Source organism: Quercus robur, chromosome 7, assembly GCF_932294415.1.
Source record: "Quercus robur chromosome 7, dhQueRobu3.1, whole genome shotgun sequence".
Classification (NCBI taxonomy): Eukaryota; Viridiplantae; Streptophyta; class Magnoliopsida; order Fagales; family Fagaceae; genus Quercus; species Quercus robur.
Window position 1 is genome coordinate 38,026,388 of NC_065540.1, and position 137,465 is coordinate 38,163,852.

Below are 137,465 nucleotides of genomic sequence, written 5' to 3' on the forward strand. Positions count from 1 at the left end.
CTGAGTTACAGGAGCTATTCGCAATCCTAGCTTGGTCTTTATGGTTTTGCCAAAACAAAACAAGAGTGCATGAGCTTGATAAAGTCCCTTATGATGTGGTTTCCTAGGCCAACAACTTCAGACTTGAATTTCAATCCACAAAGGAAGGAATGAAAGCTGCTAGACCAAAGGAAAAGTTGAAATGGGTACCACCCCCTCAAGGCTGGTTGAAAGCTAATGTTGATGGAGCTATCTTCAAAGAGACTAATAAAGCAGGTATAGGTGTGGTGGTGTGTGACAGTCAAGGATGGGTGCTGGTTGCTTTGACAGAGAAAGTGGAAGGTGTGCAAGATGCAGAGGTCATTGAGGCATTGGCTATCCAACGGGCTATCAGGTTTGCAATTGAAACTAGCTTTAATTGTGTTATAATTGAGAGTGACTCACTCTCGGTGGTTAAAGCTATCCAATATACTGCCGAATCTACTTGTCATATTGGAAACATCATAGATGACGTGAAGCATTTGTCAAAGGCCATGAAAAGCTGTGAATTCCATCACACAAAGAGGGAGGCAAACCAAGTTGCTCACACCCTGGCTCGCAATGCTATTCATGTTGACACAGAGTTGGCCTGGCTTGAAGAGATTCCTCCTTGTATGGCTGATGTAATCAGAATGGATGCTGTGTAATTGCTGTTTTTTCTTGCTTCTTTCCTCTTGCTTGTAGTTCCTCATGTTGTTCGGTTTTGGAGGGGAGAGCAATATAAAAATTTTATTTTTTCAAAAAAAAAAAAAAACCAATGGACTTTGTGCCGCAAGCAATGATATGCATTTTTTTAAAACATCAAAGTAATTATTTCACTTTAAGTAAAGGTTGTTCGTTGATTTGATGTTATGTGCCTTTCACCCAAAGCAATATTTTGTAAGTTTGAGATTGAGAATCATAATCTTCAAAAAAAAAAAAAAAAGGATGGAGTAAGGGGTTAAGGCTACCTACCAATCACCTTACCCCAAATATGGCAAAAATGGAAGTTTTGACCAATTTTCATATATATAATTATTTTAATGTATTTAAAATTTAGCCTACAAAAATAAGAGTTAGCCCCTCGAAATATTAGAATTAGTTTAATGATGCTCTTAAAAAAAAAAATTTTGGTCTAATAGTTATAAAGACATAACTTTATTTTTCACAATTCTATTTTTATTATAAAATGTGCTCTTATATCTATTAAATATTTGATAAAATTTAGCACCAAACATGTTTGAATATATCTTTTTCAACCCGTTACGTGGTGATTAACAAGTCATTGACTAATTAAAAAAAATCTTGTCACTAAAACTACACATGAAATGTCTTTTTAGTTGCCGCATAATGGGTCAGAGCAAGATACCTTATTCAGGTATATGCTAGGTAATTACTTCATATCCTTTACCACATTTTGAATAGACAGAAAAGGATCCTGCTTAGTAGTTATAATTTTAGTTGATTTTGATGTAATTTGACAGTGGAGATCAAGATGCAAAAGTCCCATTTACCGATTACCGGGTCTCGGACACTGGTAAATGGATTAGCAAAGGAATTGGGTCTGAAAACAACAGTGCCATACAGAGCACGGTTTGAGGGAAAATAGGTCGATATGCTCTGCTCATATAAGTTTTGTGATGAATTGTTAATGCCAAATGATATTCTTTTTCTTGATTTATTTTTCACTGCAGGCACTGGCGGAGCCAGCATGGGGCGAGGGGGGGGGGGGGGCAATTGCCCCCCCTGACTTTGTAAAAAAATTCCCCAAACTACTAGTTTTGTAGGAGGGGGGGGGGGGGGGGGGGGGGCATTACATTGCTTATTTAAGGTGCTTGACACTTTGACCCACCCTTTTGACATGAAAAAGAGAAAAAGCTGGTCCACTCCACCCTTAAAGAAGCAAACTGGAAAGTAAGGAAAAAAGTTTCCCCCGAAAAGCTAAAGTAAAAAAAAAAAAAAATGATAAAAATATAAATAAGTTCTATATTTAAAATATTTTTATAACACATTATATATGTAAGATGTAATTGGTTTTAATTTGAACTTACTACTAAAATTAGCTTTTTTTTTTTTTTTTTTTTTGAGAAACCATTAAAAAAATGTTGTATACATAACATATCCCTTATTTTTTACATATTACATTATTTATGGCATTTGTCTTTCTTGTTCATATCTCATAAATGACTTGTCCCATAAATAAACAGTGAAATGCCATTATATATATATATATATATATATATTAACAATATGCAACATTTACTTTTTATTAAATTTGTTTACAATTGTTTATTTATTTTGTTACTATAATCGATTAATGTATTTTTTTTTAATACTATCTTTTAATCTTGCCCCCCCTAAACTAAAATTCTGGCTCCGCCACTGACTGCAGGTTGGTCGATGGACACAAGTATATGGTGACAATCAGCTATCTTTTTGCCAGCATAAGAGGAGCTTCACACACAGCTCCGGCAACGCAACCAGCAAGATCATTTTCACTGTTTAAGGCATTTTCTCACAGGAAAGCCACTGCCAAACGCATGAACATATCAAAATCATGAATAAAATAAGAATTTGCTATTATTATTGATCTGCACAAAGTTGTATTTGACCAGAAAATATATGTCTTCATGCAATTGCATTAAACAAGAATGCACGCACTTGTATTATAAATCTTACATAAAGTATTTCCAGAACTGTGCCGTTTGCATTTATGTCGTGTACTTCTTGCTTGGATTGAATTTCACATAGCATACATTGTGGCAGGCCAGCCCTTCCCCTAGGCCAATTAGGCAATTGCCCACAAGTGGAAGGGCCCCCAAATAAAAAAAATAAAAAACCGGGTTTAAGATGAATTAAAAAGATTTAGCACATCCTTTTAACCAATAAACAAAATTTTTGGTAGATCCGGTCAAACAGTGGTTCTAAACAGAATTATCGTCCAAAAATAGCATTATTGTCATCTAGACAAACCAAAAATAAACAAGATAAACTACAAATCCGGTCTAAGAGATTAACCACACAACAATCACAAATAAAAACAAATAAAACAACTCAAATCCCTAAAATTTTTAGTTTCACCATTCCTCTGCTCTCCGCCTCGCTCATTCCTTCTTTGATTCTCTGCTCTCCGCCTCTCTCAACTGCTCTGCTCAGTGCTTTGCCACCTTTGCGCCTCTGCTCTAGGTTTTGAGACTGAGTTTTCTACTTTAAGGTATAATTTATTTCATTGATTGGGCGCTTGGCTTTCAGCCTTTCTATTCATTGTATTTGTTAAGATAAAAAGATTGGACCTATCTCCTGCTTGTAACTTGTTTCACGTTTGTTTGGGCCTTCAACTTCAAGTGTTCTTTCTTTTTTTCATTTTCTTTTTTTTTTCTTTTTTTTTTTGTGGGTTATAGATATTAGATACGATTTGTTTTGTGTTTTTTTGAGGGTGGATCTTATTAATAAGCCTTGTGTTATGGCTGTGCTTAAATTTTTGTTATGCTTGTGCTTAAATTTTTGTTTTTTGTTTTTTTTTTTTAATTTTAATCTTGTGTTTTATATATATTTTTTAGTTAGTGGTAATATATTGAATAAGTCTTTATTTATGCAGGTTGAGATTGCTAAAAACTTGTTATTGTTCGGTGAAACTACAACAATACTTTTTATATAAATCAGGTTCTATTTGTCATTTGCTCTAAACTTGAAAGTTATTTTTTATTTTAGTCTTTATGAATATATTGTTTGATTAGAAATGTCTACTAGAAAATATATACCTGGATATGAAAAACTTAAAAAAAAGAAATTAATTAAGTCTCAAAAATGATCTCATGGATAAATTTGTTATTAGTAATAAACAAAATATAACACAAAATTTAGATGAAAATATAAAAAATGAGCAAGAAATTCACCAAAAAGAGTTAGAATATAATGAAATGATACAATTGCAAGATAACAATGACGTTCAATTTTGCAAAACAACAAATCTTGATAATGAACTTCAAAATAATTTAGAAGAAAATGAAAATAATGATGAAAATGTTACAAATGAACAAGTTCACCATTAAAATTAATAAAATCATATCTAAGATCGACAATGTCTCAAAAAAGATTAAGTGGATTAGCTATATTATCGATTGAAAAAGAGATGTTAGAAGAACTTGAAGACAAAAATTTAATTAGTCAATTTGCATCTCAAAAGGAAAGAAAAATAAATTTTAAATGAAATATATTATAATATAAAAATATTAAATAAAAATTAATTTAATTAATATATAAGTATAAAAAAGGTCCCATTTTTAATTCTCGCCTAAGGCTCTAAAATGTCTAGGGCTGGTCCTGCATTGAAGGACAGAAGCCATATATTCAGAAGAAAAATATTTATTCTTCAATTTAATCTTCAAAACACTTGCTTTCTGGGAAATCACAAAGAAAGAGAGAGAAAAAAAAAATGTCATTAAAATTTAAAGTTTGCAAAGTGGCAAAGAGCAAAGCTAATGGAACAAGAAAGTTTGACTTCATTCAAATATCTGAACTATCCCTACCAAGGCTAGCCCAATACAATTTGAGGCCTTAATATTTAAGAGTAAGACTTAAGTACAGTACTTAGGTGTTATTCCTTAGAATGGAAGTGTATTTTTTAGTTAAGTAGTCACATGGCTGAATATTAAAAGGAGAACTTAAGGAACAGCATCTAAGGTACTATACCTAAGTTTTGTTCATATTTAAATATCATTTAAGTATTAACCATTAATTTAGTTAATGTTTTATATTAATTTTTTAGATTCAGATCCTCTAAATTTCCTAAGGTACTCTACCAAATAGTTTTCCTTAAATTCTAATCATTCTTTAATGACTTAATGCTATAGATTTTGCTATGTTAGTATTCTACTAATAATATTCTTAATTGTTTTATTTGCAACATTATTTTATTATTTTAAGAATATTGTTAGTGGAATGTTGACATGACAAAATCTAGACCATTAAATCATTAAAGAGTGGTTAGGATTTAAGGAAATCTATTGGTAGAGTATCCTAGGAAATTTAGAGGATCTGAATCCTAATATTTTATATTTAAAATCCATTACTTTCAGGGTTTAATATGACTAATTCACTTGAGCAATGTTAGAAATATTACAAATTTTAGATGTCCATTTATTGGAGGTGAAACAATGAGGATAGAAAATAAGAGAGAGAAAAGTTATTTTATAGATGTATTGTTGGAGAGAAAGAAATGATGGAAAATTAGTAGAGCCCAGATTTTTTCCCTCTTGGCCCAATAAAATTCTATCTCCCCAATTTGGGGAAAAAATAGATGGAAGAGAAATAGTTGCCTCAATGACTGCACTAGCTCCTCATTTCCATTTTTTTTTTCTTTCTTGGGCATGGAACTGCTTGTTCCTTTTCTTTTTCTTTTTTTGATTTAACCATACACGATTTTTTTTAATTACTTTTTTTGGATTTTTTTTTGGTTGTTTGCCATTTTTTTTTTTGGTTTTAATTGGGTATATTTTTTCAACATGACATATGAGTAAATTTATATAAACTTATTTTTTCTATCCAACTTTCTATCCCTAACTAGACACAAATAAGGAAAACTAAAATCTCTTCTATCCCTACACTTTTCTACCTCTTCTAATTAAACATACCCTGACCATATTAATGATGTTAGAAATGGGTTCAAGTTTCGCTTGGTATAACTATAAGTGATGTTATGTCATTTAATAATTTTTTATTGAATTAATATAATCCTACATTTGAATTTTATATTTTTTGTATTACTAACACACATGTCAAATTTCACACCAATCATATGTTGTTTATTATCTAATCAATAGATCCATCTTTTATGCATAGTAGTAAAAATATAAAGAATATATAATTTAATATTTTCATAATATTAATCCAATAAATGATTATTAAGTGATGTAATATTTTTTTTATATATAGATAATAGTAGTGTAATATTAGTTATATTTAAATCTTGTACACCTAATCAAATGTAACTTTGTAGGTTTCTCAAAAAATAAAATAAAATAGAATAAAATGTAACTTTGCAAATGTTTAAAAACATATCATCCACTTTCCAACCATAAAATTTTCAAAATATTCTTTTAATACAAAATATTTTCTTTTTTTTTAAGACGTGTAAATAGTAATTATTAGGTCCAATAACTCGCAAAATGTTATAAGGGATTTCCTACTTTATCTATCATACCAACTTTATTTACAATATACTCTCCATTCCATTTTTTATTTTTACATACAAACGAATAAAATAATATTAAATAAAAAATATGTTTCTCCCTTGTCTCTTTCCTCTGCCACCGGTCTAAACCACCCACAAACCACCGCTATTCACCAAGTAAACCACCACAAAAAACCATATTCAACTAGCAAATTCAAAAACAACCACCACAGAGTAAACTTTCTTACACCAGACCCACCAAACCACCGCCATAGCACCACCAGAAGACCCACCACCAAACACACACACAAAAACCATTTACCCACCCATCACCACCAAACACATTTTGAAGCCACCCAAAGCCGCCACCCATCTAAAGCCACCAAAGCAGTCACCCACGTTTACAACCAGCCACCTAAGGCTGATCCAAACAACCGATTTACAGCCACCCACCCACCCACCCAAGGCCGATCCAAACAGCCACCCACAACTCAAAATCCAACAACCCAAGCAGCCACCCACAACCCGAAATCCAACCACCCAAACCCACCAAACAACAATCACAACTATGTATTTCTATTACAATGAGCAAACTATTATTCACAAGGGAGACGAGCTGAGAGAGGAGATAGATGCGGAGAGTGAAAGGGGCTGAGGGAGGAGAGAAGGGAGAAGGGAGAGAGAACGCAGTAGCTCCTAGTGTTTTTTTTTTTTTTTTTTTGGAGAAACTTTAAAAAAGTTTAGTGAATACTGATAGTCTTGCTTTACCTTTACCCTGTCAAAAGACTCAAAACGTCATAATGTCACATATGATACAACCTCCCATCAACAAACAAAAAAAGAAGTGTCGCACGACATGATGAATGTGACACAAGTAAAAACTACTTTTAGACAATCAAAGCTTAGCCACAAAAAAAAAAAAAAAAAAAAAAAAAAAAAAAAAAAAAAAACTTTACTAAATCGAATTCAAACAAACGTGAACGTCGGTCAGACCGACTCATACCGCACGTTCACAACGGAGATATAGATCGACGCCGCGACAACTATGGCTCACCACTCAAACTCCTCTGCTCAGGTCTTCGACGGCGTCGAAGGGATCACTGATCGGAGTTCCACTTGCACGGCTGCAACGGCGGCGTAAGCCCAACTTTTTCCTGATTTAGAATTTAAACGATAATTTTACTTATTTTTTTATGATATTGCAAATTTTTTAAAAATTATTTTATTGTGTATTACTATTTGGATTTTGGAGTGGTTATGAGCAAAATAATTAGGCTAATCTTTTTTTTTTAACTAACTTTAATCTAGCCTCGCTCTCAACATCATAACTCTTTGTCTTATTTAATATTTGGATAAAGCTTAGGTTAAGTGACCAGTTGCATAAGACAAATCTGGGTCCAACGTTCTGTTGTAATGAACTCATTGCGATGGTGACACTTTTAACCCCGTATGGGTGATGCACTGGACTCAAAGCCAAGTTTTATTCAAATTTCGGCGCCGTTGAGCAAGTGGTTCTTAATTTTTCAGATTATTTTTGAAAAGCCAAGGGACAACCCTGGCCAGTGGCCACCTAGCTTGGTCTGTAATTGAGAGTTAAGATAAGTATATAGCGACACTACCCACTTGATTCAGACACTTAAACCTATATATAGGTTTGGTCCAATTTTGTTATATAAACAAAGCACTTTTGTCATTATTACACGATATATATGGGGACTTCATGACTACTGAACTAGTCATGCTTGAATTGTCCAACAGGAGAGCAAAAATCTTCTATCTGAAACTGAGGAGCAAGAACTCTTGTTTTCACTGTCTTCATCTCGCTTAATCATGCACTACTCTCAGCAATGGATTGTCATGGGCATAATAATATGTGCATCTTTTGTACACACCTTTGTGCCTGTGGAACCTCATCCCATAGCTGATAAAATCACAAGTCTGCCAGGGCAACCTCAAGTCAGTTTCCAACAATTTTCTGGATACATCACCATAGATGAAAAGCAACAGAGAGCTCTTTTCTACTACTTTGTTGAAGCTGAAGTGCAGCCAGCTTCAAAGCCACTTGTTCTCTGGCTAAATGGGGGTAAAATTACATTATTTTTCAATTTGTCACCTAGCTCACAGAATGAACTCTTTAACTCTAATTTGTTTTCCATTTCCTGAATGTAAAATTTCCCGAGTTTGATATACAAAACTATGTGAACATGTGCTTCTTCTCTTTCTGTAGGGCCCGGTTGTTCATCTTTTGGAGCAGGAGCTTTCCTTGAGCATGGCCCCTTTATAGTGAAGGGAGACAATCTGGTCAGGAATGAGTACAGCTGGAATAAAGGTATTCTAATTTTTTCTAAGTCCGTGAGTACTCTTGTTTATCTTGTATCGTTTCCTTTTTAACTGGCTATGATTAATGATTTACTTTGTTTGTTGGTGCGTTTGACTATTTCTAGACCAAATCTGATTATTTATTTTTATTTATCCGGGATTAATGAAAAATCAGATTTAAGTGAATGTATAGCTGTTATTTACTTCTTAAGTTAATCTTTGTTACAGAAGCAAATATGTTGTACCTGGAATCACCGGCAGGAGTTGGTTTCTCTTACTCTGCTAATAAATCATTCTACACCTATGTGAACGATGAGATAACAGGTTTATATTCTTTGGCCATATTTCTTATCCTCAAAGGCATGTAACAATCAAATTTTTTCCTACTGCATTCATTTGAAATTACTTTTGTTGAGTTTTATGCAAATAGATTGTGCAGATATCTTTTTGCCAATGATTTTAAAGATAAAATACAGATGTGACAACCGTGATTTCGGAACAAAGATAAACAAAAGAAATTGACATAAATCACAACTTACATTCAAATATCAGTGCCTTTTATATGTGTAATTTTTTCCAAGCAAATTACTATAAGGATGTTTAAATAACCAATCATTTTACATATGGACATTTTGAAACTGATGACATGTCTGCTTTTGTTAAGCACGAGACAATCTTATATTTCTGCAACGCTGGTTTGCCAAATATCCAGAATACCGAGACAAAGATTTTTTTATCGCAGGAGAGAGCTATGCAGGTAAATTTTCCTTTTTAAATGAAGACCATCAGTTCTGGTGCAAACAGTTGTAAGATTTTGTGTTGATGCCCATGTACACGTTGCTTAGAGAAAGTCTAATAGAGAGCATGGACTAGAATACAACATTATGGTCTGCATTACATAGATAAGGTATTAAAAATATAAATATGCAAGATTAATTCAGTATGAGGAGTAGGAATTCTTATAGTAGTCTAGTTTTCAAAAATGAAAAAAGAAAAAAAGAATCATCCTCCTACAAATCCAGGTGTATTATAATTGTTCATTTTATTGATACAACACACACACACACACACTAAGAAAGAATTCTTATAAATTAAAGCCGTGTACCTGTTTCCGTAATAGGTCACTACGTGCCCCAACTTGCCCAGCTCATTATTCAGTCCAATGTGAAGATCAATTTGAAGGGAATAGCTGTGAGTAGAACATGAAATTTTTACTTTTGGAAAAACATATAAGGAAAAAAAAATTGTCATGTCAAATAATCTTGACTAAGCAGAATTTTATTAATTTGTACTATTGCAGGTAGGGAATGCTCTTCTTGATTATTACAGTTTTATCACCTCACCTGGCGAGTACTATTGGTCTCATGGCTTGATATCTGATGCTGATTATCAACTTTTCACTGAAGTATGCAACGGTTCTGAGATCATGAGCGGCAGTATAAACAGAGAAGTCAGTACTGCTTGTTATAATGCATCTGAAGAACTCTACGCACAACTTGCCCGTACAACCGGGATTGATCTATATGGTGTCATTAGTGATGTGTGTCTATCACCTGTTAAGTCACAAATTGACAAGCTACATGAACCCCTCTTGTCCAGAATTCAAAATTTGTCATCTCTCCATTCAAAACAAGAGGCTCTTAGTCAACAGGTGAAGTTTACACACCATTGTGAACACTCATATTGTGATATGTCTTTATCATTTTTTTGTAGTTAAAACTCAGCTTTTTCTTCCTGTAGATTTCAATTGATTATTACCTTTTCTTCCTTATGCTTACAGCAACTTAAAACAAAGGAACTGATCTGTGGAGAAGGTATCACACACAACTATTTTAACAGGAAAGATGTGCAGAAGGCTCTCCATGCCCAGCTCCTCGGAGTCCAGCAATGGACTTTATGCAGCGAGTAATGATATGCACTGATAATCATAGTAATTATTTCACTTTAGTCCAAGTAGAGGTTGGGCCTTAATGCGTTGATAAGTGTCTTCCTTCCAAAGCCACATGTAGCGATGTTGAGTATGAGAATCAACCTCTCCAAAAATAAAAATAAGACTAAGACTACTTACCAATCTCCTAGTCCAAATCCAGCAAAACTCTAAGTTTTGACAACTGGGTATGACCAATGTAAGCATCTCAAAGATAATGAAATGAAAATAATCACAACTTCATGGTTCTTTTCAAAACTAGTCCTGATAGTGGTACAAAGAAATGGAGTATACATTTTGTTTCTATAAATAAGTAATTCCTTCCTCTTGTTGACATTGGAATTGTTTGGGTTCCTTATTTTACTTTTTCAATTTCAGAGTTCTACAGTATGATTTTGCAAACCGAGAGATACTAACAATTCGTGTTGTGGGCTCACTTGTCAAGATTGGCATCCGAGCCTTGGTTTACAGGTATGGTAGTAAACTCTTTACAAAGCTCCTTACCTTTTTACTTCCTATCCTTTTATCACATTTGTAGAAGAAAGAAAGGGTCTTGCTTACAATTTAGTTTATTTTGATGTAATACGACAGTGGAGATCAAGATGCAACAATCCCATTTACAGGGTCTCGGACACTGGCAAATGAATTAGCAAAGGAGTTGGGTCTGAAAACAACTGAGCCATACAGACCATGGTTTGAGGGAGAACAGGTCAATATGCTCATATGGTTGTGTTGAATGGTTGGTGCCAAATGGTATTGTCTTTTCTGATTTATTTTTCACTGCAGGTAGGTGGATGGACACAAGTTTATGGTAACAATCAGCTATCTTTTGCCAGCATAAGAGGAGCTTCACACACAGCTCCATCGACGCAACCAGCGAGATCATTTTCACTGTTTAAGGCATTTCTCTCAGGAAAGCCACTGCCAAACGCATGAACTTATCAAGATCATGAATAAAATAAGAATGTGCTAGCATTATTAATCTGCGCGTCATTTATTTGAATAGCAAAGGCATGTATTCATGAAATTGCATTAAATAAATATGTATGCACTTGTATTATTTATCTGAAAACATTCTCTCAACTGTGCCATTTGTATTTATGTCTGGTGGACTTTGCTTGGATTGCATTTCATATAGCATACATTGAAGGACCAAAGCCATATCTTCAGAACAACAAATATTTTAATCTTCAAAACAGATGCTTTCCGAAAAATCTGAGAGCACCAAGCAAGAAGGAAAAAAATGTCATTAAAATTTAAAATTCATAAATTGCAAAGCTAATGAAACAAACAAGGCTAACTTCAGTCAATTACTAATTTAGCCTTCGAACTATTACAAAAAAAATAGCGTGAATTCGGAATTTCATAATACTTTGACATCTTAGGTGGAGTATAAAATAATACTTTCATAATACTTTAACATCTTAGGTGGAATCCAATTAAGACCTTACTATAAAATAATGGGAAAACATTTAATCTAAAAATTTAAACTTATGAGTGTGAGCTTAAGAATATTACGGGTGCATTGTTTGGGGGACAAATATAGATATAATCTTAGTTTCTTTTATCCCAGAGATTATCACATATTTCACCTCGACATTGTGATAAACTTATGCCTCTTTATTGAAAATGATGTGATTCTTTCTTCTTTTTTTTTTTTTTTTTTTCTTTGTTGATGCATGTAATGTGGCTAGAATGATCCCCCTAACCTCAACAAGTGATCTTCAGAAGTAGCCTAAAAGGTATCTTCAGAGGGCTGGCCTAACATATTTTAATGTTAGAAGGGTTCGAAATGTGAAAGTCCACTTTAGGTTGGACAATTCAAAGTAGAGGTAATATCATTGTGCCTTACAAAGGAGGGCTTGGTGAATGCATTTTTCCTGGTAGAAGTTTTCGAAGTGGAATTTTTTTTTTTTTATTATTATTATTATTATTATTATTTTTTTATATAGAAGAACTGAAGTCCACTTAAGTTCAGGCAATTCAAAGTTACACATGTAATAAGTTTAGGTAATGTTATACTACCAAAACATTATTCATTAGATTAATATTTTAAAATTTTCACCATTAAATTACATGTTCTTTATGTTCTTAATATATGTTGAGGGTCATTTGTGAGAATCTAGGTAGAAAGAAGAAAAGCCCAATAACAAGGGCAGTAAAGAATTGGCAAGCAGATAGCAAAATCATTAGGTCCAAATGGTAGGAATAATGGATCACAGGCTCATGAAATAAACAAATGGACCTCGAAGAAGCAAGTCGGCTTAAAGAAGCCCGGAAAGAGAGAAATAACATACTCATGGACAGTATATGATGTAGAAAAATAAGAAAGGGCCGTCGCAAGCCCAAAGTAATGCAAACTAAGAAAGTAAGGGGTTCATATGGCAAGCCCACGAATCTCAAGGATGAGAATAAGGTAATTGGGCCAAGGAAGCCCAATTAAGTTAGTAAAAACCCAAGGAAATGCAGAGTTAATAAAAAGGCCAAGGAAACCCAAAGAAAGCAAGTGGGCCAAGGATGCCCAAGAGAAAGACAAAAGGAACATAGGAGCCCATAAGTAAGAAAAACCAGTGGTCATACCAAGCCACTGGGGGAAAGAGTAAACGGCTGGTCTAAAGAGGCCCAGTAGAATTGAGTAATTACAGTAGGAATAACAGAACAATATTGCAGGAAATGAGAGAAATCAAGAAGTGGGCCAAAGAAATATAAGGTCCATCATCAAATAAGGCCCAGCTCCTAAGAGGAGCGGGAAATCAAAAAGCAGCTCACATAAAAGGTCAAAGAAAACGAACGGCAAGCTATGCAGGCAAGCCTCCAGACCACGGCAGACGAATGAGCAGCAGGCAAATTTTGGACACATATGGAAGGAAGGCACGCGCAAGGCCTAGGCACCACCAGCCTGTACCCAGCCAGTATAGAGCATTTTGAGGTCGGGGGTCAGAGATTCAAAAGGCATGGTTTGGTGGTGGGGAGAGGGGAAAAAATCTATTCTTGAGGTTCCGGCTCAGGCTCTTTCGAGGAGGTGTCCTGCTGGGATGACTTACTATCCAAAAGAAGTAAGCTAAGTTGGAACCACTAAGTGCATGCCATAATGGATAGGAAGAGAGAAATAACCCAGACCGTAACAGGAAAGAGTGCCACAGCAGGCAAGCAAACAAAATATCCTTCTTTGTCTGGTGATTGGGGGGTGGCACACAGACAGAACAGTGATGGTTGACCAGTACACCCAAATCAGACAAAGGAGGTTAAAGGCTAACACAGTAAAATCCAGTCACAGAAGGCACTATAAAAGGAGGAGTTTGCCATGAACAGAAAAATAGAGCAACAACGGAAACCTTAACTAAGAAATAGGAATTTGAAGAGAAAAACCAAGAAATAGAAAAAGAAACGAGTGGGAAGCAAAGAAAGAAAACAACCAAAAAGAAAATAAAGTGAAAATTAGAACGGCAAGCATGCACCGGTAGGTTGATTCCCTTTCTCCTTCAAGAAGTCCTACTCTCTGTGAAAATCACAAGGAGCCTCTGTGCATAAACCATTCAGGTCCGTTTCTTTCAGGGTAGTTAATCTCCACGGCAAGACTTTTTTCTAAGAGATTAATTGCGTTGAAAATGAACATTCTTTCCTCTCTAGCTTTGCTCCTACAGACCAAATTTTAGTTGATTTCCTAACATTTTGATTAACCCATATATATTCATACTTGTTCATTTTCGTTATGTTCTTTTCCTTCTGTAAAAGTGATTATTATTGTTGTAGTTGTGTTTGAGGGTTTTTTTATCATTTCCCACTGAGTGGCTAGATATTTTATTTATTTTACTATTATTATGTCTGTTTGTCACAACTTGTCTAAAACAGCTCTGTCTGCTGCAAGCACGTTCCTAGCAAACTTGACCTAGTTTGCGCACAAGCCGGACCAACTTGAGTTGCAGCTGGACTGATCCCAACTCCCTTATCTAGAAAACTTGGGCCTAGTGCCGCAGGAAGTAGCCCAACACCGCTAGCATAGTCCACCACTTTACAACATACATGCCAAATTTTGTACCAATCAAATGTCAATCGTGTCATCTATCAAATATTTAAATTTTAAGTTTTATATATTAAAACTACGTATAAAAGATGAGTCATGGATCAATTAGTAAATAACATCTATTTAATGTGAAATTTGGCATGTGCGTTAAAAAGATAGAGAATATAAAATCCAACAGTGAATTTTTCAAAATATTAATCCAATAAAATTTTATTAAATTGTGTGACATTGCTTATACTCTCTCTCTCTCTCTCTCTCTCTCTCTCTCTCTCTCTCTCTCTCTCTCACTCACATATATATATATATAATTTTTCCACATATCTGGTCCTACCTATATACATTGCTACGACGAAGTTCTTTCTAACCAAATCATTTGGGCTTCATTTCTTAAAGAAAAATATAAATAATAATTAAGGCTTCATTTGATTAGGGATTGAAAAGTAGGCAATAGAAAATGGTTTGATTAGGGGCCATGTCTTACAAAAATTTTTTTTTTTTTTTTTTTTTTAAATTGGGGACCCATTTCATTGCGACCCATTTCATTGCGACCCATTTCATTGCGACCAATCCATTGCAACCCAACACCATGACACAATTAATTTACCGAGTCCCAATGCCATGACCATGCCACCGTAGATTTGAGAGAGACAAAGAGAGAGAGGGGGGATAAATGTGCTATAGTGCATGTTGTATATTTAGATCTTACTCTAGTAAGTTTGTAAAAATTTTTACACTTTGGCTCTTCAAGTATGGGGATTTTTTTTTGGTTCCAAGAATGCTCTAACTTATGTGTTGGTACTTTTAGGGGATGGATAAACGTTATATATACATATATATAATCCAATCAAATTGTGAGGGACACACAAACAAATCCCAAGTAGGGGCTCAATTTACTGATCGGGGGACATATATCTTACAAAAGAAAGTTTTATTATTTAGAGTAAATTATAAAGTACACTCCTAAAGTTTAGAATTGTTTGGATTTTACACCCCAACATTTCAGAAATTTGATTTTACTCCCTAAAGCTTTTTTTCTTTAACAATTCCCACCCCTGGTTAATTTTTGTAATTGTTAAGTGGTGCATAGAATTGCTGATGTGTGTGTGCTTTTTTTTTTTTCTTCTTTTTTAGCCAAATCAGCCCTTAAACCACTTCTAAAAAATTCAAGAGCTGGCTTCTCCAAACGACCTCGTTTCACCCAAAATAAAAACACAAAACCCACATCAAAAGTCAAAACCCCCCCATGAACCTGGATCCCTATAACATGTACAAATCAATCATGAACCCAAACCAGCTCCACCATCGACGGCTTCAAATCAAGTCCAAGGCAACAACCCCGCCAACAGTGAGCTGCTATTCCAGCTCAGTTTTTCTCCCTTTTTGGAATTGGTTTACTTGAACCTTTATTATAGTTTTTGTCATTGAAAAAATTTGGATTTTGGGGGGTTTTTGTTGCTGGATGAATGGAATGATTGGGTTTTTGTTGTGTATTATAGGGCTACGATGACATCCCAAAGGAAATTCCTGATACTGATGCCAAGAAGATAGTCATGAATTTCCAGTTATTTAAATATTGATGATGAAATAGTTACTGATTACATTTTACTTACTAACAAGGTGGTTTGTTTCAGCCTCAAGACTGGGATGATAATGTAATATCAATAATTTTAAGTTTTATGATGTGTCGTGACACCCCATTAGTTTGTTGCTGTTAATGGTATTCTGTAATACTTAGTTTTTTGTGTTTTTTTGATGAAATACTTAGTAGTTTTGTTATTAAGCAGATTTCAAGGATGATCCAGACCTATACCTCTTCCCCAAATTGAAGTAGTTTGGTTGAAGAATGGTGTCCTTTGAAGAAGCTAGCTCTTGGATTTTTTGAAAGTGGTTTAAGTGCTGATTTGGCCAAAATAGAAGAAGAAGAAGAAGAAGAAGAAGAAGAAGAAGACAAGTCAACAATTCTATGTGTCACTTAACAGCAAAAACTAACTAGGGGTGGAAATTGCTAACGGAACCAAATTTGAAGGTATAAAATCAAATTTCTGAAACGTTAAGGTGTAAAATCCAAACAACCCCAAACTTTAGGGGTGTATTTTGCAGTTTACCCTATTATTTATTATGATAAATTGTAAATTACACCTATAAAGTTTGGGGATGCTTAAACTTTACACCCCAAATTGAAAATTACAACCTAAAGTTTGGGGTTGCTTAGATTTTACATCCCAAATTACAAATTACATCCTAAAGTTTGGATCCATTAGCAATTCACCCCATGGTTAGTTTCTGTTGTTAAGTGACACATGCGCATACTAACGTGTTTTATTTTTATCAAATCAGTCCCAAAACTACGTTATTTCAATGAAAAATAAATGCTAACCTGGCACTATCCAAATGGTACTGTTTTGCCTAAAGAGAAACTTAAAAAAATAATAATAATAATAATAAAAAATTTAGTCAAATTGTGAGGTACACACAAACGAATCACAAGTGGGGGGCTCAATTCACTAATTGGGGGCCATATGTCTTACAAAAGAAAGTTTTATTATTTATTAGGATGAATTACAAATTACACCTCTAAATTTGGGATTGTTTAGATTTTACACTCCAAATTGTAAATTACACCCTGAAGTTTGGTTCCTTTAGCAATTTACTCTCCACAGTTAGTTTCTGCTATTAAGTGACATGTGTGCATACTGATGTGTTTTATTTTTGCCAAATCAGTCCCAAAACTACGTTATTTCAATGAAAAATAAATGCTTACTCGGCACTATCCAAACAGTACCGCCTTGCCTAAAGAAATATCGACATGAATTTTCTTTTTGTGTTTTAGCTTTGGGCAAAATGGTACCATTTGGATAATGCCAAGTAAGCTTTTATTTTTCATTGCAATGACGTAGTTTTGGGGTTGATTTGGCAAAAATAAAACACGTCAAAATGCACGTGTCACTTAATAGCAGAAACTAACCATGGGGGATAAATTGCTAACGAAACCAAATTACAGGTTGTAAAATCAAAGTTCTGAAACTTTATAGTGTAAAATCCAAATAACTCCAAACTTCAGGGATGTATTTTTGTAATTTACCCTATTTATTATTATTTAGTCTTTCAAAACAAAGTTGGTGTCTCACTTTTACCAATTAAAAATATGATTTTTTTTTTTTTGGGGGGGGGGGGGGGGGGGAGGTTGGGGATCATGGCCCTCCTTGTGTTGTACTTATTTCTACCCCTAAATATATGATAACACTACTTAATCCGAAAACTTAAACTTATAGGTTTGGTCCAATTCTATGTTATATAAACTAATCACTCTTATAATTATTACACAATGTGGGTACTCTACTTTTTTTTCCCCCTTTTTTGGATAATAAGAAATCTTTGTTGATCTCAAGAAAACTAAGAAGTGGCTTCAATTGAAGCAGAACTATGTCCTACCATAATGCATTAACAAAAAAGGAACAAAAACATCACATGTTACATTGCCATAAAAAAAATAAAAAATAAAAAATAAAATAATTCGTATGTTACATAATGACACTGCATCACTACCACGCGAATAGTTCAAAAATAGCAACACCTCCAACTCTAGATCTATTTGAGAATAAGCACCTTCAAGGTCTTCTATCTGAAACTAAAGAGCTCTTATTCTCACTGTCTTCATCTCGCTCAATCATGCAGTCCCAGAGATGGATTGTCATGGGCATAATATGTGCCACTTTCATTCACTTTCTTATGCCAGTGGAACCTTTTCCCATAGCTGATAAAATCACGAGTCTGCCAGGGCAACCACAAGTCAGTTTCCAACAATTTGCAGGATACATCACAGTTGATGAAAAGCAAAACAGAGCACTTTTTTATTACTTTGTTGAAGCTGAATCACAGCCAGCTTCAAAGCCTCTTGTTCTCTGGCTAGATGGAGGTAAAATTACAGTATCAACTTGAATTATATCACCATGCCTCTTGTTTTCCTGAATTTTCTATTTCTGAGTTTGATATACAAAAACAAAACTGTGTTTGACATTTTACTTCGTTTCGATGTGTGTACGTGTGCTTCTTCCCTTTTGGTAGGGCCTGGTTGTTCATCTGTTGGAGCAGGAGCTTTGCTTGAGCATGGCCCCTTTAAAGTGAGGGGAGACAATCTGGTCAGGAATGAGTACAACTGGAATAAAGGTTTTCCAATTGAGGCTAAGTCCATGACTAGTACTCTTGTTTATCTTGTATCATTTCCTTTTTAACTGGCAATGATTAATGTTTTACTTTGTTTATAGGTGCGTTTGGCTATTTACATGCAGACCAAATATGCTTATTTATTTTTACTTATCTGGGATAAATGACAAACCAGATTTAAGTGAATATATAGCCATTGTTTACCTCTTAAGTTAACCTTTGTTACAGAAGCAAATATGTTGTATTTGGAGTCACCGGCAGGAGTTGGTTTCTCTTACTCGGCTAATAAAGCATTCTACACCTATGTGAACGATGAAATAACAGGTATATGTTGTTTGGCCTTATTTCCTATTATTCAAAAACACACCAATCAGTCAAACTTTTTCATATTGAATTGATTTTAAGTACTTTTGTTGTAATATTCATAGTGAATACCATGCTATATGTTAATAGTTTTTTCACATACTTTCTCTTTGCTAATGGTTTTTGTTAGATTATTTAGACCCATATACACTCATATTCGTTTTAACCTAATCAATTAACCAAGTAGTTACTTAGGTTGATTTTTCAAATCTAGGTTAAACTCAAGCAATCATATTACTTAGTGCAGAAAAGTAAAGAAAGTAATATGATGGCCCAGGAAAACCAATGAAACCATCCAATTTCAAGATAAAAAACTTGAGAAGGATTTAACCTAAACTATCCTCAAGGCAACAAATTCACTATGATAAAATGAAAGTTTTACAATAGATTTTTCTCCCTAAAATCTAAAATTACCTCTTGTAGTACTTACTCACACGACTACTTTCTGCTCTAAATCCACAGACTCTTCTATATGACTTTGCTGAACACAAAATACCCACGTTTGTGACTCTGAGATCTCACTCAAAATTTTAAATCATCAGCTATGTATGATATTGTTGCAGCAACTTCAAATCTACTGGTTCTAATAATATGTAGATGGAATTCCGATAGTGAATTTGAAAGGAGAAGACACAATATCTTTTAGATCTCAAAAGACCACTTCCAAAGTCTTTTCAAAACGTGCCTTAGGGTTTCCTTTAAATGCTAGGAAAATTAGATTTGAAACCCTAATAACCTAATAAGCTATTGGGCTTTAATTAAAATTCTACAAATCCATGTCTCGATCAGTCAAGCCTATTCTTTCGATCAGTTGAACTTGGCATGTTTCGAATTTCCGAACCTGTAGCTTCATATTTCTTATATTCTGACTTGCAACACCTTAAACATTATTTAATAAAGCTATAGACTTAGGAATCTATATCTAAACAAGTTTGTGCTCACGGTTTGTTAATTGTTCTAAACCTTTAGAACTTAACAGTTTTAAAGATAAAATAAAATACAAATCTGACAATCGTGATTTGAGAACAAAGAAAACAAAACGTAATTTACATAAATTACAACTTAGATTCAAAAATCAATATCCTTTATATATGGAATTTTTTTTTTTTTTTCACAGGCAAATTATTATAAGGATGTTTATATAACCAATCATTTTATATATGGAGATTTTGAAATTGATGCCGTGTCTACTTTTGTTAAGCACGAGACAATCTTATATTTCTGCAACACTGGTTTGCCAAATATCCAGAATACCGAGCAAAAGATTTTTTTATCGCAGGAGAGAGCTATGCAGGTAATTTCTCCATTTTAGATGAAGACCATTGTTTTTAGTGCAAACAACTTGCAGCAGTGGAGCTAAAAAGCTATAATGCTATTTTAGCTTCACCAATATACTAAAAAAGGCTTGTAGCAGTGGAGGCAAACCTATAAATTTTAGTTTATTTGCTACAGTGCACATCTATCTATATATGTGCACTGTAGCACACATCTAAAAAAAAAAATTAATTTTTTATTCCAACTCCGATTAAAATAATATAATTCACTTTATTTTTTTTTTTCATTCTTTTATTCTATCTCACCGACTCTCAGTTCTCTCATGCTCTCATCTCTCAAGCTCTCATCTCTCTCATCTCCCAGCCCACTCCATGTCGTCGCCGTCTCAGCCCAGCCCATCCCATTGCCGTCCTAACCCAGCCCACGCCGTCGTCATCCCAGCTGTCCCAACCCACACTGTCGTTGTCCCACGCCATCCCAGCCCAACCCACGCCGTCGCCGTCCCACTCTACTCTCTCACCGTCACTTTCCGATGTAGCGTAATCGGAAACCAAAGCGTTGGCAAGGATGTTGATAGTGTGGGCAGCATCGACGTGTGGGTTTGTCTCCGATTTGTGCTGGGTTTGTCTCTGATTGGTGATTTTGTTTAGTCTGGATTGAGGATTTTGGTTTTTTTTTTTCTCTGCTGTGAACTGGTGGTGGTGGTGGTGGTGGAGAATGTTTGTGTTGTGTGGTGGTGGTGGAGGATGTTTGTGCTGTGTGGTGGTGGTGGTGGATATATTATTTTATTGTAGTAAAAATATTATTATTTTATTGTAGTAGAAATATTATTTTATTGTGATGAATATATTATTTTATTGTGTTGAAAGCTAAAATAAATCTACTGCTGCAGCATGTGTGTAGGTAAAATAGATAAAGTAACTTTTGGTACTTTTGGTGGAGCTAAATTGCTAAAAATTTAGCTCCACTGCTGTGGATGCTCTAAGGTTTTGTGTTCATGCACATACAAGTACAACCGTAACTGGGAGGTTTGATAGAGAGCATGGACTAGAATACAATATTATGGTCTACATTATATACACACACACACACATATATATATATATGGAAGATTCAAGGCAATATGATGAATATAAATTTTTATAATATAATAGTCTACAAATTTATGTAGTAATATAGTTGTGTTCATTTAATTAATAAATCACACGCACACACAGATTTCTTATAAAACTCATGATCCTGTTTTTATAATAGGTCACTATGTGCCCCAACTTGCCCAGCTAATTATTCAGTCCAATTTGAAGATCAATTTGAAGGGGATAGCTGTGAGTAAAATATGGAATATTATTTCTGAAATAAATTTAAGAAAAAAAAAATTCCCATGTCAAATAATATTGATTAATCAAAATTTTATTAATTTGTACCATTTGGCAGGTAGGGAATGCTCTTCTGGATTTCACCATTGATTTCAACTCGGCAGACGAGTTTTACTGGTCTCATGGATTGATATCAGATTACGTTTATCAACTTCTCACTAAATCTTGTAATGGTTCAGCCGAAATAATTAGAAAAAGCTTTAACCAAATATTTGATGTTTGTGTTCATCTATTTAACGGAGTCCAACAATTTATTAGCACCATCGACCCATACGATGTCAGCGGTGACGTTTGTCTATCAACTGTTAAGTCACAAATGGATATGCTATATGAGCCCCTCTTATCTAAATCTCAAACTTTGTTACCTCTCCATTCAAAACCAAATGCTTTCAACCAGCAGGCAAATGCTCCATTCAAAACTATATTTCCAACACTCCATTCAAAACCAAATGCTCTCAACTAGCAGGTAAACTTTTTGCGCACCCGTCAAAACTCTTATGTATTGTGACTTGTTTTTATCACATTTTTATATTTAAAAATGGGTCAAACTCAGATTCCATTCCTTAAGTGCTATACAGTAGATAATTATCCTTAGAAAGGATAATTCGATCAATGTGTTTTATTGGTCAATGTAACTGTACATCTCTATTTAATTGGACAATGTACAGCATTTAAGGAATTGCACTTAAATTTTTCCCTTTAAAACTTCACATTTTCTTCTTGTAGATTTCAGTTGATCATTGTTTTATTCATCTTCCCTCTAATTGCAGGAAGCTGATAAGATGGAACTTATCTGTGGAGAAGGTATCACAGAAAAGTATTTAAACAGGAAAGACGTGCAGAAGGCTCTCCATGCCCAACAAGTTGGAATCAAGGAATGGGGTCTCTGCCGAAGGTAATGATATTCACTGTTTTTTTTTTTTTTTAGTAATTATTTGCATCTTTAATCACAATGCCATGGGGCTTTCCAAACAAAAGTCCCGGTAGTGGTGCAAAGAAATAGAGAATTTGTTTTGTTTTAATACATTATAATCCTTCCTCTTGCTAACATTGGAATTGTTGGGGTTCTTTGTTTTACTATTTTAGCTCCGATGTTCTAAAATATGAGGTGAAAAATAGAGAGATATCTATAATTGGTGTCATAGGCTCACTTGTGAAGTCTGGCATCCGAGTCCTCATTTACAGGTATAGTAATAATGTAATATAAACTCTTTAAGCTCTTATGCTATTTAATTACTTCGTATGTATCACAATTTCGAATAAGACAGAAAAGGGGTCCTGCTTATAGTTTAGTTGATTTTGATGTAATTTGACAGTGGAGATCAAGATACAAGAGTCCCATTTTTCGGGTCTCGGACACTAGTAGATCAATTAGCAACGGAGTTGCGTCTGAAAACAACTGTGCCATACGGAGCATGGTTCGAGGGAAAACAGCAGATATGCGCTCATATGGCTTTCTGTTGAATGGTTGGTGCTAAATGGTATTCATTTTCCCTTATTTATTTTTCACTGCAGGTTGGTGGATGGACACAAGTATATGTTAAAACCCAGCTATCTTTTGCCAGCATAAGAGGAGCTTCACACATAGCTCCGTCAACGAAACCAGCAAGATCATTTTCACTGTTTAAGGCATTTCTCGCTGGGAAACCACTACCAAATGCTTGACTTATCAAAATCATGAATAAAATAAGAATGTTCTAATATTATTGATCTGCACCAGGTTGTAATTGACTAGCAAGGCATGTCTTTGTGCAATTGCTTTAAATAAGAATTTACTAGTATTATTAATCTGAAAATATTCTCAGAACTGTGCCGTTTGCATTTAAGATTTTAAGTCATGTGGACTTTGTTAGGTTCTAAGGAATTAGGAACTAATATATTAGAACTTCATTTTATAATATTGGCAAATCATGATCAAAACATTTTAGTCTCGTTTATAATTGCTCAAAGTATATGTTTTTATGTAAAGTTGAAATCGAGTTGCTGCAAGATTTACTGTGTAAATCTGCTTGGCTCAATCGATCAAGAATTAGACTCGATCGATCGAAAGTCGTGCAAATTGTTTTTCTGCAGAATTTTCAATTCAGTCCAAGCCCGTTTGATGTGTAGGGTTTTATGTTTTGTCTCAAGTATAAAAGAGAAAACTCTAGCCACATTTTGGTTGCTCTTTATGCTATGTGTGTGAATCTTCTGTGAGATCTAGAGGTGGTTGCCTTTACATACACTTAGAGTTTCCAAGATTCAAGATTATGTCAAGAACTTGGTGATTAATTCAGTTGCAGATTCAAGATCTTAAAGATATACAAGCGGGAGTGCTTGTACTTGCTGGGGATCCGAGAAAAAAGTAATCCGTGGACTCGAAGCTGTCACGTGGTCGTGGTAATAAGTTTCCTACTCGAGGTAGCAATAGGATGTTAGTAGTCTAAGTCACTATTGTATAAATTTCAATTCTTTCATAGTGGATTCAATTTTACCTTGAGGATAACTAGGTTAAATCCTCTCAGGTTTTTTACCAATTTGGTTTTCTTGGATTATCCTATTGTTGTGTTTATTATTTTCCGCACTTGTCAATGATATGATTTATATGTGTTAACCTAGATCTACATAATTTACCTAAATTTATCACTTGGCTAAATAACTAGGTTAATTTGGTTATGTTTAAGGGGTCTAAAAACGTACAAATGGTATCAGAGTAGGTTGCTCTCTTGTTGTAGATCTTTTAATCTAAGAGCTGATCCTTGACCCCTGTTGTCATGGAACACAGACACTCCCTTGTTATTCCACCTCACTTTGATGGGAATAACTATGCTTATTGGAAAGTAAGGATGGAAGCATTCCTGAAATATATTGATGAGAGAGTTTGGAACTCCATTGAATACGGATAAGAGAAGCCTACTACTCCTGTGAGTGGCAAACTTCTCAGAAAGAAGCAGCCGCTTTTAATAGCAAAACTATGAATGCTATTTTTAATGTTGTTTCTATAGAGGAATTTAAGAGAATCTATAATGTTGAGATTGCTCATACTGCTTGGAATATCCTCCAGACTGTGTATGAAGGCACAAAGGCAATTAAAATCAATAAGTTGCAGCAATTAACTATTAGATTTGAAAGCATTAGGATGTCTGGTAATGAATCTTTTGATGAATTCTATGCTAAGTTTAATGATATTGTTAATTTTACTTATAATTTGGGTGAAATCTATGATCAACCTAAAATTGTTAGGAAGATTCTTAGATCTTTGACTGAGGATTTAGACCCAAAGTGATTGCCATCACTAAAAGTAAGGATGTGTACTCCATCCTTATTGATGAACTTGTTAGATCTCTTCAATCCTATGAGTTGGACCTACCTAAAACAAATAAATCCAAATCAATGGCTCTTAAGTCTATTGATGATGTTAATGTAAGTGGATTTGATGATGAGCTCTCTGCTATAGAGATTGCTTATCTTGCCAAGAACTTTAGAAACTATCTTAGGAGCAATAACAGAAGGGCAAGAGGTAAAAACAATGTTGAACCTAGAAACTTTAGGAGGAATAATTCCATTAAGGTTAATAACACTGAAAAACCTAAAGAGAAAGTAGGTCAACCTTCTAATAATTCTATAGGTCAACAATGTTTTGGATGTCAAAGGTATGGTAATGTGAAATCTGAATGTCCAACATTCTTGAGGTCTAAGGGTAGGGCTATGGCTATAACCCTTAGTGATGATGAAGTTTCTGATAATGAATCTGGCAGTGATGAGTATGGAAACTTCATTGCTTTCACTGCTACTGTTGTAGTTGATGAAAGTGTTGCTGTTGAAGAGAACCATTCTGATGGGGAACTCTCTAAGGATGCAGATTTACAAGAAGCCTATAATAAACTTTGCAAAGTTGCTGCAAAGGATGCTATGAGTGTTAATTTAGGCTTAAAGAAAATTACATCTCTTGAACTTGAAAAGAAAAATTTGCTTGTGAAACTGTTTGATGCTAATGAATTGTTGAATTATGTGAAGACTAAGAACATGCTTTTGCTTGATAAAGTTAAGAATTTGGAACTTGAATTATCTGTTGCTAGAGAACAAACTAATAGGTCTACAAGCTCCAAACTTAATCACATGCTGAGTGTTCAAAAGTTTCCCTCTTACAAAACTGGTTTAGGTTTTGTAGAAAGCATCTCTGTGCCTGAACCCCATTCCACAAACTTTGTTCCTTCTTCTAAACCCCTTGTAAGGGAGGTTGTCAAACCCTCTGTGAGTGAGGCTGCTAAATCTGTAGAAGTTATAATCATCATTATCATTATCAACAACATTTTGATGGGGCTTTTTTTCAAGATGAAGGTACTGCTGGTATTGGAGTTATTATTTGAGATGAAAAGGGTTTGGTAATTGCTTCCATGTCTAAGAATTTTTCTCTTCCCCATTCTATTATGAATCTTGAAGCAGTTGCTGCTAGTAGAGCTTAGCTTTCTCTCTTGAGAGTGGTATGTTTTCAGCTATTCTTGAAGGAGATTTTTTCAGCTAGTGATTAATGCACTAAAGGATACCTCTCCCCTGGTAGCTTCTTTTGGTCTTTTGATTCAGGATTTTCACCTCTTTGCAGAGCATTTTCATTGTATTAGTTTTTCTCATATTTGTAGAAATGGAAATTCTATAGCTCATAACCTTACTAGGCATGCACGTCATGTCACAAGTTCTCTTGTGTGGATAGAAGATGTACCTCCACAAGTTTAATCCTTTTATCTTGCCGATTTGGCTTTTGTTTCTTAATAATATTTCAGTTTTTCATTCTTAAAAAAAATAATAAAAAAAAAAGGAAAGAAGCTACCGAATTATTATGATTATTATTGTTGTTGTTGTTGTTATTATATAGAACTCCAAAATATATGTAACTGTAACCTCAACACCGTGTACAAACAAATAACAAATTCCTCAACTTGATTTAAAATTTAACGCCTTACTTTGTGTATCACATAATGATTTGGTAGCTTATTTACTAAATATGAGATAAAAATATATAATTTAAGTTTATTTCAAACACTAAATATTAGTACAAAATCAAAGAATCCTCTAAAAGTCTTCTTCTTCTTCTTCTTCTTTTTTCAATCCAGCTTTGACAATATTCATGACCAAAAATACTTAATTATTTCATAATTGTAATAAAAATTGAAAAAGTAAATAGAAGTACCATTAATCTGTAAAGGAAATAGTGTTAACCATGTAAGTTGAAAATTATATTCATTATCATTATACAATTAATATTCTTCTTGGTAAAAAATCCAATTATATTTTTGTTATAAAATTAAGACATACAAACACATGTCTTGGTGCAGTGGGGCTTTGATTGGTATCAGAATTGGAAAATCTCATTTAAAAGCAAACTTTATTAAAATGGAAAGAAAAGGAAACAAGTTGAAATTGTAGTGCGAACTCGTAGCTGGTTGGCTAAAAATCTGTCTCATCCCACGTTTTTTGTCTTTCTATTTTGTTTAAATATTTTTTGGTTTCTTTAATTGGTTTTATTTTTTCTTTACGGTTTGATTGGATTTGGTTTTTGCAGTGTATAATCGGTAGCCAAGAAGCTGAAATAAAAATTTAACAAAAAATTTATCACGTGAATTAGTCATACTAGCTTTTAACCCGTGCAAATGCACGGGATTTTTATTTAAATATTTTTTTAAAAATTTTTTGTTCTATTTTTATAGCATCTCAAAAGTATTTTTCTTTCTTATTTAACATCATCAAAAGTAAATCAAATCATACTTCATCATAGTAACATATAATAACACACTTTAAATAAGGGGAAAAAATTAAACTTACAGTAGTGGAAAAACAAATACCTTTGAGCATCATACAAATTTAGATTCATAGCTCAAAATAACATTTATAATCCTAAAATAAACCAATATTCAAATAGTTTAACCCCTTGTTTATGGACTTCATGCTTTGTCTCTTAAAAGTCTTATGGGTCTAGTGTTGTGAGCATCCAAGCCATTGATGATCTTTTTGCATACCTGGACATATTAGAAGTTTCAAAAAAAAAAAAAATGTTAAATTGATTCCAAACGAATAACACATACAAATGCGAAATTAGTTCTGCCATGCATGGGTATAACTACTGGGTGCATCAATACCTCAGGTGGTCACATAGGAGTTAAAAGCAATGGTATTTTCTTTTGGAATTGGAAATCTGGCAAACAGGAGACCTATCAAGCAGATTCATTCTAATTTCTACCCCATAACAACTACATAGTAATGTCCCTATGACATGAAAGAGACATTATAATGAGAAGTTCAAACAGATATACCTAAAATATATGCAAAATTAAGAAAAATATATGAAGTATGTATAATTTAAATGAAATAAATAAAAGTATAAAGATAGCTTTAAATGAAAAACAAACTATGGGAAACTAACAAAAAAAACTTGAGTTGTTGTTTCGAATTGTTTTGGCATTGCTAAAGGCCTTAAGAATTGGGTTTGGACTATGATATTAAAGGTCAAGGTGGACATAAACCTTGATTTTAACATAATTCTTCCGATAATATGTCAAGCATATGCTTATACAGGGAAATTTGAAATCCAATTGTGCGTCCTTCTACTCCAAATTGCCCACCAAAGTGTGCAAGATATCTCATGAGCATCTTTGTTTTCCTATTTACTAGCATCACTATCTCCACTAACCAAAAGACAATTGTCATTTCCTTCATTAATCATTGCCCTATTTTCTTAAACAACACGTCAAATAAGAAACTAACCCATAAGTAAACAAAAAAGCAGTCACATCCAGGAAGTGGTTTGAATTGCATAAATTTGAAATGTCATTAACTTGGCTTAGATATTTAGGAAAGTTAAGTGCCTTTAGTAGGAGTATGAGGTCTAAGAGTGGCTACACGTAATTAGATGTATTTTTTTTATTCACTTTACTGCAATTAAATTATAAAGCATGCCTATCTAGATGATCTCAATCAAATTTAAAGCTGTAGTTGTTTAGTTATATACATATGTTAATATAGAAGATGTAGTTTAGAATACATTCCAATTTAAGAAGACTACTAAATTTTCTAATGTTGCAACTTGGGTTTTGATGATGGAATATTCAAGTGGACAATGTACTAAATTTTTACTTATGGTGATGACATAGTATGCCTAAATGCACATTAAAAAAAAATGCAATGACCAATGGCAACTAAAATCAAAAGGCACAAACCATGTAGTGGACATAAACTAATGCAAGAGTAAGCAAAACATTTTGTCAAACACATGGTGTGCACAAAATTTCAGCATTAGAATGTACCATAAAGCCAATAATGAACAATCCAAAGTGTGGGATAAGCACATTAGATGGTCCATACAAAGTGTGGGAATGCAAGAACATTTTACATACTAGAAGACAATAACTTAACATAATAATATAATAAATAAAATATATTAAGACAATAACTTAACATAACAATACAATAAATAAAATACATTAATTTGTTCTGTTCAAGTTGTATAGCTACTCATTTGTCCTTGTCCTGTTTGTAGGTATGCTATCTATAAAATAGGTTTGTGCTATCTCTATTTTTCAAGGAGTTGTCGTTCTTTAGTTCTCATACAAAATCATATTTTGTGCCCTGCAATGATTGACACTTTAATTAAATGGTGCCTCAAGAAATGGTTAACATTAAATCAAGTTCAAATTTAGATTGCATTCTTTGTACTATATATTGACTTTGAAGCTATTAGAAAAATTATTAAAATATTTTCCTTATTCTAATGACAACTTATTATATATAAATCGGACATACATAATCAAAAATCTTATTCATGAATAATAAAAAGTAATATGCAGAATCAAGCAATTAGTAAGGACTTAAACAAATATCAAAAAGGGCTCAAAAATGGTAAAGGACCAAAAGTAATGTTAACGTTTGTTTTTTGAATCAGAGAGTACTTATTTGTAAATCTCCTTATACTGTTTTTGTGCTAATTTTTTTTAAACATCAACAAATAAGATAATTTTATATTTAAATAAAAGTAACAAAGGGAAAATTAGGCTATCTTGACCTTTCAATTTAACTCAATAGCTCTAATCAAGTATAATTATCTAAAATCTATAAAATATAGCAGGTTTAAATAAATGAACCATAAAAAATAAAAACATTTAAGGTTGAGTAACACAAAAATCAAGATGTCACCTATAATTTCAAGAATTAAGATACATACTTCAACATTATCTACTATCAATTATTACACCAAAACCCACAAACATCCGTAGGAAAAATGATGGAGATTATAAACCATATATAAAAATTCAGTTTGAAATTGTAATGAAAATTTTCAGAATCATCATAATTTGAAATTCAAATCCCTCAAACTCACAACAATGTAATCTTTGAGGTAGTCTGAATTAAAAACCACAAAAATACAAATTAGGCAAACTGATTAGAAAGGATAGCCAAAAAAAAAAAAAAAAAGGCAAAAGAGAATCCTAACATCATATTTTCTACTGGAAAATGATGGGAAAAAACTAATGGAATCATAACAGTTTCCTTAAACTCACAACAATGTAATCTTTGAGGTAGACTGAATTAAAAACCACAAAAATACAAATTAGGCAAACTAATTAGAAAGCATAGCCAACAACAACCAAAAAAAAAAAAAAAGGCAAAAGAGAATCCTAACATCATATTTGCTATTGGAAAATGATGGGAAAAACCTAATGGAATCATAACAGTTTTACACTTCAGTTTAGTTCAGTCCAAAACAGAAAATAATTGAATCCAAATACTTTTAAAATGATGACAAAAATATGCAGAACAAAACCAATACAAACCCAAATACAGCAATCAACAAAATTTAATCTAAAATATGAGATAAATACAGGGAAAGTCAAGCCACTCTAACCTGTAAGTTTGATCTAGCAACTCTTCTTACATAACACCCAAGTGTCTTATATGGCAAAGAACGTTGTAAAGTTGTAACTAAAAATTATTGAATCAACTTAAAATAAAATAGCTAACTAAAATTTGCAAAGCAAAACCAAGTCAAACCCAAATATATTAATGGACAAAATCTAATCCAACATATGAAATAAACATAGGGGAAATCAGGGCATCCTAACCAGTCAGTTCAATCAATCAACTCTTCTTGCAGAATAACCAAGTGTCATATTTGACAGAAAACGCTGTAAATCTGTGTTTTAGCAAAATGATGGAGTAATAAGAATTTTTAATTTACAGGGAAAAGGATGAAAGAGAGACTACAGAAGAAGCTGAAGCAAACGTAGTAATCGTTTCCCATATTACATTTTTTTTAAAACAAAGATAATTTTCAAGTTCTACATAATAATCTAAAAATTAATGTGTAAACAATACAACCATTTTTAGTAAACAAAGATAACACAATTTTAACATTCAGTTAGCTACTTTTTTTTTTTAATCATAAATCAAAACCAAACATTTTAATTTATTTTTAAAAACCATAACTTAGATAAAATCATAACACTCTAAAATTCAAATAAAAAACCTTCCATAGTGAAATTGACTATTAAACACAAAATTTCAAGGGCAAAACCCACTAATGATACCAAAACAAAAGCCATAAATGATAAATTGAAAAAAAAAAAAAGAATCCAAAGAAATAGAATAAAGTCACCAATTAACAAAACAATCAAAGAAGAACCCTAGCCTATTAAGTAAGGAAAAAGGCAGATGCTAATTCGAATAGGAAAAACTTTCGTTTACAAAATTACAAAATATAGATATTGAAAAATTCAGATGCTAAGGAAAAGCAATTGTGGAATATTACAGACAAAAAAACTTTAAAAAAAAAAAAAAAAAAAAAAAAAAAAAAAAAAAAAGCTATGCTGAGGAAAGTTTTTAAAAAATTGAAGAAAAAGCAGACTAAAATATTCAAAATAGAGCCAATTCAAACCCAAATACATCAATGGACAAAATTTAATACAAAGTAGGAGATAAACAGAATGAAAATCAGGCCATCCCAAACTGTCAGTTTGATCCAGTAAATCTTATTGCAAAATACCCAAGTGTCATACTTGACATAGAACTTAGTAAATCTGTATTTCAATAAAATGATAGGGTAAGAAAGTTTTTTAAATTACAGCAAAGAAAGATGAAAGAGAGACTACCCAAGAAGTTAAATTGAACATTATAATATGATTTGAATTGTAAAAATGTGAAAGATTGTTCCCATATCAAAGATTCAAAGGTAATTCAACAGTCCCACAAAAATAATGTAAGCATTAATATACCCCTGTCTTGCCCTCCAAATTTTTGTGAATTTTAAACTTGAGCGGAGTGGTACAGGGATACATTAAGGAATTTATGAGGATGTGCATATGTTTAGATAAGTTTGAAGACACAATTAAAAGAAATAATAGAAGTCCTATAAACAAATAGAAAGAAGTACAAAGTGTATCATATAAGAAAGGTGAAGAAAAATTAAAAGTTTAAAACTTGTGTTAGTGACAAATTGTTGAAGACAGTAAATAGTATCCTACAAAGAATGTTAGCCAAGAGCATCGGGTCTACCAATCATGTTGAAATTGCATCCTTTGTTGGTAACGCTTTGGATTTTCTCATGTCTCATCACCTCTCTACTCTTTGCTCTCTGTGTAGAATGAAATATTAATAAGACAAACAGAAAGTTTGTTGTCTAATAACACATAAACAGTAGATACCATAGGTTGAAATTCAATCATAACTCTAAAACAAAGAAAGAACTGATGAGGTATCAAAAAAAAAAAACTTTAAAGGAACATTAATAGGTTTATGTCCACACCCTTATAATTCCACAAAGTCCGAAGGCTCCAACAAAAGGCAAACACAAATAGAGAAACCAAGATTTCGAATTAGGATATAACAAAAAACCAAAGACACAAATTTAAAAATGCTCATTACCGCCCAAAAAAAAATCAATAAAAGAAATCACAAATTAGAATTCATATTTCCAAAAGGCAAGAATTCAAAAATACTCCCTGTGAAAAATTACCAAAATCAATCTAAAAAAATTACATTAAGTAGAAAACAATTCTAACCCAATTACCGTAGCCAAATCCAAATCTAACTCAAATACATAAATCCAAACCTATCCAACCAAACGACTAAACATAAAAATCAAGTTATGGTGTAATATAAAAATGAATAAAAAAACCTTTACCTGTAGTAGTTAAACAGTGGAGGGAGGCCATTTTTTTGGTGTATGGAGAGCAACGGTAGTGCCTACCCGCAAATTGCTCTCTCTCTCTCTCTCTCTCCATTGATCTCTGTTTTTCTCAATGAATCCTTTTTTGTTTAGTTAAATAGTGTCTAACATAATACAATACAATGAAATAAACTCTCTCTGTTAAAATACAAACATGTACAGTGTCTACCATAAAATGGTATATCATTATAACCTGCAAGATCATGCTCCTTATTTTCTTTCCACCTCCATGTATTAAGAATTCTAGAATAAACAAAAAATCAGTAATTTTATCAAACAAATTGTATATGAAAAATTAAGTTGTTCTATTAGCAGAATTAGAAAAAAGATGTTAGAAATGAAAGATAAAGTATCATCAAGGATAACAGTAAAAGATGTTGGCAAAGGATTTGGTTTTCGTAGACCAAGGATATCCCAAATACATCCAAAAAGCAAGATTAACAACAATAAAACAATATGCCCAAATTTAATCATAATACCACATTTCAAATAAGATTGAAAAGGGAAAATAAATTTTAGAAATGGAAATAACCAATGATTTCAATCTTACACTTAATTTAATCTCAATGAAGTTATTTCAGTAATCTTTAAACAAAGAACAAAACAAAAGCAAATATCTAAAATTGAGGAAACAAACATTTGGATAGAAAACCCAAAAACCCAAAAGAAAAATGAATCAAATCTAAACCCATTAAACCAAAAATAAAAAAAATAATAAAAAACTCAATTAAAGTAACATTTTCATACCCAAATCTAAAAAATGAAAAGAAAAATACCGGAGCCCGTTTCGACGATCTGGGTGGCGGATGTATGGCCTAACGGTTTTTTTCTGTATGCTTGCAGTTCCGTCGTTTAAAGTCTGGCGAGCGACCCAAATTGCAGTAAACATGAAATCATAGTTATCACAAGATTTAGGTTTTTACTTATAAAAATTTATAAAAAATTAAAAAACAAAGAAAGCCAAAAAAAAGAAAACTCATTCTGTAACAGTACATCGCCGGTTGAAGGAAGCAAGGATTTTGGTGGTCAGAGTCCGACGGTGGTACTGACCTGAGATGTCTCTAACTCTGCCTCTATCTCTATTTCTTTCTCCAAATCTCATCGCCTCTCTATTTCTATCTCTGTATCTATCGCCTCGCTTTCTCCTTTCTCCTGTAGCAATTTTTTTTTTTTTTTTAAGTGGTTAGTTTCCTTTTATACCAAGGGGCTCTCAAACTGTGTTTTTACGTAGCGAAACATTATAATTTATAGCTTTTAAATAGTGTTGTAAGAGCATCCACAGCAGTGGAGCTAAATTTTTAGCAATTTAGCTCCACTAAAAGTTACTTTATCTATTTTACCTATACACATGCTGCAGCAGTGGATCTATTTTAGCTTTCAACATAATAAAATAATATAAACATCACAATAAAATATTATATCTACTACAATAAAATAATATATTCCACTACCAAAAAAATATTACACCACCAACCTCAATCACCTCTATCGTCAACCACAGGCACAACCACCACCACCACCACCACCACCACCACCATCACCACCGGCGGCAGTCCACAGCAAAAAAAAAAAAAAAAAAAAAAAAAAAGAAAGAAACCCACAACGAGCACAAGCCCACTGCCACAAACACAAATACAAGTCCACTTGCCCACAACAGATCGGAAAACACCACCACCACCACCACCACTACCGGCAGTCCACAGCAAAAAAAAAAAAAAAAAAAAAACCCACAACGAGTACAAAAAAACAAAACCCACATCAGAGCTAGCAGTCCCGGTCCATAGTACCGACTCCAACGGTCATGATCCAGGGTGCCACGTTGGCCAATGAGGCTCTGGTAGGCCCACTGTTTCCGGCAGAGCAAGAGACGAAAATGCCCTTCTCAACCGCCGTGGAAGCTCCGATTGCGATGGTGTCTCTGTAATACGGAGCTTACCCACCGCCGAGAGAGAGCGAAAGCACGTCCACGCCGTCGCTTATGGCTTGATCCATACCCGCAAGAATATCGGATCCGAAGCACGTCCACGTCCACGCCGGCGAGTTGAGGGATGAGAGAGGCCGGCGAGCTGAGGGATGAGAGAGGCCGTCCACGCCGTCATTATCGAGCTGAGGGATGAGGGAGGCCGGCGAGCTGAGGGATGAGAGAGGCCGGCGAGCTAGAGATGGGTGAGGGAGATGAGTGTTTGTTTGATGATTGAGGGAGATGAGAGTGCACGGTGAAGGAATGAAATAAAGGGATGAAAAAAAAAAGATTAGTTTGATTATTTTATTCGGTAGTGGGAGTAAAAAATTATTTTTTTTGTTTAGATGAGTGCTACAGTGCACATCTATAGATAGATGTGCACTGTAGCAAATAAGCTAAATTTTTTACCTTTGGCTCCACTGCTGCAGGTCCTTTTTGCTATATTGGTGGAGCTAAAATAGCATTATAGCTTTTTAGCTCCACTGCTGCAAATGCTCACGTTACCAAACATTGCAATGTATCCCTTTTTAAAGTTATACCTGTCTAGGCCTTTTTTTCTAACGTGGCAACAGCTCCTTAAAGGCTTCTGCTATTATATATAGTATTAGATTTTTTTTTTTTGAAAATTATATATAGTATTAGATTAGATTAGATTAGATATGTACCAATTGTGCAGTATGTAGCAATGGCGGCTCCACTTGTATGTGAGGGTGTTCACCACCCTCACTTGCCATTTTTTTTTTTTTATATATTTAGCAAAATATATATATATATATATATATAATTAGTTTAAATTAATTTATTCAATGACCACCCTAACTTGAAAAAAATGTATATAAATGTGTGTGTATATATATATATATATACAAAAAAATTATATACTATATTAATTTATTTTAACCACCCTAATAAAAATGTTAAACAACATGACCTGAGAATCACAAGAATTTAAATTCAACAAAAATAATAGTAATGTTACATCTACAGTATTTTCACAATAAATTTTGTGTGGTAAGCTGTTACTAATTATAATTTGGGCCCAATATTAACAAGTTTTACCCACTAATAACAGTTTGTTGCATAAGATTTATTATGAAATTGTTGTAGTCACTTTATTATTCTCATATCAGTATTTTCAATTTCCACTTTATCTCTTATTAGTCTTTTTTTTTTCTTTGCTGGTACAAAAAATTGTAATATTTCATATATTTGTGTGTGTGTGTGTGTGTGTGTGTGTTTTTTTTTTTGCTGACGTTGATATATTCAAGTTGTCTCTTTATCCACCGATCTGTGTGTGTGTGTGTGTGTGTGTGTGTATGAGAGAGAGAGAGAGAAAGAGAGAGCTAAAGTACAAAAACAAAAATGAAAAGAAAGATAGAGTGAAGAGTAAGTATATGTGTGTGGAGGAGAGTGAAGAGAAAGTATACGTATGTGGAGGAGAAAAAAAGAAAAGAAAGAAACGTGTATGGATGAAAACAAATAAAGAGATAAAGGGAAAAATAAAATAAAGAATAATATATAAGAAATTAAAATTAAGAAATGCTACTACAATATTTTCACAATAAATATTGTGGTGGTTGCAGTGGCGGTGGCAGTGGTGGTGGTGGCGATTGCAATGGCGATGGTTGTGATTGTTATTTATTGTAGTGAATATATTATTTTATTGCAGTGGATATATTATTTATTGTATTATTTATATTATTTTATTGTATTGAAAGCCAAAATAAAATCACTAATGTTATGTGTTTTGTAAAGTGAAAAAATAAAATAGATAAAGTAGCTTTTTATGATACCAAATTGCTAAATATATGACTCCACCAATATGGATGCTCTAAGATATAGGTTCAAAATTTCAAGGACTAAATTGAAAGTGTAAAAAACATGAGAACTAAAATGAAAACGGCCCCAAAATATATATAGGGACCAAAAAGATGTTTTTGCTCCCATTATATTAAGCATATGCTATTTTTGGCAAAGAGCTCTAAACACAAAAGGCACACATAGAGATTACTTAGTTGGTTCTGATACCATTAGTAATGATTTAAGGAAATACGTTAACCAATAACTACATTTACGCTATACCCCAAAATGACTAATCTAATCACATTTGAAGCTCTTTGTAGTTGTTTATGTACTCAATTCTTTCACTCAGTTTTTATCAAAATTCTTAGTTGAATTGAGTTGTAATTCTTTTTTATATTTGAGTAAAAAGCCAAGAAGATTTGAGTTGAGTTGAGTTCAAACGCGCTTTTTTTTTTTTGTGAAGCACCATTAAACCTGTCTTATCATTTTCAGAGTCAAGTCTTTTTTTTAATCATTTTCAAACGGCCTCTTTTTGCTCACGGGACTGTTCCAACTCTATAAGAAGCACCAATCAAGCAAGCCTTCTATCACAAACCAAAGAGCGCTTGTTCTCAATCTCTTCTTCTCAGTCAATCATGCAGTCTCATCAGGAATGGATGGTCATAGGCATAATATGTGCATCTTTGGTGCAGATTTTTATGACTGTGGAGTCTTTTCCCATAGATGATAAAATCACAAGTCTGCCAGGGCAACCACAAGTCAGCTTCCAACAATTTTCCGGCTACATCACCGTTGATGAAAAACAAAACAGAGCTCTTTTTTACTACTTTGTTGAAGCTGAATCACAGCCAGCTTCAAAGCCTCTTGTTCTCTGGCTAAATGGAGGTAAAATTTCAGTATCAGCTTTAATTATATCACCTAGATCACCAGGGACGGACCTACAGTAGTGCAGGGGGGGGGCCATTCCCCCCCCCCCCAAAAAAAAAAAGCTAATATACTAAATTTTCGTCCTAATACCCCCCCCCCCCCAAATTAAAAAAAAAAAAAAAAAAAAAAAAAAAAAAAAAACTGGCATGAATAAATCTGAAAAAATCACTGACAAATTCTCATAAAAATAAAAAATAAATAACCGACAAAATAAAAAATAAATATGGAATGAAATCTGAAAACCTAAATTACAATTCTCAAATTTTTACCCTAACCTCACTCTTCCTCCACTCAACCTCATCAAGTATCAACGCCTCCTCCAGGCTCCATCATTGTTGCTAAGTGTTGCTGCTGTTCTTTTCCTCAGATCAGATCCGAACTGTTGGTCTATTGCTGCTGCTGCTCCTCATCAGATGCTTGATCACAATCACACACGGTAAATCTAAGAAATTTCTCTCCTCTCTCAAGTTTAGATTTTTGTTTTTTTGTCTTGCTGGGTTAGCCCTCTGCCCTCTGCATTTTTTGATGAACTGTGTTGACTGTATTTCAGTATTTGTGAATTGTGGTTTACTGGCTTTTGTTGGACTAGTGTGTTTACTGTGTTGTGTCTTGTCATCATGTCTGTGTGGACCGTAGACTTAGTTGGTGACTTGGTGTTTGTGGCTTTGGATTGAGACTTGAGTATTGACCAATGTGTAAAGTGTAATTGTTTATTTGTTTGTTGCTTTTTGCTTTTTGGATTGTGTGGACGTAGGACCAATTTCAAATTTTGTTTGTAACTTTTTTTTTTTTTTGGTTTTTACTATAAAGAAATAAAGTGGGACCAAGATACAGTGGAATGTGAGTATGTGATAGTGAATATCTTATTTGTGAGAGTGGTATTTGGTAGTATTTTTTTTGTCACTTGTGGGTCTGTGAAGATTAGTCTTTGGTAAGTCATAAGTGACTTTTTTATGAGACCATCACCAATTGACCAAGTCTTTGGTTAATTGTTTTGGTTTTATCAAAAATTGTCTTTGTCACTTTGTGTGATGTGGCTAATATAGTAATATTATATGTATATATACGATAATATGAACTTTGTATGTTATACTTTGTCGACATTTTTATAATATCAAATGTTTAAGAAACAATTATTTTATATGTAGTATTTTGTTGAATATGAAATAGGTGTTTTTTTTTTATTTTCATAAAAAAAAAAAAAAAAAAAAAAAAAAAAAAAAAAGTTGTTTTAAGCTTTGGCCCCCCCAGGTTTAAATCCTGGGTCCGTCCCTGTAGATCACTGAATGAACTCTTAACTCTATTTTTTTCCATTTATGGTATACATTTTACTTTTTTTTTGGTGTGTGACCATGTGCTTCTTCTCTTTTCGTAGGGCCTGGTTGTTCATCTGTTGCAGGGGCTTTCCTTGAGCATGGCCCTTCAAAGTGAGAGGAGACAATCTGGTCAGGAATGAGTACAACTGGAATAAGGGTATTCCAATTTTCTCCAAGTCCATGAGAACTCTTGTTTATCTTGTTTCATTTCCTTTTTAACTGGCTATGATTAATGTTTTACTTTGTTTATTGATGTGTCTGACTATTCCCGAACTAAATGTCTAAATCTACTTATTTATTTATTTATCAAGGATTAATAAAAAACTAGATTTAAGTGAATTTATAAAAATTATTTAAACCTCAAGAGGTTGGTCTGGTAGTTCCTAAGATCTCATGATTTTCATGAAATTTTGAATTTGAAACCTCTTGCTCCATCTTGGGTCACCCCTAAAAGATTCCTCTTTATAATAACTTGGAACTTGGATGGGGAACTGCACACCTTTGAAAATATAGTCAAATACTTGAATAGGTCAAAATACTCTTGTTTGTCAAAAAAATTTACTTCATTTAATCTTTGTTTCAGAAGCAAATATGTTGTACCTCGAGTCACCGGCAGGAGTTGGTTTCTCTTACTCGGCTAATAAATCATTTTACACCCATGTGAACGATGAGATTACAGGTATATGTTATTTGGCCTTGTTTCCTATTATTCAAAAACATACCAATCAGTCAAACTTTTTCCTAATTAATTGATTTTAAGTACTTTTGTTGTATTATTCACAGTGAATACTATATGCTATAGTTTGTGCACTTGCCTTCTCCTTGCCAATGATTTTAAAGACAAAATACAGATGTGACAACCGCGATTCAAGAACAAAGATAAACAAAACGCAATTTACATAAATTACAACTTACATTCAAAAATCAATATCCGTTATATGTGGAATTTTTTTTCCACGTGTTAGAATGCAAGCTCTCATACAATCTTTATCAATGGAGGAAAGCAATCAAACCATGAGAGAGATGAAGAGAATTGTATATGCTTGTATATATAAATATCTGATGCTCTGCCCTTTATATAGTAGGATCAGAGGCAGGAAAACAAACTGCTCTAACTAACTTCTAATCTAGCCAATACAGATGTGACAAGTGTCAAAACAGAAAATTAACCAAATATTATATACAAACTACATGTAGCTTAAGCATTTCTAATATAAACTATCTTGTAAACTACTTGTAGCTTAGGCAGTCATGTACACAATTTAACACTCCCCTTCAAGATGAACTGTATATATTTATCAGGTTCATCTTGCAAAGAAGATGAAAGAACTGCCTTTGTCCGAGAGCTTTAGTAAAGAAATCTGCTATCTAGTGCTTTGTTGGAATGTGGAAAGTCTTGATAACACCAGCTTGAATCTTCTCTCTAATAAAATGACAATCTACTTCCACATGCTTTGTTCTTTCATGATACACCGGATTGGCAACAATATACAGAGCAGCTTTGCTATCATAATACAGGTAAGCAACTTGTGTATGATGCACCCCAAAGGTTTTAAACAAGGCAATTAACCACACAATTTCACTAGTTACTGTGGCCATAGCTCTGTACTCAGACTCAGCTGAGGATCTTGAGACAACTCGTTGTTTCTTGCATTTCCCGAAAATTAGAGAATCCCTTAGAAAGACACAAAAACCTGAAACAGATCTTCTTGTACCAATGCAAGCTATCCAGTTAGCATCACAGTAAGCATTCAGTTGTAGGCTTGAATCTACAAAAAGAAACAAACCCTGCCCTAGTATTTTCTTCAAGTATTTAATGATTCTATAGGCTGCTTGTAAATGAGGAACTTTAGGAGAACTAAGGAATTGGCTCAATTTATGCACTGAATAGCATATTGATCCTAGTCAAGGTTAAGTAAAGAAGATTCCCAATTAGTCTTCTATACTGTGACACATCTGAAACTGGTTCACCAATAGAGTTGCTGAATTTTGCAGATGGCTCCATAGGTGTGCTTGCAGGTTTACTAGCCAACAAACCTGTATCAGCAAGAAGATCCAAGGTATATTTTCTCTAACATAAAGAGATACCTTTTGTAGTTCTAGCCACCTCAAGTCCAAGTAAATACTTCGATGTACCAAGATCCTTAAGCTTGAACTTACTATCCAAAAACTGTTTGAAAGAATTCACTGCATCTACATCATTGCTTGCAATTAAGATGTAATCAACATATACCAAAATGATAATGATAGAGCATCCTTAACTCTAGTGAAGACTGAATAGTCAAATTTGGATTGTACAAACCCATGATCAACAATTGTGGGAGACAATTTAGCAAACCATTGTTTGCTAGCTTGTTTAAGTCCATACAATGACTTGAGCAATCTACAAACCTCCCCCTTGTTGCCAAACCTAGGTGGTGGATGCATGTAGACCTCCTCATGAAGATCACCATGGAGAAATTATTGACATCAAGCTGTGTCAAATGCCATCCAGAAATTGCAGCAAGGGCAAGCAAGGTCTTGACAATGATAAACTTAACCACAAGAGAAAAGGTCTCAAAAAATTCAATTCCCCCAGTTTGTGTAAACTCCTTAGCCACCAAATGAGCCTTATACCTCTCCACAGAGCCATCAGCCTTCAATTTCACTTTGTAAACCCATTTACATCCTACAGGAACCTTGCTAGGAGGAAGTGGACACATAACCCAAGTGTTGTTAGCCTTCAGGGCATCAATCTCCACTTGCATTGCTTCTTGCATCTAGGATCCAAGATGGCTTTAGCATAAGAATCAAGCTCCTTAGAAATAGAAAGAGAAATGGCAAAAGCCCTATGACAAGTAGAAAGTCTACCATAAGACAAAGTAGAGGAAATGGGGTAGAGAATTCCTAAAGGAGTAGAAGCACTGGAATCATGAGACTGAGTAATAGAAGCTGAAGCCAACACATGTGCAGAAGCAAGGTTACAATGATAATCAAGAAGATAAGAAGGTGCTTTGTGAGGTCTAGAAGATTTTCTTTGAGGCTAAGGTGACTGTGGAGAAACAGAATTGGGACTCACAGTTAAATTAGGAGCAGAATGGGACTGCTCTAAGGCAGAAGGAAGAGGCATAAGGTCTGGTACTTCATCAAGAGGAGTTGCAATATCTGTGGTAAAGGCAGGAGTGAATTCTACAGAAACAGGAAGAGCAAAAAGGTTTGCAGAAACAGGTGAGAAATTGGATTCAAGCAGAACAAGTTGAGGTGGAAACACTGAATCAGATGATGAGAAAGAAGGAATAGGAGTGGATTTAGTAGTCCAATGTTTAAAGGGAAAACAAGACTTTTTAAAGACAACATCCTTGGAGATAAAACATGTCCTAGAAGCCAAATCATAAAGCTTGTAACCTTTGGTACCAAAGGGATAACCAAGGAAAATACAAGCCTTGGCCCTGGGATCAAATTTGGACCTGTCTCTAGCCAAGGTAGAAGCATAACAAAGGTAGGCAAAAGACCTAAGATGAACATAGGAAGGAGGCTTACCTAGTAACATTTGGAAAGGAGTGAGATCATGCAAAAGAGGACTAGGAATTCTATTAATCAAGTAAGTTATAGTGAGAACACAATCACCCCAAAAACTTCAAAGGAAGATTAGCTTGAAATCTCAAAACCCTAGCAACAGCAAGGAGATGCTGATGCTTCCTTTCAACTACTAAGTTTTGTTGTGGTGTTTCCACACAACTAAGCTGATGTATAATTCCTTTGGAAGCATAAAAGGAGTTTAAAACAAATTCAGGTCTATTATCAGATCTAAGGATTTTCATGGGAACCTAAAATTGTGTAAAAATCATATTATAAAAGGATTAAATTAAGCATGAAGTCTCAGACTTGTGTTTCATCAAGTAGACCCAAGTACATCTATTGTGATCATCCACTAAAGTTAGGAAATACTTAGATCCATTTAATGAAGGAGTAAAATAAGGCCCCCCAAATGTCAGCATGAATGAGATCAAAACAAGAAGAAGAAGAAAAAATAGATGTAGGAAAAGGCAGCCTCTTCTGCTTGGCTAGAGGACAAATAGAACAATCAAATGTTTTATTAATATTGCAAGTAATGACATTTGGTACAGGGATTGCAACAAGACTAATATTTGTGGGGAAGGGTGACCTAACCTACAATGCCATAGGCTAGTCTTGCCAACATCAGATGTACAAGAATTGAAGCAGAAAGAAGAAAACCTAGACAGTTTTTCAAGTACATCAGAAATAAATGCAGGTAGTGAAGCAGCAGATTGTCTCTGCAATGTGTAGAGTCCACCTTTCTTCTTACCCAACCCAATCATCTTCCAAAGTTGTAAGTCTTGAATGAGACAAAATTGTGAAAGGAAGATGCAACAAGAAGAAGATGATTGAGTCAGTTTACTAATGGAGATTAAATTGAAAGAGAAGCTAGGAATGCAAAGCACATTTTCTAATAACAAAGTAGAGAAACTTGGACAATCCCAAAATGTGAAACCTTAGCCATGTGCAACCTAACAGAGATTTGAACAATGGATGTTATAGAAGTAAAAAAAATGTATGGAATGAATCATATGATCTATAGCACCACTATCCAAAATCCAATCACTAGAACTAATTTGAGTTGTGACTGCACTAGAAGGAAAAACAAAATAGTCTAAGGAAGGAGTTGACTAAATAACTGAAACCTCATGGTCCTGAAGAGCAATGGTAGGCTGAGTGATGATATTGGCAACTTGGTTTGTGTTAGAACCTCCTGCTTGTGGTGCTTGTGTACCAAAGTGACTGTGGGAATTCAACAAGCTAAGCAATTGTTGATACTCTGAATGGGTCAAGTTGACACTTTCATCAAGAGAAGCATCACTTGCTACAACATTGTTAGCAAAAGAAGTAGCTTGTGAACCCTTGTTCTTGAACTTACCTGTGAAGTTTGTAACACTTATCAGCAACATGACCTAAAACACCACAATGAGTGCATTGTGGTCTGCCAAACTTAGCTTTGTTGAATGACTTACTAGAACCATTAGCCTTGACTGCTAGAGCAAAAGACTCAATGGTATTCTTCTTTCCAACCTTTCTTTGCTTCTCATCTTGAAGCAAGAGAGAGAATACCTTGCCCAAAGAAGGAATGAGATCCATTAGTAGAATCTGCCCCCTAACTGTGGTATAAGTTTCATTGAGGCCCATCAAAAAAGACATAACACAATCTTCTGCCTGATGACCACAAGAACAAGTTCTATAATCTGAAAGTTCTTGCCACAGTGACTTAAACTTGGTGCAATAGTTACTAATGCTCAAATCCTCTTGTGCTAAAGAGCAAATTTCTTGTCTTAACTCAAAAATGAGTTGTCCATTGCCTTGAGAGAATTTGTGTTGTAAGTCCAATCAAACCTCCCTAGCTGTCTTGAAATAAACCACACTCGGTTGTAGATCCTTTGAGACAGAATTGAACAACCAGGCTAGAACAGTGTTGTTGCATTTGCACCAAGTAGAGTGGAGAGGATGATCCACATATTGAGGCTTCAACAAAGACCCATCAATGAAGCCTATTTTAGATTTAGCATCCAAAGCTATGATAACAGCCCTACTCCAGGTGCTGTAGTTCTCTTCAGTGAGATGTTGTACAACTAATGACACACCTGGATTGTCACTGTTAGATAAGAAATATGGGCTAGAAGAATTCTCCCATGGCTGAATGGTTGTAACAGAGGTACTTGAAGTGCTATCACTCATTTCTTCAAATCAGAGATTAGGAACTGATGAACTACAAACAAGATCAAGAACTGATACTCCACAGCCAATAATGATGAGCTCTAAACCAGAATTCAACAAGAACAACAATGAAAGCTTCAAGATTCTCAGAACGAGAATTGAACCAGAATCCAAGAATTATATCTAAATCTCTGAAGAATTGAAGATTTAGATGATGAATTCAATCACAGAAACCCTAAGGTTCTATTACAAGAATTGAGAATTGAATTTTCAATGATCAAATGAAGATCCAAGTGAAATTCAATTACTGAAACCCTAAGTTCTGAATTTCATTTGCTAAGAATTGCAAAGAAAATCAAAGCAGAGGAGAAAGAAAATTGTGCGTGAATCAAGAGAAAATGCAAAGAAATTTCTACTTGATCTGAAACAATGCACAAAGAAGACAAAGAATTGAACTAGCAATTAGAATGTGTACCAAGAACGAAGACTCTAAACTAGCTCAGCTTTTATACCATGTTAGAATGCAAGCTCTCATACAATCTTCATCAATAGAGGAAAGCAATCAAACCATGAGAGAGATGAAGAGAATTGTATATGCTTTCATATATAAATATTTGATGCTTTGCCCTTTATATAGTAGGATCAGAGGCGGGAAAACAAACTGCTCTAACTAACTTCTAGCCAATACAAATGTGACTAGTGTCAAAACAGAAAATTAACCAAATATTATATACAAACTACATGTAGCTTAAGCATTTCTAATCTAAACTATCTTGTAAACTACTTGTAGCTTAGGCAGTCATGTACACAGTTTAACACCATGCAAATTACTATAAGGATGTTTATATAACCAATCATTTTATATATGGAGATTTTGAAACGGATAAAGTTTAGCTACAAAACTGGTTGTAGCACCTTATTCAATAAAATAAATATTACTACATATTTTGAAAATCTAACGGTTGAATTGAATGTTCTTTAGGCTCTTAATACACATGTCAAATTTTATTTACTATATAATCTATAAGTTTGTATTTTATGCATAATTTTAAACTACAAAAACTTGCAATTTAAACAATTTATTGATGAGATAGCTATTGATTTTTAATTTTCTTGAAATTTTGCAAGTATGGAAGATATAAGAATAAGATATAATCCAATGGTGGATTTGTTAAAATTCATCTCAAATAAAAAGATATTGAATAAGGTTGTAGTCTAAGGCTACAACTAATTTTGTAGCTAAACTTTATCCTTTTGAAACTGACGTGTCTACTTTTGCTAAGCACGAGACAATCTTATACTTTTGCAACGCTGGTTTGCCAAATATCCAAAATACCGAGATAGAGATTTTTTTATCGCAGGAGAGAGCTATGCAGGTAATTTTTCCATTTTAAACGAAGGCCATCAGTTTTGGTTCAAATTAACAACAGTAAGGTTTTGTGTTCATGCCCCCATACACATTGCTGAGAGGTTTGATAGAGAGCATGGACTAGAATCCGATATTATGGTGTATATTGAATAAATAAGATTCATTTCAGCATGATGAAAAGAAATTCTTATATTGTTAATTAGTCTAGTATTCAAAAATAAAATAAAAATAGATTCATCCTTCTACAAATTCGAGAGAGATTTCTTATAAAAATCATGGTCTTTTTTTCTTTTTTTTCTGTAATAGGTCACTATGTGCCTCAACTTGCCCAGCTCATTATTCAGTCTAATTTGAAGATCAATTTGAAGGGGATAGTTGTGAGTAGAACAAAGAAATATAACTTCTGAAATAGCTCGAAAAAAATTCCGTGTCAGATAATATTGATCAATCAATTTTTTTTTTTTTTTTAAATTTGTACTATTTTGCAGGTAGGGAATCCTCTTCTGGATTTTACCATTGATTTAAACTGGCCATACGAGTATTACTGCGCAGGGACGGAATGCAGGATTTTAAGCCGGGGGGGGGGGGGCGGAGATAAGCAAAAAAAAAAATTTCAAATACGCATCCATATAGTATTAATAAACTATCAACCAAGACAATACCCAAAAATCATTGTTTCTTAATATATTAAGATACAATCTACTAACAAAAACAAAAGATATGAAACACTATTGTTTCTTTATACAATCATCTATGAAAAGGGAACTCGACGCTCTTTCAAATCTTCAAAATCATCTACTATTAAATCCAAACTAAATGTCGAAGCTATATCCTTTTCAATGTATAACATCAAAGAGTCATTCAAAAAGTCATCTTCCATTTTGTTTCGAAGTTCAGTTTTGACAAGTTTCATAGGTGAAAATGCTCGCTCTATAGTAGCAATAGAAACTGGAAGAGTAAGCACAAGTCTCACCATTCTATAAACAAGTTTGTAGTGTTCTGAATATCCAGTTCTCACTAACCATTGAGACAACTCAGATAAACTTCTCAATTTTTTGAACTCTAGATTTTGGATTACATTATGCTCAAAATGATAAAGCTCCTTCTCCAACACTTGTTTGTCATAATCTGTGAAATCTTGTGGATATAAATTCTTTACCAACAAACAAAGATCACTAATTCGGAAAGATTTTAATGTCTTTCAAGGTTCTAAAGCTGAGCTAAGCCTAAGTAACTCCATTGCATCTTCATTAAACCGATAATTTAGTTCCTATAGTTGAGAATCTATTATAGCATAAAAAATATTTACTCGATAATGATGCTCATTTGTAACGTTATCTTGTTGATTACGAGCTCGACCTCGCCTCGCAACATAACGAGCATTCATATCCAGGACATCAATGTGATGCTTCTCACAAAATGATATCACAGTGGTGAGTAAGCCATCCCATCCATCATCTCTAAATTTTTGGATAAGTGCTTTAGTAGATGAAACTAAATGCATGACATTTAAAATGTCTTGAGATTGGCTTTGCAAAGCTTGACAAAGTTTATCAGTGATCACCATAGTTTCCTTCTTAAGATGCAAGATGAAAACAAATTCAAATGAAGTTAAACCTTCATAAGCTGACTCTCCTTCTACCCGATTTTCTCCATCAATTGCACCATCAATTATATTTTGTAAAACTTCAACAGTTGAACTAAACATCCTTAATAAGTTAGAAACGGATCTAAAATGTGAACTCCAACGTGTTTCTCCAAGTCGTTGTAAAGTGCTAATTTGATTAAGTCCACTTCCAGTCTCAAGCTCTTCAAGATCAATCAAACGTGCTATTTTATTAGCATTGGCAACTTTCAATTGCTCATTGCGCTTGCATGAAGCATTAACAATTTTGATCAGAAAGAGCTATGTAAGAAAAAAATGACTAATGGGAACAACTTGTTTTGATACTTTTACTAATGCCAATTGTAAGCGATGTGCAAAACAATGGATATAGTAAGCATATGGGCAATCATTCAAAATCAAAGCTTGTAATCCATTCCACATACCTCGCATGTTGCTTGCTCCATCATATCCTTACCCTCGAATATTTTGTATATCTAAGCAATATTGAGATAACAAAGAATATATCCCCTTCTTTAGAGTCAAAGCTGCAGTGTCAACAACATGAATAAGCCCAAAAAAGCGTTCTTTCACAAAGCCTTCTGCATCAACATATCTAAACACCACAGCCATTTGCTCTTTCATGGACTCATCACGAGCTTCATCAACCATTATGCAAAACTTTGCATCACCAATTTCTTCCCGAATGGCCTTCTTCACTTTGGCTGAGAAAACATGTAGAATTTCCTTTTGAATCCTAGGTGATGTGTAGGTTGCATTTTTTGGAGCTTTTTCTATTATTTTAGCAACCTTCTCATTCCAAAAAGTCACAATACCCAATGATTCATGAAAGTTCCCACGATTTAATGAACTAAAACTTTCATCTCGACCTCTAAAAGCTATAGCTTGAAAGGCAAGATATCGGACAATAAAAATTGTGGCCTTCAGTTGCAACCGATTATTTGCAATTTGTTCAGTAGTGAAATGATCAACTACCCAATTTGCAAATGCTGCGATTGGTTCATCAAATCCTTACACATTTGCTCAGCAACTCTATGAGCTGAGTTAGGATCTTTTCCTATATGAACTTGAAAAGAACAATCTTTGCCCCCAACCTTTTTCCAATTTCTAAATCCACCAACAATGAATGTATTTTGTCCCACAACCACATTTGGATTATGAAAGACAAAGTAGGGTAGACAATAAGCTGCATCTGTTGTAGGAGAATATTCAAGCCATTTTGAATTATTTTTATACCAAGAAGCTTGAAAGCTACGATTGTGCTTTCTACTTTTTTTGAATGTCTCTAGAGGAGGTTGGTGCAGACCTTTTTTAATGTAAGCCAGTCAAATTTCATCACGTTGATTAACATGATATTCCCATATTTGTTTGCGTGTTCCGGGATCATAATCCAAAGAATCAAGGTCAATTCTTTGAAATTGTGTTTGAGAGATTGGAACATCCGCATTTTCCGGAATTGGAACATCCACATTTTCCGGAATTGGAATAGCAACATTAGTTGTTGGCAATTCCACGTTGACTTCGGAAGAATTTGAAGTTGAACCTTTTCTTTTGAAAAAATCAAGCATTGTAGTTGATTTTTTCATGATCTACAAATAAAATAAAAATTATATAAGAATTATCGTTATTTTTTTAAATTTGTGTGACAATTTTTTATATTATATGATTTATTTTTTTTCTTTTTGTCTTTGGTCTGCCTTTAATGTCTTTGTGTTTGGACTGCCTTTATTTATGTCTCTGTATTGTCTCTTCCTTTATTTATGTCTTTTATGTCTTTTGTATCTTTGTGTTGTCTCTTGTCTTCATCTTCCTAATTCTGACCCACTAACCCAAATACCCAATGAATCCCACTACAGGCAGTCAAGCACTACTAACAAAAACTTTTCTTTAACTTTACCCTTTTTTTCCCCCTGTCACTTGTCTGTTGCCCAACAGCAACTCCACTTTTCCCTATTCCCTATTATTATGTCCAACTACCAGTCAACAAAGGAAAAAACCATCTGACTATCACTACAATCTCTACTCTCTCTATCTATCTCTTTTATCTATATAATGCAAGAGTCACAAACACAGAGTCACAAAGACACAAAGCTAAAAAGCCAAAAAAAAAAAAAGAAAAAGAAAAAAAACACAAACAGTTCAGTTCAGCCGCAGCACAAGCACCAAATCACCAAATCAGTTCAGGTAATCAGTTCATCAGTAAAAACACAAACAAGAAACACCACAAGCATAGTTTCTTTGATTCTTAGAATCTCAGATCACAAGGTTTTGAAATTTGAAGGAAAAGATAAGAGTTAAAGAGTAAATACCTGTGAACTGTGATTCTGTGAAGGCTCGAAGCTGGGCTGGGCAGATCAGGCAACGGCAACCGGCGGCAAGTGGATCTCGTCTCGCATGGCGGCGTGGGTCTCGCTCGAAGCTGGGTTCGCACTTCGCACTCTCTCGAGTCTCGCTCTCGTCTCGCTCTGTGTCTCTCTCCGTCACGGCGACACCGCCCTCTGTCTCTCTCCGTCACGGCGACACCGACCCGGGCCTCTAAACTGATCATTGTACTCTCTATCTCTCTCTGACTGTCTCGCTCGCAGCTCTCGCCTCTCAGTCTCTCACTTTCCTTTCTTTTCTTTTTTTTCTTTTTTTTCCTTTGTTTTTTGCTTTCTCCGTTTGGTTTTGGACTGCTGAGAGCTGAGATTTTTTTCTTTTCTTTTTTTGGATTGACATGGGTTATGGGCTCTGGTCTGAGCTGGCCGGATGATGGGCTAAGGGAAGGGGGGTTCAAGATTTTTGGGAGGGGGGCCGGAGCAAAAATTTTAAGGGGGCCCAAGCCCTTTTTTTTTTTTTGGAAAAATTTTACTTGCTAAATTTTTTTTTTTTTTGGGCCCAGGGGGGGCCCGGGCCCCCTTAGCCTTCTACCTGGGTCCGTCCCTGGTCTCTCTCAATTGCTCTGCTCAGTGCTCTGCCACCTTTGCGCCTCTGCTTTAGGTTTTGGGACTGAGTTTTCTACGTTAAGGTATAATTTATTTCATTAATTGGGCGCTTGGCTTTCAGCCTTTCTATTTATTGTATTTGTTAAGATAAAAAGATTGGATCTGCCTCCTGCCTGTAACCTGTTTCACGTTTGTTTGGGCCTTCAACTTCAAGTTTTTTTTTTTTTGGTTATAGATATTAGATACAATTTGTTTTGTGTTTTTTTGTGGGTGGATCTTATTAATAAGCCTTGTGTTATGGTTGTGCTTAAATTTTTGTAATGCTTGTGCTTAAATTTTTTTTTTTTTTTTTAATTTTAATCTTGTGTTTATATAAATATATATATATATATATATATTTTTTTTTTTAGTTAGTGGTAATATATTAAATAAGTCTTTCTTTATGCAGGTTGAGATTACTAAAAACTTGTTATTGTTCGGTGAAACAACAACAATGCTTTTTATATAAATCAGGTTCTATTTCTCATTTGCTTTATATTTGAAAGTTATTTTTTATTTTAGTCTTTATAAATATATTGTTTGATTAGAAATTTCTACTAGAAAATATATATCTGGATATGAAAAACTTAAAAAAAGAAAAAAAAAGAAAAATTAATTGAGTCTCAAAAGGATCACATGGATAAATTTGTTATTAGTAATAAGCAAAATATAACACAAAATTTAGATGAAAATATCAAAAATGAGCAAGAAATTCACCAAAAAGAGTTAGAAGATAATGAAATGATACAATTGCAAGATAACAGTGATGTTCAATTTTGCAATACAACAAATCTTGATAAGAACTTCAAAATAATTTAGAAGAAAATGAAAATAATGATAAAAATGTCACAAATGAACAAGTTCACTATAATGATGTTCAACTAGAAGAAAATTAAAATAATGATGAAAATATCACAAATGAACAAGTTCACCATTAAAATTAATAAAATCATATCTAAGATCGACAATGTCCTAAGAAAGATTAAGTGGATAAGTTATATTATCGATTGAAAAAGAGATGTTAGAAGAACTAAAAGACAAAAATTTAATTAGTCAATTTGCATCTCAAAAGGCAAGAAATATAGATTTTAAATTAAATATATTATAATATAAAAATAGTATAATATAAATTAATTTAATTAATATATAAGTATAAAAAAGGCCCATTTCTAATTCTCGCCTAAGGAATGTCTAGGGCCTGCCCTGAATTGAAGGACAAAAGCCATATCTTCAGAAGAACAATATTTATTCTTCAATTTAATCTTCAAAACACTTGCTTTCTGGAAAATCTAAGAGCACCAAGAAAGAGAGAAAAAAAAAATGTCATTAAAATTTAAAGTTCACAAAGTGGCAAAGAGCAAAGCTAATGGAACAAGCAAGTTTGACTTCATTCAAATATCTGAATCGTCCATACCAGGGCTAGACCAATACAATTTGAAGCCTTAATATTTAAAAAGTAAGACTTAAGTACAGTATTTAGGTGTTATTCCTTAGGTTGGAAGTGTATTTTTTAGTTAAGTAGTCACATGGCTGAATCTTAAAATGAGAATCTAAAGAACAACACTTAAAGTACTATACCTAAATTTTTTCCATATTTAAATATCATTTAGGTATTAACCATTAATTTAGTTAATGTTTTATATTAATTTTTTGGATTCAGATTCTCTAAATTTCTTAGGGTACTCTACCAAATAGTTTTCCTTAAATTCTAACCATTCTTTAATGACTTAATGGTCTAGATTTTGCCATGTTAGCATTCCATTAACAATATTCTTAATTGTTTTATTTGCAACATTATTTTATTTTTTTAAGAATATTGTTAGTGGAATACTGACATGGCAGAATTTAGACCATTAAATCATTAAAGAGTGGTTAATATTTAAGGAAATCTATTAGTAGAGTACCCTAGGAAATTTAGAGGATCAGAATTCTAATATTTTATATTTAAAATCCATTACTTTAATGGTTTAATATGACTAATTCAATTGAGCAATGTTAGAAATATTACAAATTTTAAAGGTCCATTTGTTGGAGGTGAAACAATGAGGATAGAAAATAAGAGAGAGAAAAGTTATTTTATAGGTGTTTTGTTGGAGAAAAAGAAATGATGGAAAATTAGTGGAGCCCAAGTTTTTTCTCTCTCTTGGCCCAATAAAATTCTATCTCCCCAATTTGGGAAAAAAATAGATGGAAGAGAAATAGTTGCATCAATGACTGCACTAGCTCCTCATTTCCATTTTTTTTTTCTTTCTTGGACATGGAACTGCATGTTCTTTTTTCTTTTCTTTTCTTTTTCTTTTTTTGGTTTAACTATACGTAATTTTTTTTTTTAAAAACTTTTTTTGGAATTTTGTTTTTTTGGTTGTTTGCCACTTTTTTTTCTTTTAATTGGGTATATTTTTTCAACATAGTATATGAGTAAATTTATACAAACTTATCTTTTCTATCTCTTTACTTTCTATCCCTAACTAGACACAAATAAGGAAAACTAAAATCTCTCCTATCCCCTCACTTTTCTACCCCCTCTAATTAAACATACCTTGACCATATTAATGATGTTAGAAATTGGTTCAAGTTTCGCTTAGTATAACTACAAGTGATGCTATGTCATTCAATAATTTTTTATTGGATTAATATCTTGATAATCCCACATTTGAATTTCATATTCTTTGTATTATTAATACGCATGTCAAATTTGACACCAATCATATGTTGTTTATTATCTAATCAATAGATCCATCTTTTATGCATAGTAGTAAAAATATAAATAATAAATAATTTAATATTTTCATAATATTAATCCAATAAATAATTATTAAGTAGTGTAATATTTTATATATATATATATATAGATAATAGTAGTGTAATATTAGTTATAGTTATATCTTGTACACCTAATCAAATGTAACTTTGTAGGTTTCTCCAAAAAAAAAAAAAAAAATGTAACTTTGCAAATGTTGAAAAACATATAATCCACTTTCCAACCATAGAATTTTCAAAATATTCTTTCAATACTAAGGGTCCGTTTGGATACAGCTGAAAACTGAAAACTGAAAAACACTGTAGTAAAATAATTTTTAAATATGTAAATAGTATCGTGGGACCCATTTTTAATATTTTTTTCTGAATAAAGTGATTGTGGGTCCCATGAACAGTGTACAAACAGTATATGCACAGTAAAATTTGTCTCCCGCACAGTACATAAACAGTACTTTTACTGTTCATTCGCTGAAAAAAAAAAAAAAAAAAAAATCTTGAAACGCACTCTAAATAGTAGTTTTTTTATAAAAAAAAATGTGTAAATAGTAATTATTAGGTTATATAACTCGCAAAATGTTACACAAATCTAAGAAATTATTTAAAATCCTACTTTATCTATTATACCAACTTTCTTTACAATGCACTCTCTATCCCATTTTTTATTTTTAAATACAACCAAATAAAATAATATTAAATAAAAAATATGTTTCTCCCTTATCTCTTGATTCTCTTTCCTCTGCTACCAGTCAAAACCACCCGCAAACCAACTAGCAAATTCAAAAACAACCACCACAGAGTAAACTTTCTTACACCAGACCCAAAGCCACCACCCATCTAAAGCCACCAAAGTCGTCACCCACGTTTACAACCAGCCACCTAAGGCCGATCCAAACAACCGATTTACAGCCACCCACCCACCCAAGGCCGATCCAAACAGCTACCCACAACTCAAAATCCAACAACCCAAACAGCCACCCACAACCCGAAATCCAACCACCCAAACCCACCAAACAACAATCACAACTATCAATTTCTATTACAATGAGCAAACTATTATTTACAAGGGAGACGAGCTGAGAGAGGAGATAGATGCGGAGAGTGAAAGGGGCTGAGGGAGGAGAGAAGGGAGAAGGGAGAGAGAAACTTTAAAAAAGTTTAGTGAATACTGATAGTTTTACTTTACCTTTACCCTGTCAAAAGACTCAACACGTCATAATGTCACATATGATTCAACCCCCCATCAACAAACAAAAAAAAAAAAAAGTGTCACACAACACGATGAATGTGACACAAGTAAAAACTACTTTTAGACAATCAAAGATAAGCCACACAAAAAAAATCGAACTTTACTAAATCGAATTCAAACAAACGTGAACGTCGGTCAAACCGACTCATACCGCACGTTCACAACGAAGATATAGATCGACGCCGCGACAACGACGGCGCAGCAAGTTGAGGCTGATTCGTTGTTGCGACGGCGGCGGCGATGGCTCACCACTCAAACTCCTCTGCTCAGGTCTTCGACGGCGTCGAAGGGATCACTGATCGGAGTTCCACTTGCACGGCTGCAACGGCGGCGTAAGCCCAACTTTTTTATTAAAAAAAAAAATATATATATATATATATATATTCAGATTTCTGTATTTTGTTTTTATATGGATTTTGGAGGATTTAATTAAGACACCTGATATATTTAGGAATCCTGATTTAGAAAGGAAACGATAATTTTATTTATTTTTTTGTGATATTGCAAATTTTTTTAAAATTATTTTATTGTGTATTTGGATTTTGGAGTGGTTATGAGCAAAATAATTAGGCTAATCTTTTTTTTAACTAACTTTAATCTAGCCTCGCTCTCAACATCATAACTTTTTATCTTGCTACCATATTTAATATTTGGATAAAGCTTAGGTTAGGTTAAGTGACCAGTTGCATAAGACAAATCTGGGTCCAACGTTCTGTTGTATTGAACTCGTTGCGATGCGATGGTGACACTTTTAACCACGTATGGGTGATGCACTGGACTCAAAACCAAGTTTTATTCAAAATTCGGCGCCGTTGAGTTAGTGGTTCTTAATTTTTCAGATTATTTTTGAATTACTATTATTAAGGAATTTTTGAAAAGCCAAGGGACAACCCTGGCCAGTGGCCACCTAGCTTGGTCTGCAATTGAGAGTTAAGATAAGTATATGGCGACACCACCCACTTGATTCAGACACTTAAACCTATATAGGTTTGGTCCAATTTTGTTATATAAACAAAGCACTTTTGTCATTATTACACGATATATATGGGGACTTCATGACTACTGAACTAGTCATGCTTGAATTGTCCAACAGGAGAGCAAAAATCTTCTATCTGAAACTGAGGAGCAAGAACTCTTGTTTTCACTGTCTTCATCTCGCTTAATCATGCACTACTCTCAGCAATGGATTGTCATGGGCATAATGATATGTGCATCTTTTGTACACATCTTTGTGCCTGTGGAACCTTATCCCATAGCTGATAAAATCACAAGTCTGCCGGGGCAACCTCAAGTCAGTTTCCAACAATTTTCTGGATACATCACCATAGATGAAAAGCAACAGAGAGCTCTTTTCTACTACTTTGTTGAAGCTGAAGTGCAGCCAGCTTCAAAGCCACTTGTTCTCTGGCTAAATGGGGGTAAAATTACGTTGATTTTTGATTTGTCACTTAGCTCACAGAATGAACTCTTTAACTCTAATTTGTTTTCCATTTCCTGAATGTAAAATTTCCCGAGTTTGATATACAAAACTATGTGAACATGTGCTTCTTCCCTTTCCGTAGGGCCCGGTTGTTCATCTTTTGGAGCAGGAGCTTTCCTTGAGCATGGCCCCTTTAAAGTGAAGGGAGACAATCTGGTCAGGAATGAGTACAACTGGAATAAAGGTATTCTAATTTTTTCTAAGTCCGTGAGTACTCTTGTTTATCTTGTGTCGTTTCCTTTTTAACTGGCTATGATTAATGATTTACTTTGTTTATTGGTGCGTTTGACTATTTCTAGACCAAATCTGATTATTTATTTTTATTTATCCGGGATTAATGACAAACCAGATTTAAGTGAGTGTGTAGCTGTTATTTACTTCTTAAGTTAACCTTTGTTACAGAAGCAAATATGTTGTACCTGGAATCACCGGCAGGAGTTGGTTTCTCTTACTCTGCTAATAAATCATTCTACGCCTATGTGAACGATGAGATAACAGGTTTATATTCTTTGGCCATATTTCTTATCCTCAAAGGCATGTAACAATCAAATTTTTTCCTACTGCATTCATTTGAAATTACTTTTGTTGAGTTTTATGCAAATAGATTGTGCGGATATCATCTTTTTGCCAATGATTTTAAAGATAAAATACAGGTGTGTCAACCGTGATTTCGGAACAAAGATAAACAAAAGAAATTGACATAAATCACAACTTACATTCAAATATCAGTGCCTTTTATATGTGTAATTTTTTCCAAGCAAATTACTATAAGGATGTTTAAATAACCAATCATTTTATATATGGACATTTTGAAACTGATGACATGTCTGCTTTTGTTAAGCACGAGACAATCTTATATTTCTGCAACGCTGGTTTGCCAAATATCCAGAATACCGAGACAAAGATTTTTTTATCGCAGGAGAGAGCTATGCAGGTAAATTTTCCATTTTAAACGATGACCATCAGTTCTGGTGCAAACAGTTGTAAGATTTTGTGTTGATGCCCATGTACACGTTGCTTAGAGAAAGTCTAATAGAGAGCATGGACTAGAATACAATATTATGGTCTGCATTACATTGATAAGGTATTAAAAATATAAATATGCAAGATTTAATTCAGTATGAGGAATAGGAATTCTTATAGTAGTCTAGTTTTCAAAAAAAATGAAAAACAGAATCATCCTCCTACAAATCCAGGTGTATTATAATTGTTCATTTTATTAATACAACACACACACACACACTAAGAAAGAATTCTTATAAATTAAAGCTGTGTACCTGTTTCTGTAATAGGTCACTATGTGCCCCAACTTGCCCAGCTCATTATTCAGTCCAATGTGAAGATCAATTTGAAGGGAATAGCTGTGAGTAGAACATGAAATTTTTACTTTTGGAAAAACATATAAGAAAAAAAAATTGTCATGTCAAATAATCTTGACTAAGCAGAATTTTATTAATTTGTACTATTGCAGGTAGGGAATGCTCTTCTTGATTATTACAGTTTTATCACCTCACCTGGCGAGTACTATTGGTCTCATGGCTTGATATCTGATGCCGATTATCAACTTTTCACTGAAGTATGCAACGGTTCTGAGATCATGATCAGCAGTATAAACAGAGAAGTCAGTACTGCTTGTTATAAAGCATCTGAAGAACTCTACGCACAACTTGCCCTTACAACCGGGATTGATCTATACGGTGTCATTAGTGATGTGTGTCTATCACCTGTTAAGTCACAAATTGACAAGCTACATGAACCCCTCTTGTCCAGAATTCAAAATTTGTCATCTCTCCATTCAAAACAAGAGGCTCTTAGTCAACAGGTGAACACACCATTGTGAACACTCATATTGTGATATGTCTTTATCATTTTTTTGTAGTTAAAACTCAGCTTTTTCTTCCTGTAGATTTCAATTGATTATTACTTTTTCTTCCTTATGCTTACAGCAACTTAAAGCAAAGGAACTGATCTGTGGAGAAGGTATCACACAAAAATATTTTACCAGGAAAGATGTGCAGAAGGCTCTCCATGCCCAGCTCCTCGGAGTCCAGCAATGGACTTTATGCAGCGAGTAATGATATGCACTAATAATCATAGTAATTATTTCACTTTAGTCTAAGTAGAGGTTGGGCCTTAATGCGTTGATAAGTGTCGTCCTTCCAAAGCCACATGTAGCGATGTTGAGTATGAGAATCAACCTCTCCAAAAATAAAAATAAGACTAAGACTACTTACCAATCTCCTAGTCCAAATCCAGCAAAACTAAGTTTTGACAACTGGGTATGACCAATGTAAGCATCTCAAAGATAATGAAATGAAAATAATCATAACTTCATGGTTCTTTTCAAAACTAGTCCTGATAATGGTACAAAGAAATGGAGTATACATTTTGTTTCTATAAATAAGTAATTCCTTCCTCTTGTTGACATTGGAATTGTTTGGGTTCCTTATTTTACTTTTTCAATTTCAGAGTTCTACATTATGATTTTGGAAACCGAGAGATACTAACAATTGGTGTTGTGGGCTCACTTGTCAAGATTGGCATCCGAGCCTTGGTTTACAGGTATGCTAATAAACTCTTTACAAAGCTCTTTACTTTTTTACTTCCTATCCTTTTATCACATTTGTAGATGAAAGAAAGGGTCTTGCTTACAATTTAGTTTATTTTGATGTAATACGACAGTGGAGATCAAGATGCAATAATCCCATTTACGGGGTCTCGGACACTGGCAAATGAATTAGCAAAGGAGTTGGGTCTGAAAACAACTGTGCCATACAGACCATGGTTTGAGGGAGAACAGGTCAATATGCTCATATGGTTGTGTTGAATGGTTGGTGCCAAATGGTATTGTCTTTTCTGATTTATTTTTCACTGCAGGTAGGTGGATGGACACAAGTTTATGGTAACAATCAGCTATCTTTTGCCAGCATAAAAGGAGCTTCACACACAGCTCCATCGACGCAACCAGCGAGATCATTTTCACTGTTTAAGGCATTTCTCTCAGGAAAGCCACTGCCAAACGCATGAACTTATCAAAATCATGAATAAAATAAGAATGTGCTAGTATTATTAATCTGCGCGTCATTTATTTGAATAGCAAAGGCATGTATTCATGAAATCGCATTAAATAAATATGTATGCACTTGTATTAATAATCTGAAAACATTCTCACAACTGTGCCATTTGTATTTATGTCTGGTGGACTTTGCTTGGATTGCATTTCATATAGCATAAATTGAAGGACCAAAGCCATATCTTCAGAACAACAAATATTTTAATTTTCAAAACAGATGCTTTCCGAAAAATCTGAGAGCACCAAGCAAGAAGAAAAAAATGTCATTAAAATTTAAAATTCATAAATTGCAAAGCTAATGAAACAAACAAGGTTAACTTCATTCAATTTACTAATTTAGCCTTCGGACTATTACAAAAAATATTGTGAATTCGGAATTTTATAATACTTTAACATCTTAGGTGGAGTATAAAATAATACTTTCATAATACTTTAACATCTTAGGTGGAATCCAATTAAGACCTTACTATAAAATAATGGGACAACATTTAATCCAAAAATTTAAACTTATGAGTGTGAGCTTAAGAATATTATGGGTGCATTGTTTGGGGGACAAATATAGATATAATCTTAGTTTCTTTTATCCCATAGATGATCACATATTTCACCTCGACATTGTGATAAACTTATGCCTCTTTATTGAAAATGATGTGATTCTTTTTTCTTTTCTCTTTTTCTTTGTTGATGCATGTAATGTGGCTAGAATGATCCCCTTAACCTCAACAAGTAATCTTCAGAAGTAGCCTAAAAGGTATCTTCAGAGGGCTGGCCTAACATATTTTAATGTTAGAAGGGTTCGAAATGTGAAAGTCCACTTTAGATTGGACAATTCAAAGCAGAGGTAATATCATTGGGCCTTACAAATGAGGGCTCGGTGAATGCATTTTTCCTGGTAGAATTGATCGAAGTGGATTTTTTTTTTTTTTTTTGAGAAGAACTGAAGTCCACTTAAGTTCAGGCAATTCAAAGTTACACGTGTAATAAGTTTAAGTAATTTTATACTACCAAAACATTATTCATTAGATTAATATTTTAAAATTTTCACCATTAAATTACATGTTCTTTATATTCTTAACATACATACCAAATTTTGTACCAATCAAATGTCAATCGTGTCATCTATCAAATATTTAAATTTTAAGTTTTATATATTAAAATTATGCATAAAAGATGAGTCATGGATCAATTAGTAAATAACATCTATTTAATGTGAAATTTGGCATGTGTGTTAAAAAGATAGAGAATATAAAATCCAACAGTGAGTTTTTCAAAATATTAATCCAATAAAATTTTATTAAATTGTGTAACATTGCTTATAGTCTCTCTCTCTCTCTCTCATATATATATATATATATATATATAATTTTTCCACATATCTGGTCCTACCTATATACATTGCTACGACAAAGTTCTTTCTAACCAAATCATTTAGGCTTCATTTCTTAAAGCAAATTATAAATAATAATTAAGGCTTCATTTGATTGGGGATGGAAAAGTAGGCAATAGAAAATGGTTTGATTGGGGCCATGTCTTACAAAAAAAAGTTTTTTTTTTTTTTTTTTTTTTTGTTTTTTTTATTGGGGACCCATTTCATTGCGACCCAGTCCATTGCAACCCAACACCATGACGCAATTAATTTACCGAGTCCCAACGCCATGACCATGCCACCATAGATTTGAGAGAGACAGAGCGAGATAGAGAGAGGGGATAAATGTGCTATAGTGCATGTTGTATATTTAGATCTTACTCTAGTAAGTTTGTAAAAATTTTTACACTTTGGCTCTTCAAGTATGGGGATTTTTTTTTTTTTTGGGGGGGGGGGGGGGGTGTTCAAGAATGCTCTAACTTATGTGTTGGTACTTTTAGGGGATGACTATATATATATATATATATATATATATAATCCAATCAAATTGTGAGGGACACACAAACAAATCCCAAGTAGGGGCTCAATTTACTGATTGGGGGCCATATGTCTTACAAAAGAAAGTTTTATTATTTAGAGTAAATTGCAAAGTACACTCCTGAAGTTTGAGGTTGTTTGGATTTTACACCCTAAAGTTTGGTTTCTTTAACAATTCCCATCCCCGGTTAATTTTTGTTGTTAAGTGGCACATAGGATTGCTGATGTGTTTTTTTTTTTTTTTTTTTTTTGCCAAATCAGCCCTTAAACCACTTCTAAAAATTTCAAGAGCTGGCTTCTCCAAACGACCCCGTTTCACCCAAAATAAAAACACAAAACCCACGTCAAAAGTCAAAACCCACGAACCTGGATCCCTAACATGTAAAATCAATCATGAACCCAAACCAGCTCCACCATCGACCGGTTTCAAATCAAGTCCAAGGCAACGACCACGCCAACAGTGAGCTACTATTCCAGCTCAGTTTTTCTCCCTTTTTGGAATTGGTCTACTTGAGCCTTCATTACAGTTTTTGTCACTGAAAAGATTTGGATTTTGGGGGGTTTTGTTGCTGGATGAACGGAATGATTGGGTTTTTGTTGTGTATTATAGGGCTACGATGACATCCCAAAGGAAATTCCTGATACTGATGCCAAGAAGATAGTCATGAATTTCCGGTTATTTAAATATTGATGATGAAATAGTTACTGATTACATTTTACTTACTAACAAGGTGGTTTGTTTCAGCCTCAAGACTGGGATGACTGTCATAATGTAATATCAATAATTTTAAGTTTTATGATGTGCCGTGACACCCCATTAGTTTGTTGCTGTTAATGGTATTCTGTAATACTTAGTTTTTTTTTTTTTTTGGATGAAAGACTTAGTAGTTTTGTTATTAAGCAGATTTCAAGGATGATCCAGAGTCCAAACCTATACCTCTTCCCCAAATTGAAGTAGTTTGGTTGAAGAAATGGTGTCATTTGAAGAAGCCAGCTCTTGGATTTTTTGAAAGTGGTTTAAGGGCTGATTTGGCCAAAAAAGAAGAAGAAGAAGAAGAAGACAAGTCAACAATTCTGTGTGTCATTTAAAGGTAAAAACTAACTAGGAGTGGGAATTGCTAATGGAACCAAATTTTAGGGTATAAAATTAAATTTCTAAAATGTTAGGGTGTAAAATTCAAACAACCCCAAACTTTAGGGGTATATTTTGCAATTTACCCTATTATTTATCGTGGTAAATTGTAAATTACACCTCTAAAGTTTGGGATTGCTTAGACTTTACACTCCAAATTGCAAATTACACCCTAAAGTTTGGGGTTGCTTAGATTTTACACCCCAAATTACAAATTACACCCTAAAGTTTGGATCCATTAGCAACTCAACCCCCATGGTTAGTTTTTGTTGTTAAGTGACACATGTGCATACTAATGTGTTTTATTTTTATCAAATCAGTCCCAAAACTACGTTATTTCAATGAAAAATAAATGCTAACCTGGCACTATCCAAACGGTATCGTTTTGCCTAAAGAGAAACTTAAAAAAAAAAAAAAAAAAAAAAAAAAAAAAAAAAAAAAAAAAAAAAAATTCAGTCAAATTGTGAGGGACACACAAATGAATCACAAGTGGGGGGCTCAATTTACTGATTGGGGGCCATATGTCTTACAAAAGAAAGTTTTATTATTTATTAGGATAAATTACAAATTACACCTCTAAATTTGGGATTGTTTAGATTTTACACCCCAAATTGTAAATTACACCCTGAAGTTTGGTTCCTTTAGCAATTTACTCTCCACAGTTAGTTTCTGCTATTAAGTGACATGTGTGCATACTGATATGTTTTATTTTTGCCAAATCAGTCCCAAAACTACGTTATTTCAATGAAAAATAAATGCTTACCCGGCACTATCCAAACAGTACCGCTTTGCCTAAAGAAATATCGTCATGAATTTTCTTTTTGTGTTTTAGCTTTGGGCAAAACGGTACCATTTGGATAACGCCAAGTAAGCTTTTATTTTTCATTGAAACGCCGTAGTTTTGGGGCTGATTTGGCAAAAATAAAACACGTCAAAATGCACGTGTCACTTAATAGCAAAAACTAACCATGGGGGATAAATTGCTAACGAAACCAAACTACAAGGTGTAAAATCAAAGTTCTAAAACTTTGGAATGTAAAATCTAAACAACTCCAAACTTCAGGGATGTATTTTTGCAATTTACCCTATTTATTATTATTCAGTCTTTCAAAACAAAGTAGGTGTCTCACTTTTACCAATTAAAAATATGATTTTTTTTTTATTTTTTTTGGGGAGGTTGGGGGTCATGGCCCTCCTTGTGTTGTACTTATTTCTACCCCTAAATATATGATAACACTACTTAATCCAAAAACTTAAACTTATAGGTTTGGTCCAATTCTATGTTATATAAACTAATCACTCTTATAATTATTACACAATGTGGGTACTCACTACTTTTTTTTTTTTCTTTTTCCTTTTTTGGATAATAAGAGCATTCACATCAGCTCTTGTATAAATGTGTAAAATACACATTTTGGCCACTTTTACACATTTTGAACCAAAAAACACACTACATCAGTCCATTTAAAATCGTGTATAATCATCTAAAATTTTCAATGAGTTACAGTACCCGTGTAAATTTACACGGGCACTGTAGCATGTGTATTTAGTTTTTTATTAATTTCTATTCACACCAATTTTTCTCTCTCTTCTCCGTGCACAACGACCTCAACTCCTCATCTTCTTTTCCTCAAATGCACACAAACACACCCACACACAAACACATCCACACAAAAAAATCAACATAGAGATACACTTGCTAAAAAAAAAAAAAAAAAAAAAAAAAGATACACAAACACACCCACACACAAACAAACCCAAACGGAAAAACAAAAAAGAGACAGATCGGTGCTTATCGGAATGATCGGAGCTTGTGGGTCTCGCTTGATCGGAGCTCGTGGGTAGGGGTCTTGCCTGATCGGAGCCTAATCGAAGCTAGGGAGATCGGTGCTTATGGATCAGAGCTAGGGAGAATTGAGCTGTGGATCGGTGCTTGTGATCGGAGCTGTGGATCGGTGCAGCTGTGGATCGAAGCTACGGATCGGTGCAGCTGTGGATCGGAGCTGTGGATCGGTGCTATGGATCGGAGCTGTGGATCGGTGCTGCTGTGGATCAATGCTTGTGATCGGAGCTGTGGATCGGTGTTGCTATGGATCGATGCTTGTGATCGGAGCTGTGGATCGGTGCTTGTGACCGAGATGATGTGGATTGATTTGTGACCGAGAGGGAGAGAGATGAGTATAGAGAGATAGACCGAGAGGGAGAGAGTGGGTATGGAGAGATAGAAGAGAGAGAGGAAGAAATCAGAAAATATGGTAGAGAGAGAGAGAGAGAGAGAGAGAGAGAGAGAGAGCGCGTATAAAAATGGGTAAAATGGGTTAGTTGAGAGAAATAATAAAATAATTGAGAAAATTGATTATTTAAATAAGAGAGGTGATAGAATAAATGAACTGATGTGGGTGTTTTGTAAAAGTGATGGTGTAAAATAGAAAAAGTAGGTTTTTGGTGTAAAATAGACGGAATCTTTTAAATGAGCTGATGTGAATGCTCTAAGAAATCTTTGTTGATCTCAAGAAAATTAGGAAGTGGCTTCAATTGAAGCAGAACTATGTCCTACCATAAAGCATTAACAAAAAAGGAACAAAAACATCACATGTTACATTGCCATAAAAAAAATAATAAATAAAAAATAAAAAAATTCGTATGTTACATAATGACACTGCGTCACTACCACGCAAATAGTTCAAAAATAGCAACACCTCCAACTCTAGATCTATTTGAGAATAAGCACCTTCAAGGTCTTCTATCTGAAACTAAAGAGCTCTTATTCTCACTGTCTTCATCTCGCTCAATCATGCAGTCCCAGAGATGGATTGTCATGGGCATAATATGTGCCACTTTCATTCACTTTCTTATGCCAGTGGAACCTTTTCCCATAGCTGATAAAATCACGAGTCTGCCAGGGCAACCACAAGTCAGTTTCCAACAATTTGCAGGATACATCACAGTTGATGAAAAGCAAAACAGAGCTCTTTTTTATTACTTTGTTGAAGCTGAATCACAGCCAGCTTCAAAGCCTCTTGTTCTCTGGCTAAATGGAGGTAAAATTACAGTATCAACTTGAATTATATCACCAAGGTCACTGAATGAACTCTTAATTAACTCAAATTTGTTTTCCTGAATTTTCTATTTCTGAGTTTGATGTACAAAACCAAAACTATGTTTGACATTTTACTTCGTTTCGATGTGTGTACGTGTGCTTCTTCTCTTTTGGTAGGGCCTGGTTGTTCATCTGTTGGAGCAGGAGCTTTGCTTGAGCATGGTCCCTTTAAAGTGAGGGGAGACAATCTGGTCAGGAATGAGTACAACTGGAATAAAGGTTTTCCAATTGAGGCTAAGTCCATGACTAGTACTCTTGTTTATCTTGTATCATTTCCTTTTTAATTGGCAATGATTAATGTTTTACTTTGTTTATAGGTGCGTTTGACTATTTACATGCAGACCAAATATGCTTATTTATTTTTACTTATCTGGGATAAATGACAAACCAGATTTAAGTGAATATATAGCCATTGTTTACCTCTTAAGTTAACCTTTGTTACAGAAGCAAATATGTTGTATTTGGAGTCACCGGCAGGAGTTGGTTTCTCTTACTCGGCTAATAAATCATTCTACACCTATGTGAATGATGAGATAACAGGTATATGTTTTCCGTGTTTTCCAGTAATTAATAGCACAAAATAAGATGAGTTAAAAAAAAAAACTACTTTTGATCAATATAAAAGTATGACTTATTTTTAGAGATTCCACTAAATTATTTTAGAAAACAACTCTATCTCACAACAAATTAAATAAGAGAAGTTAGGAGATTATTTTTCTAACTCATTTAAAGTTACTAGCAAACATTAGAAAATGAGATAGTTTTATAGAAAATACTTTTTAGAAAATGACTCAGTATCTAGAAAACATCGTTACTGAAACAAACATCATTATTTCTTATTATTCAAAAACATACCAATTAGTCAAACTTTTTTCATATTGAATTGATTTTAAGTACTTTTGTTGTAATATTCATAGCGAATAGTAAATACTATACTATATGTTAATAGTTTTTGCACATACCTTCTCTTTGCTAATGCTTTTAAAGATAAAATATAATACCAATGTGACGGCCGTGATTTGAGAACAAAGAAAACAAAATGCAATTTACATAAATTACAACTTACATTCAAAAATCAGTACCCTTTATATGTGGATTAATTTTTCCACAAAAAATTACTCTTGAGGATGTTCGTATATCCAATCATCTTATATATGGACATTTTGAAACTGACAAAGTGTTTACTTTTGTTAAGCACGAGACAATCTTATATTTCTGCAACGCTGGTTTGTCAAATATCCAAAGTATCGGGCAAAAGAATTTTTTATCACAGGAGAGAGCTATGCAGGTAATTTCTCCATTTTAGACAAAGACCATTTGTTTTAGTGCAAACAGCCGTAAGGTTTTGTACAACCGAAGTCGAGAGGTCTGATAGAAAGCATGGACTAGAATACAATATTATGGTCTACATTACATAGGTATTATATATATGTGTGTGTTAGGGGGGGGGGGGGGGAAGATTCAAGGCAATATGATGAATAGAAATTCTTATAGTAGTATAGTTTTCAAAAACTAGAATCACCCCCCTAACAAATTTAGGTAGTACTATAGTTGTTCATTTAATTAATAGATCACACACACTCAGAGATTTCTTATAAAACTCATGATCCTGTTTTTGTAATAGGTCACTATGTACCCCAACTTGCCCAGCTAATTGTTCAGTCCAATTTAAAGATCAATTTGAAGGGGATAGCTGTGAGTAGAACATGGAATATAATTTATGAAATAAATTTAAGAAAAAAAAATTCCATATCAAATAATATTGACTAATCAAAATTGTATTAATTTGTACTATTTCGCAGGTGGGGAATGCTCTTCTGGATTTCACCATTGATTTCGACTCGCGAGACGAGTATTACTGGTCTCATGGATTGATATCAGATGACAATTATCAATTTCTCACTAAATCTTGTAATGGTTCAGCCGAGATCATAAGAAAAGCCATGAACCAAGAAGCTGATACTAAATGTCTTGTTGTATATGCCCGAGTCAAACAACTTACTAACACCATCGACCAATACGATGTCACCGCTGACGTTTGTCTATCACCTGTTAAGTCACAAATGGACATGCTATATGAACCCCTCTTATCTAAATTTCAAACTTTGTTACCTCTCCATTCAAAACCAAATGCTCTCAACCAGCAGGTAAACTTTTTGCACGCCCCTGTCAAAACTCTTATATATTGTGACTTGTTTTTATCACATTTTTATATTTTAAAATGGGTCAAACTCAGATTCCATTCCTTTAAGTGATATACATTAGATAATTGTCCTTAGAAAGGACAATTCAATATGTGTTTTATTGGTCAATGTAACTATATATCTGTCTTTAATTTGACTGTACATAGCATTTAAGGAATTGTACTTAAATTTTTACCTTTAAAATGTAACATTTTCTTCTTCTTTTTTTTTTTTTTTTTTTTTTTTTGAGAGACAAACACACACACACACATGGGAGAGAGAAAAAGGTTCTAACACAAAATAATTGTCCTTAGAAAGGACAATTCAATATGTGTTTTATTGGTCAATGTAACTATATATCTGTCTTTAATTTGACAGTACATAACATTTAAGGAATTGTACCTAAATTTTTACCTTTAAAATTTAAAATTTTCTTTTTTTTTTTTTTTTTTTTTTTTTTGGAGAGACAAACACACACACATGGGAGAGAGAAAAAGGTTCTAACACAAAGACACATCATAACTCCACTCAAAAGTCATTATAACTTTTGCAACATTTTCTTCTTATAGATTTCAGTTGATCGTTGCTTTATTCATCTTCCCTCTACCTACAGGAAGCTGATAAGAAGGAACTTGTCTGTGGAGAAGGTATCACAGAAAAGTATTTAAACAGGAAAGACGTGCAGAAGGCTCTCCATGCCCAACTCGTTGGAATTAATGAATGGGGTCTCTGCCGAGAGTAATGATATTCACTTTTTTTTTTTTTTTTTTTTTTTTAAATTTAAGTCTTAGTAAATTTGCATCTTTAATCACAATGCCATGGGGCTTTCCAAACAAAAGTCCCGGTAGGGGTGCAAAGAAATAGAGAATTTGTTTTGTTTTAATACATTATAATCCTTCCTCTTGCTAACATTGGAATTGTTGGGGTTCTTTGTTTTACTATTTTAGCTCCGATTTTCTACAATATGATGAAAAAAATAGAGAGATATCTATAATTGGTGTCATAGTCTCACTTGTGAAGTCTGGCATTCGAGTCTTCATTTACAGGTATGGTAATAATGTAAGATAAACTCTTTAAGCTCTTGTGCTATTTAATTACTTCGTATGTATCACGAAGAAGACAGAAAAGGGGTCCTGCTTATTATTTAGTTGATTTTGATGTAATTTGACAGTGGAGATCAAGATGCAGCAATCCCATTTATCGGGTCTCGGACACTAGTAAATCAATTAGCAAAGGAGATGCGTCTGAAAACAACTGTGCCATACAGAGCATGGTTCGAGGGAAAACAGGTAGATATGCTCATATAGTTTTCTGTTGAATGGTTGGTGCTAAATGGTATTCTTTTTCCCTTATTTATTTTTCACTGCAGGTTGGTGGATGGACACAAGTATATGGTAAAACCCAGCTATCTTTTGCCAGCATAAGAGGAGCTTCACACACAGCTCCGTCAACGCAACCAGCGAGATCATTTTCACTGTTTAAGGCATTTCTCGCTGGAAAACCACTGCCAAATGCTTGAACTTATCCAAATCATGAATAAGATAAGAATGTACTGATATTATTGATCTGCTAAAAGTTGTATTTGACTAGCAAGGCATGTATTGGTGCAATTGCTTTAAATAAGAATTTACTAGTATTATTAATCTGAAATTATTCTCAGAACTGTGCCGTTTGCATTTAAGATTTTAAGTCGTGTGGACTTCTTCCTTGAAGTGAAATTAACATACAATGCAGTGAAGGCCAAGAGCAATGTCTTTAGAACAATAATATTCGTTCTACAATGTAATCTTCAGAAAATTAATATGCTTTATGGAAAATCTTACAGCACCTAGCGAAAAAAGAAAGCTCTAACATTTGCAGGGTATGCAAGAGGTGATAGTAGGCACCTAGCAAGAGGTTGATTCCCAGATTCTATCTCTATTTGAAACTCTAAATATTGGTTTATGTTCATGTTTTGCTCGTTTCAAGAAACAAAAATGAAAAAGATCCCCTTTATTTGAAATGAATCCATTCCATGATTCACATTAAAAGTTACAAATCTAAATGGTGAATCCATTTCATGGTTCATGTCATTACAATTTTAAATGATGTGACACTTTTTATATTGTATCTATGATATTATTAAAATCTAAAGAATAAAAGACAGTGATATTGAATTTAGATTGAGAATGAGTCGAAGCAAGAGAAAAAGAAAACACGTGAGTTAATGTGATTCAGCCTTTCAACTTATGTTTATAGCAGAAAGCCTAAACGATTACATATTTACTATTAGTAGTCATAGACTCGCACGATGCGTAAAAAAATTTGATGATTTGTTTTTTTTGTTAAGTGAAAATGAAAATAGTAAATGAGACATATAAGTGTTAGCCCCAAATCCTCCTTAAAATTATGTGATTATTTTCTAACAAAGTATAAGTGATACAATTCCCAAACTCCAAGCTTATCTAGAAAAATCAATCACCTAGACAGCTGAACAAAACAAAGGATTCAAACTTTTGAGAGAGAGAAACTAGGAATTAGATAGCAATGTCACCACAAAAAATTGGTTACCTTAAAGTATGACATAATATATGCCAAAAATTAGTTTTATATCTTATACTTTCTATTGTAAATGGAATTCACAAAAATAAACAAAAGCCAAGTCTTCAACTTATGGTGAAAAAATTAAATACAAAATAAAAGGAAAAAAAATATGTAAATTACCTTATAGCGTCCTTTTGTTAAGGATTGTAAGAGCATGGAATCTTAGCTTTATAAATTTGATCTTATAGCTAGAACTTTACAATTTATAAAGGCATTCTCTTCTGCTCAGAGAGAGAGAGAGAGAGAGAGCGAGAGAAATGGACCGAATTGACCAAAGTTAACTGAAATACTATACTGATGTAGCTCAACAAAAGTATGTCAATAATAAATACTACGCTTCAGCTTTTAGATATTATATAGATATAAATATAAATAGGTTGCTGGTTAAAATAAACCCTAAGCATATGTATTGGAGTTAGGTTTGCCCCAATATGGTGACAACGTTATGTTGTCGTACAATGATAATACCATGACAATATAATAAGGGAAATGCTAATGGATGCCCATAGGGCAATGGTTAATAATTCATTTAAAGAAAATTTTTATGGGAAAAGAAAAAAAAAATTAATGTTTTGACAGTTTTTTTCATCTATATTTATATATATATATATATCTAAAAGCCGAAGCGTGGTATTTATTATTACTACGCTTTAATTGAGCCACATCAGCATCTATGTCATTATCTTTTTTCTTTTCAATTCCCTATAATTGTTTTTAAAAGTTATTTTTTTAATATTTACACTTCTCCAAACTTTCTCCGTCCCATATCTTTTCATTTCTCCACTACTTCTCCAACCTTTCTCTCTTCCTTATCTTTTCATCTCCCCATTACCCTCTACATTAATATCATTCTTCTTCTTTCTCTTCATCTTCCTTTATTTTTGTCCCTTCTTATTCACGCCATCTTACTATAAATTTGTCACTATCTCTTCCATTCTATGCATAGTTTTCTTTCACAAAAAAAAGGCTCTCTCTCTCTCTCTCTCTCTCTCAAATTTTTGGTGGATTTTTTATTTTTCTTGTATCTCTACTTTAGGTTGATAATTTTTTATATTCTTTAAAACTCTACTTTAAGTTAATGCGATTTAGTTTTGTTTTTTAAATTGTTATTTTTTTTCCCTCTTTGGTTGTTAAATTTTATCCTATTGCATTATAAAGAATTAAATATAGCATATAAAAATATAATATTATTCTATTACATAGCATGATTTGGATACATTGGTATTTATTGTAATTTGATATTTATTCTATTACACGGCATGATTTTTTATAGTGCTCAATTTAGATGTTAAACTATAAGATTTTACTAATTTTTGTTTATTTTCTAATCCTTTGTGGTGGACAAAGTACTCTTAATAGTTGGTTTTTTTTTTTTTTTTTTTTTTTTTTACAAGATAGAATTTCTATTCTAGCATAATCTAAGCGTATATGTGTGTAAAGTTCTCTCCTAGAGACTTGAACTCGGGCCCTTGCCCCCCACACCTCACAAGCATTTATACTTATGGAGTGACTACTACACCAAGGGTGCGCGGTGGTCTTAATAGTTGTATTAGAAGTACTCTATAATGTCATTTATTTAGAGAAATGCAAAGGTTAGCCAAACAAAAATAATTAGATGGGTGACAAATTTTAGCTTTTGCAATTTTACTTTAATTGTTATTATTATTTTATAACAATGCATATATAGAAATTTAATTCTTAGATTTTGCTAATAATTATTTATTTGATAATATTTTTTGGTGGATGAAATCACAATTTCTGCAAAGAAAATAACCTTAATAGATTATCAACAACAAATTGTTTTTTTTTTTCTATTTGGTCCATTTAATCATTGTTAAGTTTATTAATTTTCTATGTTACGTTTTTTGGTGTTTTAGATTGTAGGCAGAAAAATAAGGTTTGAGAAAGTTTATTTAAAACTAAAAGAATAATTTCCAAATTTTATATTCTTTTTAATGATTAACAAAATGTTATAAAAAAAAATTTTATTAAAAAATGAATATTTTTGTTAACTTGCCTTTTGAATTTCTGAGAAAAATTGTATTGTTTTCATTTTGGTACGACAAAATCTATATTTATGATTTATGATTGTCCTTATATTACATTTATGATTGTTCCTATAATAAATAAAAATATAATTATGAAATACATTATTCCTTATTAAATTAGTTTAAATTGAAAAAAAAATTAATAAAACCACCATAAAAATTATTATCACACGCAACGCGCAGGTTTACAGTTAGTTTCCCATAAAAGTGGTGTCAAAACCTTCCTATATACATATATATATATATATAAGTTAAAGTGTAGCATTTATTGTTGCTACACTCCTATTGAACCGCATCAGCAATCAACATTTCCTCTCCTTCCTTGTCTATCTATCTCCCCACTACTCTCTATTTTATCGTTACACTTCCTTCGTGTGTTCTAGTTAACTCAACTAGTAAAATCTTTTATGTTGAATAAGAGATTTGAGGTTCAATTTCCGCTTACACTAAACACCAATTGATGTCTTGGTTTGAAGATAAAGAGTTATCATCAAAAGCGAACGTCATAAGTTGAAATTTTCTCTAAAAATAAATTTTTTAAAAAAAAGGTTACACTTCCTTCATATTATTTTCTCTTTTTTTTTTTTTTTTAATGTATATTTTAACTCTTCTTCTCCTTATTTTATTTTATATAAATTCAATATTATTTCTTTTATTCAATTCATATTCCCCCCCCCCCCCCCCAAAAAAAGTAAGTACTCTCTCTCTCTCTCAAATCTGAACCGTAGCTTTTATTATTGGTACACTCTTATTGAGCCATATCAACAGCCACATCATCTACTTCTTTTCTACCTCTTCTTTTCTCTTTTTAAACTTTTATTATCCATATTCTTAATAAATAAAAAATAAATAAATAATTTCTTCTCCCTATTAGTCCACATTTACTATTAAACTTTCTCTAACCTTTCCCCTCATTCTTCTCCCTGCTAGTTTCTACTTTACCATTATAGCTCCTTCATATTTTTTTCTCTTTTTTATATTTTGACTCATCTTCTACCTATTTTATTTCATATAAATTTGATATCATTTCTCTCATTCAATCCATATTTTCCCCACAAAAAACTAGAGCTCTCCCTCTCTCTCTCTCTCTCTCTCTCTCTCTCTCTCTCTCTCTCTCTCTCTCTCTCTCTCAGTTTTGTTCTCTCTTAAAACTATGATTAAGGTTTATGGTTTTTTTTTTTTAATATGTGTTTTGGTATTGTGTTTTTTTTTTTTTTAATTTCCCATTGCTAAGTCTTCAATCTCCCTTTATAGCTTTGGTTGAATTTTGGTTTGGGTTAATAATTAGTTTAAAAAAAAATAAGAATTTAGTTTATATATGAATTTGAATATGCCTACCAATTTTTTGAGTAATAAGTTATTATAAAGTTTATCTTTTATTCATTTGGTTTTATTTTAATTTTGGTTAAAATAACATTATAATTTCGTGATGAGTTTTTTATTATTATGATAATCTCTTTATTTATTAAGAGATGAGAAATTTGAATAAAAATTTGAAACTTATAAAGTTTAGTTGTATATTAGGCAAATATAGTACACTACAACAAAAGTTAGATGAATATAGTTCCCCTTTAAAAAAAAAATTAATCAAAAAAACATAACAGTATGATATTTTTGTAGAGATAAACAGATTAAAAAAATACTTGAAATCTTTTTTATAAAAATAGATAATAGTGGAATTAATTGTTATTTTTCATATATTACACTACATTACATAATATTTATATATTCCCACGTATCACGTGGGTCTATGTCTAGTTACACTTAACTCAAATAAATAGATATGGGTAATTTTTTTTAATTATCTACATTGTTTGGATTAATATTGGATTGGATATAAATGTAGGTTGTATGGGCACTTGATGAGTTCCACATCAAGTGTGTACTAGGTCAATTTGGGTTATATAAGTAATAACAAGGAGATTTAGTTATAAATAGATTTGGGTTTTTAGGCTAGAGCATAGATATAAATAGTGTAAGGGGGTGGGCTGTGCTAGTGGTATTGGGCTGCCTCCTGTTGCACTAAGCCCAAGTTTTCTGGATAAGAGAGTCGGGACCAGTCCAGCTTCAACTTAAGGTGGTCCGCTTGTGCGCAAATTAAGCCAAGTCTGCCAGGAACGTGTTTACGGTAGGCGGAACTGTTTCAGACAAATTGTGGCAGACAGACATAATAATAATAGAATAAGTAGAAAATATCTACCCACTTAAATGGGGAAATGACCAAATAGCCCTTAACATCAATTACAATAACAACACTATTTGTTTTTCTTTTACAGAAGAGAGGGAAAAAAGAAATAACAGAGAAAACATCAAATGTTCACGGGTCAATCGGAATACTAGAGGAATTTGCCCGGAAATTCAATCCGCAGGAGTAGAACCACAAAGGGGAGAACATCCCTCCTCAAAGCGGTCAATCTCTCAGGAATGAATCCTGCTGTAGAGGTTAATGGCTCTGAGGGAAACGGGCCTGAGTGGTTTTCTGCGTAGGTGTTTTTGAGTTTTTTCCTACAGAGGGCCAGATTTCATGAGAGAGAGAAGGGATTAATCTACCGGTGCATGCCCACCTTTCTAACTCTCACTATTTCTTTCTTTCTTCTCACTATGTTTTCCTTTTCTATTTCTTTTAAGTTTTCTATTTCCTTCCCTAAGTTCTGTTCCGTGTTGTCCCCTGTTCACTGCAAGACCCTCCTTTTATAGTGCATGCCGTGACCCGATTTTACTATTTTAACCTTTAATTCCCTTTGTCTGGTTTGGGTGTACTGGCCGGCCATCACTGTGTCGTTTGTGTGTCGCCCTCCCATTACCAGACAAGGAAGAGTATTTTGTTTGCTAGTCTGCTGTGGCACCCTTTCCTGCCACGATCTGGGTTATTTCTCTCTCCCTATCCCTCATGGCATACACCTAATGGTTCCAACTCAGCTTGCCTCTTTTGGGTAGTAAACCATCCCAGCAGGACACCACCTCGAAAGAGCCTGAGCCGGAACCATAAAAATAGATTTTTCCCCTCTCCCCACCACCAAACCATGCCCTTTGATCCTCTAACCCCTCGACCTCACCATGCTCTGTATTGGTTGGGTACAGGCTGGTGGTGTCTGGGCCTTGCGCGTGCCTTCATTTCATATGTGTCCAAAACTTGCCTGCTGCCCATTCGTCTGCCGTGGTCTAGAGGCTCGTCATCTGTGCTTTTTGACCTCTTATGTGGGCTGTTCTTCGTTTTCCCACTTCATTCAAGAGCTAGGCTTTGTCTGATGATGGGCCTTACATTTCTTTGGCCTATTCCTTGGTTTCCTTTATTTCTTGCAATGTTGTACTGTTATTCCTACTGTAATAACTTAATCCAGTTGGACCTCTTTTAGGCCTGCCGTTTATTCCTTCTCTCAGTGGCTTGGCAAGGCCACTGTTTTGCTTTTGTTTTTACTTATGGGCTCCTATGTCCCTTTTGGCATCCTTGGCCCATTTGGTTTCTTTGGGCTTCCTTGGGCCTTTTGCTAATTTCACACTCTCATGGGCTTTTTACTAATTTCATTGGGCTTCCCTGACCCAATAACCTTATTCTTATCCTTGGGGTTTATGGGCCTGCCATAAACCCCTTACTTTCTTAGTTTGCATTACCTTGAGCCTGCGGCGGCCCTTTCTTGCTTTTCTATCTCATACACTGCCCATGGGATACTATTTCTTTCTTTCCGGGCTTCTTTGAGCCCATTTGCCTCTTTAAGACCCATTTGTTTATTTCTTGGGCCTGTGATCCATTATTCCTGCCGCTTAGGCCTAATGGTTTTGCTGTCTGCTTTGTTAATTCTTTGTTGCCCTTGTTATTGGGCTTTCTTTCTCACAAATGGCCCTCAACATTTAGCCCCCTGAACATATGAAACGTTCATGTGGTTCATATGTGAATGGAAAGACGTCTCTGCCCTTCTCTCTTCTCATCTTTTTTCTTCTTCTCTTTTTTTCGCAGGTCTTTTTTAAGCTGTGGACCTCTTCTTATATATATATATATATATTATACATATTTTCCTTCCTGCTGCGAACAGGGTTGTCTCTTCAAATTTCCCAGTTTGGTAGTTATTCTCTAAGCATAGCTACTGCTTCATTAATTTCATCCCATTCTGGTGGTTGACCCGTCACCTTCCTTTGTGCCGTTATTAATGACCTGGGTATTTAAGGAAGAATCCTTCTGCACTTTAAACACAAACTCCTTCTTTTCCAAAAACATATACTCTCCGTCTCTTACTCTTCACCATCTTTTCCCCTTCAAACATCCGTACCCATCTTCTCCGACTAAAACCTCTCACCATGTCGCTGGTGAAAAGCCAAGGTTATTCCCGCCATAAAGGGAAGGCAATCACTTCCGACCCTCCCGTCGTTCCTGATGTAGGCGAGGAGATGGAACACTCTGATTCGGAACAGTCCGCTGGGGAAGAGACACGGCGCGACCCCAACAGTGAATGCGCTCCTTTGATCGACCCGTGGTATGAAGTCCACCCTCACTTTCCAAAAGTTCCTGGTGACTATGCACCGCTGCCACCGGGTCATGTATGGCTTGCCCTTGTCTGGCGAAACCCCAACGTTTCTTGGGCTCCGTTAGCATCTTCAATCCCTGATCTGGCCATTCGCCAAGGCACCTTGCTTCCCATACCCATTCATTTCGAATTTGGGTCCGGCACTGCCTTGGGTTGGAGAGAATGGGTTGACAGTGAGCTTTCCAATACGGACTTTATGGGGTTGTTGCAACGAGCCGACGTCTTGAAGGTTATTGTCTCATCTAGCTGCCTGTCGAACTTCCGGGACCTCTACAACCTCCGACATTTGGTCCGACGGTGGTGTACCACCACCCACACCTTCTTTTTCTCGTGAGGCGAACTCACCGTTACCCTTGAGGATGTGGCCAATCAGTTACTCCTGCCCATTCTTGGTGATGTCGATCCTGCCACTCTAGTGTTTTCTCCGGAGGAATAGGCCATTGAGGCCGAATTGAGGAAAAAGATGGCCGTAAACGCCAAGTTGTCATACTGGGTTAGTTCTTCTTCTAAGTTTTCTGTTGCTGCTCACCGCGCGACTTTTATTGCATTTTGGCTTTGCAAATTTGTTTTTGGGTCCCACCCCCACTATGCCATAAAGCCTTTGTACTTTTGTTTGGCTATTAAAATATCTGTTGGGGTGAGCCTTCCGCTAGCCCCTATGTTCCTGAGGCATCTGTATGTCTAATTAGACATTCTTCGTAGTGATGAGAGTTAGGCTAGGTCCTGCCACATTGTTACCTCTTCCGTTCACTGTACCATACTTCAGCAGTTGTTGTTTGAGCGTTGTGCTCAGTACTTAACAAAGTGCAGATCTGCTCGGTTTGCTAAAGATAAGTACTAGATATGTCCGAGAGTAATTACTGACTTATGTGGTAGGTTTGAGTCCGATTTTCAGCTTGCTTTTTGCTGGTCTGGTTTGAAGCTCATTGGCTATTCTGTGGTTAAATCTTTTGATGAGGGCGTCGGTTTTTCTTGGAGAGCCTATAAAAACTTGGGTGCAAATTATACTTGCATGGATTCTACCATGGGTTCGTTTGTTGACACCATTGGGACTACCACCCCCTTGGTTAGCTTTGATGAAATAGGGATTACTTATCTGGCGGCCACTAATGTCGGATGACTGCCTTACCTAGCCGATTAAGGCATTAGGTTTGTTCACTATCCTGCCAACCGGGTGAGAATGCAATTTGGGTTGGATCAACATATCCTCGATGAAATTTCCTTCCTCATGGAATCTCCTACTTCAGTGCGCCCTTTCCTACGACATACTGCCTTTGAGTTTTGGAGGCAGCACTTCAACGTCGTTACAGTTCTTGGTTCGCTAAGGAAGGGTCTCGGTTATTGGGATGTAGTGATGACTACATTTGTGAATGAGCTAGTGGGTAGCCGTGGCTTCTCCCTTATTCCCCCTGATGGGCTAGGTATGGTTGTCTCGGTTAACCCTCGCTTGCTTCTTCCTTCTAAGTCTGTTTTGGCGTATGTTAGAAAGCAAAACCGGTCGGCCATTTTTGAATGGGACGCAGAGAAAAAAGGATGGTACTGGCATGCTGGTGATTACCCTCCCGGTTGGGAGAAAAAGGTCAAGGTAATAAACATTTCTGTACCGAGTAAGAAAGTTCCTGCCAAGCTCAAATCTACCGACAAGACCAAGCCAGCCACCCCACTACCACCTACAGGTGCTTCTCTGGCTAGCAGAACTCGTAGTAGCAAAAGGAAGACAACCCCTCACCCCGTATCTGCTGCTGAGTAGAGGGTAAGTCATCTCTCCCTTTTTTTTTTTTGACAAAGAAATACTTCTTAACTTTCTTGCGGCTAAACTTGCTAATTTCCTCTGCCTCTTTTCTTTTAGTCTAATTATAAGGAAGACTCGTCAGTTACTCGCCCTATTTTGCTTGATGAGCCCGAATCTGAGGTAAGTCTCTTTTCTTCACTTTTTTTTTTTTTTTTTTTTTCTTTTCGCATGTGCTCCCTCTACCATGTGTCTTTTATTTTTGCTTAATAATTCCTTTGGTCTTCATGTTGGTATTTGTATTCACCTTCTTCCCCTTTTTTTTTTTTTTGGAGGAGCCTGAACCTCTATCCATATATCGCCCTACTATCGAGGAGATTTCCGCCTCTATGGGTGTACCCATGGAAGGCTTTTTTGATGGGGCCGATGTAGTATTCGCAACACCCGCTCCCTCTACTGCTGCACATAAGGCTCCTACCAAAACTCCCACCCCTTCCGCCGAGCCGGTACCCAGAGAGGGTACTCATATCGAAGGGGTTGGTGAGACTATACCTTTGTCCGTTGAGACACCCACTCCTCTAGAGGGAGTCATTCCTCCTACCGCCGTTCAAACCAAGACCGTTCCTTCCGTTCTGCCGCTTGTTATTTCGACCAGTGACCCTTTTGCAGCTATCTCCCAAGCTGCAAAGGGCGGTGCTTCCCTTGTTGTTACCCCTTCCTCCATTCCTAGTTCCACTACTCTTGGTCCTAATACGGACTTATCCTCTGAGGGGTCCGATGACATTATTGAGGATCCCGATGATGCGCCCATCTTGAAGAAGAGGATTTTTTATTCCAATGAAGAGGAGAGTGCTTCGCCCGAGCCTGACTTCATGGGTATGTATCTTTCCTCCCTTGCTTTTTCCCCTTCTTTTTTTTTTTTGTACTTGCGTTTTGATGTGCATGAAATATATACAATAAAGTACTCACAGATCTACATATTTAACCTTACTTTTATGTTATTTTGTGACTGATTATATAATATCTTTGTGTTGTAGGTAACAAGGGCTTTACATGCAAAGTGAGGCTAAGCCAATTGAATCAAGCCAACTTACATTCAGCCAGGCATGAATTCAAGAAAAGACCAACCCAATTAAATTTAAGTCCAATTGGAGCAAGGAATTAAAGGAAATTTGTACCAAATCCAAGTCTAATTCGGATTAGGATTCCAGACTGCACATCAGTTAGTATTTTTGGTATAACTTTCGGCTCAGATGTCCAATCGAGATGATTCAAGTTGGGCTGGAACGATAACTTAAAGGGCTACAACTTTGTAGTTTACCAAAAGCCCAAATTATGACGTTAAATGGGCCAAAATAGTCGGTTAAGTGAAGCCTAAAAATCTGGGATTTTCTCCAAACGAGAATTCAACTTGTAATAGGATTCCTTGACCTATTTAAGGGCTCTTTAGGGCAAAATTCAGGGAGGCTGAGGCTAGTGCTAGGGCTGAGGGCTGAATGTATAGAGAGTGCGGCTACTTCTTTGGTTTTCTTCCACAACAGTTAGTTTTATTTTATTTGTCTAGTTTAATGTTTAGTATTTTATTTTTGTATTTTCTTTCAATTACTATGAGTAGCTAAATTTATAATTAGGGTTGAGGATGAAACCTTGTTAAGGATTATCAATAATATTTATGTGATTTGATTTTTCCCATAATAGTTGTTCTTTAATGATTTAAATTGTTCTTGCTTCATATCAATTGACTAAGATGAGATTCTAGATATGAGTTCAATCATGTTTTTCTCATGATTTAGGATTTTTCTTAATTAATTGAATGCTTGGTTTATTAATTCTTGATTATAAAATTGGATATCACTTGTGATTTGTCTATCAATAGATACAATTTATGATTTAATTTTTAGAATTTGATATATCTTGTGATTTGTTTGGCTACGAATACAATTGATGATTTGATTTTATACTTAAGAAGCGAAGAAGAACATGCTTTTGATTTTTAAAATAAGGATTTTAATGATGATATTTTCCATGATAGCAAGATTGATTTCTAGATTATCATGTAGTGGTTGGGAAAAATTAATGATCATAAATATATGCTGATATGATTTACAAGGCAGATTCCAAAACCTTAATTCCTTTCTCTTGATTGTTTACTTCTTTTTATTGCTTTATATATTTTGCTTAGTTTAACTATTTGTTTAATTTTATTATTTGCTTAGTTTATTTGATTGCAAACAACCAATTTTTATTCAACTAGATTAGGATTAATTTGGTTAAGGTTTAATTAATTTTCCTACGTTCATACAAGTCCCTGTGGGTTCGACCTCATTCTTGTCCAACTATACTTCGGTACGGTTCCTACACTTGCGAGTATTTTAAAATTTCACAACATGTTTCATTTGCATGCCTATCTTCTTGCTTGCAGAGACTTCTGAGGGGCCAAGAATTGCAGCAGGCATAGGAATGACTGCTCCTGCCACACCCATAGCGCCTATTCCTACTGCACCTTCCGCACTCTTTTCAGCCGTACCTACTGCTCCTGCTTCTGCTGTGCCTACCGTACTTGTTTCTGCTACACCCGCAGCCCCCATTCCTGGTAGCTCTGGCAAGTTTGCTTTTCCTTTTATTATATCCTCTTTTTCTTTGTAAATCTTCTCTTCCCAGACCACGGCTTCTCATTTTGCCTTGCGTTTTTTTTTTTTTTTTTTATATAGGTCCACTTCCTACTGCCCCTTCTCAGTTTGAGGTGGGTAGCAGCTCCACCACCGTCCCGGATGATGTTGCGACCTTCTTTGCCCGCTTTGACCAGCCGGAGGTTAACGACCTTGGTTCGGCAGACTTCTGGGCTTCCGGTCCTCCTTACGTGGATTTTTATGACTTCCGAGTCCCTAAGGATTGTGTTTCTCACTTGGTAATGATCTACAGCAGCCGTGGCGACTTTATGCAAGCATTTCGTCTTGGCCGTTCTGCTAGGGAGCATTTCTTGAAGATGTTAGGATGCGTGCTGAACGATATTGAGCATAACTTCATCGATTCTGTTTCTACCGAGAGAATCCTGCAGTGGAGGGCCGTGATTCAGGAGCTTATCAGCGTGGGCTTTGCTGTGGAGTTTGTTCTTGATCATCTTCGTGAAGTTGCCCGAGCCCTTTTTATGAGGAGAGTTCAGCCAGTCGAGTTTTTGAAGAAAGAGGTGGCGGATTTGGAGGGTCGTCGTGAGCGTCTTCTTTTCGGCATTAGTGGGCCCAGCCGTTTTGGAGACCAGAGTCTCATTTTCGGACTCCATTGATGATGGCGCAGTTCCCTTCCCTTTTCTTTGCTTTCCTGTTTTTGTTATGTCGCACAGAACACTTATATGTTTCCTACAGTAGTTATTTGGCGTGTGTTTGCCACAGTTTGGGTTTGTAATGATGCTACACTTTGCTACTTCTTTTACTATTGCTATGACATGATGCTAATACTTCGTACTTTTTCATTACATACTCATGAAAGCACGTTACAACTTTTTCTTCTGTGACATAGTCACTAGGAGGAATAATAAAAAAAAGGTGAAGGAAACATAAAAGTTTTTTTTTTTTTTTTTTTTTTTTTTTTTTAACAAAAGAAAGGGACAACCACATAACTCTTTCCGCTAAGCAAAATAATGTTTCAATCATTTCCCATTGATGGGATCCATCAAGTCTCTGCCATCCATTTGAGTTAGGCGATAATACCCACTTTGATGCGCTTCCCTTATCACAAAGGGTCCCTCTCACTTTGGTGCAAACTTAGATGGTCCTGCCAGACCTCACCTGACATAGTCTGCCACTTTTAACACTAATTGTCCTTCTGCAAATACTCTTTCCTTAGTCATCCTGCCGTAGGCTTCAGTCATCTTTTGCCTGTATCTATGGCTGCGTTCCTGGGCTTTTTCTCTCTTTTCATCAAGCCCTTCTAGGTCCTCGAACCTTTTTGCCACGAAGACTTCTCCCTCTTTTTCCTTTTCTTGCGTCTGCATGACCCTTAGGAACGGTGTCATTATTTCTGCCGAACTCACTACTTCAGTTCCGTAGACTAAGGAAAAGGGTGAAAAGTCTGTGGCTAACTTTGGTGATTTTCTGTAAGCGCGGAGAGCATCTGACAGGTGCATCGCCCATCCTCCCGTATACTCTTGGCTCATTTTGCTGATAATCTTTATGAGAGTTTTGTTTGTTGCCTCTGCTAGCCCATTCCCTTGAGGGTAATAAAGTGATGACCTGTGGTGCTTGACTTGGTAGAACTCTAGCATCCTCCTTACATCACTGTTGACAAATGGTGTGTCGTTGTCACTGATAATCTTGTGGGGCACTCCAAACCTCACAATTATATTTTCTTTGATGAAGTTTGTCATTACTCTCCCTATGGCCTTACGGAGTGGCACTGCTTCTGCCCATTTAGTAAAATATTCTGTAGTCACTAATATCCATATGTATCCACGTGATGGTGGGTTGACTAACCCTACCAAATCTAGCCCCCAAGTGTGGAAGGGCCATGGGGTGACCATGCTGTGCAAGCCCTGTGGATGGGTATGAATCAAGTTGGCTTGTACTTGGCAACTATGACAACTTTTCACAAATTCTGCCGCATCTTTTTTCATGGTTGGCTAGTAGTAGCCCATCTGCAGTAGGCATCTGTAAAGCTTTTTCTTCCCCTGGTGCTCACCACATTCTCCTGAATGCACTTCTTTTATCATTTCTTTTGCTTCTTCAGGGCCCAAACACCTCAAAGGGTCCCCATCATACCCCTTTTTGAAAAGGACCATGTTATGCAAGAAGTAACGTGTTGCCAACCTCTTAAGCTTGTATCTTTCACTGTGCTTCTGTGGCAGGATGTCTTCTGTTAAGTACTGTATGAAAGGGCTTCTCTAATCCTCGCTTACGAATACAACGTAACTTTCCTCCCTGTCTGCCACAAGCTGGCAGGTCTCACACTGGGTTTGGACTTGATCTGCATCTTTACCTATACTTGGCCAATAGAAGCATGCTCTCTGAAGTCTGCAGTAAAGACTGACTTCTCCGCAAGACTCGTAAGTCTTGTCGTGTATTTCTTTCAATTTTCTCTGGGCTTCTTCCTGCCCTACGCATCTGGATAAGACCCCACCTGGCATCCTACGGTACAACTCTTCTTTTACCAAGGCATAGTCTTTTAACATTTTTAATTCTGCTGCATCATCTCCTTTTACCAAGATTTCCTTTATGGGGATCTACCAATCCCCTTCGCCCTGTTCCTCTCAGAACTTTTCCTTCAACATCTCAATGATGGATTCTTCCCTCTTGCTGACTTCTATCCTGGTGCTACTCCCTTTGAAGATTATTTGCGAACCCAGTGCAGCTAATGCGTCCGCAACATCTCAAGGTTGAGAATTTTTCAACATCTCAAGGTTGAGAATTTTTCTTCCATTCTCTAGGCCATCACTCTATACAGGTCTAGGCTAGGATCCTTTAAGGAAAAGCTTCCCTTGGCCTGGCAAACAACCAAGTTCGAATCCCCCAATACTTTCAAATGTTTGACTCCCATTTCGAGAGCCGTGGCAAGCCTGGTTAAGTAGGCCTCGTACTCCGCCGTGTTGTTTGAACAGGGGAATTCCAGCTTAAATGACAGCGCCACTGCCTTGTCTTCTTCATGGTACAAAACTACTCCTACCCCTCCGGAATGGATAGTAGAAGACCCATCAAATTTCATTATCCACTGTTCTCTGACTTCTTCTGCCATGGCTACTTCCCCTGGAACTTCATCATCTAGTGGGAATTCTTCCTCTCCTGGAAACTGTGCCAATAAATCTGCTATAGCCTGACTTTTCACTGCCCTAGGTGTCCCCATTCTTAAGTCGTATTGTGATAACTGTCAACCATTGGGATATTCTGCCAGAGAGGATCGGCTGTTGTAATAGAGCTTTAATGGCACGGGACTTAAACATCAGCCATACTTTGTAGGCCAAGAAATAGTGATGCAACCTCTGCAAAGCGTATACAATGGCCAGGCACGCTCTCTCTGCCCTTGGGTAACAAGTTTCTGCATCTTTTAAGGCGCGGCTGATGTAGTATATTGGCTGCTCGACACCACCTCCATCTTCCTGAGCGATTAGTGCGCCGATGGCATATGAGTTGGTGGCCAAATAGAGTAGCAGTGGTCTTTTATGAATAGGGGCCTGCACCGTGGGGAGGTTCATCATTATCTGCTATAGCCTTTTGAAGGCCGTCTGCTGCACTTCCCCCCACTCAAAACTTTGCCCCTTCTTGAGCAACTTGATGAAAGCAGAGGTGATTGATGCCAATCTAGGGATGAATCTCCGGATATATGAGACTTTTCCTAAGAAGTTCTTTAATTCTTTTACTGTGGTCGGAGGTCTCATAGTTGCTATGGCTGTGGCTTTGGCCGAATCCATGTCTATGCCCCAACTATGAACTAGGAAACCCAGGAATTTCCCAAAGGACACTCCGAATGCGCACTTGAGGGGATTCATTCTTAACTTGAAAGTTCTGCATCTTTTGAATACCCTTTTTAACACACAAAAGTGCTCCTCTCTCCTCTTTGACTTAACTACTATGTCATCCATATAGTCTTCTAGCTCCTGGTGCATCATATCGTGAAATATGGCCGTCATTACTTGTTGGTAAGTTGCGCCTGCATTTTTTAACCCGAAGGGCATCACAGTGTAGTAAAAATTGCCCATGGGTGTTCTGAAAGCAGTTTTCTCTGCATCCTTTGGTGCCATTCTGATCTGATTGTATCTGCTGAAACCATCTATGAATGAAAACATGGCGCTTCCTGCTGCGGAATCTATTAGTAAATCCATGTTTGGCAATGGGAATTCGTCCTTTGGACAAACTTTGTTGAGATTTCTAAAATCTACACAGCATCTTATCTGGCCGTTCTTCTTCTTCACTGGTACTATGTTGGATAGCCAGCGGGGATGTTGAATAAGCTTAATGAATCCTGCGGCCAACAACTTCTGCACCTCTTTGACTATCTGCCCTTCTATTTCTGTGTGAAATATCCTGGCAGGCTGGGCCACCGGCTTGGCCTCTAGGTCTACATTTAATTTATGCGCAACTAGCCCGGGATCCAGTCCTGGCATTTCGCTATAGTCCCAAACAAAAACGTCTTTCAATTCTTTCAACAACAGTATGTGTTTTAACTTCTCCTCTTCTGTCAGGCTTGCACTAATTGAGATAGGCCTTGGTTCTCGTGAATCAGACCCTAAGTCAACTTCTTCCAATTCTTCCTTTACCACAACTTGTGCATCCTTTTCTGCCGTAACTTCCTTATCCTTCTCTTCTTCTTTTCCCAAACTTTCTTCAGCGACGCAACCCGCCAAACTCTTGTGTTGCCCTTTTTGGGTGGGACCCACTTGCATCTCACCTGTGGGCCCCACGCACCTTCATAACTTATACACAATCCTGCCATCAAGGCCTCAGACCCTGATGCACTAAGGTGTTTCGTCTGGCTCCGCGGCAAGCGCTTCTTTTCTTTTCTTCTTTCGCGCCAGTAGTTCTCTTAAATCAAGTTCTGGGTCGTCTTGGACATCTTCCCACCTAGGCACGAAGGTACCTCGTGGCTTTGAAACCAAGTTTTCCCTAGATGGAGTCCATTGGTCATAAAACATAGTTTCCACCAAGTGGGCTTCTGCCTGCTCGAATGGCAAGGGGTTTATCATCCTGCCATTCAATCTTCCTTTCACACATTGGTGGTAGGTGGATGGGACCAGTTTGTGTTTGTGTAACCAGGGCATTCCTAAAAGCACAGGATAGGATACTTCCGTTTTGACCACATGGAAACGAGCTAAAGAAGCTATAGAGCCTACTTTCAACCACAACTAAATATGGCCTGCGGTGTACTCACCTCTTCCACCAAACCCCATTACTTCCATCGAGCATCCTTGGATCTTTCTTTCTGAAATTCCTGCTACTTGCAAGGTGCTCAACGGAATGAGGTTTACGGAAGCACCTGTATCCACCAGGGCCCTCTTGATGGGGATTTGATTTATAGATTCTGCTAAATAGAGAGGCCTCCTGTGATTTGGGTGTCCCACCTCCATATCTTCACTGCTGAACGTGATTTATGTTGATTCCTGTAGGAGGGCTCTGTATTCTGGCATTTCTGCTGACAGGCATTCCACCCCTGCCCCGGAGGCTATACTTACCAAAGCCTACATGGCTATTTTCCTTTCTTTTGCTGTAAGTCCCAACTGGTCAAATAGATTTTTGAACTTGGCACTCTGCTGTAGAGTGGTAATCGCCGCGGCAAGTAAGGCCAAGTTTTCTTCCTCGTCTTCTCTCGGGTCTGCGCATATTACTACTACTGCTATACCCTTTCCCTTGTGGTTTAGGAGTGGGTTTCTTTGGACTTCCTGCTGGGTTAGCTCCAATGTGCCTTCTTTAATCCTGCGGTGCACCAGCCTACGGAGCGCCCAGCATTCTGCGGTGGGATGTTGTACATAGTTGTGTAGGCGGCAGAAGCGAGGGTCTCTCCTTTCTTCCTTCGTGGGCTCTCTGGAAACTTGGTTGGGTTTAAAGATCCCGTCCGCTATCCATTTGTCAAGCAGCACATCCAGCTCCTTTGGAGTACATGGTAGGGGTGGGGGCATATCATACTCCCTCCCCTCTGTTTTCCTTCTCCGCTTTCCAGTGGACACTGCCATAGCCTGCGGGGCGTTCCTTTTGTCTAAACTAGGTTTTACAGATTGAGCCGTCTTTCTAGCTTTCTGCAATAGTTATGCGAACTGGGAAATCTCTAGATTTTCCAGGACAGCTCTAAATTCCCGAATCATGTTGGTCATGCACATTTCTACTAAGGTCCTTTCTTCACAGTGGCCGTAGTAATCAAGTGCTATGTCCTTGAACCATTTGATGTATTCCATCAAATTTTCGCCATTCCTTTGCTTGGTTACTTGCAGAGTTGCGAGCATTACCGTTTCTTCTCCGTGGAAGTACTTAGTGCAAAATACATCCACCATGTCATCCCAAGTTGGGATCGATCTTGGTTTTAAGCCAACGTACCAGGTGTATGCCCGGTCACACAGTGACTTTGAAAATTCCTGCAGACATAAGTCTTCGTCTGCTGCGTAAGGGCCGAGGGTATCAATAAATTTGCTCATGTGCTCTACTGTACTTCCCTTCCTGCCATCGTACTGTGCAAAGGCCCTTGGCTTATACCTCTCGAAGTATGGTTTGCTGAGTACCTTTAGAGGGTAAGGAGGTCTTCGTGCGTAAAACCTCTCCTTTGGTGTTTTGGCTCTCCCTTACTCCAGGAAAGACGCTACTTCAACCATAGTAATGAAGCGCTGTTCAGCGTTCCGTGGGACACCTCCTGCCAGTGTCTCCTCTTTGTCTGTCGCATGATCTAGGTCATGCTGGCTGCTTTTTTCCTTTGTTTTGTCTGCTTTCAGTTGACGGATCTCTTCTATCATTTGTTGCTGCGAGTGTTGCAGTGATTGCAATACTTCAATGAAAGTGTTGACATTGTCCGCGAGGACTCTTGTCTGAGGCTGAGGATCAGCCCCCGTTCTGTTGGCACCTTCTGTTTGGTTAACTTGCTGTTGGTGAGGCATTGTTGGCCTAGATTCTGCTTGCGAGGATACGGCACTCATATTCCGTGTCGTCCTAGACTTTGGTGGCATTGTTTGCGAGGGGCTCTGTTTTCTTTTTTCCTTTTGCCCCTATCTGCTTCCCAACTCCCCAATGGAGTCACCAAATTGTAAGGGGGTGGGCTGTGCTAGTGGTATTGGGCTGCCTCCTGCTGCACTAAGCCCAAGTTTTCTGGATAAGAGAGTCGAGACCGGTCCAGCTTCAACTTAAGGTGGTCCGGCTTCTGCGCAAACTAAGCCAAGTCTGCTAGGAACGTGTTTACGGCAGGCAGAACTGTTTCAGACAAATTGTGACAGGCAGACATAATAATAATAGAATAAGCAGAAAATATCTACCCACTTAAATGGGGAAATGACCAAATAGACCTTAACATCAATTACAATAACAACACTATTTGTTTTCCTTTTACAGAAGAGAGGGAAAAAAGAAATAACAGAGAAAACATCAAATGTTCACGGGTTAATCGGAATACTGGAGGAATTCGACTGGAAATTCAATCCGCAGGAGTAGAATCACAAAGGGGAGAACGTCCCTCCTCAAAGCGGTCAATCTCTCAAGAATGAATCTTGCCGTAGAGGTTAACGACTCTGAGGGAAACGGGCCTAAGTGGTTTTCTGCGTAGGTGTTTTCGAGTTTTTTCCTACAGAGGGTCGGATTTCATAAGGGAGAGAAAGGATTAATCTATCGGTGCATGCCCACCTTTCTAACTCTCACTATTTCTTTCTTTCTTCTCACTATGTTTTCCTTTTCTAATTCTTTTAAGTTTTCTATTTCCTTCCTTAAGTTCCGTTCCGTGTTGTCCCCTATTCACGGCAAGACCCTCCTTTTATAGTGCTTGCTATGATCCGATTTTACTATTTTAACCCTTAATTCCCTTTGTCTTGTCTGGGTGTACTGGCCGACCATCACTGTGCCGTCTATGTGTCGCCCTCCCATCGTTAGACAAGGAAGAGTATTTTGTTTGCAAGTCTGCCGTGGCACCCTTTCCTGCCACGGTCTAGGTTATTTCTCTCTCCTTATCCCTCATGGCATGCACGTAATGGTTCCAACTCAGCTTGCCTCTTTTGGGTAGTAAGCCATCCCAACAGGACACCACCCCGAAAGAGCCTGAGCCGGAACCATAAAAATAGATTTTTCTCCTCTCCCCACCACCAAACCATGCCCTCTGATCCTCTGACCCCTCGACCTCACCATGCTCTGTATTGGCTGGGTACAGGCTGGTGGTGCCTGGGCCTTGCGCGTACCTTCATTCCATATGTGTCCAAAACTTGCCTGCTGCCCATTCGTCTGCCGTGGTTTGGAGGCTCGCCGTCCGTGCTTTTTGACCTCTTATGTGGGTTGTTCTTCGCTTTCCCGCTTCATTCAAGAGCTGGGCTTTGTCTGATGATGGATCTTACATTCCTTTGACCAATTCCTTGGTTTCCTTTATTTCTTGCAATGTTGTACTGTTATTCCTGCTGTAATAACTTAATCCTGTTGGACCTCTTTTATGCCTGCCGTTTATTCCTTCTCTCAGTGGCTTGGCAAGGCCACTATTTTGCTTTTACTTATGGGCTCCTATATCCCTTTGGGCTTTCCTTTGGGCATCCTTGGCCCGTTTGCTTTCTTTGGGCTTCCTTGGCCCTTTTGCTAATTTCACACTCTTATAGGCTTTTTACTAACTTCATTGGGCTTCCCTGGCCCAATAACCTTATTCTCATCCTTGGGGTTTATGGGCCTGCCATAAACCCCTTACTTTCTTAGTTTGCATTATCTTGAGCCTGCAGCAGCCCTTTCTTGCTTTTCTATCTCATACACTACCCATGGGATGCTATTTCTTTCTTTCCGAACTTCTTTGAGCCCATTTGCCTCTTCAAGACCCATTTGTTTATTTTTTGGGCTTGTGATCCATTATTCCTGCCGCTTGGGCCTAATGATTTTGCTATCTGCTTTGTCAATTCTTTGTTGCCCTTGTTATTGGGCTTTTTTTCTCACAAATGGCCCTCAACAAATAGATTTGACTTTGAATTTATGACATTCTCTATATGAGGATTGTTCTTTAACATCAAGCCAAATTACCAATTGAGGGGAAATATAAACAATGTTCAAACCCTAGATCTTTTATTTGATGATAACAGATTTTACCTATTGAGTTAACTGGAACCCGTGATATATGTATAACTAGTACTTTTATTACGTTGAGGGAAGTCAGGGATACAAATTTAGTACATAGTTTTACAAACTATTGTTTTTTTTTTTTTTTTTCAATACAACACAAAAAAGAAATTAAGCAATTTATTTATAACATTGTTAATGTGACACAAATCATATTTATTGCTACATTGATTTGGAAGCTTTATATGATACCTTAGAAGTAATTTTAACATTTTTCACTCAACAACTTCCTACAGGGATGTTGACAAATTGAGCATTCACTTTTGTAGTGTTAAAAAATTTAGCTTTTAGCACCTCAAAAACCTAATTTATCTATTTTAATACCACATATAATAGTACGCCCTATATCTCATCTTTTACTTTAGCATATCACCCAATTATAATAAAATAATACCTATAAAATATCCACTCACAAAAGTGAGAGTGAAAGGCTGAGATGAGAGAGAGAATAAAAAATCAATAAAAGCGAATAGCAACTTGCCACTCTAGCTTCAGTCATTGCTACTAATAGTAATTCACAGTAGCTAGTTGTTAAATATTTTTAAATTTAGTAGCTCAAATATAGCATGCATTTTGCTGTTTGTGGTGCAAAAAATAGTTTTTTTTGGGGGGAAGGGGGGCCTATTTTAACACTAGTAATATGAATGCTATATAAGAAGTTTAGAAGACACTTCTCAAAAAAAAAAAAAAAAGTAAAGTATAGAAGACAGTCAAATTTCCAAAAAACAGGCGCAAGGATATGAATATGATTTTTTATTTTTATTTATTGGCTTTTGGCAAACAAAAAGTACTCTTCCCATAGATTTTCATTTATTTCACCTCTACACACCTTATTCCTCTTCAATTGAAAATGATGTGACTTAGATGCTTGTAATGTGACTAGACTGATATACTGATCCTTAATGAGTGAGTAATCAAATATGTCATTCAGTAAGTATATGCAACTTTCTTAGACTTTCGCTACTAAAACAGAGACATGCACTCACAGTTTGGCATACCAGTATGCGGAAAAGTCCAAAACTCTATTAAGAAAAATGAATAATTCTAAAGACCCATATAATTGCACATTTAATTTGTGCAACTAAATGTATTTTTGAGAACAACTTATTTAATTTTTTTATTGAAAATGTGCTAAAATGTACTTATACCTTGAAAATATTTTGAAAAAGTGAGAAAATGAGGGGAAAAATGAGATTTTAAAAAACTGTATATAAAAGCTATTACTAAAAGCTGGTGTCAAACACACTCTGAGTAGTGGAAACTTTTTGCTCATATAAATTCACCTTTTTTCAGGGAGTACTCACAATTGCACAAATCAGCATATTGCGAAATTAAACGTACCAGGTTTTCCACACGAATCTTCAATCAAGGGACTAGATCTACCAATTATCACATGGTACCACTTACCAATCATGTCATTTTCAAGGCCTGATTCTTCTAATTAGCTACACGCTGAATGGGCCACTAAAATTTTGTGGGTATTGATCTGTCCAGAATTCACTAGTGCAACTTGCCAAGACTCTATAATGAAGACATTGTTGGTAGGGTATGATTAGGAACGAGACTCCAAATCTGGCAGGATAAAGTCATCACTTTACATCAATTGAATAGCACCACATCATGTGATACATGCGAAGGCAGAGGTCGATATTTTAAGGGTCTTTTTTTTTATTTAATTTTCTTCTAACAAATGTCTGTGAACAGAATATAATGTAGACATGCTTTTCAAATGAAATTGAACCACTTGGGAGCATCTCTCTCTCTCTCTCTCTGTTTTTTTCCAAAAGTAGGTAGAACAGTTGCATTTGGTTTGAATTAGGGAATAAGTTTCTATGTAAAGTTTAATTATTCATTTTGTTTAAAATAAAGTTTAGACAGGACTATTTGAGTTCCAAAATAAGAAATTTTGGTCAGAAAAAGGTGGTGCTAGCCGATATTGGAATCCGATCAGGATCCATGATGGCTCCTAACGCACTTTAGGAGAACTTTTTGAATTTAAATTTGTCTCTTTCTAAATACCCGAATCCCATCCAAATAAGATAAGAAGCATTACATTCTTTGATTGTTTACCACGCAATCACTATCTCTGTGTGGATTTTTCTGGTTTTTTTTTAAATCTTTCAAAATCGGGGTGATGAAGATTAAGAACAATATCATTTTTTTTAAAGGAAAAAAAAAAAAAAAAAAAAGTGCTTTCAAAGTGCTAGGGACAAAAATATTTTGACAATTTTTTTTTTTTTTTTTATCACTATTGGCGTGGCAAATTGTTACAAGAGAAGCATCACTCTTACATGGGTCTATATTTACATTACTTTTGTTTGCACCAATCACAACATGTCACTTCAACAATTGTGAAAATTGTTGTGTTTCCAAACTTATTTGCATAGTTTCTCAAAATAAGGGGGGAACAACTGAAATCGTGAGTTAAGGACACTATCCTAAGATTTCGGTTGTTGCACACATGTGTGTCTGTTCACACTATGTGCCCATTTCAAATATTTGCCAAAAAAATAAAGCATTGCATATTACTATTACCAGGGGCGGCCCAACATAATTTGGGGTCTAAGGCGAAAAATTTATGCGAGGCTTTTAATATATAAATATTAATTAAACCAAATTATTTAATACTAATCAAATTAAGGTTAATTTAATACATTAAATACATAAATAGTACCAACTAGACTAATGTTAATTTCATATAGAGAACTGAATATCATAGTTGAATTATAAATATTAATAAAAATGAATAAAAATATATTGCGATTGAAAAAGATACTTTATTTTGGATATAAGACGATGCATAGTTAAATAAAGTTGTAATCTAATTTGTAATTTTATATTTTGATTTTAAGAGAGAGAGAGATAGATATTATTTGGTGTATGGTTTTGTAGGATATTAGTTTATAAAAATCAAAGTCTCAAACTATTAGGGAAGATTAATCTATAATTGATTATTAAACACATTTGCAACATCTTTTTGAAATATTTTAGGGTTTCAATTGAGTTAAGGTTCTATTGGTCTTTTACTTTGAGAGTTTTAATAGAAATGAAAAAGAAAAATGCGTTAATTAAAAGCACTATAAAATGTTCAAAATATAATGTGATATTGTCTCTCATTGATGAACTTCATCAATTTAACTAATGAGTATTTATATCACATTTTTTGTGATTAATAACATGACAATTTATAAGCCAATAGTAAAATTTGTATATCACTAATTAAAAAAAAAAATGTACAACATTTAGAAAATATATATAATTTTATAAAAATTTGGACTTTTAACCATGAAAAATGGAGCCTTTTTTCCCAAGAAAAATTTTATTTTTTGGTGGGGCCTTAGGCCTAGGCCTAACTTGCCTAGCCGGCCCTGACTATTACCATATTAGTACTTAGAAAATGCTAGGTAACAACTGGTACAACAAGGAGGAAGCAAACAAGAGCAAAGAAAAGTGTATCAATTATCGTTAAAATAAACAATAAATTAATTAATCAAGTAAAACAAGGAAGTTGCAATAACCTAGGCAACGCATACTTGAAATGGATTTGAATTATGTATTTTTATATATCTATAAAAAACTGAAATAAAAGAAAATAATGGAGCGGGTTAAAAGTAGCTAAACAGTTGCCACCTGAAGAAACACAATTAAGTTGCATCCTCTCTCTCTCTCTCTCTCTCTCTCTCTCTCTCCATCTGTCATTATGCAACATAAATCATGGATTATCATCGGAACAATCTATGCAACTCTAGTGCAAGTATGCCTAACTCTTGGCTCCATTTCGGGAGATCATAAGATAGTCAGCTTGCCAGGGCAGCCAAAGGTTAATTTCCAGCAATATGGGGGATACATAACCATTGATGAAAGGCAACACAGAGCTCTATTTTACTATTTTGCTGAAGCAGAAACAGAACCAGCTTCAAAGCCTCTAGTACTTTGGTTGAATGGAGGTAAATTCACATTAATCTAGTTGTTAAACTCAACTTCAAATCCTTACTGACTTGTAAGAATTGAAAAGGAAAAAAAAAAAATTTGAAATCCTTGAATGAATTTTGAAGGTCCTGGTTGTTCATCAATTGGTGCCGGAGCATTTTGCGAGCATGGGCCCTTTAGACCAAGTGGAGACATTCTGGTCAGAAATGATTATAGCTGGAATAAAGGTATACCCATACAACTTTATCTTCAACTTTTTGGATGTGGAATGTGCATGTGTTCATAACATTATTATTCAAGTGAAAAAGGAAGGTCTATTTTCTAAATTTCACTTTGCAACAGGAGCAAATATTTTACTCAAGTAAATAGTTGGATTTACTTTTAAGTTTCTCTTTTGTTACTGTTACAGAAGCAAATATGTTATACCTGGAATCCCCAGCAGGAGTTGGATTCTCCTTCGCTGCTAATAAATCCTTCTATGACTCCGTGAACGATGAACTCACAGGTTTTGACTTCAGAACTTCTACCTTCAAGCCTAAGAGTACCAAAGAAAGAGATATTCTTATTATTTTGTAAATATCATTATTGAACTGAATTAATTGATTTCATTAGCTAACTTCAGGTGTAGCGTAAATGGGCTTACATCTATACTTCAGACTGACATTAAAACTATGTAGCATCATTTCATTAAGCAAGAAAATCTGGAGATTTGTTCCCATAGAAAAGATGTTGTCTATGGTGGTAGTATTTTATCTAATATAGATTCCAAATTTGTTCATCAACAGCACAAGATAATCTTGAGTTCCTTCAGCGCTGGTTCACAAAATTCCCAGAATACAAAGGTAGAGATTTGTTCATCACAGGGGAGAGTTATGCAGGTATATTATAAGTAGATAAATATAACTTGCTCTTAATGAAATCACACAAAATTTTAGAGAGGAGAGAATGCTGAAAATGCTGCTTCTTGCTAGGACATTATGTTCCACAACTCGCACAGCTCATTATTAAGCAAAATGTGAAGTTCAATCTCAAGGGCATAGCTGTAAGTAAAAGATCACAATTTAGAAAGAAAAATGAAGTTAAATGCAGTACTTTTTAGGCAATGTGCTCAAACTTTCTTGCCTGCAGATAGGGAATCCTCTACTGGAGTTCAATATTGATTTCAACTCCAGGGCTGAGTTCTATTGGTCTCACGGATTGATATCCGATTCAACTTATGAAAGTTTCACTTCCATCTGTAATTACTCCCAAATCAGAAGACAGTCAACTAGTCGCAGTCTCACTCCTGTTTGTTCTGGAGTAATAAGACAAGTTTCAAGAGAAATTAGTAACTCCATCGACACGTATGATGTCACTCTTGATGTCTGTTTACCATCAATTCTTTCACAAGCCCAGGTGTTGAATCAACTGGTGAGGCTCAGCTTTTTCTCAATTCAAATTTTCTTCTTTGCATGCCTTATACGTGTATGGAAACTCTGTTTCCCCTGTTTCTTGTACCTACATGTTTTCCTCTGGGCTAATTTGATCTCACTTACAGCAAGATACAGAGAAAATAGATGTTTGCGTGGAAGATGAAACAGATAAGTACTTGAACCGGAAAGACGTACAGCAAGCTTTCCATGCTCGACTTGTTGGAGTCTCCAATTGGACTTTTTGCAGCGAGTAATAATCTTACACTTCTTGATGTTTGTATTACAATCAAATAGTATTTAAATTTTCCTTGCCTCTTTAAAAATGAAAAGACTCCGTCACAAGAGTAACATGACAAGGACCCCTAAATATTAAAATTGTTTCAATTAATTCCAACTCCTCAACAATGTGTTAATTATAATATTATTGTGATGGATCAAGAAATTTAAAGTTGTCTAAGTTTGAAATCATTTTCAGTGCTTCAAATATGTTGGTAAGTAGTTAAGTACCACGTGACCAACATAAGCTTCTTGTTAATAGTATGCATTGTTTTTCTCCTCTGACCATCATTTATGTTGGGACGTGCACTTTCAAAGTTATTCATTATTTTACCTGATAAGCTCTTCTTTCAAAGTTAGTTTATGGTTGTGTTCTTTTATAACAGTGTCATCAAATATGAAATGCAAAATCTTGAAGTACCTACAATCCATGTTCTGGGTGAGCTTGCCAAATCAGGCATCCGGGTCTTAGTATACAGGTATATAAAAATATGATTAATTTAGTTAGTTTATCATCCATGATTTCATCAAATATGTAAGTCTGTCAGATTAGAAATAATGATGAATATTGCACCTCTATAGTGGAGACCAAGATTCTGTCATCCCACTTACTGGGACACGAACACTCGTAAATGGACTTGCCAAGGAGTTGGGACTGAATACAACTGTGCCTTACAGAGCGTGGTTTGGAGGAACACAGGTTAGTTTATGAGAATAAGTTAAATAACAAACATAAATGTTACTATGCAACCTTTACTTAGTCTTTCACATTTCTGATTTACAGGTTGCTGGATGGACACAAGTATATGGCAATATCTTATCTTTTGCAACCATTAGAGGAGCAGCTCATGAAGCTCCATTTACACAGCCAAAGAGATCACTTGTGCTATTTAGTTCATTTTTGGCAGGAAGGACAATGCCAGAATCACCCTCATTGACCGAGCATTGAGCAAGTTCTTAAACAAATGAACAAGATTTAAGCAACCATATTGTTTCGTTTTGAATTTTTTTCATCAACTTCTCATTGCAACAAAATGTACTGCAGAAGTATAATTCAATGGTTGCCCTTGCTGATTTATTGGTAAAAACCGTGTATGTCCTGCCATGATATGTTATATAGCAAAAATCTATACTGCCAATTAGGTTATCATTGACGGCAGAGGCAGAGGAATTGATAGTTTGACAACCAGCAATTGACTAGATGTATTATTCTAGTAGGCTTGTGTGAGTTTTAGAGACCGTGGGAGGGAAGTATGATGCCGGAAGTGTTAAAGAAATTGAAAAATGATCAAAAAAATAATGGACTTTGATACACTTTCTTTAAGGTGATAATCGTCCCCACACAAAAGAGTTTAATATTTAGGTCATTAATAATAAATGCATAGCAAATCTAAAGTTTTCTTTTAAAAGAAATTCTTACAAAATTTGTGTATTTGACTATGATTTTGGTCATTAATTTATAGATAAGTCTCTAAAAAATTGAAAAATGAACCGAAAATAAGATAATGGGACTTCCTTCGCAAAAAATAATGTTCTAGAGCCATATGTCCATAAGTTCTCTCAATCATCTTATTTGTTAGCGCGTGTTACTTTATACACCCGCAAAAAGCTTTGTAAACTTTCAATATGGGACAAGTCCTAAAACATATACCTACATCCTTTCATATCACAATCTACAATACAAAGTTTTTAATAGGAGGCACAAATTAAATTTTATTTTAATTTAGCCTTGTTTTTGTAATTCAATAATTTGGATTAACCAAGCCAATAAGAAAAAACGTTTTCTAAGTCAACTAGAATTTGAGTTTTGTTTTAACTCAATGGAAACACTTCACAACTTTATGGTTAATAAAAAATTTCCTAGGAATTTTTCAACATTGTAGTGTTAAATTATATTTATTGTTTCTTTTATTCAGTTTTCGTGTTGTCTTACTTAAATTTAGTATGAAAGCAAAATTCGGGTATATTAATGTAACTAAAGCATGAGGTTCAACATGACTCATCCTCCCACTGACAAGCCACTTCTTTAGCTCCAATTTTCGTTCAAGGACACCCACAATGTAGTTCCAAATTCATCATCTTCGTGCCTAAAGTGGTCTTGATCGTTTGGAAATTGAATTTGGAACCACAAATAATGCGCATGCGTCATGATTGAAAAATGACAAGGTTAAGTCACCACCAACTTTACTACATAAATGTGAATATAAACCAAGTGTTTTTACCAAAAGAATCCAGAATATATTTCTGATCAAAAAAGAAAAAGAATCCAGAATATGTTTGCAATTTGCACCCATTTTTGGTGGGAGTGGCTTTGAGTAAATGTGGGCATGAGTGGCCATTATATTCTTCTGGAACTCATTTCGAGCTTTCCCTTAAGGCAGCGGAGATGGTTGGCTGCGTGTAATGATGTGAAGCGCTGATTAAATTAATAGGCCACTTGGGGTTTTGGATGAAGCAATCAAACAAATACCTAGAAAATAATTCTACTTTATGAGAAAAAGTGATACCCAGGTGCTTGTCCTGATTGCTCTTTTATTGCAGGCAGAGGCAGATTGATCTTGGATATAATTAGGAACTTAAAACTTTGGTACATGCTTTACCCTTAACATCTATGTCGCTTGTATTTTGACTTTGAACACCATACCTCAACTCAATCCTAAGATTTAAGATGCATTCTTGTTTTTTTCTTTATCTGATGACATAGGAGAACTTCACTCAAACTAGTTGCACGTCGCAGAGCATACTGTATTGAATATCATAAAAGAAAACATGCATACTTGTTACTAATGGTTTCTAACAAATCCGCTCCACATTTCTTGGATGAAAACACTTAATCCAGGAAGGTCGGTAACTATACGGTGCTGAGTTGGGGACTACTAGCACAAGGAGTAATTGCTGACATTCTAGAGCGACGGGTAGAGTACATGTGTATTCTTTCCCTGAACTTCCTTAAATACAAATTTTGTTACGTGAGGATTATTGGGTTATACATACGAACTAAAACTTCATTCGCTGCATGTCTCTTTCATAGTATCAGAAATATACTGCTTGATCTGTAGAATTATACCACATTAAAACACCAAGTTGCAATGTAGTAAAAAAAAGATGTTATTGTCATGAATATCCTTACTCAGATAACAGAAAAGTTTAAGTTTCTTTCATCTAAAGGAAAAGCACAAAGCAGAATTGAAATGCCCAATAGCAGGATAAGGTAAAATACTAATTGTTACCAGATGACTCAGATCTACTAAGACGTATCATGAACTATTTCAACATGGAGCATAAAGTCACAGGTCATATAGTAGTACATTATTCAAGAAGTGTCCCCAATATATCTTCATCCCGATACAGATGATAGCTGAAATGAGTTCAAAAAGAAATCCCATTAGAATTTAATCACAAAAATCATGCATCATACTTGGATATAATGAAATGGATCACATTTGAAACAAAGTTAAACAACAGAGAAAGTAAGTAGCTCAGGGTTGGAGACAACAATTTTTTTTCTTGGAACTGTTGTTCTAAGAAATGAGTAGATTAACATAAGAAATTTCTTCTCAATTCTTTTTTCCTTAATGTTATTGTTGGGGAGATTAGACCTTAGAGAGATTCAACTGAGTAGGTAATATAACATATGTGAACACCACTTAATCCAAAAGCTTACACTTATGAGTTTGAGCTCAACTATGTTATATCAACCACTTGCTCTGGTCATTCTTATTTAACATGAGACTTCAGTCACACGTGTATACCCAACAGTTATTTAGTTGAATGCTAGATTTTTTTAAAAAAAATAAAAAACTTTCTTGAGAAAGAGAAGATATTTTATGTACACGGGAAGCATACACAACAATTTACTTTATTACATAGGAAGTATACACAAAAATCTAAAATCTTCTCTAGAATAATACTGAAAAGATTTATAATCTAAATGAAAGAAATCTACAAGTGAATGCCTATCATTATTTCCCATACAATGAGATCACTCAAACATAGATCTCACCAATGAAGAGATTTCATCTCCTCTTGATATATTAGCATACAAAGTGTCAAACAATAATTGCACAAATTACAATTCCCAAATCATGAAAGCTCTTACGAAGTGAATATTCCAAGGTCTTTTTTTTATGAGTAATTAATGATATTATATTGAAATAGGAGATTACTTCATGTTCACAATGATGAACACAAGTATCTAGAAAATTACAAAGAAATGAAGAATCATACAGGAAATCCAAGTGAGTCTTGGAACTCATGAATGGCACTGCGATGAGTATAACCCCATGCACAAAAGCATCGTTGTTTGCCACAGAAAATTGAGAACAAATCTGGAAATAATTCTTTTAGAGGTTGACTCCTGCACCAAATGTTGTACAAAACCTCACTCTATGACCATCCCCCACCACATAATAAATGTAGCTCACAAATCTCTCCCAACCCACCAGGATGCTTCGCCAAAGGCTACAGCCATATGTACTTCTTACAACCCTCATTGTCTACTGACCCTGATCTTACTCATACTTCATTCTGACAACCTATCTCCATAGATTATGATCTCCTTCCATCCCATATCTGCATAGCTATTTACCCAACAGAGTTTGATTAGAAGTGCACAATTTTCTTACCCCCCCCCAAACCCCATTTTTTATTGGGGGTACAGGCACCATTCCACCCTCCACAAGATGGAATTTGAATAATCCCCCAGCACTCCCCACAAAAAACTCTGCCACAACCTTTCCAAACTATTAACCACATTATTGGGGATGGTAAATAGCAATAAATTATAGGATGAGAGGCTAGATAACGTACTTTTTAATTCTTATTAGCATAAATTTCAAATTAGTCTAGTTTGCAATTGTCTGTTATGTTTCAAGTCTTTGACGTAGTGCAAGTAGATTAGTTTGATTTCCTATTTTCCATACACCAGTAAGTCTTCCAGCAATCATATGTTGGTCCACATAAGGTAAACATATCCATCCAATGCATTGGCAATAATACTCCAAACGTTATGTTAATGACAAGATAAAAGTTATTCAAAATCACATCAACAATTACCCATAACTGTCCAGCCTAGTATAATGCGATTACTTCAGCTAAGGAACTTGAAAGGTTAGCTTCTACAAAATGGGCTTTTAAGTTTTAATGACCTCAAAACCAACATCCAGTCTATCTGTCATATGATCAAAGTTCCTACCATGCATGGACCCCCAACAGTAACATGAATGATGGATAACTGTCCATCATGGCAAACACCTAATCTGCACAGAAGAGGGAGAAATGGGAGGGGGGGTGGTGATGCAGGAGACACAAGAAGATTTTTATTTAATATTATTATGTTTGCAAGTCAATTGTAATTTTATGTTTTAGGTCCTAGTAGTTTATTAGGCTATTAGTATTTTAATTTGGAAGCAAGGTCATTTTTGTAATAAGGCAATTAGGGTTTCCTAGCCAATTAAAACTAGGGCTTAGCAATCATTTATAAGCAATCTAATGTATTCCTTGAGGGTATAGTTGATATTTTGATTAATGAAGAAATGGCCGTTTGGCCTGGTACTAACTCTAGGTCCATCCTAAGTGCTGACTCCTAGTGATTTCGCCGCTTGGTGCTGACTCCTAGGTCATATCCCTTTATTTTATTATTGTTTCAATTTTGTTCTAGTTGTCCTACGTTAATTTTGGTATCAAAGCAAACACCGATTTGTTTGAAGCATCATCGCAAGTCAAGAAAAAGACATTCACCATATTTTTCCACCACTAGAAATCCAGCCACCATACCACCTTCAAAATCCCTTCGCCACATCTCTACCAAACCAACATCAGAAAACCATCGGTCAATACCCACAGGGCCACATGTATCAAGCCACAAAAAGGTTACCCATCAACCCAAGCCCTTTGACCCAACAACCAACAAACCCCACAGCCAGACTTGGTCAAGTTCTTTCAAAAGGTTCTTCACCCGCCACCACCCATTGGAAAGCCAATGCTGCCATCCTAATAAATGATTGAAGCGCCAACCTATTCCTCGGCCACTTTGAGTTCCTCCTTTGTCTCAGTGCAACACCACTCCACCTTGCCGTCTCAGAGTACCGCGTCGCCAACCCACTCCACCAGAACAGTACCGCAAGAATTCGTTAATGTCAATCTCACCCTGTCGTCCCAAAGCCGCTGCCCACAGCCATCACAAGACTACTGCTGTTGCAACAAATAGCCAGTCCATCAAGCCCACATCAGAGGTAACCCGATAGTCCCATCTAAGTTCTTTCTTCCTAGCGGCACTAGCCTGTTTCACTCTCAATACACACTTGTTTCAGCCCATAAAAGACATACCAACCCAACTTGCCACTTAAAAATAAAAAAAAATAAAAAATAAAAAATAAAAAAAACCATTAAACCCAGAAGCCAACCTGTGCGCTTCAACTTTGAGCAGAAAATTTAGTTTCAACCTCTGCATTTCACTATTTTGTGCCTCATAGCTGAAAATGACTTCCTTTGATGGAAAGCTTGAGAAGCAGCGTAAAGATAGAGAATTTGAGAAGCAAATTAAGGAGGCTGGGAATAGACTCCTTAACCCCCCCTTCCTCCATTGATGATCTTCTCACTCTTCTTGATAAAGTTCAAAATTTGTTAGCATATGTGGAGCAAGAACCATCCAAATCAATGCGAGATGCACTTTTACCCTCAGTGAAGGCATTGATCACTAATAAATTTTTGAGACATGCTGAAATGGATGTGAAGGTTTCCGTTGTATCTTGCATTATTGAGATTACAAGGATAACAGATCCAGATGCCCCATATAAGGATGAGCAAATGAAAAAAATATTTCAGTTGATTGTGGTAGCATTTGAAAATATGCCTCATGTGTCTACTCACTCTTATAAGAAGGTGGTTTCAATTCTTGAAACCATTGCAAAGGTCAAGTTATGCTTGGTGATGCTAGATCTTGAGTATGATGCATTGGTTGTTGAGATGTTTCAAAGTTTCTTAAAGATAATTAGGTCCAACTATCCACCTGATGTACTTTCAGCCATGGAAACAATTACGAATCTGGTCATAGATGAAAGTGAAGACATTTCCTTGGATCTTCTCTATTCACTTTTTGCTAGTGTAAGAAAAGAAAATCAGATTGTTTCACCTATGTCGTGGAAATTGGGGGAGCAAATGATCACTAGGATTAATGCCCAACTAGAAAAGATAATGGCACCCACTCAAAAACAATGCAGCAAGCTTGAAGGTGCACATGATGTGAAAGTTGAAGTTGTTGAATGTGCTTCTAATCAACCCTCCATGGTGCTTAAAGATCTACATCTTGGAGAAGTCTAAGAGGTTAAAACCACATTGTTTCCTATGGTTCATAAGGTTCAAGACGAGATTATACTAATTCCACACATTGATTTTGTTACTCCAAATGAGTTTGATGTGGTGGAATTCAAGGTTTTTCTCTTCCCTGTGCTCCCTAAGGTGATTCCAAACTTGAAGCAAATGTTACTTGTCAACATCCTAATTCTTCAATGCTTTAAAACTCAAGGTCAAGTTTTCTCCAACCAGAGGAGAATGATGCGGGAGACTCAAGAAGATTTTTATTTAATATTATTTATGTTTGCAAGTCAATTGTATTTTTATGTTTTAGGTCCTAATAGTTTATTGGGCTATTAGTATTTTAATTTGAAAGCAAGATTATTTTTGTAATAAGACAATTAAGGTTTCCTATTAAAACTAGGGTTTAGCAATCCTTTATAAGCAATCTATTGTATTCCTAGAGGGGATAGTTGATATTTTGATAAATGAAAAAATGGTTGTTTGGTCTTTCTTTGGTTTAGTGCTGACTCCAGGTCCAGGTACTGACTCCTAGTGGTTTCCCCACTTAGTGCTGACTCCAAGTAAGGCCTAGGTGCCGACTCCTACGTCATATCCCTTTATTTTATTGTTGTTTCAATTTTGTTCTGGTTGTCCTGTGTCAGGGGGACACTAGGATGCAACAAATCCTTTAAAAATCTGGGAATTTTTAGAATATATTGTTAGAATCAAAGTTATCAGGTTGATGAACTGGAGTGTAATTTCTCAAAGTGAACTACAATTTGAATTTCCAAAATGAAAGAGTAATTGGAAACCAACTGTGGTAATAACCAATGATCTCTAGCTCCAAATGAGATCTCCTTTTATAAAAAGCATAGCGGAGGGTAAATCATGGGTTTAAGACCCACCAAGTGCATGGATCACTGGTACACAACTCAACATGACAACCTTCTAGTTGCCTTCTTTCTTAAGAAACACTCACAGAACCTAGTAATGTGCTAACATAAACATGAAATTGAGAAAAGAGGAGCAATATATTCAAGCATTGTTGTCAAATCAAGTATTCTGCCATGTATTCTACAATATACATAAAATTCCCAACTATATTGAGAAAGAAATAGAGAAATATATGCAAAAAATAAACTACTTTTCATACACAAACGCAATCAAATTATGTGCAAAATTTCAAATCTTCATCTTGAATATCTGTAAGAAAGGAAAGAAAATATATATATATATACACACACTAACCTCTGAGCACTCGCGTGAGGCTCTTCTATTTTTTTTTGGTAAAAGTTAATAATTTACATCTATTATAATTTAGAAAATTTTTTTTTTCAAACAAATAAAAAGAATAAACTTTAGAGATAAGCAATAACTGTAATTTCTTTTTTAAACGTGAAGGGAAAAAAAATCCTAAATTTTAGAAATTCTCTTTTTGAATTCAAAATGAAATTTGTTATTTGACATTTATGACCCTATTTTTAAATGAAGTCACCCTTCATTAATGAGGGTATTTCTTAGCCACATAAAAGTCCAGTTGAAAGAGCGAAATCCTCCTCTTATATATAGTATAGATATATATATATACACACGCACACTTCCACCAATGTTGAAAATGTGAATCATAAATGGGGTTAAAAATTGAGCACCTTTTGTGAGGACAGTTAAAGAAAATAACAACAATCAAAGCTTGAGCCCCAAAACTTTTTCCATTTTCATCCTCCTCATGAGTCCTACGCCTCGAATTGGGTTACTCAATTCCCTCCAATCTCTTATATCACGTCCATTAAATTTTTTTATCAAAACATCTTTTCCATATGTCTTTAATATCAACTTCCTTTACTAGCACTCTTTGATCTTTAACTTTAATGCTCTTGACACAACTTAAGTTTCTTGTTTTCATTTCCCTTGTCTTAACAAGTTTATAAATGTTCTTCTTCTTCATTCTTTACTTCCCTTTTTGCAACATTATAATTTTCATAAGCGGCCTTATCTATACGTATAGGTAGACTTCTATATCTCTCTTTAATCTAACAGTTGCTTGAACATCCTCATTCCACCACCAAGTCTCCTTATTCAGTCACCCATATCCTTTAGATTCTCCAAGTACTTCTTTAACCACTCTATTCGTCTAGACCCAACTTGTTTCTCTCCCTTCAAACTCCACCACTTATTTCTTGAGTTTCTATCTAATATCTTTTCTTTTCCATTCTAATGCAAATATCTAGTACCAACAACCAATGTTGAGTGGATACACTTAACAACATCTACTATCAAATTATCAAGTAAGGATGAGATCTATTTGACTAATATTTGTCCCATTTTAAAAGTTATTAAGTGTGATTCCCTCTACCGAAACTAAGTATTTCTTAATATCAAATCATATGCTGTTGCAAAGTCTAGAATGGCATCTCCTGATTCATTCCTTAATCCTTACTCCATATCCCTGGCCTCCACAAACTCTTTCAAAACCTCACATTATCTTTTCTAACATGACCATTTAGGTCTCCCCCAATAAAAAATAAAAATAAAATAAAAAAAATCCCATTCTTCCAATCCTATTTAAGGAGCATATGCATTAACTATGTTAATTGTCACTTCTCCTAAAAAAATTATATGAACATAATTCTATCCCCTATCCTCCCCTAACCTCAACAACTTCTTTATGAATTTTATCCATGATTATCCCTACCACATTTCTAATTTAATCTTTTCATGTATACCATAATTTATATCTTGTATTTGTTTCTCAATATTTCTCCAATAAAAAGAAAATAAGTCCTTAAATGTTTTCTTTTTTAATTTAAATTTAATTACTTAACAAAAAATGAAAATTAATTTTTATCCAGAAATTTCAACAATAAGAACAACCATGCATTTGAAATTGAAAAAAGGAGAAAAATTGAAGCCTTTTATTTTAATAAGTGTTGACCCAAATGGGAGGCGAGGGCTTTATGAGGCGTGGTCTCCAACCACTCATGCTACCCCTTGGGGTAAACAAACTGAAGTTTTTGTAAAGTTCTAGAGAGAAACAAACCACAAAAACTATGATGCAGGTCCATATCAAACGTATAAAAAAATTAAAAAAACCACAGAAAGACATACTATTACAATATATAATTAAAAAAGCACAACAGCTGGAAGAAGAAAATTACACATACTCTTTATCACCAAGCTTCACTTGAGTTCCGCCAAATTCAGGTAAAAGGACAGTGTCTCCTTCTTTTACGCTAACGGGGATCAAGTTTCCCTCTCTATCACGAAGCCCGGAACCCACAGCCACAACTTTTCCAGAGTTCATCTAAAGCATCAAACCAGAGAAAATCTCACTAATATGAGTCTTAAACTGATGTACCAAATAAGAACAAGGACATAAGGATAAACAGAAGAACAAAGCATCACACAAGAAATTGCAAACAAATGGCTTATGCTAATAAAGATTGATATTTTCTCTGCCAGTTTGCTAAGAATCAGTAGCAAAGGAAAGAACCACACACTTTAAATTTAGATATCTTTCATTTTTGAGGACCCAAAACTCAAAATTTTCCCAATAGCCCAATATAGCTTTTCTCCCCCACATACAAAAGCCTCTTTTTCTCCAACTGAATAACAAGAACAATAACTAGACAAGTATGACCCCTGGCACCGGATAATGCATATAAAATCATAATATTCTAACCAAACAAATTCAGAACAAAGAAAACATTATAACAGAAAAAATGTTCTGTTTAATATTCACTAGGAATAACCAGTACCCACTAACCAAAAATATATCAAACAGAGAACAACACATTGATTCTAACACATTTATTGTGTCAATTTAGTTATACAAGAATGAAAATTTCTCCATATTTTATCCACATAAACAGTACCCAGAAACAGAAAATCATCACCTTCTGTCTACTTGCTGAGAAAACGATGGAAAACATAGAAACAAATTTAAAAAGCAACAAGCTTTGAATCTCACACTCAACTCAACCTAGTACATTTCTTTGACAGTATTTTACAAATATTTCGAATTAACGGAAACCACAAGACATGAGACTAAAAAATCATTCATGGGCTTACTTAATTTTCCTAAGATTTCTCAGAAAACCAACACATTGATTAGAAAAAGCATATAAAGATACAACCTTTATTCAAAAAATTAAAAAGTGGGTGTTGTTGTAATTGAAGAAATTAGACCGACCTTGGTGGCCTTCTCAGGAAGCAAGATTCCGGCATTGGTTTTGGCAGGAGGGACGACTTTCTCGATCAAAACGCGATTCAGCAGTGGAATAAAACGCTTAGCCATCTCAGAAAACCAGAGAAGCAAAGCACAGAGAGGCCGAGGTTTTGAAAAGTCTGTTTCTATGTAGGGTTTTACTAATAATATAAGGGTTTATCAGTTTGTCTGGGACTGGAAATTGCAAAAAAGTCCTGACGGGGAAAAATAGACTTTTGCCCTTAATTTTTAAAATATTTAGCACAATGTCCCTTTTGAAACTATTAATTATCATATCTCTATTTTGAAACATAATTTTCTAAAAATCGAGTTCTAAATAAATTTAATCACTTAAATTTTTTTGAAAATTTAAGTGGAACTTGACATTGCTAATGTTGAATTACACTTAAAAATATACACAAAACTCGATTTTGAAAATATCAAATTTTACACAAAACTCAATTTTATTAAAATTGAGTTTCAAAAACAATGGCATTTTGCTAAATAGTTTCAAAATAGGGGTATTTTGCTGCATAGTTTCAAAATTAATAAAATTGAGTTTCAAAAATAAGGGTATTTTGCTAAATAGTTTCAAAACAAGAGTATTTCACTGCATAGTTTCAAAATTAAGGGCAAATGCTCATTTTCCCCCAGGTCTAGATCTCTCTTTATAGTTTCTGGAAGGGTTATTATGTAAATTCACATTTGATCTAAGGTTGTCAATGTAAAGTTTGACCTCAATTAAGGTTGTGCATACAACCCACCGACCTAACCCAACCTAACTCAACATCACATTTAGTTTTTCATGAGCTGATAAGTTGGATTGGTAATTTATTTTTTTAAGCTTAAGTTGGGTTGAGTTCAAGTTAGCATAATCGGCAAACCATTTAATCCAATTAATCGTTTGTGACTATATTTAATCTTGAAAATAATTGAAATCTTGAAATTGTAACAATTTTAAAGGGGTTTACAATTTTGTCGTTTTGAATCTCATTTGTTGAAAATTGTTTCAAATTTTATTTTTACTTAATCTATTCTTTTTTGGTGTGGATGGAAAGTCTATTTCTTATAAAGGATTTGGTAGCTTTAACTTAAAATGGCCTCCTATTTAGTCATTTGGTAGCTCTTTTAATCGAGGGTCATGTTAACGGATGTCTTTAGGGCAATTGTTAATAAAGCATAATAAGAAAATTTTGATATCACTTTAATGGAAAATGTAAAAAGTTGTCAACAACATTTATTATTTTATCATTCTCCCAATAAAATGTTTTTAAAATTAGTTATTAAACGAGCATTGGTTTACATTTCCCTTTAATCAAATATTAAGGATATTATTGACTCAGTGTATAGGGGTTTTAGACTTGTTAGAGTATCAACTTTGTGAGTATAGGGCCGGCCCAAAGCCTAGGGAACTTAGGCCTAGGCCTAAGGTCCTCAACACAAAAAATATTTACCCTTTACAAAAAAAGGCACCATCTCATTGTAAAAGACCCAAAATTTTATAAAAAATATGATTTTTTTCAAATTATTATGCACTTTTTATTATTAGAAATGTTAAAGATATCACAAATTTTACTATAGATTTACAAATTGACATGTTACCAATCACAAAAATGCATTTTAAATATTCATTAATTACATTATTGAAGCTCATCAATCACTATTATTGTCACATTATAGTTTGTGAACATTTTGTAGTACCTTTAGCATTTCCTTTTTTATTTCTAACAAGGCTTTAAAAAAAAATTTGCAAATGTGTTAGATCATCAATGATAATTAATCTGGCTTAATAGTTTGAAACTTTAATATTTGTAAAACTAATCTACTACAAAGCCGCACATCAATTAATATCATAGATTATAAATGTAATTAACTATGTATCGTTATATATCCAAGATAAATTAATTTTCTTTTAAATTTTTTTTTCTTTTTGTTAAATTAATTTTTCAACTATGATATTCAATTCTCTATATGAAATTAACCTTAGTTTTAGTTAGTATTATTCATTAAATTATGTATTTAATACATCAAATTAACCTCAATTTGATTAATATTAAATAATTTTATTTAATTAATATTTATATATAAAAGGCACTAAATAAATCTTTCGCCTAAGGCCCCAAATTAGGTTGGGCCAGTCCTGTGTGAGTATTGAATATTTTGTTTTAGACTAAAGTATACTTCAAGCCCTTATATATTTGGGGTTATTTTTGTTTTGACGCTTTACATTTCAAAACTTTCATTTTAACCCTTCATGTTTAAGTTGTTTTCATATTGACTCTTTACATTTTGAATTTTTCTTTTTCGTCCTTCATATTTGGTTCAATATTCTGTTTAGCCCTTTATGTTTCAAAATTTTCATTTTCAAAAAAAAAAAAAAACTAAATGAAGAGTTCAAATGAAACTATTGAAACATAAAGGGTAAATAAAAAATTGAATCAAACATAAAAATCCAAAATTAAAATTTTGAAGCAAATGGCCAAAATGAACAAAACTCAAAGATTTCAAGTTTGGCCAAGCATACTATAATACTAGCCCGCACATGAATGCACATTCAATGCTTAAGACAAAAATCTACTCTCTTTTTTTTTTTTTTTTTTTTTTTTTTGAGAAAAGACAAAAATCTACTTGATCACACAGTTCTACAAGCAAACCAACTTTCCACCATTATTAAAAGGAGAGGTACCTATGCTTTGAAATCAACCTAAGCAGGCTCCCAAACTAGCAATTTAGAAAGGCATGACGGTAAGATTTTCTCGGATCTATTTTATTTATTAGATAATAATAGTGAGAGATAAAAGACTCATCATATTAGAAAGTTTTTTTTTTTTTTATAAAGTGTTTTGTGAATAGAACTCTTTTGGTGAACATACATACCCTTTAACCCTTTAATAGAGAACACAGGAATTTTTCAAGATGATAGACAAGGGACTTATTTCTCTTTCATTTAACATTGATTTCCTATTTGTACTTCTTCAATTCCATCAAGAGTATATATGTCTATTCACAACAACAACAACAACAACAACCAAAAAAAAAAAAAAAGGCATTAATTTTATTTACCAAACAACTATATAAGTTTATGTTCAAAAAAAACTCCTAATAGAATAAGTAGTCTTCATCTATCACTCTTATTATCAAATAAATAAAATTAATCCGAATATATAATGAGTAAATGACTCGGATAAACTCTATGTGGCCACGTTAAGTTTTCTAATGGAGAAAATTTTGCAATCACCACCAAGATATCTCTTGCCTTTCTCATCACCATATTCTCACACGCTTCAAAAACTTCATCACTTTTCATGCTACAAAAAATATCTTAACCCATTTCCAGGTATTATTTGCCTTTCAAATATTTTATTCCCACCTTTCTGTTCATAAATTAGCCTTCAAATTCATTGCTTATACTTCTAACAAGACCAGAACGTAAACCATAATTCAAAAATCACCTTGTTCTCCATCACTCCAGACTCCTCTTAACTGAAATGGCGCTTATGATCACTATTCAGCAAAACACAACAGAGTTCACTAAGAGAAAGGATAGAGCAATTTAAATTCTGCTGACAAGTGCCACCCAAAACTATGTCTTCTCTCTCTCCAATTTACTTTCCTGTTTTTTATTTTTTCTGATTACTTAATTTGAACTCATTAGTTTTGCCTGAATATTGATCATGTTTATATAGTCTAACAGAAACTATTTGCAGTACTTTGTTAAACTCCTTCACTTGACGTTGCTGAACATTTCCTATTTGACCATGATAAATACTTTATTTTGTCATTGCTGAACATGTTTACTTAGCCATCATTAACTATTTCCTTTTTCTTGTTTGTTTACTTTTGACATTACTTTGCTGAATATGTTCATTTAGCTTTACTAGACTTTTTCGATATTGCTTTGCTGAATATGTTCATTTAAGCATGTTGCACTAACTAAATCTAGTCAGTTTTGCCTTATTGGATTCTACAATTTGGTCTTATTGGACTCTTTAAGACTGATCTGAGTTTTGTTAAAAACTTTCACTTCATCATGGTTGTTAAGAATATAAAGTGAGAAAAAGAAATTGAATAGTTTATATGTTGATATATATTATGTGTGTTATAATAGAGTCTTATATAGGCATAGTATGTGTGAAGTATAAGTAATATGGGTATATTACAAGTACAGTATACTAGGCCAAAGTCCAGTGAGCTAGACTGATATATATTCTAACATCCCCCCTCAAACTCAAGGTGGCAAGGAAGAAATCAACTAGAGTTTGGATATAAGATCTCGAAGACAACTAGGCGGGTGAGTCTTCCATGAACACACCAAGCACATTGAAATCGATTGCCACATACTATATAGTCTCTCTCTCTCTCTCTCTCTCTCTCACTTTATATTCTTAACATGATATCAGAGTCTTATATAGGCATAGTATATGTGAAGGACAAGTATTATGAGTGTACTATAAGTAAAATATACTGGGCCAAACTCAGTGGGCTAAACTAACATATATACTAACAATGGTTAAGGCCATGTTTGGATGCATATTTTTCATCACTCAATTTCCGTCATTCATCACTCATCACTTTAAAATACTACACCCGTTTGGCACCATCACTCAGTTACCATCACTCAATATTTTTCACACTATTTGTGGGCCCCATATCTATCACTCAGTGCAGTTTTTTTTTTCCCAGTACCCAAAAACCCGAACCAAAAAAAAAAAAACAAATCACCTGAACTCAATGAAAAAAAAAAAAAAAAAAAAGAACCCAGAAACCCAAACCCAGTGAAAAAAAAAAAAAAAAAAAAAAAAAAAAAAAAAAAAACAACAACACCCGAGACCGAACCCAAGAAAAAAAAAGGGTAGATTGGTCAAAAGGTGCGGCTGAGTTATGACTAGTGAGTCCCCCATGTGTGTTTAATTACAAAAATGTCATTGAGTTATAAGCTATGAAAATTGAAAACAACTAAAATATGTTTTCAATTTCCATAACTCATCACTCAAAAATCAGAGAATTGAGTGATGGAAATAGAGTTATGGAAACAGAGTGATGGTGGTGCCAAACGGACTTCTCGCTATGGGTCCTACCATTTTTTAGTTATGAGTTATGGAAACAGATCATCCAAATACCCCTAAGCTTTTAGCCTTACTAGATACACTATTTGGCCTTCACTAGATACACATTTTTTTGCTCTGGTAGATAGACTTGTTAGCCATTGTTGGGTTCTTTAATCTAAGCTTAATTTATTAGACATTTTATTTTAACTTTGCTAAATGTATTAAGATAATTACTTCAGCAGGCACAGTATCTTAACTCTGTTGAATCCATCACAAACACTTTGCTAAACACTGTGTATAGGTTTCTTCTCATCATGAATCCCTACTACATGACAACCTCTAATGTTGTTAGAATATTCTACAATCAATCTTGGCATTGCTAGACACCTCATCACATCATTGTTGGATGCCTTTTATCACCATTAGATATCTCATGCTTGTAATCGCATTGTCACCAGAAGCGTATGGCAAACTTTAGACACTTTTACAACATGTCACAACTAAACATCAATACTAAATGCTCCCTATTGAACCTTTATGTTGAAAAATCAATGTCTCTCACAAACGGAACATCATTAAGACTCAACAATAGTAATTTTTACAAAAACAAAACACAGAGTATCCACAACCTAAATGCTTTAATGAAATTGATGAGAAAGAGGGAGAGAGATGTATCTTTGTATGTTGTTCCCTACCACACCACAAGCTAATAAGATATTCAACATTTGCACAAATGAGCCATTGTCCTTTTATATAGACAACCAAAGGGTATGAGGCCAAGAGATGCAACTCTTTGACAATGAGCACAACTTTTTGCAATGGGCTAGACTACGCACACTCTGTTTGGATTTGATTTGGCCCCATATTTCTAGCTCTTTGATTTTCACATGGTCTTGCTTAATGCCGGAAACAAAAGGTTGTACAAAAAAAGAGTGGCGGTGTTCATACTAGCAAACATCTTGCATTCGTTAATGGTTGTACGAATATTTCTAATATTGGTGAATCACCTCACAACCATCCTTGACATTGTCGGATGCTCTATCATCTAATTACTTAAAAAAGGGTGGTGGGGTTCTTACACAATGCATAAAATCTTTACTATTGTAAGATTTGGAAGAGATTATTGATAATAATAGCTAGTCTTACCATCAATTTTTTTTAGAAATGTTGATTTCCAGACACAAAACCAAGACCTATCGCTTTTGTTGGAAGGTACGTACTTGCCCTCGCGCCAGGCCTGAACTTTTATGATTTAACAATTTCTGTTCACTATAAAGGAAAAGTTCTCTCTTCCTGATTTTGCTAATTTCCTCTTTATGTCATCATTCATCTTACTTATTATTCATCATTCATTAATTGTTAAAAGAGAAACACAACAATAGGAGCCAACTCATCTACTCGCACAACTCCAATTCTAACCACCGACTTATTAAAACACTAGCCTCATCGACACACGCAAAAGCACGTGTGATGAGGCTCTACTCTTTTTTTTTCTTCTTTTTTTTTCGATCTGGTGTCATAAATTTTCATTCAGCTCAATATCTTAAAAAAAAACAAAAACAAAAACAAAAACAAAAACAAAAAACAAAACAAAAACAAAAACAAAAACAAAAAGTTAAATAAAAGAAACCGATGAGTCTTGATAAAATAAAATAAAAAGGTTGGAACATGGTCTTGAAGGAAATATACAAAGTGGACTGACAAGTTTCTTTTTTTTTTTTCTTTTTCTTTTTTTGTATAAGTTTGTTTTGGAGACATGGATGAGTTGGAGAGTATCCTATTTTATAGGAATTTTAAGTGAAGTTTGAGATAAATTTTTACTAAATTATCCCCAAGTTTGTCCCTATTTATAGTTTCAAAATCCGGACTGGATCATTCGGTTGAATCGGGTTAACCGTGAACCGTTAACAAGTCCAGTTTTTTAAATGATCTTTATCTTTCTATGAACCTCTCAAACCACAATCAAATCACCTGGTTTTCAAAACTGGACATAGGTTTGACAATCTTCAAGGCCAAGATCTCTCATTCTCACATCAAATCTGCTGAGAAAAAAGAAAAGAAGAAGAGAAGAGTGAGAGGTAGCAGAGAGAGAGATGAGCGGGGGATAGACAGAGAGGATTTGTTTTGCACTTCTACTAGACTACTAGCCTTCAATTTTGTTTGTTTCAGAATCATGGAAGAGTGTGACTGAGAAGTGAGGGAGAGAAAGAGACAAAGCATACTCTGTGAGCAAAACTAAAAAAAAAAAAAAGTAAGGAGGGGTTTGATAATATTGGGTCAAAATGGCATAGTATTACTATTTACTGAAATATATATATCAATTTTATCATTGTTTCAGAAATATGTAGAAATCTACCATTTTTTGGGTACTCAAGTTTGGGGAACTCGAGTTTTTCATGATACTCGAGTTCCATCAAAATTTTTCCGGAAAATTTGAAGGCTAATTTTTCAAAAAAATTGAGTTTATGGAACTCGAGTCCCATGGAAAACTCGAATTTCCCAAACTCAAGTACCCAAAAAGTGGTGGAGCCCTACATTTTTCCAAAATAGTGGTAGATTGATGTGTATTTCGGTAAACAGTAATATTTTGCCATTTTAACCGATAATATTGATGGCTTGGGAAACATGAGTGGTGTTGGTGTTGGTGTGGGATGTTTTGAATTATTTATTTTAAACTTAAAAGCAATGTCTCATGAGATCTCATGACTCTTTTTTTTTTTTCTTTTTTTTTTATTTATAAATATCTCATGACTCTTTGAGTTCTTTTAGCTTTTTTTTGTTTTCTCTTCTTTTTATCCTGAGTTCTTTTAGTTAAATTTTTTTAAGTCATTATCTTTTAGTAAGAGAATGTCTACTAAATCTATGCAATGAATTATAACAAATATCATCTTTATCTTCAATTAAGATATATTTGAACTTCTATAAATATTAATTTAGTCAATATTACATAATTTTACACATTTAAAATATATTTTTGTAGATTCTCAAATATATATATATATATATATATTTGTATTAAATAATTATTAAATTAATTATAACCTCATCACGATTCGACTTCGATTCTACCTAGGTCCGACCTTAAAAATCTTGAACCTCTCTGTTCCAATTCTTTAAACAATCTAGGTTTCAAAACCATCTAAGTCTAGAGGTATCTTTGAACTACATAAAAATCCAGTCCAAAGAGGAGAATCTTGTTATAAATAATATAGATGAAACGTGTTTTAGGTAACAAAAAATGCCCCCCAACAAATATTTTGGAAATTTATTTGCTAGGTGGTATGGACTCGAAGATTTAGTTTTTTTTTTTTTTTTTTTTTTTTTTTTTTTTTTTTTTTTTTTTTCTCCTGAGAGAGTTTCAACTTATGGTATTTCCTTTTGATGATAGCTCTTTATCATTAGATCAAGACACTAATCAGTTTTGTGGTATAGGCAGAGATTAAATCTTAGATCTCTTATTCAACTATCAGAGACTTTACCAGTTGAGCTAACTAAAACCCACTAATTAATGTAATTTATAAAAAAACCAAAAGGCAAAGTGAAGGTGTTTTAGAAAGTACTGCACATGCTATTCTTGAGGTATGTGAAACAATCTGCAAAATTTTGTTCATAATTCAGGAGTGTAAGCTGTTTCTTTTTTGGCTGAGAAGAGGAGTGTAAATTGCTACTGTACTACATAACACAGAATGTCATATTTTGGGCAAAAAAAATTTATTAATATAGACCTTCATTATCTCATCATTAGGTCTCAAAGTTTTGAGACCAAGATGTGCCCTACTTTTATCCGGTCACCCATTTTCTTGGCTGAGATATGTGTTTTTTTTAAAATTGCTTATTTTCAATAACTTATTTACATAACGCAAGATATAAAGATAAAAGTTAACTTATTTGCAAAAAATTAAAAGTTAGATCATTTGAAATAAAGTTTAGATAAAAAGTAGTATGGGACTTATAGATAATTTAAACAAAAAAAACTAACTTTTAAATTTAATTGGTTGCCAAACCCACACCACCAAAAATTAATGTGAAAGCTGCATCAAGAAAATTTTGTTCTTCCACTTAATATATGGAAGCTTTTGGAAAGTGAGGCTTAACAGTTAACATGTGCATGTATATAATGTTGGTACAGTAGTGGAGAAAGTTGAGGAGCGTCCCACCTTGGTTTTAAGTTCGTGTCTAGCATCATTTCATGTTTGTAACTTCATCTGCACCCACACCTTCTCTATTCATCATAAAAAGGAATTCTTGTCTTGAAATTCTCCTAATTAGTTCTAATATCTTTCAATCAAATTTATTGATTATAGATCTTGATGAATTGGTCAATTGTCACTATGAATGCATGCAAATAATTAACTTGAAAAGAAAAGGGATATGGGATTCATTCAGCTAACTTTTTATCGTAATAGAAGAGGGTTGTTGAAATCCTGGTGAATTAGTCTTAAATATTCATAGAAATAATCATTAAGCACAAGAATTTCTTTTAATTTTTCTTTTCTTTTGGGGAGTGTGCATGGGTGGGTTCTTTTGTCATTATGACGCAAGTCACAGAAAATGGTCAAAGGAATTAGTTTAAAGATAATTAGTATGTTGAAACTAATGAATTTCTCATGTGCTTCTTAATGCTATTCCTACATATGATTACAAATATTTCCACGGCCAAACAGAACGAAAAGAAAACTCTCTCAAGGAACATAACAAAAAATATATATTAAAAAATCAAAAACGAAAAAAAGTAGAATTATTCCTAGACAGCTAGCCTAATTATGGCTAATTTGACCACCTTAAACCTAAGGTGTTAAGCCAAGCTACAGTAAGATTATGACTATGGATTCTCATCATATCATCTGTGACATCTGGATATTTAGCCAAAAAAAAAAAAAAATTCTGTGACCTCAGGATGACTCTCTATTTATATAAACTAGTGCAAGTATGTGCTAAAAAATATTAAAAAGAAAGAATTGGGAAGGATATTAATGTACTTACATGTTGAATTGTGACCAATTCAATAATACCTTGCTTGACACAGTGGGAAGAAATGTGCCTATGTGCTTATTAGACAATCTCAAGGCTCAAGCTAAATTACTGTTTTCAGATTATGCACGTCTCAATTAGTAACAACTTTTTTCTTTTTATTACTCATGAACATTAGGCTACACACAAGGGGTACCCTTACCCTCCAAGAATTTTTTTTTTTTTTTTTTTTTTTTGAGCTATTCCCCTCCAAGATTAATTTTGTATCATTTGGAATCAAAGACCCAATAATCTGAGAGAGTAGTACCACCTGAGTAGACGAGCCACTTGGATTTTATATTAGTCTTATAGAGATAATTTAGGTTTTCCAGTTCTGTGCAGAAGATGATAGTGATTATTGTAATTCATCATAAATTTCCAGTTCTATACTGAAGATAATTTATGATACTAGGTTTTTCTTCTTCTTCTTCTTCTTCTTCTTCTTCTTGTTTTCTCTTATTACATGGAGCAAAAAGACCAAAGAGGTATCTGATAATTGTAAATAAGCTACCGAAAGAAAGATTTATGAAAAAAGACAGTCAGATGGGGCTCTGTAAACATGATTAGTCATAAACAAGGCTGGCCATTTGAAGCCCACAAAGAAAGATTTCATGTTGTAGTTATGTTCCAATGATGATAGGACCATATACTTTGACTGAGAAAAGAAAAAAAGCAAGAGAGAAAAAGGGCAAAATAATAAAAAGAGAAACCCTAATTGCTTGCAAGGCAAAGAATTCTTTGCCCATAATCATATCGCATGTACTCCTAACGACATTGCCCATCTATGAATTTGATCTTTGCTTGTTGCAATCTAAAGCTGATGCCACGTACTCATTATCATTACATTTCTCTAACACAACCCTTTGACGAGGTGGTGGGTCAAAACGTCACACCACCACCTCTCCCTCTTCTCTATCACTCTATGTAGACTGACTTCACAACCTTAAGGAATTGGCCTAACAAATCCTAAGTAAGGCCTCTTGAGATTCATAAAATTTTAAATTAAAAATCTTTACTCAAAAAGCCTAATGGATTCTAATTAAGGCCTCATGAGATTTGTGAAATTTTGAATTACAAATCTCTAGTCAAAGGAATTTCTAAAACTCAATTTTTTTTTATGAGAACTAAGTTCATCTCAAATTTATCTAAAATTTTCAAAGACTAAACTAATTTTTCACCTTATTCAAAGTATACTGGTTTTGGCCCTGGCCCAATTTTCAATCTCAACTTTAGCACTATCTTTTTACTTGTTAAATTGGGAGTAAGGTTTCATTCCTACTAGTAACATTCAACACAAGAAGGATTCATCTCTTCCTTTCTAATTGTTGGAATTATGGTTATATGAATTAAATTTTAATCATTTTATAACAATTAATTTAAGCTAAATTCGTAATTTATTACCGTTAGTATCATGTATATCAGAGACAAGAACCAGTCTGAAATGAGTTTTCAATTGAAGAAATGTGTAAGATGTTAATGAATAGCCATGGCCTATTCTTACTGTGATTCCACATTAGTTTATATGATTACTCATTGGCCATGGCCCCCATTCAATACAAGGATTAATGAAAGTCAACTTCAACTACACAATCCTGGTCATCTGATCGTTTACAGTTTTACATCTTCACTAGACTCTCACTTTCTCATTTTATTTTCTCCTTTACTATAGTAATGCTTTTTTTTTTTTTATCACAATATGGGAAATTGGAATTACACTCTTCTTTTCCCCTAAAGGTATTACACCCTCTTTATATACTTGTAATGGCTATATATAGGATTCTTTTCCATGATTAGACTGCATATCTTACTAGATCGAATTGGATGAAAACTTTATTCATGCACATCATACTAGATATGAGCGGTTGAAATTAGGAATCCACTTGTTAAAAAGTTGGTGGTGAGGTTATATTTTATGTATCTAATCTGTTTACGAAATAAAAGCATTTATACTTTCTAGGTATGCCATGAGGATTTTTGGGTCACCTTTTTTTATCTGGGTGCTAAAATCATCAATTGTCCATGACTTTCATGGGCTGAGTTTTCTTCTAAAATAATAAAGTAACCAAAAACATCATCATTTCTGCTAAGAAATTAGTCACCACTACATACATTCTCTGATATTCACCTCGCCCCCCACCACTCTATGGCCCACCCAGCTCCCCTGGCTCCAGTTTTTCTATTTTTCCATTATAACTCCTCTCCTATTTTTCCATCTAGTAAAACCTAATTTTCTTGCATTTTTTTTATCACCTTTGTTGCTTGAGAGAATTAAGTTTTCTCTTCTTCTTCTTCTTTCTTTTTATCATTTTTTGGCTAAATGAGTCCACGATTACATTTTTTTTCATGATATATACAACTGAACTGGTAAGGAAATATATATATATATATGGTACATTATTTAACATATTTCAGAGACCATTCTTTCCATCAAAAAAAATATTTCACAGACCATTCTAATGTCTATTTTTTGACCCCTTTTTCGGCCTGAAGATAACCTCCTTTTTGACTTCATGACAAGTATATGAAGGATTGCAATAGACAAAGGGAGAAATGAAAGGTTATTTATAAAGCACACAATTTGTCAATTTCTTACTATTATGGCGCTAAGTTTTCACATGAAAAAACCATATATGAACTAAAATACATAATTCAGCCACGACAACAGTCTAATCATACATTTCATATCAGACTGTTCAAAGATTGGATTTATTCTTCATAACTTTTAAGTTATTTTATTCCTCACGTTTCCTTCTAAATACATTATATTATCCGTCCCTATCATTGATGAAATTCTACATTCCATTTAAATTCCAGAAATGCATATCATAAATTGAAAATCTCAATCAAACCTTGTAATATATAACCAAAGGCAAACAATTTATAATATAGAACATGTACTTACAATTTCTAATGGATAAATGGATCATTTCTCAATTATTGGCTTTTTTTATTTAATTTTTTTCTTAGGAATTATCAAACACAAAAAATAATAATAAAATAAATAAAGTCTGATTATATAAAGTCTTTGTATAATATCAGTCATTTAGTTGATCTCCAAAATAATTCACAGTACAAATAATATTATATAATTTTATATAATAATTTTTTTTATAAAATTAGTATTATATAATTTTATATCATATTTATTTTATTCAAAACTTCTATTAATATTTATCATATTATATAATAAATTTGTTCCTTACATGTTTGGTTATCAAGTAGATATCATCTCCTTTTGTTATTATTCATTAAATATAATGTGAAATTCTATTGCAAAAATTTCAAAAAGTTTTTTTTTTAATCACATTGATTAAAATCTTAATACTAATAATTTTTTATTATTTTAATAATCTACAACAGGTTTTTATTTATTTTAATAATAAAAACTATTTTGTATACGTCGTACTTAATTGCATTATGTAACTTAATGTAATTATTACAAATTTTATAACGTAATTTGCCATGTGCTCAAAATAAGTACATTAAAAATATTTTTTTTATTAATTTTAATGTATGCAAGTATATTAAAATTATTAACATAGTTTAATTACTTTAAATGAAACTCTATTACTTTACAATATTATTTCCACTAAAACTGAATTCTTAAAACTTTCAAGAAATTAAAAAGGGAGTTTCATTATTTATTCCAAATTAATTTTATAATCTATTGTAATCTATGGATTTTGAAAAATATTCGGTCTTATACTATGTGTGCATTTGTCAAGTAGCTTAAAGCAATTTTCTTTTTCTACTTATTTCATTTTTACGCTTTTATTATATTATTGAAATATTTTTTTCAGTTTATATAATTCTTAATTAAAACGTGTATTGCCGGACATGATACAAGTAAAAATATTAAGTTTGAAATAAACTACAGAATTTTTACATGGTTTACACGTCATACAGATATATGGTTTAAAGAGCAAATTGCACAAACAAAGTTTTCAAATTGCAAGAATGAAGAACCAAATAAATTGCTATGCAGACACTACCAGTGACATAGCCATGTAAGAGAGCCATTTGATTGTTGAACATGGTGGCATTCATGGCCACACCTTGGAGTTCTCACACTTGTTGTAATTAAGGGTTGACTGTGTGTATAATAAAAAGAAAAATATGCTAAAAATATGCCAACAATTTATGTTAACAACCCCCCAAAAAATAAAACTTAAGCTTGCGTGAAAGAAGACAACTTGAGTTTGGAGATGAGATCACGGAGATGATCACGCAATGAAACTTGTTGAACATATGGACAAGTTGGTCCACAAAGGACACATATAGCAGATGAAGGCTACCCTGTTGAAGATGATGACGGATAAATTGGAAATCGATCGCAGTATCTTCAATGTGATCATGGAAATGTCGATGGCGCTATGATTGTTATTATGGTTAGGAATGCTAGTCGTTTAAAAAGCACACATATCAACTAAAAGCCATTGAAGCCACAAAAAATTAGTAGTATCAGCTTGGTACTCAACTTCGATAATAGATGGGGAGATTAACATATTATTTCTTGCTATTTTATGATATGAGGGAGGTGCCAAGCAAGAAACAATAACTAGTGCTGTAGCAATGATCTCTAGGATCATCAATCCAATCTACATTGGAATAAGCACACAATTCAAAAGAGGACTTAAAAAAAAAAGTGGAGGCCAGGTAAAAGGGTCGCCAATATATATAATGCATAATGTGAAGAACAATCGTATAGTAAGCAGATCTGATAGCCGTCATAAATTGGCTAACCAAGTGAACTACATAGGAAATGTCAAGCTGCATAACAATGAGATATACAAGACTCCCAACTAGCTAGCAATAGAGAGTGGGATCCTAGAGAGGTTCTCGATCAATGACATTGAGCTTTGCACTAACCTCTAGAGGACTAGAAACAATGTTACTATAATCAAGTCAACTTTGTAAAAAATATCAAAATCATATTCAACTTAATAGAGATAATATCCATTGAAGGTGGAAGTGACCTCGAGTCTAAGAAATTAGTTCAGATCGAGTTCCCACATATTTCATTTTCATTTCAAATTTATGGCTAAGAAAGGTCTGAGGACCTCGTAATTGTGTAGTTTCATCACGATAACAATTATAAAAGGAAACTACATTAAAGAGTTGGGTTATGTGGAGTCTAATTATGTTTGATTTAGATTATGACCCAATACAATATAAAAGTACTACGATTTTTTAATGGGATTTTTCCTGAGTCTTAGTTCATGGAGTGAGGGCTTGAAAAAAAAAGTTTGCCAATTTTTTAGCTCATTATGAATCTTGTATGCATGATAGAAAAACTGTTGTTTCAAAATAGGAATTGGTGTATTGTTTTGAGAGAGAAAACTATAGTGTCACATTTTGTATTTTTTTTTCCTTGTGAATAATGAAATCACTGTAAATCTGTAGACGTAGGTAAATTGCCGGACCATGTAAATATTGTCTTATATAATTGTTTTCTTTGTTGCATATATTTTCCTCTATTTTGCATCTCACCGATTTGGGGATTTTGTATATATTCCTGACACAAAGGCCAAAATAACAAGGATTTTTTTATGCTAATTAAGTTAAAATAAAAGGAAAAGATAGGAAAGAACAAATGGTCTTTACTAAATAGATAAATGATAATTTTTCTTTTTATGTATCTACATAGACATGATAAATCGACACTAATGGTATGAAGTAAGAGGAAATAAGATTTATTAAGAAATGGAATAAGAACAATATTTTACTTCTTTAAATTATATGACTAAAAAGGACCCCATATATAGACTGTATTGATGTCTTCTTTTTGTTCGATAGATGTTCTTGGACCTTAGTAAAAAGCAATGTTCTAAGTTTTGATAATGTGGTAAATTAAAACTTATCTTTTGATAGTAGGTTTTAGGCCTAAATGCCAAAATACACTTTTTGATTGTGTGCAACTAAGGTATAATGATTATTTGAACTAAATTACTATTTTTTTTTATAATCTAATAGTTACAATAGATGATGAGGAATTGACAATGTCATAAGGTACTAGTTGAACTACTTGGCTCCTAGTGACATCACCACTACTTGTACCTATGAAGCAAGACTAGGTAACCAGCTATAGAAAATTAGTAAACAATTTTGAATAGTAAACCAAGGTTTTCATAGTATGATTATAGAAATATAATTATACAGAAAGTGTATTTCTTAAATTATTTTTGTTTCAAATGCTAAATGTCATATATATATACACATATAACATATAATATACATATACATATTTTACTAACTATGATTTATATTATATTATTTATTACTGAGGATTTTAGCTTAAAAAATACAAATTGATTCACCCAATGGGAACGTGCATGGATAATTTAAAAATTATGAGTAAGAGAAAACCGAAAAAAAAAAAAAAATCACTTCATTTTAGCAAAATTTTACCATATTAAAATTAACAAATTCAACTAAAAGTTCTGTAAATCAATTAGTACTTGGTGTTCAAACAGAGAAGTTCGAGTTTAGATACACATTCCCAACTATCAAATAAAAGAATCAGGAAATTTATGCAATTTTTTTTTTTTTTAAATCCATTAGTATTCTCATAAATTAAAAATTTTCCATCCTATCTCTATGATTTAGAGAATATAGATGACCTTTTTGGTAAAATCCTCAGCTCAAAGTCCACCCAAACAAAGCATTAATTTGCAAATGAATGCAGATGCAAACAAATCACTTTTTTCGTTCAAATGTCCCACCATGTCCCTGGACAACTTTTTTGGGGAAGGGTAAAATATACTAACATAGACCTTGGGTATTTTTAATTTTTAATTATTTTTAGGAGAGGCAATTTTCACTTTGGGTATAGGTGAGTGAGTCGTAGTGAACACAGAAGACATAGGAAAGATCCTTTATATGAAAACAAAGTAAAACCCAAGAAAATGATTTACCTCACAAGACCCAAGATTGATAAAGGTTGAGAGGTAGCTTAGCTAGGGAAGCTTTCAGTTTAGGAAACTGAGAACCCACCTCCCTTTCTATCTCTCAGCCTCTCTTTCTGTCTCATTCAGGCCATAGAGCTTTCCCCAAAAGAAATTTTTTAGGCTCTGAAATCTGTAGTAAAGAGAGTTTCCCAATAACATACTCAGCACCATATTTTTATAGAAACCAGGCAGCAAACCCCATGCATTTTGACTCTCTCAAGTCTAACCCTCTCATTGACTATAGCCTAAGCTTCAAACACCAAAGCTCTAAAACAAACAAAATCCAAAAAGTTTCTTCATAAAATAAATATTCCTCAGTCATTTCAGCACAACCCCACCATAAAAAACACCACCCCCCAATCTTTGGTCTTATAAAAGTGTGAAAAAGAAGAGAGTAGAGAGTACTCCATGCCATGATTTGGGTTCTGAGAAAGAAGAAGATGGGTCTGAGAACAGAGTTGGCATGCTTGTCTCTGCTTCTGCTGATGCTACTACAGTTTGAGACTCCATGTTTTGCTGCTGGGATTGGAAGATTTACCAGATTCAAAGTTGGGTCTAATTCTGAGCTCAATCATGTTAAACCTCATGGTGGATTTAAAGGAAATGCAGACAAAGATAGTGAAGGAGTTTTTGGTGCTGAAAAGAGAAAAGTCTACACAGGTCCAAACCCACTGCATAATAGATAAAGTTTGTAGAGAAACCTAGTATGTTTTCTATATTTCAAGCTATGAAATCTTTCTTGGCCTACTTTCCATTTTTGTCCTCTTTTACTTTTCCTATATTTTTCATTTTTTTTGGAAGCATTTTTTATGCTTGAGGCCTTTCAATATTTCAAGTAATCTTACAGATGTATATGAAAGTTTAGTTTTGAGATTTTGGTGAGGAAATATACTTATTTGTTAATAATAATATATTGGAAGAAGTACTTTTTCATGAACATTAATGCCATTAATGGGGTTGTTGTTGTTAATGAATATTGTCCTGCTTTTGCTTTAGTTTGTTAGTGGTGTTTGTTACTCTCTGCAATTGCTCTTTTGTAGAAATGATCATGTTTTTCAATGAGCTTTTTACTTTGTTCTTACTGAGATAATAGGTTTTCCTTCTCTTCCAGATTTAGTACTGCATAGAGAGAAATTTGTTTGTAGCTGCGCATGTGCGTTATGATTTATGATGCATGTGTGTGTGTTCACATTCACTAATATATATATATATATATATATATATATATTCTGAGAATTCTTTGAATATTTGATTATTTCTTAAAGTATAGTATTTTTCCTATTCTTTTACTATTCTTCAGGTTGATGTAATTCTTCACTATTCTCTAGGGTAGGTGTAATTCTCCTATTTCCTCATATACTAGGTAGAATCCTTTAAAATGGCCCCAAGTTTACCAAGTATATATCTAGGACCTATGTGCATGTATGCATCTCTCTCTCTCTCTTTCTTCAATAATATAAGATGATTTGTGCCATAAATTTGCATATTTATTTACAGTTTTACATTTGAAAAATAATCATTAAGTGAGCTGAAGCAGAGTAACATTCGAACGGTCTACAGTGACCAAGGCATATTAATTTCTCTGTCTTGAATGATTATGAGGCGACCCCACTGTAAGTTTGATTTTGATTCTTTGCCAGCCATATGTCCACTATTATATAACAAGCTCTCTTCAAAGTAATAATCTTCATATTTTACACAATCATTTGTGGAAATGACCCCTTTTGTAACACGCTTTTGTTATGAACTATGGGCTTTTTGTTTTCTTCTTTCAATCGTAGATGATGTTTTGTGTAACAAAGTGAAAGCGGTTCGTTTCTTAGTTTTACTACCAGCTCTTACTGTAGATAGTATTTTTGTGATATATAATATATAAAAAAGTTTTGCTTCAATGAAAGACTTCAAAATCAACATTGTAATGACAGGGTGGTTAAAAGTACACATAAAATTTTGTTTGTTGGGTTCTGTAAATTAAGGAAAAGTAGCCAGGAGCTTTTGAAGATTTTTCTATCATTTTAGAACTTTTTATCTGTGTTTGTTTCATTTCCCTGATTGTAAAAAGCTTGGAAAGTACATTTTATTTGGGAAATAGAAAGTTAGAAACTTTCAACTATTTTTTTCCCTCCTATAATTTTTTTTCTAAACTATTTTTTTTTTTTTTTCATATGAGACAAATGAATAGAACCCATTTATTTTTTTAAGGCAAAATCGGAGATCACATATTCTAAAAGACCTTCATCCACTCCTTCTCTATTCATCATAAAATAAGGAATTCTATTTTGTTTTAAAATTCTCCAAATTCGTCCTAATATCTTTTAATCAAATTTATTCATTAAAACTCCTAAATTAGTCACTATGACTTGCATGCAAATAATTGGAAAAGAAAAGGTATGAAATCAAATGTTAAATATGCATGTACCAAGGAATTAATAGTTTATCTAAAGATGGAAGAGGGTTTATTACCTCTCTTTATGTAAGTTAAACATTATGTCTCCAATTATTTTACCCACCAAAAAGTTGAATCACAATTTATCACACACCACGAAGTCACAAACTACAAAGCAAAAGGTCGCTTTCTTATATGCATGACAAAAATGTCGCAGTTGGCATAGAGTAGAGTATACATAATTCATAAGAACACCCATTTCAAACTTTTTGATACGAAATTCTATAAGGAATGGACCCATCTCACCTTACCTGCTTTTAATCTGCACAAACATGGATTTGTGATAGCCTTCACTAATTGGTTGCCATAGTAGCTGCAGCGCCTACAATTAAAAGGAAACGTAGAAAGAACAAAAATCATATTGCTATGACTTATGAGAAGTTAAAAGGTGGAAGAAATTGACCATTCAAAACATGTGACTAGATCACTTGAGAAAAGAGGGTCCATATTCATACGGCATAAAATCATATAAAAGATTATCCTTTCTTCATATATACGGCATTAGATATGGAGGGATTTTGTTTTTATTTTACGTTGTGTAATTTTTCACATTTCTTTTTGTATTATTACCTAGTTTGTAAGCCAGGGAACCTTGTTCTATCTTAGGACCATTTATACAAATAACAAGGTGCCCAGGGAAAAAGACAATGGGTGCAAGGAAGAACTGACTTTATATGCTTGGTAGGTGTGCGTGGTGCGTGGGGGAAAAATCAACTTCACTTTTATAAGAATAATTATAGACACAACATTTTCTACTTTTTTTCTTCTTTTTTTTACTTGTTTTGTTGGCAAGTTTTTATCAATTATCACATTATTATGGGATCATTATCACTATTTCATTATTTATCTTTAACAACATTTTTTCTTTTTTTGAGAAAAAATTATTCTTAACAACTTGATGTCTCACCAATTGCTAAAAATATTATATATATATATATGAGTCCAAATATAGGCTTCCTTCTTGTTTTCAAATTATAGAATATTTTTGGATTATAAAATGCTTTCCGGGAATTTAGCTGGTTTGATGACTCAAAAGAACAAAGAAAATATTTCCAAAATGAATTAATCAAAATTATCATTGCAAGTTGCAACACGCAAGCCCCTCTCTCTCTCTCTCTCTCTCTCTCTCTTAAGAAGAGAAGTGAAAATTTTTATTACAATAATTATGTACTATAGTAGTCGTAACATATTATGTAAGGTACTTTTTTTTTACAGAGAAATTATATAAGGTACCTAGAAATGTTATGTGGTGAACTTTAAAAAAGAAATAACTTCTTATAAAATATATTAGATAGATTAAGAATATGTATGATGCAACCGCTACTAGTGTGAGAACAAGTAGAAACATCTCAAGTTACAAGTGAGGTTCTTATCAAAATAGGTTTGCATTAAAGATATATTAACATTAAGTCTATATCTTTTTGCACTAGTAATGAATAAATTCACATGATCAATTCTAGATAAAGTCTGTTGGTGTATACTTTTTGCAAGTGATACAGTTTTAGTTGATGAAACTAAACATTGTACAGTTCAAAAGGATTTGTAACACTTGTGAACATGTGAAGAAAAATAATGGTTTTTGAAACTACTTGAATAACTACAACTTGGAAAGTTCCACCAAGTGAAATTGATCTCGGTCGAGCAAAACAATAATTGAACCCCGAAAGTTCGCATGTTTCTTGCTCGATTGAGAATATTAGACTTCGATTTTTCTAATTCCAATAGGAGAAGGTTGTGTTGTTTTGTTTTAACCTACCTATAGAATACAAGTGAAGCTTGATTAATTTTTTAAGCCAAGAAGGTTGACGTACCATTGAGCATCTTAAGAGCCTACCCTTGTTTTCAAAACCCAAAAATCTCCTTCTTGTTCTAGTTCTAGTTCTTGGTCTTGCTCCCGGTCCCCATGTTATACCTTTAACCAAGAACTTAAATATTCGTGTTTGTAGAAACCATAGAGTTCTCTGCCTTGCATCGATGCATGCATTGAGATTCTGGAATTTCGACTTGAAGCGGACATGTCATTCATTAAGTTGTCTACTAGGTCAAGTATAATCTAAATACAAAAGTTTTGAGACTATGTAAAATCCTTCTTTTATAGTGAATTTCTTTAGGATTGACCAAATTATATGAAAGTTTTTATTTATATAATTATTTGAAAATACAAAAATTATTAATAATTTTTCATGCAAGCCAAATGATAAAAAAAAAAAATTAAAAAATTAAAAAAAAAAAAAGAGGTTTTCTAGCTCATTTTCAAGATTGCAATCAAACAAACAAAAAATTACCCAAAAAAAAAAAAAAAAGTTGAGTTTATTTAAAGAGATTAAATTCAATAAGGACATGGTGTAAAAGCCTATGTTTACGCCATCCAATAATATTGTGCCATGTCAGGTTTTTTAAAATAATCGTACATAAAATATTAAGCCGTAATATACACAATTACTATCTATTTCAGTAGAATAAAACCCTAGACTAAACTTCCTTTAGAACCAATGTACCTTGGGAAGTTGCAAGGAACCAATCATTCTCAACCAAACCTCAAGGTCCTTGTGCAAGCCTATCTTGATCAAGTGATTTCATCAGTGCAAGCGGCAAAGCAATCATGATTTTCGCTCAAAAGGTGCATCAATTGTCTCTATTGAAATAGGACTTCAAACACATCAAGTTTAAAGGTTCATTTGCTTATTTTCCCAAGCCACCACAATCTACACTTCAATTGAATCATTGAGAATATTTATTAAAACAACGAACACACACCCATGTGAATCATTTGTTTGATACTTCCTTGGTTGAAAATGATTGGTTCCCGACAACTTCCCAAGGTGTATTGGTTCTAAAGGAAGTTTAGTTGAGGATTTTAACTTTTAATCTACTGAAAAATATAGTAATTAATTGTGTGTATTATGGTTTAATATTTTATACGCAATTATTTTTAAAAATCTTACGTGACATAATATTATTGAATGGCATAAACATAGACTTTTATACCACGTTCTTATTGAATTTAATCTCTTATTTAAAACATACTTAAGATTCATCAGAGCTACTATGAAGAGTTGATTGCTAATCACCTACGATTTGGAATTTGTAGTACTTTATTTTCTCACAACTAAGTGAGGAGCTACTATGAAGAGTTGATTGCTAAATGATTTCAACATCTGTGGGTTCATGCCTTCACTGAATGCAAAAACGAGTGTTAATAATCAGTACCAGTTTAGTACACTAACAGACTAACTTTGTCCCTCTGACTTGACTTCTGCAGTGATTTTAATGAAAAATCTTGTGCCAAGTTGGCAAGTTTTGGCACCAAAATTCAATTCATTTATGAGTTCATTTTATTTGTTGTTCTTTTGGGAACCAAAGACTGAAGATAGGATAGGACAGGACAGGAGATTTATTAATCTTAAGCACTTGGGCAGGTCCTGAGGACCATGTCCACCATTAATAAGATCCAGAAACTACCAAACTGCAATACAGTGTAAAAACTATTCCAAAGCACACAGCACCACCCAACAAAAGCTTACAAAAACTCAGAGATTTGAAAACTCTTTTAACGCCAGTGGCGGAGGGAGGGGGCCATGCCCCCTGGGTGTTCCTAAATAACCCCCTCTCCCATTATTTTATGAAAAAAATTAAATTAGTTCAATATTATATATAATTGGCCCTTCACTTTTAGAAATAAAATTATACATGTCAATTTTTTATCCTCATAATATTCACTTTTTGCGGTATACAACTCGTTAACCTTCTTTTTTTTTTTTTTTTTTTTTTTTTGTTAATTTAATAGTTTGAAAATGAGAGATTTAAATCCTAAATATTTTCGTTGAAAACATTAAAAAATATCGACCAATTAAGCTATAGAACTCTTACCTAATTAACTTAAAATTAATTGAGTTGCACACACATGTTTTCTAAAACTATTGTTATGCTCTAATGTGTGATATTTAATCTATCAAATAAAAAATCATGATTTGAAATGTTTTAAGAATATTACTTATGATTAATAAAATTTAAAGATAATTATACATTACTTGAGGAAAATATTTTTTTTTTAATAATATAAAATTTACTTTTATATAAGAAAATAATATTTATATAATAAATCATGTTAAATACATGTTTTGAGTATAAATTATTCAAACATAAATTTATGTATAAATGTGTGTTATTTTGTGAATCTAAGAATTATTAATAACTAATTGGTATTTTAATCTGATGATAAAGAACAATCATTAAGAGTGGCCGATAAATTGAAACTCACTTAAAATAAAAAGAATTATTAATAATTGAATATATTTAGTTTGGTCCCTAAAAAAATTTCATGGTTATTCAGTGATCATACATGGCCTAGTAGAATTCCATCCAAGGGTGTTCATCGATCAGTCGGCATGGTTGGTAACCAATTTGGACCATTTTGAGTCATTTTGGTTAATGTCGGCTAGGAATGGCAACGGGTCGAGTTCGGGCCGAGTTATTTCATACCCGGACCCTACCTGCAGGTCAAGACCCGTGGCCCGGACCCGGACCCGGCCCGTTTACTAAACAGGTTATTTTTCCAGGGCCCGAACCCGTCTCGCCAGGCCCCGTGAGCCCCACGGGCCCCGTTAAGCCCTACCAGATCAGGGCCCATTCCATTGCCCAATCACAAAAAAAAAAAAAAAAAAAAAAAAAAAAAAAAAAAAGTTTGCCTGATACTGATTTTCTCAACAACCAAACAATAGGGGACACTCAAGAAAATCCAAATTGGAAACCCTTTTTTTTCATTACAAAATTTTCCCACATCAAAAGTAAAAACAAGAATTAACATATAGACCCTACAAAATCAAATCAAACAAGCCGATCATATTCAACAAAAATAACACTTAACTAGAAAATACAAATTTGATTCTTTGAACAAAATGAACGATTTTCAGTGCAAAAGCATGAGTTCTCAATGAGGTGAGAAAGATGAGAGAGTTGTGGCCTTGTGAGGTGGAGGAGGGTCCGACAAGGTGATGTCCGTGAGGAGAGGTGCTTGATCTCTTGAGGTGCTTGTCGGCGAGGTCGCTTGAGGGAGAGCGGTGACACTAACAAAGCTTGGGACGGCAGTGAAGGCTTGGGACGGTGACGAAGGCTTGGATTAGCGGTGAGAGGTTGGGTAGTTGGCCGAAGGTGAGATTGAGAGTGAGTGAGATTGTGACTTGTGAGTGAGATTTGTGAGTTAGAGAGTGAGATTTGTGAGTGAGAGAGTGAGACTAAAGAGAATAGAGATAAGGGGATGGCTGTGTGAGCTGAAAGGAAATGAGGATTTAGAAATTTTAGGGTTTATAACATTATATATATATATATATATATATATGAGGATATTTTAGTAATTATATAATTATATATATCCGAGTTAGGTCAGGTTTGGGTCGGATTTTTACAAAAACCCGAACATGGTTCGGGTTTTTTTTAAAAAACCCAAACCTAACCCTATTCCTTATCGGGCCGGGTAAAATCCGACCTATTAGGATCGGGCCAGGTACCTGCGGGTCAGGCAGAAATTGCCATCCCTAATGTCGGCCAAAATTTAAATTCCAGGCAGATTAGATTGATTGATTGATTGATTTTCTTTTTTTTTATTTCATTACCTTTTTAGCTGACTTTTCTCTACATTTTACCTCCCTCTCTCTCTTTCTCTCTCCAACACATCACTAATCACTCTCATCTCACTCTTTTTGTATTTTCTTAACTCTTTCTCCTCTCATTCTCACTCTAATCATTCTCTTTCTCTTTATTTTCTTTGTTATCTCTCTCCATCACACCACCATCTACTCCCCTTTCTCGCGGTGAGAACAAACTCTAACATTGTCGTTATTCTTTTTGTTTTTTCCTCATCCCCCATCAATCATTTATTATCTTAATTTATTTTATATTTTAAGTATATCTTAATTGTGAAATATATGTAATAGTATATTATTAATTGATTTAAGATATTGTATTGACTTTTTTTGAGGGACAAGATATAGTATTGACTTGATAAATAAATATATACTCCAAAATAGTATATCGTTACCGAAATATTTCTTTCCAATAGATAAACCAAAACAAGCACCAAAACAGGCTTAACAACTTTGATTTGTTAGACACCAACTTAAATAAAATTACTTTATTAGGTAATCATTCCAAAATTTATTACTTATTACACAAATTAATGCAATTAATTAATTATTACATAAATAATTTGAGGCTTCATTTGAGTTTTTAAGCCAAATTACATCGACCTCACTTAAGGTTTCACAAAATGGCACTCTCCCCAAACATTTCATGAAATGACACTTTCATCCCTTAAGATTTTATAAATGCAACAAATAAGTCAATCCTCACTCACATTGACACTCTCATCTAATGGAATATCCTATTAGAAAAGTAATGATGTGAGAGCTAATGGACTTATATGTTATATTTATAAAACCTCAAGGGTGAGAGTCTCATTTTTTTGAAACATTTAGGAGGAGTGTCATTCGTGAATCCTCAAGGGAGGTTGGTTTAATCTACCCTTTTTCTTTATTATTACTTTAGAAAGTTAACAATAATATGTTTATTCCCACCCCCCCCCCCCCCCCCCTTCTCTTTTCCACTAAAACTCTAACATTCATGATTTCCCCTTATTTTTTCTTACCACCTTTTTCGTTTATAGGCTTTGAGCCTTAAATGACATTGATAAAACAAAAAGAAAAAAAAAAATTTCCTTTTATTTTTTTGAATGAATTTTGACATAAAAAAAATTAAGTTCTCAAACAATGCTCTAAATTAAAATAATAATAAATCAACTAACAGGCTTAGTAATTATAGAAATAATGTATTTTTTTTTTCATTTGTTTCTCAACAATGCTCTTAAAATTTTTTTATCATTCATAATTTTGAAAACTTCATTAGTTTCAATGGAATTTTTTTATTTGCCTTGTTAGACAACTTAGTAAATTATATTTTAAATGACAATTTTTAGAATTCATTATGAATATGATAATAGATGAATTTTATTTAAGGAAATATTGTCATTGAGTTTTATTATATTAATATTGAAATATACCGATTTTTTTTTTTTTTGGGTATATATCTAATATCAAACTACACAACATTCATATAATCATTAGAATTTAAAAGATGATAAGTTCTCTTCAACCGTTATATATGTGTAGTGTACAACTGTTATAACTCACCCTCTCAGAGAAAAACTCGTAGGACCAACCCAACCTCAAGTGCATTTAAGGATGTTTTCAATGCTCCATTATATTTGGAGTCCATGTAAAGGCATCACCTACCTTTCTCCGACCATCAACTAATCATTTTTCACATATATCTGTGTTCTTTTTTGAAGGATTATAGGAGGATTTGAAGTTATGAACAATTCAATAGGACAATGACTTCCTTACAAATTGATATATATTATATTAAAAAAGAGAAGTTCCAAACTTTTGAGACAAAGAACAGACGATCTGGGGAAATGACATTCTGACGAATATTCATGCTGATTGTAATGCTTATTTAGCTCAAACTTTTGGATTATTAGAAGATTATTGACCCTTGCTTTCTACTTACTTCTTACACACAAAAAATAAAAATAAAAATAAAAATAGTACTTATAAAAGCCATAAATTAAGGCACCTCATAAAACAGTGAAAGGAAAATAATAATTAAAAATATATGATAGTGACATTTGTCAATTTGAGATGAAAAGAAAATAATAATTAAAAAAAAAAAAAAAACTATGATACACAAACCGAAATGCTCTGAATAAAACAGACCTATCTACGGTTTTGGCTATGAAAATGACCTTGGTAGGAGAAAAACACCAATGCTCTTTATCGACAGGTATTGGGGCCCTCGTTTTTTGGTGTGGCGACGTGTCCACTGTTGGAGTATTAGTCTTGTTAGATTTGAGTTTGTTTTAGGAGTCAAGCTCAAAACTGAACACCAACTCAAAGAAGATCAATGGCTACTATTGCACTTTTACGGCTACATTAAAAACAAAACCCAAAAAATCCAAGAAAAAAAAAACAATAGAGGAGCTTTAATCATATCAATAATAAATTAAATAGCAAAATGGTATAGGTCCAACAGTAAATGAAAAAAAAATAGTGAATTTCAAATAGTAATTTTTTTTTGGAAATAATGCGTTGAGTAGTGAAGTACTAGTGAAGCAATACGCATCTAATAATAAAAGAAGGGTAATGGAACCCACCAAACGGTAGGCTAATAGTGAATTACCATGAGTTCAACGATTAAAACAATTTTCAAATTCAGAGGTAAAGAAACAATAAATTATCATGAATCCAACTACCAAAGTCTAAAAGGAAATTTATAAGTTCAGTCATGAAATTCCAAGAAAATAATACAATACAAGTCCAGCGATAAGATATTTGTAAACTGGTACAAGTTTAGCAATGAAACTTTTGGTTCAAAGGGCAAACTTGAGTGTGATTGGCGAGAGTGTGTGACCAGCTGAGCACAAGGGTAAAAACATATTGAGGGTTTAGCCCTAACCCCGAGACAAAATCCACCAAGTAAAATTGAAGTTGTACAATATAAATGAACTCTAACTTCTATTGCTATCTTCAATTAAAAATTAAAAATTTACTGCAGTGACTACACACAACTTCAACCCAATTGAACTCCTCTTATTCTAGATTTTGCCAACACAAATCTCCCACACGTGACTTCAAGGACCACTCTAACACTGTGTTTGGTTTGGGTGATTTTAGGGAGGATGGAAAACATACGGAGGAAAAGTGGGTGGAAAACAGTATTTTCCACTGTTTGACAAAATAAGGAAAACACTGAGGATGGAAAACCCGGGAGAAAATTTTCTCTCCCGGGCCCACAAATCTCATCTTCCCAAATCGGGAGGAAAATTGTGAGGAGAATAGTGGACTTATAGCATTTTTACACAAATGCCCTCTAGAATCAAGTTATAAAAAAAATAAAAATAAATTTTAAAAAAAAAAAAAGAAGAAGAAGAAGAGAGAGAGCTGCATCTGCTAGTGCTGGAAGCCTAGAACGTCCTTGAATGACAGAGACAAAGCAAATAAAAGAAAGGGGATAGAGATAAGGACAACGTGTGGAGGAGAAAAAAACAAACAAAAAACAAAACATATGGATGAAATGAAGACTGAGAAAGGAGAAATAATATAAAGGATAAAAAATCTTGAAAAATGTTACTACAATATTTTCACAATAAATTTTAAGTAACAGATTGTTATTAGTTAATATTGGTGAGTAAAAAAATAATTTTAGTGGTGGGTTCAAATTAGAACTAGTAACAACTTTCCACATAAATTTTGTTGTGAAAGTATTGCGAAAAATGTTATGAACGTAAAACTTCTCGTTGAAAAATATAATTGTTGGTAAATTTTATATTATTTAATGAGTACAAATAAATATATTTTTTACCTATTATGTAACAAGAGTAAAATAGTCAATTTATGTAAACTACATTTTCTATCCTCTCACTTTTCTTTTCAACCAAACAAAAGAGTTTTCCACCCTCTCACTTTTCCATCCCTCCAACCAAACACACACGAGGGAAAACTAAATATTTTCTATCCTCCCACTTTTCCATCCTCCCACTAATTTTCCATTCTCCCAATTTTCCACTCCTACATCCAAACAGACCCTAAAGATTCTTCACAATAGCTTAACTGTGTTTGTCACTATGGCATCAACTAGATCACCAAGCAACAGCTACACCATTCTTCAAATCCACTTTTGTGTCTTTAGTATGTTTGTAAACTTGAGAGAGAAGGTACAAACCTTATATATACATGAAAGGTTCTCTCTTCTCTTGTTTGGTCGACAACCAATGACCCATTTTACACTCTAGGAAGTAGACTCGAATTCCAACTCATTGGTTGACATAATGGGTAAGTGTCTAGTATCATGATTCTCGATCGACTGACTAGCTATTGAGATTAATCTCGATTGATTGACTAGCTGTCGATAAAGGTGTGGTGTCAAGAATCCAGTAAATGTTTTTCTCTTCTGAGACTTGAGTCTTGAATTTGAATTAGACCTTAAAAACATACAAGACTTAGAATTTTGTTCACGATTTGCCAGCTTAAACATTACAGACTTAACACTTGAAGGGCTTTTAGTGAGGTGAAGTGAGGTAGAAAGAGATTGTGTGCGGAAGAAGATTTTTCTTAGGTGTTTTGTGCTGTGAACAAGAAGATGTCACGGATTTTCTGTTTGGGGATGATGGTTATGATGCTTGGTTCTTGGTTGTTTCTTGATGTGTATTATGGGATGAGATAAGATAATGTTCTAGTGTTCCTCTTGGTCCCTTTAGCTTTAAATAAAATTAGAGGGCCAAGGTTGAAAATATGAGAGAAATATCCAATATCCAACGTGTGTGGATGGTTTCCCACTTTTTGGACTGGATTTTGACACCCCACTTGGACAATGGTTAAAAATAGTAATGTGGGTCATTTCTAAGTCACTTATTTATTAGTCTATTTTTTTTTTCCAAAAGGCTTAATCGCAATTTTGCAATAAATGTGGATCAAACTAGAGAGAAAGTGGAAAACTTGTCCTTCTAAATAGCAGTTGAGTGCATGGACTTCGACCAATGAAAATCCTACTATGCACCAGTCCCTTCTGGAACCTAGAAAGCTAAATGCACTGGCAAAGCAAAAGTGCCAGTGGATTGAGTCGCGTCTAGTTTACTCTGGTTTGTACGCTGATAGATTGACTTCTATTGAAAATTCTATCTAAATAATTCTGCTTGAATTAAATTAAGAAGAATGTTAACCAGCACCGCTAGGTGCTTATTAAGGGCAGAAAAAACAAAAAATATTTGTCAGGAAAAGTAAAAAATAACCTAAAATAGTATCTGTAAACTGAAAAAGTAACATAAATTGAGAAATAAGACACAATTTTTTTCAGAA

At 34.2% G+C, this 137,465-nt stretch overlaps 6 protein-coding genes and 1 long non-coding RNA gene across 12 annotated transcripts; 5 read left to right on the forward strand and 2 right to left on the reverse strand.

Moving 5' to 3' along the window:
- The first annotated feature begins 7,999 nt into the window (after positions 1-7,999).
- On the forward strand, positions 8,000-11,498 carry LOC126693320 (serine carboxypeptidase-like 46). Its single transcript, XM_050389262.1, has 10 exons — positions 8,000-8,252; positions 8,397-8,498; positions 8,717-8,812; positions 9,153-9,245; positions 9,609-9,679; positions 9,789-10,139; positions 10,269-10,393; positions 10,794-10,886; positions 11,007-11,124; positions 11,202-11,498. The coding sequence occupies exons 1-10, from the start codon at positions 8,000-8,002 to the stop codon at positions 11,349-11,351; spliced, it is 1,452 nt and encodes a 483-aa protein (XP_050245219.1). The 3' UTR covers positions 11,352-11,498.
- A 6,508-nt stretch (positions 11,499-18,006) lies between these two features.
- LOC126693326 (serine carboxypeptidase-like 46) lies at positions 18,007-23,425 on the forward strand. The gene is made up of 10 exons (XM_050389271.1): positions 18,007-18,355; positions 18,505-18,606; positions 18,832-18,927; positions 20,168-20,260; positions 21,496-21,566; positions 21,676-22,023; positions 22,388-22,512; positions 22,704-22,802; positions 22,934-23,060; positions 23,133-23,425. Exons 1-10 carry the CDS (start codon positions 18,109-18,111, stop codon positions 23,280-23,282), a joined length of 1,458 nt encoding a protein of 485 aa, XP_050245228.1. The 5' UTR covers positions 18,007-18,108; the 3' UTR covers positions 23,283-23,425.
- Positions 23,426-27,369: 3,944 nt separating this feature from the next.
- On the reverse strand, positions 27,370-34,033 carry LOC126693327 (uncharacterized). Of its 2 annotated transcripts, XR_007645307.1 has the most exons (6): positions 33,802-34,033; positions 33,585-33,667; positions 33,002-33,051; positions 32,764-32,869; positions 32,136-32,214; positions 27,370-27,610 (listed from the first exon to the last, which is right to left on the reverse strand). It is a non-coding gene; the product is annotated as an uncharacterized LOC126693327 (long non-coding RNA). The 2 variants fall into 2 exon arrangements; XR_007645306.1 differs by lacking the exons at positions 32,764-32,869; positions 33,002-33,051 and having other exon boundaries at positions 33,802-34,015.
- Positions 34,034-37,071: 3,038 nt separating this feature from the next.
- LOC126693318 (serine carboxypeptidase-like 46) lies at positions 37,072-69,006 on the forward strand. 3 transcript variants are annotated; one of them, XM_050389261.1, is made up of 10 exons: positions 37,072-37,459; positions 65,291-65,392; positions 65,618-65,713; positions 66,369-66,461; positions 66,798-66,868; positions 66,976-67,320; positions 67,970-68,094; positions 68,304-68,402; positions 68,528-68,645; positions 68,726-69,006. In XM_050389261.1, exons 1-10 carry the CDS (start codon positions 37,210-37,212, stop codon positions 68,873-68,875), a joined length of 1,449 nt encoding a protein of 482 aa, XP_050245218.1. In that variant the 5' UTR covers positions 37,072-37,209; the 3' UTR covers positions 68,876-69,006. The 3 variants fall into 3 exon arrangements, with proteins under 3 accessions (XP_050245218.1, XP_050245217.1, XP_050245216.1); XM_050389260.1 differs by lacking the exon at positions 37,072-37,459 and adding an exon at positions 64,716-65,114 and having other exon boundaries at positions 68,304-68,415; XM_050389259.1 differs by lacking the exon at positions 37,072-37,459 and adding an exon at positions 64,716-65,114.
- On the forward strand, positions 54,455-59,139 carry LOC126693321 (serine carboxypeptidase-like 46). 3 transcript variants are annotated; one of them, XM_050389264.1, is made up of 11 exons: positions 54,455-54,817; positions 55,579-55,903; positions 56,048-56,149; positions 56,368-56,463; positions 56,807-56,899; positions 57,258-57,328; positions 57,437-57,787; positions 57,912-58,036; positions 58,435-58,527; positions 58,648-58,765; positions 58,843-59,139. In XM_050389264.1, exons 2-11 carry the CDS (start codon positions 55,651-55,653, stop codon positions 58,990-58,992), a joined length of 1,452 nt encoding a protein of 483 aa, XP_050245221.1. In that variant the 5' UTR covers positions 54,455-54,817; positions 55,579-55,650; the 3' UTR covers positions 58,993-59,139. The 3 variants fall into 3 exon arrangements, with proteins under 3 accessions (XP_050245221.1, XP_050245222.1, XP_050245220.1); XM_050389265.1 differs by lacking the exon at positions 54,455-54,817 and adding an exon at positions 55,454-55,472; XM_050389263.1 differs by lacking the exon at positions 54,455-54,817 and having other exon boundaries at positions 55,487-55,903.
- A 24,580-nt stretch (positions 69,007-93,586) lies between the features above and the next one.
- LOC126693329 (serine carboxypeptidase-like 45) lies at positions 93,587-96,695 on the forward strand. The gene is made up of 10 exons (XM_050389272.1): positions 93,587-93,936; positions 94,045-94,146; positions 94,329-94,424; positions 94,705-94,797; positions 94,891-94,961; positions 95,048-95,329; positions 95,457-95,581; positions 95,994-96,086; positions 96,190-96,307; positions 96,392-96,695. Exons 1-10 carry the CDS (start codon positions 93,690-93,692, stop codon positions 96,554-96,556), a joined length of 1,392 nt encoding a protein of 463 aa, XP_050245229.1. The 5' UTR covers positions 93,587-93,689; the 3' UTR covers positions 96,557-96,695.
- Positions 96,696-98,697: 2,002 nt separating this feature from the next.
- On the reverse strand, positions 98,698-107,265 carry LOC126693331 (10 kDa chaperonin-like). The gene is made up of 3 exons (XM_050389273.1): positions 107,093-107,265; positions 106,065-106,204; positions 98,698-98,965 (listed from the first exon to the last, which is right to left on the reverse strand). The coding sequence occupies exons 1-3, from the start codon at positions 107,195-107,197 to the stop codon at positions 98,917-98,919; spliced, it is 294 nt and encodes a 97-aa protein (XP_050245230.1). The 5' UTR covers positions 107,198-107,265; the 3' UTR covers positions 98,698-98,916.
- Positions 107,266-137,465: the final 30,200 nt, after the last annotated feature.

What these genes read in the sequence shown, in the direction of transcription:
- LOC126693320 (XM_050389262.1), top strand. Translation starts at nt 8,000, where the DNA reads ATGCACTACTCTCAGCAATGGATTGTCATGGGCATAATAATATGTGCA. An exon ending in TGAGTACAGCTGGAATAAAG is followed by an intron (nt 8,499 to 8,716) that starts GTATTCTAATTT and finishes TCTTTGTTACAG; the next exon opens with AAGCAAATATGTTGTACCTG. An exon ending in ATCCGAGCCTTGGTTTACAG is followed by an intron (nt 10,887 to 11,006) that starts GTATGGTAGTAA and finishes GTAATACGACAG; the next exon opens with TGGAGATCAAGATGCAACAA.
- LOC126693321 (XM_050389264.1), top strand. Translation starts at nt 55,651, where the DNA reads ATGCACTACTCTCAGCAATGGATTGTCATGGGCATAATGATATGTGCA. An exon ending in TCAATTTGAAGGGAATAGCT is followed by an intron (nt 57,329 to 57,436) that starts GTGAGTAGAACA and finishes GTACTATTGCAG; the next exon opens with GTAGGGAATGCTCTTCTTGA. An exon ending in CAATGGACTTTATGCAGCGA is followed by an intron (nt 58,037 to 58,434) that starts GTAATGATATGC and finishes TTTCAATTTCAG; the next exon opens with AGTTCTACATTATGATTTTG.
- LOC126693329 (XM_050389272.1), top strand. Translation starts at nt 93,690, where the DNA reads ATGCAACATAAATCATGGATTATCATCGGAACAATCTATGCAACTCTA. An exon ending in CGTGAACGATGAACTCACAG is followed by an intron (nt 94,425 to 94,704) that starts GTTTTGACTTCA and finishes GTTCATCAACAG; the next exon opens with CACAAGATAATCTTGAGTTC. An exon ending in TCAATCTCAAGGGCATAGCT is followed by an intron (nt 94,962 to 95,047) that starts GTAAGTAAAAGA and finishes TCTTGCCTGCAG; the next exon opens with ATAGGGAATCCTCTACTGGA.
- LOC126693318 (XM_050389259.1), top strand. Translation starts at nt 64,727, where the DNA reads ATGACACTGCGTCACTACCACGCAAATAGTTCAAAAATAGCAACACCT. An exon ending in TGTTCTCTGGCTAAATGGAG is followed by an intron (nt 65,115 to 65,290) that starts GTAAAATTACAG and finishes CTCTTTTGGTAG; the next exon opens with GGCCTGGTTGTTCATCTGTT. An exon ending in CAAATGCTCTCAACCAGCAG is followed by an intron (nt 67,321 to 67,969) that starts GTAAACTTTTTG and finishes CTCTACCTACAG; the next exon opens with GAAGCTGATAAGAAGGAACT.
- LOC126693331 (XM_050389273.1), bottom strand. Translation starts at nt 107,197, where the DNA reads ATGGCTAAGCGTTTTATTCCACTGCTGAATCGCGTTTTGATCGAGAAA. An exon ending in TTCCTGAGAAGGCCACCAAG is followed by an intron (nt 106,205 to 107,092) that starts GTCGGTCTAATT and finishes TTGATGCTTTAG; the next exon opens with ATGAACTCTGGAAAAGTTGT. An exon ending in GTGAAGCTTGGTGATAAAGA is followed by an intron (nt 98,966 to 106,064) that starts GTATGTGTAATT and finishes AACTCATTTCAG; the next exon opens with CTATCATCTGTATCGGGATG.
- LOC126693326 (XM_050389271.1), top strand. Translation starts at nt 18,109, where the DNA reads ATGCAGTCCCAGAGATGGATTGTCATGGGCATAATATGTGCCACTTTC. An exon ending in TGAGTACAACTGGAATAAAG is followed by an intron (nt 18,607 to 18,831) that starts GTTTTCCAATTG and finishes CCTTTGTTACAG; the next exon opens with AAGCAAATATGTTGTATTTG. An exon ending in CTTTCAACCAGCAGGCAAAT is followed by an intron (nt 22,024 to 22,387) that starts GCTCCATTCAAA and finishes CTCTAATTGCAG; the next exon opens with GAAGCTGATAAGATGGAACT.